Source organism: Glossina fuscipes, unplaced genomic scaffold, assembly GCF_014805625.2.
Source record: "Glossina fuscipes isolate IAEA_lab_2018 unplaced genomic scaffold, Yale_Gfus_2 43, whole genome shotgun sequence".
Lineage (NCBI taxonomy): Eukaryota > Metazoa > Arthropoda > Insecta > Diptera > Glossinidae > Glossina > Glossina fuscipes.
The window spans coordinates 2,674,652-2,793,936 of NW_023998427.1; the positions used below are offsets into that span (position 1 = coordinate 2,674,652).

A 119,285-nucleotide genomic window follows, 5' to 3' on the forward strand; every position below is an offset into this window, starting at 1 on the left:
AGATAATTTCATATCTATTCTGAAAACACTTCTTGTCGAGGATGTTACAGTGTCCCGCCCCCCTACTCACCACCCATTTTACGCTTCACGTAATGACTAATGGAATGTGATAAAAATATTCAAATACGATCAGATACATATGCGTCGTCAATTCGAATGACGTTTCTCGTCTTTCACTTTTCTTAAACAAATGTTGAAGATTGTTTTGTACTCGCTGGTGGATGAGAGGAGAGATTCCACGTGGTTAGTTGTTAGACAACAATATATTTTCTAGTCGCCAAAACATCGTAAAACAATCGGCAACCGAACTATTCTATTTCGGTAGGAGGCCTCTTAGAAGATAAATGAGTTTCAAAATTTTTGAAAATTTATGTAACACAAGGAAATAATCGGATATATATTACATTAAGTTTTAAGCCTTACGAAGCTTACGATTTTGTCGGACAATTTTGAGTAACCCTTTTACGCTTTCATGCTCCGTCAACCATACATCAGTACATCATGGAAAACAGGTTTACTTATCTTTATCAATTTTCAATATTTCAGGATCAGTCTTAAACCCAGCTTACGAAGAAAGAAACAAATAAATAAAAAGATAAGAAGGAATTAAAAACACTTTAGTAAGCCACGGCCCAACATTAAATACCCTACATCACTTCGTTTAGTACATTTATTTATATAACGAATTTTAAAATTAATGCGTTAAATGAGAAGTGGTCGAACAAGTAGTCCCATCCGAACCATTTTCAACAGTGTTTGCCATTTGCCAAAAAAAAACGACTGTATACGAAGTTTCATCAAAATATCTCCAGAAATTGTGACCTTTCAGCTGAACACAAAAATGCAAAACGTACAGATAGCAGGCAAAAATCACTTTCTGAATCGATCGATATGATAAAAGATGAGTCTAACTTACGTCCATGCATACATCGGTAGAAACTTAGTATACCATTGCACCACAAGCGGCGTAAGGTGTAAGAATAGAAAAGACTTTTTCGCAATAAAGTTAGATTTTTTGTAGACCAGTTATAGTCTCCTACTGCTACCACTATGCAAACTAAATTATTTTAATAAAGAAGGCATCAATTTTTTATTGATGATAAGCAATTATTTAACTGTGTTAAGTGTAACTATTTATCTAAATGGCATCGGCACTGAACACATTGTATGGAACATGATCTAATTAAAACAATAATAGAACTTATTTAACCAACTTTAAATATTTGTTGGAAATGTGTTTGTAAGTGATAACAACGTACAAATGTACATTTATCATAAATTCAAGCGGCGACAACATACTGTTGTGATAAAAGGCTTTCTGTTGTGTTTTGTTATGTCGGAAAACGCAATGTAAACGTATGATGCTCGAATAATAAATGTTTTTATATTGCATTTTTCAGTCATAAATCATAATAATCATCCGGATGCTACTAATACTTTTTAAAACCATCAGGAGAGAATGCTTGTATAATAAATTTGTAGCTTCTTTAACACCATAAACAATCTCTACCCTGAACCACAACACAATACAAACAAGCTTTCAGCGAGCTCACATATGAATGACTATCCATATGTTTGCAGTTCTGTCTGCTCCAAGTTTTTGTAACATTTTTTTTCTCTTTTTTTTAATTATTTTTTACAACTTCACAACAATTTTATAAACAAAACAACACAAAAAAAAAAAAAAAAAAAAAATGAAAAAAAAACTTTAACATTACGCCCTACGTTCGTCTATTAATAAATGCTTTTGTGAAAAGTAAAGTTAAAAATTGACGTTAAGCACTTAAAAGTCCCCTCAATTTGGCGATTGTAAGTTCACCGCAGATCACTACTGTACATATGAATTTCATAAATACTTACGCCAAATCTTAAATTAACTTGTTTCTATAACGGAGCTTAAGTGATATAGTAGATGTATAAGTGAATTTTCTATGTTGAAATTATAAAATATACCTGAGGCTGTTTTGGGCATGCATAGCATATATAGAAACTGATGTTTGTGGGATACAAGTTATTTTAAATGAATTTGAATTTTATGAATTTTATGAAAAGTGCTGATAGTTTATTTGCGCAATTATAAATATATATATATATATATATATGTAATAGTTGATTGCATGTATTTTGATCAGCCACATTCATTCGTGAAAATGACAAAATAATGCGAAATCAATCAATGTACACAGCGATTAAATTCGACGATCTTCATCTTTCTCTAGATAAAATTACCTTTTCCCATTTAGTATTACTGAGTTATCCAGTGTATACAAACGCTCAAATCATGGAATGTTCATTTTCGACCTTCATTACTTTTGTTGTTTGATTTGAAGAAATCTGGTAGCAACGCCCATTAAGCACCCTTGGAAGCGTATAGTAATGCTGCTCCATCAGATCCCAATGTTCACTTTTCGCTTCAACGCTTTAAAAGTAGTGATTTTCAGCTCAAACTGTCAAAGAACTTTCGAACAGTTCAGCAGTTGGCGAATAAACTGTTTCTATACGTTTACACGCGATGGGAAAGATCCAAAAGGAGGAACAATGATTACTATAGGAATTAACTGAAAATGTCATGTCGAATCGTTTCAACATCGCGGTTTCATTGCTTGCCTGGCAAAACACAAAGCGTTTTTTGCCGCGCATTGTGACTGGCGACGATAGTACGACAATCCCAAATGCACAAAGCCATAGGTTAATCCAGCAGAGCCATCCTCGTCGACACAATCGTCGAAACAATATATTCATAGCTTTAAAATTTTGCTCTGCATATGGTGGACCCAGTAAATTGTAGTGTATCACGGTCTTCTGAAACCGTATAAAACTGTTACTGCAGATACCTATCGACGTCAATTGAAGTAATTGAACGATATGTCGTTGCAAAAAAACTAGCAATAACAGTTAACGGACGCAAAGTCATCCTCTTGCATGAGCCTCGGTCACACATTACAAGAGTTGTCAAGTATACACTGTTGCAGTAGGAAGTTCCGCTGCACCCAGCGTACTGACCAGACATACCATCCTCTGATTGCCACTTGTTCAGATCGCTGCAGCATAGGTTAGCAGACGGGCGGTTTCGAAATGGCTAAGGAAATGCAAAAATGGATCGATAATTGGATCGCTGTCAAATTAATACCGTCGTTTCGACTCGATATCGCCATGTTGCTACAAGCATGGGAAGTAGTTGGAGAAAGTGATATAACATACACTGATTAACATACATTTTTTCAAATGAGAAAATGATCAAAGTACATGCAAGTACCTGCCGCGAATGAGTACCTGCTGGTCTTTTGGCAAACGTTGAACCTTTTTTACCTTTTTTTAATGAAATGGAAAAAAATATTTCATTTAAATTAGTTTTCTTAGCCGAATATGAATCTTCTCCCGAAATAACTTGGGTTTTTCACAAAAGCTCCCAACTTTTTCATAATCTCATAAAAGGCCCATAAGAAGCTCCACTCGAGCAACACAATAATTCGCGCTAAGTAACGGTAATGTCTGATAAGGTATTAGCGAATTCTATATAAGACTATAACGCTGATCATGCTGAAGACTTTAGTTTAATTCTGTTAGCTCTACCTGGTAGCATTCTCTAGAGATGGTTTCGTTCAGTTGGAGCGCATTCATACGCTTAGTTCATACCTCGAATTGAGACAATTGGAACCATGAATATAATTCAGTTTCATGATCAATGTTAACAGTTCACCCTAATCTGCATTGTGTTCCTTTTTTCACTGGACGTTTTAAGTCATTCATTGTTTATGATCCGTCGCGATTCAATAGCACTATCGTTCGAATTAAGCGGGAGAGTTAATGTTTCCCATAAATTAACTTTTTTTTTTTTGGAAACAAAATATCAATAAAATGTTTAACTTAACTAAAGTAATTGAATCTAATCTATCTTTTTTAAAAAATTAAAGCCGACAGTCTCAGTTGCTAACGCTTATTCCACTTAAGTCATAGAATTTATTCCTTCCGTTTTAATAAATTATAATGATAATAACAATAATAATAATAATAATAAAATTATTTTCTTTTCTACAATACGACGGGATAACTTGCACTCCTACATAAAGATACTACTCTCGGTTGAGAAAGTAACGGTTTTATTTCACAATGGTCGCATAGTCCCTCTTATACTCTCTTTAAAAAAGAAAGAGTGATAGCTTGCTCCACGTCCAAAAAAGAGTATGCTCTCGAATCCCTAATGTAAGCCAAAAACAGTTTACTCCTTCAAAATGATAATAACTTAAATGGCAGCAAAGCATTCTAATTTTTCATTAGAATAAGTTATGATAACTTTTTTGATTATTTTCCAATTCATTGCGTTCTTGACAGAATTTTATATTCAAGTATAAGTAGTCAACCAAATCCCTGACAGCATTAATTCAATTTGTTAAAATGTCTCCACGTGCTCTCAACGATAAAATTTCATTTAAAGCAATAAAAAAAGAAACATGAAAATAATAATATTTAATAAAACGGAAGCAAATATGCACGTACTATACGGGGAGCAAAATCAAATCTTGAAATTGCGATGTGTTAAATGTGTAGAAAAATATGAAATTAAATTATCCGAAGAAATGCGAAGAAATCTGTATGTCGCGCGAGTAGAGAGTATGTATGGGAAAGAGGATAAGTTAACGTAGTCGACGTAAATTGAACACCTACCTACCTGCCTATCTACCTTCCTTTTTATTCCCTATGATGAGATGAGGAATGATGATAACAGAGAAATAAAGTTTAAAAAAATTATATATATATATATATATATATATATATATATATGTATATATATGTGTGTATATATATTATGTGCAAAAAGTTAAAATTAGCTCTGCTTACTGATTGAACATTAAGCGAGAAATGCTGAAGAAATATGTTATGATTTAATTTATTTATATCTGTAACAAGGTCGAATTTTAAATAGACTGATCTGATAGCCTCGAAAATCTACCAAGAATCGTTTCAATATAATTTGTCCAAGTAAATAGGTAAGTAAGCATTTCAAGTGTCAGATACATTATTTTCAAGGTAACCCAAGTAAGAACATTATAGTCAGGCAAGACCGATCATGGACTGCTTCACCTAGTACTTCTTGAAATCCCGCCCAAAACATGATGTGATCCCAATTTAACAAACTTAATTTACACCCTCAAAATTTTATTAGTTTTCATTTTCCGTCGTAAATGGTAGAAATTAGACTTTTTGTCCCTATGAGGACTTGCCTTTTATAATAACCCATGCATAGAAAGAGAAGAACCAGATCTGTCTGGTCCAAATTCCATACCAGTAATTTTTGTACTTAATTGCTATTGTGGATTACTCTCCAACGCAAAATATTAAAATTTAAATCTTCTTACTATTATTCGTTAGAAATCTTACATGGAGTAAGGTCCACAAAATAGAGCCTTGTGAGTTAAATTTGATTCGCTTCATTTTTATATCAAATTACTATCGTGAACATATTTTCATAATAAAACATTAAAATTAAGTCTTTCTAACGTATAAAGGTTTACATTTACTGAAAATTCTCGTCTGTGGTGGCACGTGGTCCAAACACGCTAAGATTGACTTCTTTGTCGATTTACTATTACGAATCGATTTTTACCATGAAATATTCAAAATTATATCTATTTACCATATAAAGATACACATTTCGTAGACATGGTTATTGAACAGTTTTTCAAAAAATATCCTCAGGCAGATCAATTTCTTCATATCAGGTTAGAATATCGAAATATGATTACTCAGCGACTTTTGTGTAAAAATTGTTGTAAATTGCAATATTTTTCCATATAACGACCTTTCAAAATAAGGGGGCGAGGTCGAGAAAGTAGACTGATCCGAACCATTTTTAATATCGCTCTGCTTTGTGTCCACGTACGTCAATGTTAATCGCAGCAATAATAATAACAAAGAAAATGCAACGCAACCGACCGAGAACGAACGAGACCCACTTGCGATTAATAACCCTAAGCTATCGATTTCCCAGAAGTTAGTGAATCAAACATCACACTTACGGCAAATTATCGAACATCTATCCATCAGTAAAGAATATTCAGAACAGCTTTTTGATTTTAGCAATGTTAAGATACAAAGCACTGTATAAACAAATGTTTTACTCGAAAAGATCACTCAGCCTGTTTAATTACCGGTCGTATAAACTCGATTTTGGCGAAAGCAAATGTTAGGAAACAAATTCTTATAAAGGCTGACGGTGTGCACACAAATTATTGGTAATTTTATCTCACAACGTTCAGTCTGACAGCTTCACGATATAATTTCAAACGAGAAAAACTATTATTAATTTTTATTAGAAAGAAAATAATAAATAAAGGAATCCGCACACATGCCCTTGTCATTTTATCATCGAAGGTTTAGTATGAGCGTAGTAAGTGCGTAAATATTTTTATTTTAATAAATTTCAGATCAATATGCGTTCAACAATGTCTTAGGTTTTGTACAGTTTTCTAAATTCTTTTGGATTTTTTTTGCATACGTTTTCGTGCTACATGCAAAACAAAACACAATTATTAATGAATAATTAATTATGAAATTCAATTATGGACTTACATTTATATGCTACGAATAACAAATAAAGTGAATTTTTCATTTGACCTTCACAGGTAACATGAAATCGTGATATTATTTCTTTGTGGACTTACAGTACTTTGGCTTTGACATCTATGCAGAGTTTCATGCCAATATATTTAATTGCACGTATTTCTGTAAGCATACCAAAGTAGGTTTTTCGATTTTGATTATAACTGAAACGATGATTTCTGATTATGAAGGCGTCCTAAAACGCAATATTACGGGAAAAAAGACTTGGATTCATGCATACGAGATGTAAACGACGAATAGTTCGAGCGAATATTGTGCAAAAAGTGAACTGGGACGGAAGAAACTACGCCAAAGATGCTCAAAAATCAAAGTCACGTTGACGGTGCTTTTTTCGGTTATCGCGATATTAGACATTATGAATTTCGTCGCATATAACGATAATTGAGAGTGAGATTGAGAAGAATATAAAAAATTGTCATTTTGTAAACGCATACACCCTATTATACCCTACACCACTTGTGGTACAGGTTATATTTAGTTAGTGAGGACGTATGTGAAACGCAGAAGGGCTTAAGACAGACCCACCTTTTGTTAGACCAACCGATTCAGAAGCATTTACTAAATCGATCTAAGCCTTTTTGTCCGCCTAATTTCTGTCCATGTAAATTTGTGTTCAAGCTACAGCTGTCACACTGACGTGCCAATGAGAATTTGTTGAATTATTAAAAATTGTTTGGATCAGTCCAACTTGTCGAGCACTCCCCATTTAACACCCTATTTTGAAAAGTCGTTGTATAGAAAAAATTGCAATTTTCAAAACTTCTCGACAAAACTGGTTAAATAATAGTATTTCGGCATTCTAAATTGTTCTGAAAACTTTAGACCGGGTGAGACAATTTTTTGAACCCCCTCCCGTATAATCCATCCTACGAAAACTGAATCTTTATGTGGGAAACCGGTTTAATTTTAAATATTTCTTGGTGAAAATTGGCTCATAATAGCGAAGTGGCAAAGAAATCAATTCTACTGATTCCGGACCACGTACGCCTATCCTTTGGATACTACTACAGGATTTTCATGAAATGTAAATACTTATATGCCGGAAAACGTAACTAACGTTTCCTAATCGAAATGTGTTCATGATAGTAATTTAATATAGAAATTAAATGGATCTAATTTGAACCACATGGTTCATATTTCTTGGCCTCACTCAATATAAGATAGGTCATCAGTACTAAGCCCTTCGGAAAAGGTTCAATTTTTAATATTTTATGATGAAACTTAATTCGTAGTAGCAATTGAGAAAAAAAGTGAACGATAGAGAATTTGGATCACATAAGTCTACGTTTTTGGACCCTAACATATACTGGCGTTATCACAAAATGGAAACTCTTATATAGAGAGAAAGTTTAATCTCCAAATATGCGGGCTTTCATGAAAGTTATGGCTTTACTGGAAAATATTGTGTACTTTTTGTTGTATTATTACCAAAACGAGTAACCAACTATACTAGGCGAAGTGGATATGTAATGGATGGCGTTGCTCGGCTATAATGTTCTAACATTTTTTTTTTTAATCGACCCCAGTCCCTATTCAAATCAATTTACAAGCTCAGGATGATCAAGGATATAGCATATGTGCATTTTGCGACTCCTAATGCGTGTTTTGAAGGTACACTGCACGGAATGATAAAATTCGTATTGAAATATGGTAAAAACAGCGACGAGCTTCCATTAACACCACCACTATACCACTTTTCAATGATTCATATAACGACCTTTTAAAGCAATCCTTTATAATCAATCCGATCTAAATTCAATTTCATCAAAATATCTGCAAAGTTGCAGCCGTTCGGTTGAACACAAAAAAAACGGGCGGACAGACAAGCTTAATTGTATTTAGAAAATGGATCTGAATCAGTCGGTATTTTAAAAGGTGGATCTATTATAAGCCCGCCAGCGTGTTACATACGTCCCCACAAGTCGTATAGAGTACAATTAAACAAAAAAAAAAAAAAATGTGAATAAAATAAAAAATATTTGATTCCTCGTATATAGGATTCTTTACTGTACATCTGTTTGAAGGCATCTAAGGCCATTTGTGCTATCACATTGCTATTCATAACACACAGAATATTTAAATTAAGATCGGATAAAATTTATCGAAAGCATTTTTCACTCTTAACATAGCAAGGTGGCAGCAGCGCGACGTTTCGTCGGTTTTTTTGATAGATTTTTGAAAGACTCATCTTTTTCGATTATTCAACGATGGTTGGCTGGTTTCGGAAATCAACACTTCACAGTCAGTTCACATAAGTGATCTATTCTCAAATGCGTGCAAATATATTTTATTTCATTTTCTCAACGCTCTAAAAACAGACTAAGTAAACATTTACTTAAATTTGTTTTATATTTACTTTCTTTTACTTTTCGTTAGTTATTCTATAAACTTTGCACAAATTTATGGTCTGTTGCCATAATTTTTAATATCGTTGCCAATGTAGACAATCTATCGCAAACATACATATTCAGATGCCTGATTGCTGGACTGTATTAAAAACCCTCGTATACAATCTACCACAAAATGACATGTTTGCTACGTGACGTCTGCCTTGAATTTACTTTGGGCAAAAAGAAAAAAAAAAAATTGAAAAGGCAAAGAAAACGAATCAAATCTCATCAAGTTTGTGTTTACATGATTTTTTCCTTCACATTGAAAACAAACTATCATGTATATGCTACATAAGAGCGTGAACTTGAATTCGACAATTTTTATCACATTTTATCGCAATATATGCATCCTACTAACGGAAACTACAACATATACATGCATCTACACATGAAAATTACGTACCCACACATAACTGTTCATTTAAAAAAAAATCTTCCATTTTAAGAAAACAAAGAGAGCCGGACTACTAGCTCATCACTCTCTAAAACTTTTCAAGGGGAAGCCGTTTCGCAGTTGACGTTAATTATCACGATATCAGAGTTTACTTACAGCACAAAAAAAGAAGACACAGAAAAAGTATTAATTTGTTTGCTTTAAATCGACCTTACGAAACAAACAAACAAACACAATTGCACTGTATCGCGCCGAGAAGAGGTTTCTAAACACGAGATATCAAAATTTTTCGTAATTGTTAAAGCGTCCAAGAGATTTAGAGTATTTAAATACTTCAAAACTGCTTGCGCTACAATATTCTAACCACTAAGTGGAACTTTAGTCGATTTATAGCTATTGATTAAACTCGATTAAACCCGATCTTAATTTGCATACGTTATTTACAATCAAAACATGTTTCATGCGGTAAGAAGAACAAGTAAGAAAATCATAATCGCACAAGCCCGACCATAAACTCTCCATACCACTTCACCCCATATAGACATTCATTCATTTTCGTAATAATACAGGAGAAGTTGTGCATTACTCTTACATTGGACTTAATATGCTTGTCAAACATTTAATTGTTTTTCAATTCCTTTCGTCACCAAAAATTAACAAATTAGACTTTGTTTTCATAAACAGTCTTGCTTTCGATGAGAGCCTATATATATTAGTTTGGGGCAAAAGAAATCCATTATTTTTTCGGTAGATGGCTGCACTGATAGATTTCTCGTAAAGTATCGATCAAACAATTTCCGATACTGTACATTTACATACTGTACATTTCGCAGTAAAAAAAATTCTTTTGCTGTTTTTTGTTTGGTGCATTCAGCTGTGAGTTACAGCGTGTTAAAAATGGAAGTGAACAAAGAGAAAATTCGGTACATTTTACAGTTTTTCTTTGACAAAGGCGAAAATGCAAGCCAGGCGGCTAAAATTGTGAATGGTGTTTATGGTTCCGATACTGTAACAGCCAATTATGTGCAATTTTGGTTTCGTAGATTCCGTTCAGGAATTTTTGATGTTAAAGATACACCTCGCACAGGTAGGCCGGTCGTCGAAAATGTCGATAAAATCGGAGAAATGATCGAAGTTGACCAGCATGTTAGCAGTCGTAACATCGCCCAGTAGCTAAAAATCGACCATAATACAGTTTTAAACCATTTACACCAAGCTGAATTCAAAAAGAAGCTCGATGTTTGGGTGCCACACCAATTAACAGAAAAAAACCAGGACTAACGGCCAGGAAGGTTTTGCTATGCATTTGGTGGGACTGAAAGGGGATTATTTATTATGAGTTGCTTCCATATGGCCAAACGCTAAATTCTGATCTCTACTGTCAACAACTGGACCGTTTGAAGATAGCGATTGACCAGAAACGGCCAGAATTGGCCAACAGGAGAGGTGTCGTGTTCCACCAGGACAACGCTAGGCCACACACATCTACAGTGACTCGCCAGAAACTTCGGGAGCTTGGTTGGGACGTTTTAATGCATCCGCCATACAGTCCGGACTTGGCACCAAGCGATTATCATCTTTTTCTTGCATTGCAAAATTTCTTTAATGATAAAAAGTTGGAATCTAGGGAGGATTGTGAAAATCGACTAATAGAGTTTTTTGCAAATAGAGACCAGGACTTCTATGAGAGAGGCATTTTGAAGTTACCTTTAAAATGGCAAGAAATTGTACAACAAAACGGTGCATATTTGACCCAAATTAAACAATCCGAAGCATGTTAAATAAAGTCCTGAAGATCATATAAAAATAATGGATTTCTTTTTCCCCAAACTAATATGATGGGGCCTAAAAAAATATAGCTACGTGATCGAAATTTCCTTCATTGCTACTATGAACCAATCATACATCGCAAAATAATAAAAATTAATCCTTGCTGCTCATGAAAATTCATTATATAAAATAGCTATCAGCAAATAGATTCACGTGGTTCAAATTTGGTTCAGTTAATTTTTAACTTATTCTTTAACTGTTATGAACGAATTTTCATCCGAACATATTAATTGTGAGACTTTTTTGGCGTATAAAAGATTAACATTCGACGACAATCTTTGTATGTCATGACGTTCAAAAAATGTGCCTACTTGATCCAAATTCGATACAGTTCGGTTTCACATCAAATTACTTTTACAAACCGATTTTTATTATAAAACATCAAAAGCGATTTTTATCGCGATATTCTGAAAATTGCAATATTTTTTTATACAGTGACTTTTCAACTTGACACGTTATATAAGGAATTGTCGAAAAAGTGATTCGATCCGAACGATTTTTAATAGCACTCGTTTATCAACCAAAACACGTCAAGGTACCGAATCTCATTAAAATATCTCAAAAATTGTGAAGTGACTTAGCCCAGCCCACATTTATCGAAATTCTTAAAATTCTTGCCAAAAATTTTATTATTGCTCATCTATTCACGTCACCAAAGGCAAAAAATTATACTTTATCGCCATGTAAGGGCCTACATTCCGTGCGAAGAGTTTGGAAAAGTAGTGAGCAAAAAGTCGGCTTACATGATCCAAAATGGTTACGTTTGGTTACATTTCTGTGTCAAATTATTATTAGAGACAAACTATTACCATAAGATATTTTTTAGTTAAATTTTTTATATTCATTTATTTATTGTCTATATATTTTGTAAATAATTTTACAAAGTACGGAGTTGAAAGGCTGCCATATAAATTAGATCATATGCTCGTCTGCGCTAAGTTGTTAGTCGCGATCCTTTCCCTACTCGGCTACTCATACGGATATGATATTTTCATATATTATAGCCGAGTAGATAAGAGTCGTGACTCGGTGTCACACGTATAGGAGACATCGCCACAATGAACATAGAAATTGTATTACAAAGTTATGTATTTATATTTAAATTGAACTTATTTTAAGACAAGCCTTATATCTTAAACACTGACGGACAGGTTCTATGCTTTGTGTTGTTTTCTATTTATTTATTTTTTTCATATTTTTCGATTAGGTGAATAAATTTAGCCTTTGAAAAGATAAATTTTAAAACATTGAAAATAATCAGCCTTCAAGACATTTTTTGTTGTACATTCGGAACCCAATCCGTTACCCAGATACAATTTTAATCCGACCTGCACATGAGATTAAGCAAATAATAAACGAAATTAAATCATTTTCCATTCAGTCTATTAAATAGTAGGTACGACTGAATAGCGTCCTCACAATCTCCCTAATAATTTCGTGTTTAAAACTGAAAATGCTTACGGTGTTATTTCCGCTTAAAATTATATTTTGGGAAGTAAATGAATGCAAAAAATGTACACTTTAGCTGTGTCGAATATTAATGAGAGCGACATTACAACAAAGTTAATGTACTAAAAAATATTTCTCTGTGAGTTATCAGAAAAAAGTTTTTTTTTGAAAGACTGTTCTTTGTTTTGTTACAATAAAATGATTCATTATGTGAATGCACGAAATTGCAAAATTTAAGCAAAAACTAAAGCAACAATGTATTTACAAGTATTTATAAGCTTTAAGAAGGCAGTATTTGTGGTCCGCATTGTAGTTACCTGTTAATTAACATAAATGTACATGCGACGTATGAAGTTGTGCTGGGAATTACTGACGATGTAATATGGATGCACATTAATGAAAACTAATGCAAGCTCTTTTGTCCAAATGTAGATGAAGCGAAATAACAGTCCATATGAAACTGATTACTACTCTGTTGGCTTTTAAATATGCTTCTCTTTCCAATTTGCGAATAGTGCTTTTGGAATTGCTTTCATTTGTTAAAAATTATTTCATTCATTTCATCTCTCTCTCAAGTACTTATGCAGAAAAGTCCTTAAATAAAAACCAAATTTTCAGTAACGAAGAATTGGTGAACGTGTGTTGATGTAAATCACTTTTATTGTCTTTTTGTACGAAACAAGCATCGTAGGCAAGTTCTGTACATCGTCAAGTTAAGTTCAAATATAACGATAATCGATCCGAAAGCACATTCATAATTACTAAAGTTCTTATATAATGTACATACATACGTATGCATACGATTCTTTTGCTTACACAATTATCTAATAATGTACTGCTCATCGGATAAGTACATGTGAAGGGCATTGAAATGTGGCCGGCATTCGTTACGTAATGTTGCGATCACTATCCATATTGTAATATATATGTATGCATATATATTGCGTCAACGAAAAATAGATGAATTTAAAATCAAATAAATTTGGTCAAACTAATTCTTACAAGTGACCCTTTAGCGCATGTGATGTCTGAGAGTCCACAGATAATTAAAAGAAAAAGGAAAAAAAAAAGAATGTAAAATTTTTTATTACTATTATTATTATTATTATTATTATTAATTTTCCCAGACTAAAGCCATAAAGCACTAGCATCTAGAGGCTTTTGGCTTTATTAAAAAGTCTACCGCACTTGAGACTTGAACCCACGATCGCTGAGTAGCTGGTCGGGACTCTTGCTTACTCGGCCACTCAAATATGGTTTGAAAACGAACCTAAACTTTGAAAATATTCAATATATGTCATATCAATTTTGCCCGGACAACAATGTTTTACAGATTTGTGAAAACATTTGTGGTCTTTATGATGGAAATGCAACACCAAAACGATTTCCTTATCTCCAGATATTTGTGTGCAACACGTGAATTTACGATTGAAATTTAAATTAACCGACTTTTTACTTGCGAATCGCTGCCGAAATTAAAATCAATGGAATTTTGAATAAAATTAATAAGGGGCAAGGTGAAAAGTGCCTCACATGTGACAATAATGCATCGGAAAATCGTTGTCCAAGATAGATGAAGCTCTCCAAAGTGCTAACTTAATATCAGAAACATCAGAAAATGCTTTGAAAAGGAATGGGGAAAAACAAAGAGATAAGGAATGGATGTGTGCCCAATCGTTAAGTGTTGTGCCAAATTGCACGACACCTTATTCACTCTGACTACCGTTCGCTTCACTTTAAGTGTGCAAAGCTGACTTTGTAAGAAATTTAAGGAAAATGATTTGCCTCAGTTTTTCCCATAAAAATCTCGAAAGTTTTATATATTGATGACATAATAAAATTACGAATGGAAAGAGTTTTCCTTACGTGATGGGAAAAATGTGTAACTAGCTGCGGAGCATAATATGGATAAGGCATTTATTAGCACTCTTCTGAATATTTCTTTCGAGCAAACAATCGTCATTTCTTCCTTGTCCATTCTAATACTTCAATCTTTAATTTAATTAATTATTATTATTTGTTTTGCGAACAGTGAATCCGAGCGAATAAACTCAATAAAAATTCGATAGCATTCCGGTCGAGTCCTCTAACCGATTTCTCCATAGAATTCGGTAAAACACGAACCGTTGCCGATTCCTCTTTACATCACTTATGGATACGTTGCCAAGATATCAAACATCAATGCGCATTGAAATTTTCCAAATTTATTATATGATATGACATAATGATACTTCAAATTATTCAACTTACTCCTTAGAAAAAATTATACTGCGTATATATTTTATATATATATTTATATAATTTATTATATATATCATACAATACTACATTTGTCTATCTATACACAAATAACTCCACACATTTTCTATTGTATGCCATTCCTTATATGGCTGTTGTCCGGAAAAGTGATCGGTTCTTAACTTTCATATTCACTCATTCACGTACATCAAAGCCGCCTTCATAACTCATTGTTGAATACGAAAGCAAGCATATTGTATGTGTGTACGCTTTTCTATTAATGTAATACTTGTGCCTATGCGCACATATGTGTCTAATAATAGGAAAACTAGCGTTCACGTTCATAACGTAAATAATAAGAGAAAAAGGAGCAGAAAAAAAAGTCTTCGTATTTTATACTCGTTCTTCATAATCTCTTATTAATAATTTTTGTTGCAACCAGTGAAAGTAACGAGTGCAGACCTTGCTGACCAATAACTATTCCATTACCATTAACTTTCAAATGTATTATTATCGCAATAGCGTGCGAAACACGATTACCTTCCCATTGGTCCCAGTAAAGAGAATAATCATGAAGACTTTTTAAGAAAATTATTTTTGGTCGGCTACGTGTGTTTTAATCTTTATATGGCAATAAAATTTTTCAATTTGTTTGTATGGATGTTTATTTTTATGTACAAATAAAATTTAGTTTAATCTCATCTCACTCGTGAGCAAGGGCATGCAATTATGGACGTATCATCCACATAGACAACGACAGTGACACGTTAACACGAATCCCAGTAACACAAATAGATGGATAGAGCCAGAGACTGAATCGCTTTGCCAGGAAACTGATATTTTGTGTGTTTGGCATGGCCAAAAGTGTGTAGTCTGTTATTAGCTACCAACTACCGTTGCTACCAATGACAAATGATCGATCTGAACTATTCGTCAAAAAAACCCTAGCGAAATATCACAAACAGCAATATGAGATCATTCTATTACCTGATGGCCGTCCATTCATCCGTACAGAAAAAAATCGGTTCATAATATATTCGAAGCACTCAACTGGAAACTGGTAGCCAATGTGGCTCACTCACCAAAGTCAAGCCTTTCGGGTTATCACTTCTTTACATCGATGGGACACGCAGCTGCTGAACAACAACTTACTTCTTGGGAACATGGACGAAAATGGCTCGATAAGTGGTTTGCCTTAAAAGAGCACCAAATTTGTTGGCATGGAAAGGTAGGAAAAACACGGACAATACTTTTGAGTAAAATACTTTTTATATGTTTTGATACAGTTGACACGATATATTAACAAGATGAACTTTTAAATAGTGAAATTTTTGCATCTTTTCGATCTTGTTCCATTTATTTCCTAACTCTAAAGAAATCTATAAAATGCCGGAATATTAAATGCACTCTATCTGAGTAAGATGTCTCTACCTGTCATAGCTTGTGATACAATCGGGTCTAAGTTTGAATAGATGTATGTAACACTTAGAAGGAGTTAAGACAGACCCATCCTTATTATTATGTCGACCGCTTTAATATCACTTTCTAAATCGATTTACAGTAAACCTTTACATCAAAATAAGTTAAAATTTTGGCGTATCGTCACAAACGTAAATAAAGAATTAGACTAAGTAATGTGACATAGATATATGTAGTAGTCGCCCTTGTCGGACTATTATGCTTTTCCTTCTTTTTGGTGAATTTCGAAAGTCTTAAGCATAGAAGATAGATTCGCAGGCAAGCAAATAGATAGAAGAAAAATGAAGCCATGCGGGTAACGGACAAAAGGTTGGTACTAGTATCAAAAATAGAGATTGTTTCGGACTCACTTCCAATATGAGATAACTTGGAGTGCAATTAGATGCAACGGAGCATTGGCAACTGCAACCGCCCTGCTCTAAATTATGTCAAACAAGAACGGAACAAAACAAGCGAGGCGAAAACTTATATGTAATAATGTACGTCGCACCAATTTAGACAGAAAAAGTACTGCAAAGTAAATCTTCTGCGAAAGGTAGAAACAGTTCAAAGGCTATGCACGTTGAAAACGATATCAGCCTACCGCACAGTATCAACGTCAGCGGCAGCAGTCCTGGCAAGAATGTTATCCAACGAGCTGCTGCTTAACGAGCAGCGGCAAAAGAGGCGAAAATAGTTGAAAAAAATAATAATGATATCCGTGGAACCAGAACAGTTACCCGACAAAGTACTTTAAGCAAATGACAATAACAGCAAAATAAAGATGGACTTACACCCTCATCCCAAATCGGCATAAAGCTATACGAAGGCGATAACCCAGCTCCTAATCCTATGCGAGGACAGAGGGCGCAGGATGATATAGTTAGGATCAACAATCCATAAGGGTGTACCTCGAAGTGATGCGAAAGCGGTTTCGGGATTGTTTTATCCCAAGTGCCGAACGGCCCCTAGTTAAAAGTGCGCCGCCACCGCAACTATAAAACAAAAATAAGATGGGAAACAATTCGTATAATAGGATAGGATAGAAATTCATTTGCGCGCAACGAATTCATATCGAAATTAGACCGTACTATCTACTAGCAATTATGCTGAAAGAACACTTAAAGATGAAGGAAGTGGGCTAGTTTTTTGAAAGACATACCCCTGAATGAGGCCAACCTTCGTTCGACATCTGAGATAATGCGAAAATGGTTCGCAGATGGTTTCACCCGAAATGTCGTAGGATCCCTAGCTGGCAGTACGCTGTCGCTACGTTCATTAGAAAAAAGACACAGACAGATTCATGGACACATACAATGTAAAAAAATGTACCGTCCCGTCAAGTATAGTTTAGTGAGACGCCGAAAAACATTTTGCCTTATAAAGCAGGCAATTAGCTATTGTTTGTTCTGTTTGCACATAGGTATGCCGTCAATTGATTGTTTATAGATAATATGATAATTAAAAATTATTTGAAGGCTTTTTAAGAGAACTGTATGCATCGTGTAGTGTTATATTTACAAAATTTCAATTTGGCCTTATGAACCCCTCTTATAGATAATGGTTACAACGGAAAGCTTTTAAACTAATTACTTTAAGCTTGAGTTATGTATGATACGACATTAAACTTTCCCTTCAGTGCATTCAGTTTCACTGGTCGGCGGAGTACGTTGGTATCACAATTTCGTCAGTAAAATGGTAAAAAGCACGAGAAAACGAAAAAAGTCGCGAAGTCCTTTATTGTGCACCTTAGCTGTGCTTTTTGCATCAGTTGTTATCGCATTTTTTATGGACACAAAAACATATAATGTAACAAAGCCGACTGTAACGATTGTGGCGAACAATGTCGATAACAACGGAGATCCCATAACGGAACCTTTTAAAGGCGCTGAACAAAAGGAAAGATTTGCCCACCTGGTGCCCCCAAAAAAACAAGCGAGACGTTTTCCAAAACCGTATACATCAACTAAAAACAAATCCAATGAATTGAATAAAATTTACATTGATAAAAATTTTTTTAATTTGCCCCTAGTCACGGGTGCCTTAAAGGATTGGCATAATTACGTGGCTATAGAATTAGATAAAAAACGAGAAGGCTTAGGAGAACAGGGTGCTCCAGCTTCCCTTAACAACGAAACTCTCGCCGATCTACAAAAACAATTATACATGGAAAACGGCTTCAATGCTCTGCTTTCAGACTTTATATCAGTTAACCGTTCTCTGCCTGATACCAGACCTGATGGGTAAATGAACAAATTAATATGATAAAAACGAAAAAAGCAAAAAAAAGAAAAGAAATATAAATACAGTAAATCGTATATCGTAGGTGCCAATTAAAACATTACCTCGCCCAGTTGCCCACTGTAGCCGTTGTCATACCATTCTACAATGAATATCCCAGCGTTTTGTATCGCACATTACACAGTATAGTTAATCGCACGCCAGCGGAACTTTTACATCAAATAATCATTGTTGACGATTTTAGTGACCGTGAATATCTTCAGCATGACTTGGAACAGTATTTATTGCGTCATTTCAAAGATGTAGTTCATCTTATCAGATTAAAGCGTAGAACGGGATTAATTGGAGCTCGCTTAGCCGGAGCTAAACAAGCCATGGGAGATGTTATAGTTTTTTTCGATTCTCACATAGAATGCACCAACAATTGGTTGGCTCCGTTATTAGAGCCAATCGCTTTAGATCATAAGATAGTCACTTGTCCCATTATTGACGTAATAGAACATGAAACATTTCGATATAGATCATCTTATAACGCGGGTGCTAGAGGTGTATTTGATTGGACAATGGCATATAAAGCTTTACCTCAACTGCCTGAGTTTAAAGAAGATTCTAGTAGACCTTATCCTAATCCCGTTATGATGGGAGGACTGTTTGCTATTAATCGTGAGTTTTTCTGGGAATTAGGAGGTTATGATGAAGAGCTCGATATCTGGGGAGCTGAGCAATACGAACTTAGCTTTAAAATCTGGATGTGCGGAGGCAAATTATATGATGTACCCTGTTCAAAGGTAGCACACATATTCCGCGGCCCTATGACAGAAAGAAAAAGCCCAAGAGACTACAATTTTGTGGCCAGAGTACGTCAAATATATTAACTTTTACTTATTAATAATATTCAATATTTATTTTCATCGTGCTTAAAGAATCACAAACGTGTCGCAGAAATATGGATGGACGATTTTAAACATTTCTTTTATCAACGAAATCCCAATGTTTATAACAATTTAGATCCAGGCGATTTATCAAAACAGAAAGCTTTACGCGAACGACTGCAGTGCAAATCATTTCAATGGTATTTAGATAAAATAATTCCAGATTTATTAAGAACGTATCCTACGCAGGAACCAGAACCTTATGCGTCTGGTACCTTACAGAGCTTAGCGTATCCGCAATACTGTTTAGATAATTTGAACGGTAAAAGTAATTCGCTTGTAGGGGTTTATCCATGCGCCGAAAATAAAACTCATCCACAACGCAATCAATATTGGGTCTTAAGCTCGCATCGTGATGTTCGCTTACTTAATGGCGATCTCTGTCTCGATGTTCAGGACACAAAACCGAATTCAAAAGTTTGGCTATGGAATTGCCACCAACAAGGTGGCAACCAATTTTGGTTTTACGACCACAAATATAAGTGGCTAATACATGGTCGCAGTGGCATCAATTGTCTAGAGATTGTGAATCAAAATGGAAATTTCACAGTTGTGGTTAATGCTTGTGATAACTCTAATCCCAACTTGAAATGGATTTTTGGGGCGGCCAATGAAACTTTATTAGATGGATTTTATGATGATTTAGAATAAGAAAAATAACTTTCTAATAATGAAAACTTTTTAATAATAATAATGAAGAGAAGACAATATCACTTTCAGTTATATTTTTCCTTTTGTAAAAGTCTGCTATGTTACAGCGACTTTATTAGAATAATGACAATGCGACAAATGAACTTGTGGGGCAATTATGAAGAGTGTCATCAAAAACGTTTGTGTCGTTAACGAGCTATACGTAGCGAATACTTTCCGCATTTGTTTGTATTCAAACTTGAGTTTCATCTTCTCGTAAACATCTCTTGAAAAAAAATGCATCCATTTATTAGACCTGAGCGTAGTTCTTATTGCACAAAACTGCCTTCGGAGAAGTCCACTATAATACTTTTCGGTCTTGCAAGTTAACACAACTATATTCATTAATTTGTAAAATCCCACTTCTATCTCTTAATGATTGCAACTGTCCAAATCCTAAAAATCCGAATTATTCGGCAAATAACTAAAAAAATTGAATCCATAACCACCACCCAGCGATTACTATTATAACACTATTACGGAATTTTTATTAAGACAAAATAGATCTAAAAGCGCAATTACAAGCACAAAATTTAGACACCGATTACAACATATAAAATGTCAAGAGTAAATATTTCCGCACTCCACTCCCACATATCACAGAATTAATCTTTATGCAAAGCAATCCAACGTTTGGCATCTATTGTAGCATTACCGTACGTGCGGCCAAAGGTGAATGCCTCACCTGGCACATGACCTGCATAGTTTGGTATCATGCCAACGGTTGGATGATAGATAACGAATTGACTGGTATTGGGACATGAAGAAGCCACACCAGCCGACTGTAACGGGCACCATTCATCACTCCTGCGATGACGATAATTATTGATAAATTCTGATAAAGCCCCATGGCTCAGTTGTTTACTACTCTGACCGAATCGTGTCATTGCCATAGGAATATGTCCACTGTAACCTGCAGAAATAAAAGGGGAGCATAGTAAATCAAATGCATAAAAACCAAACTAAAATAGATATATACGCGATTTACTTTTAAATACAAACAATTCACTGCAAACGAAAATTAATAAGAAAAAAAAAAACAAACAAACACAATACAAAAAAAAAAGAAAAATTATGAAAATAGAAAATAAATTTCGGCCAACTTTGTTACTACTCAAGTCAATATGACAGTCACAAAGTAGTTTTAAGTTGACAGTGTTTCGAGAAATGAGCAAGGAAGGAAAACTTGCAAAATCCACCTTGTTGCGTACAATCTTAGCCCTCAAGTGTTAAATTATAAAAACAGCTAATGCATTACATGGAACCTTTCAATCATAAAACTTAAAAAAAAATCGGTTTATATCTATAGTTGTATGAATTATTAGCATTTAATTAAGATGATATTACGATATACACGCATATCTCTGCTCAGCAAGAATAGTCGAGCAGATTTCGCCGCCTTCATATACCGCTTTCAAAAATCCCAGCAAACTCTTTGCTTAAATTTCCCTATCAAAAAAAATTTTGTTCTTAAATTCTCAATTTCAAAATCCGAAAATCAGCTCACCGTTAAGAATATGTACCGAATCTTTAAAAGCCCTCTCTTTCATGTTAAAATTAAAAAAAAAAAAAAGACAGAGGAAAAAAATTTGGACATAGTAAAAAAATTTTACAACACAACGTAGGGTGGGCGTGGTTGATTTTTTTTTTCGCTTTCGTCAAATTTTCAATGCCTTCCACTTCCCATGTTGTTGATCAATTTTAAGCCGATATCTTGTTTTTCAGTGATCAGAGAGACGGACATGCATAAATCGATTGAGAATTTGAAACTAATCAAGCAAACACATATACTTTTGGGGGCCTTCTTGTGAGTGTTGCAAACGTTTTGATAAAGGGAACGTAACCCCTCCTCCTACGGAATGATGATATATGATATAAAACATACCGTTTAAGTTAAGATTTAACAGTTAATCTAAGGCGTATTTAGATTGAATTCTAATTTTTCGTACTTTAGCCGTCTATTGGGCAAATTTTTCTAACAAGGCATATAATTTCCAATTCGTCCCTTATGTATGTGTCGTTGGGATAACAATTTTAACTTTACTTTTAAAAAGTCGATGTATTTACGTCGGCTCAACATTAAATATTGCCAAACGTTACTTCTGATGTTTTAAATTGAATTTTTTGCACTGGAAGTGGTTTACCTTTGCACACTTAGAAAGCTTTCAGATATTTTTTTAAATTTTTAAAAATTTCATACTTTAGTTTCAACTCTTAAACTAACACAAATTCAATCGGAATTGATTTTAACCTTACTTCTGAGTGTTTCTGTCTTGTTAAAACGAACTAAATGTAATCTACTGGATAGTATCTCTCGTGGAAAATCATTTTCACTTCGAAATTGAAAAGCGTTTTAAGTAATTTTTTAAGAGTTAGATTGTAGAGAACTTTGGCTTATGGCTTTCTTCGCTAATCTATTGTGAAATCGATTTTTCAAACAAAATCTTTTAAAAAAAATTTGCCAGAAACTTTTAATGCTTCAATTAAGATCGATATCTATCTACATCGCTCTTACCATTAACTATAAATTTCTCTTCGTCATCCACTTCCATGAAGTGAGGAACTGTAAATTTAGAATAAGGAATTTTCTCCTTTTTAATAAAACAAGTTTCAGCTTTAACGCCTTGTGCCCGAGGTCTTACAGGTATCAATGGGCCACGATAGGCAGTCATCGGCATCTAAAAAAAAAAAAAAAAAAAAAAAAAATTAAGAGATTTTAGGTCTAAAGGGTTAAAATTGCTTGTCATATTTACCATTCTTTCATTCAGTTTCGGATCAAATATACCTTCACCACCTTCTAACAGACTTCTGTGTCTTAAGTGCCTTTGTTGGCAGCGTAATAATTCAAGTAAGGCTTCGTGCTCCGCTACACCGGCTGTCGCCGCCGCCATGTACCTCTTACCAAGTTTACTATTCATTTTTGGTACGTACCCATCATAACCAGGAATCAAAGGATGCTTATAGACGGCATCAACAAATTTTTCATGATCTTCTAAAGTTTTTATTTCCTTTTGCGTAGGATAGTCGACCAGCAATGGTTGCGTAGGAGTCGTTACTATCAATTCGGGCGCATGCTTTGCACAGGGATCTATAAGCAGCTTGTGCGTTAACTTGCCATAAGTCTTGCCTTCGCGGAAACGGAATTGCGGACAATGTCCGGTATACCTATAGCGAGTTAAGAATTTAAGCAACTGTGAGCAAAAATTTTAAAGAACTCGAAAAGCCTTTCGTTACAAACCCCGGTATGAAATGCGGCTCGGGAGTTATAACTATATCCATGGTTAACTTATAATTTTAAAAAGTTGAACTTTTACTAAAATTTTTGGTTTTTTTTTTTTTTTATTTCAATAAGGAACGAAAAATTTAAAGAAGATTAAACAAATTCTTCAAACTTAAGAAATTTGAAAATTTTTCATTTATAAGAAATATTTCAAATATTTCAAGAGTTAAACGACGTTTTCTTTAATTAAATTTTAAAACAAAAAATTAACATTTTTATATACACCACTTGTGTTGAATTTATTGTCACATTATATGTGAAACTTGGAAATTAATTGAAGATAAACAAGTAAGAAAATTATATTCGATTGCGAGCAGATTTTTTTTGTACCCTTCATCGCTATTCAATGAAAGATTGAAAAAGACGAAAGAATAAATAAATTTTTGTATTTTATTTAATGGGTGGGTGCGGCTGATTTTTTTCTAGTTTCAGAATAAAGGTCAATATTTACATTGTGTATGTGTGTTGTACTTTATGAGTTAAAAGTAAAAAAAAAAAAAAAAAAAACGGAGAGCAAATGCGTTCACAGTTTTTGTCACATAGGCGTGTGGACGTTGTGGGCGTATTCTTTGAGTAATTTTCAATTTCTTTTACAACTTTTTAGACGAACGGGAGAATGTTTACTACAGCTACTATGAAGATGGGCGGATGAACAATGGGACATGCTTCAGTGCACTCCGAATTTGAAACTGGCCCATACTGGCGTTATAAAGGTATTGAAAAAAAAAATTAAATTTCGATAAACAATGATATTGGGTACGGGTGATCCATATTTAACCTTTCTGTCCAGGTACTACAGCATCGCGTATATACGTTCAATTTTTTGTAGATTCACCTTTTGTAATTTATGAGGTAATTAGCAAAAAAACAATTTTTTATGCCTTTTAAAAGACAGGGGTGTTCTCACTTTATACAATACTTTGGGCGTGTCCTTGACCCGTTTTGGTCCATTTTCAGCACCAGCTTGCGTGCAAGAACTATCAATGTTTCTGAGAAGTTTGAAGTCGATAGCTTCAGTTGTGCGACAGACGTGCTTAAATTGAATCGGGAGTTGTTACTGATCAAGTGGGGTCTCTGAAGCTTCCTTGTGAGCGTTGCAGTCGTTTTGATAAATTGAATATACTCCTCATTCTTCGGTGATGGGTATAAAAAAGGCTGACACATTTGAAATATTATCCCATCAATTAACACTTGCAATAATTGACTAATTTTGAACGTGAAGCAGATTCATTTACGTATAAAAAAAAACGTAATTTTATTTTTAACCAGCACTATAAACACTATTAGGTAATAAACTTTATTATCTAATACTACAAAATGCAAAAAAAATTGTTATTAATGCTTAACATTATTTTATACTCTACACGACTGGTGTTACAACACTCGTGTATTGAGATTGTGTAGATGTGTGTAACAACTAGAAAGACCTGACATGGATCCAACTTTTTGTTATACCCAATTCAGAAAGTGATTCTCATCTGTCCGTCTTTCCGCTCCTTGATCGCAATTTGTAAGAGATTTTGATGAAATTTGATATACCGATATTTGTTGGGGTAAGGACGAGCGCTATAGAAAATGGTTCAGATTAGGCCACTTTTTCGAAACTTTTCCACATAACATATTAAAAAACAAACTTATCCCACTTTCAAAATAAACGGCTCATTTATACACCCCCCCCTGCCACCTTTTACAAATTCATAACACATAACGACAAAATACATCTCTTTCTTCGTATTACTGGCATAATTGTTTTTAATCACAAAGCATGAATTCCGCATCACTTACGAATTCTGCATTAAATGATATAGAACTAACTGATTTGACTCGGAAATTGAAAATTTGTACTGGCGATCCTATAAAGAGAGGGTGCGGCAAAAACGGTACTAATATAAATTACTCACATTTTTGTTTAACGCTCTTCTTTTTATCGTTTTCTTTCATTGATTTTGTATTCATTTTGTGCAATGCAATGTCGACCATTATATTACGCTGGCGAAAAAATGCTGTCGTATTCTAAATAAAACATTTGCATTTTTAAATGTTTCATCTTTGCCTTTGCAACTGCTCCAGTGATTGAATGTATCACGCCGATCTTATTTAAGACTGAAATCTGCGAAACGAAATTTGTTAGATTATCTTTGGAAGGTTCGGAAATTTAAAAACCTTACTTCCTAAGGTATCACCTAAGTTTTTGCAAATAACCAATGCGTTGCTTCCTTTTTGGAACTCGTACCAAATGTATTGTCTTAAATATACTTTATCTACTGCACTTTATTCATTCTGCACTTCGCTAAGTAACAAGATGAAGGACCACGATGGTAATAGCGAACGAGAAATGCGACTAGCGATACGGCCACACATGCCGCTTTCCACTTTCTTATCGTCACCTGACAAGCAAAATCGCTTGGAAATAGGAAATTACGGTAGTACACACACGCACACGCATATTCTACCTTGGGTATATTAAAGACGATATTATAGTTTTTATTACAGTTATGCTTATTTTATAGTAATGTTACCGATAAAATCTTAAACTTAGCATACTGACGCTTTTCACATACAACTAACATAGGGAAGCAAGTTATATGCGACTTGTAGATAACGTAACCAACTTAGGTAAATATATCGATACACATATCACATATATGCGATAAAATGAATTTACAAACAAATTGCTTAAGTGATTTGAAATACGAAATTTCCCAAAATATTGAGAAGCCAATGAAAGAAAATAAAGTTTTACGATAAAATTAAGGGCGGTAAACGAAAAATTTAAGGGAAACATCATTTAGTATAATACAAATAAGAGTGAAAATGTCACGTGCAGGAGGATTAGCAAAAACCTTAGAACAAAATGCGATGTCCGAAGTTATCTATTTTGCTAAAAGTACAAGCTATCCTCATGGTTTTCAAGAAGAAATTTTAATCAAGGGTATTCCTGTACTCAGCCAAGACAAGATTGCCCTGGATGTAGTAAATCTGTAGTTATTGTAACCAAATTTACTCAATTTTTTGCTTTGAATATTTTTAAGCTGAAAGCATTAGCAAAGTGAACTTAAGCCTAATAATTAAAACTATGGCATTATATAACAAAGAATATCAATCAAAACAGTAAGTAGACTGTATACAATACTATAGGCATTAAAGCATTAAAGGCGAACATAAGTTCATGTAACTATGTTATACAGTTACTTATAATGTATAGCCTACTGCACTGAGATTCGAATTCACAATTATCGACTTGGCAGTCACGAGTCCATTCATTTGACTACGCGGTAGCCCATGGAGGCCCTTATATGGAAGAGGGACCAAATTTAGCAAAATTAACCTTTTTGCCAAAGGTCTTACTATTATTAAAAATTTTAATTTGATGCCATTCCAAGGCTTACTTCTCATGAGTAGGCTTATAAAGGGTAAGGTTCAAAAAAGAGACCAACTTGGTCCAAACTTAGCGCAGTTAATCTCTGCACTAAGTTATTATAAGGGTTACTTTAATCCCCATTAAATATGAAGGAATAAAATCTTTTTTGCCCTATAAAAGCTTACTTTTCATGATAATCCTTATACCGGTTGTGGTTTTTCAAATAGACATATGTGATTCAAATTTGTAACAATCGACTTTTATATTAACCAATTTTTCAAATTTTCACCAACATCTTAGACTTAGCTTTCGGTGGAACAGTTACACGGGAGGGTGCTTATAAACCTATCCGATTCAAATTTTCCGCATCAATTAAGTATTACCCGATAAATTTTGGATGTTGTAATTTTTGTTTATATGGCAAGGCATTATGTAGGAATGGTTGTAAAAACTGCCCGAGATTTTGTTTCTGGGCGAAAACAAATCAGTGCATGAAATGCGGCCAAAATATTTAAAAAATGACCACCTGTGTGTACAGACGTCAGACGAATAGATCAATTTGGAAAATGATTCCGAACTGATCAAAATGTTTTATCTCAAGTCTTTTTAAATGTTCCACGCATCGGCACAAAAGTAAATAATGTATCATGTAAGTATGTATCATAAGTGTTTTAGAGTATAAAAATGGAAAATTCGCAAATTGGTATAATAATTGATGAAAAACAGAAAAGGAGGGGCAGAAAGAAACAGAGAGCGAGAGAGACAGAGAGAGAGAGAGAGGTAAGCGAATATATAAATTTTTCTTTGGTTTGCGCATAGTTCTCCTTATTGTTTTCCTTTGTTAAATAAAAGGCAGATAATGTAGACGAGAAAAATTAAAAAGCAGCCTAAGTGATTTTAAAAAATTCCCATCTATTTCCACAGTTTATAAAACGATGTATAGGCTCACAGGTTACCCAGTACGTTTAACGCTCCGCATTTTAAATAAATAGATTTTTATGAATTTATGAATTACTCCATAAACGATTCCCTATATTCAAGATAGAAGGTCAAAACAAATAAATGTCGAAAGAGAAGAAAAGAAAACCGACAGTGCCGGTTATCGTATTAACAATAATTCGCTTTTTCTATATCTCATTTCTCAAACGTACATATGGAAGGATAACTGAAATGCGTCGAAATTGAATTTAAAACATTAAAAACTGTACTTTTCTTTATTTATGCTAAACAAAGCGTTTCGTTTGTTTATACCAAATTTGATAAAAAAAAAAAAAAAACGTAAATAAATAAATAAACGTAATAAAGAGTTAAGAGTAATATTTAGTTTGAACCGAATTTCAAAGACTCGATGGTAGATTAAATGATCACCTCCAGGTTAATGTTTTCAGGACTTTAACAATCAGTCCAAGCCTAAACGACTATTGCAACATTGTGATGTAAAATAATTCAATTGCGTTGAGTGATTCGAGATGCTGTTGATTGTATTGCAATGTCTTCCATTCCTTGATACGATGTGAATATTAAAGGCTTGGCCCGGAGGGTACATTCCTTTTTCAATTCTTGTTTATGTTTTATGATGGGAGTGTCGCGGAGGTCAGACCGATGCAAATTCGCTCGATATATATCAATGATCTTTGCTTTAATTATTCAAAACAAACGTATTCACAAGTGCATGCTCTAAGCCCTACACCAATTGAGATGTAACAATTGAAAGTGAAACTCAAAGAGAGTGAGACTGAGAAAGAAAATAAGAGAGCGAAGAGAGCAAGCGTCTCTTTCGTTTCATACATTTTGATATCAGTTAACTTTTGTTTGCAATAAGAAACACTTCTCGGATGATAGATTGTCGATAGCCAGTTTAGTGGTTTCGTTTCGATAATAATTCTTCAGTGAAGAAAATAAAATTTATTAACAAATTTTAAAATGTGCAATAAAACTTCACAAGAAATAAAAAAAAATGCAATTAAAAAAGTAAAACAATTATTGAAAATTTCTGTCTTGAATATAAAATTGTAAAAAAATAAAAACAATTTGATTATGATAATAAGAAGTAACAACACAATTAACTCGATATATAATTAGGGAAGCGATTAGCACATAAATTGTTATTTACTTAAAATATATATGTATACATTTTTATAGCAAACATAGACCCGACGTCTATCTAATACCTTTCAAGCTTCATTTAATAATTTGCCGACTCATACATACACATTGTTGAGCGTAACTATACCATAAATGTATGATGACCGAATATATGTAAAGGAAAAAAAACATCTCCGTTTACCGCTATGTAAGATTTATTCAAATCTAGTTTTTTGCGCAGTTATTTACGATTTAAACACAAAGAAAATATCATCAACATTTGGTACTTTTTGTAACCGCAAAAGTGTATAATCAATAAGCCCATGATGAACACAAACCTTTGATCAAATTTAAATTTACCTTTTTACGATAAAGCACTGAATGCTACTACACGCCTTCGCGAACTTTCACAGTCCATCTACCAAGAAAATAAAGTAATAGATAGAAGTTACAAACGGTTTGAACTACGTATTGTATAATTATCAATAGAGTGCATTGGAGTGAGAACAGCTTTCAGTAAGTTATGATTATTACGTTTTACTGGTTAACTAAATACAAAGCATAAAAATACTAGGGATATATCCACTTGAAAGAAATTTTGAATATTTATCACTCACGGCGAGCATATGAAAATCATTTACTTTCTCAACCCCTTTTACATAAGGCATTCAAGCGATTATAATAGATATTGGTGTCAGAATTCAAAATGTCTGCCGTAAATGATAAGCAGAGAAAACTAATTCAACAAATTCTAATGCCATTAAAAGCCTTCGCTGCTTGAAAAATAAAAACGAATGCGGAAATTTGATTTAAGTTTTACATTTATTTCCGTTCTTACTTCATTTACTTCTTCATGCTGTAATTACACTTTACACCATGAGTACTAAAACCATAAACTTAATAAACGTAAGTTTTCGCGGATCTGTGTAATACCCATAAGGCTTTGAAATCTAACCTTTTTGTTACACCATTCATTTCCAGAATCATTTAGCACAGAATTATTTGCTGAATCGATTACGACATATCTGCATGTCTGATGTCTGTCCATGAAAGCGTTCTCATGTTCAAATTGCAATTCGAGATATTTTGATGAAGCTCCTTTAGCCCAAAAGCGAACATTGTTGAAAATGAATTGGGCTGGGAGCTTTTTTTATAACAAATACCACAATACAAAATAGCTTTTTTATATAAAAGAAAACGCGATATTTAATATTTCTCCATTACGTGTACATATATAACAACGTGAATATATAACAATGAGAAATTGTTATCTCTACCAGTAGAGTAGAAAAAGAATATTATTACGATATGCAATCTATGAGAGAGTAAAGCAGTAAACGTCTATATATAGTAGCGAGAGAATATATAATTTCGAGTCAGAAGCTATATGCATATACGTGAAAAGAGTACTGTTTGGAATCGAGCAAAGATAAGTGTAAGAAAAAGAGTAAACTCAATGTTTTATATGATCGGCAACTAAATACACGGAGACGATTTCAGAACTAAATGACAAGATATCCCATCATTTTAGTTGAAAATTTAAACTAATAAAATCTCACAGACTCTTTATGTTTCTATTATCGATAATGGTAACAACGCTTTTAACTAACAGCCATTTGACTGCTCGCACTTTCATTCTCATTATTTGTAAGGGCTAAAAGTCTGTCATTTACAAAGCAAAAATAATAAATAGAATGCTGCGTAATAGTATGTATACAAGTGTACATGTCGTAAAAAACCGAAGTCTACGTATATACCTATGTAACATAATTTCTTTTCGTTTAATTTGATTTATTTCATATTGAAGAAATCTAAGTTTAATTTTTCGCAAATTAAAATATTCTATGAAGAAATTTTTTTAAATAAAAATGGATCTATTATGCGAATAATTTAATTTAATTATTATTTGTATATTTACTAATTTTATATACACATATATTTGGCATATTTAAATATATTATGGAATTTTCTCGATTGTATCTTAGCGAAATAATATTGTGAAATAAGTAGGCAACAGGTCGTGTACATTTACTCATGTGTGATATGGAAAATTGGATAATATTGTATCCGAATAGAATTAGTGAATATATAAATAATAAGTAAATTAAATAAAAATAAATTATACCTACAATCTAACCTTTTAATAATAAAAAACTATTTTCACATGTGATGCGAAATTTTTCATTGAATTTGTTAGCAAAGGTAAAACTTGGGATTCTTCAATATGAAATTCCGTTTCATCGTTTAGTCCGCCTGCTTTGCGAATGTTTCAAACAATGTCATAATTTAACAGAATTAGAATGAAAGCGGCGCTAGTAGTAAAATGATTGCTAGTTAACAGCCCTGCTACTTTTATTAATAAGAGAAACACAAAAACTCTCGTTTGATTCTACTAGTTCGTATTGTGTCTCCACACATTTAGTATCTCGCGTTACAGTAACTCGATCGTATGCAGAAGGCAAAAATTTGAGCGCCAACAAAAAGAAATATTGAGTGCATAAAAGAGCAGTGTTAATTGAAGTGTTGATCACAATTAATGCATTTGCGCCGTTCATTATGCACTTAAAACATGGTTTGATTTGCATGCGTTTGCATGCAGTTGAACATATAACTTGCATCGAAATGCCACACCAAAAGTCATATTAAAAAAATGTTTCGACAGAATTTATTGGTGCGGGATAGAAATTGTAAAGCAGCTCCCGCTTCGTTACGGCATTGCAGATCACTTTTATTGCCCTAGATTATAGCCGACTAATGGTAAAAATTAATAACAAAAAAATATCATTTATCAATACGACATGAAATATAGCTTTCAAAATTTGCATTCGAATTTTTAGAAATTCGAAAATTCATTTAAACATTATTGGCTATTTTGGTCAAAAGCTGACGAAAATTCAGCGTTTCATTTAAACACTCGTCCAGCACTCGTCCAACTCAGCTCAGTTTCTCCAGCTGTGGGCAGATAGATTGAGTGATTTTTTTTTCATTCAAGCTTTTATCCGCTACGTTACCGCAAAACAATTCGAATTCAATGTCTCTCGAGAATGGTTCCAGTTTGTCATTTTTTTAATATTTTTATACCGTACGCCACTTGCGACGCTCGAGTGTATTAAGTTTTTGCGGACGTGTACAACAACCAGAAAGACCTGATATAAACCCACCCTTTATTATGTGGATCGATTCACAATCACTTCCTGAATCTATTTAAGTTTGTCGCTCCGTCGTGTATTTTCGTGTTCAACTTGCAGGCAACGATTTTTGAGAGGTTCCGAATTTTAATGAAGTTTAGTACGCCGATATCTTTCGGCCCAGTATGGAACGCTTTTGAAATAGTTAAGATGCTAAAGTGGTTTCTTTCTCCGTAGACAATTTTTTCGACGTCAAAAAGTACACTTCGAATAAATTTTCCGAGCGCAAAGGAAGCTTCCCGTGTCCATTATTATAATTTTCTTTTTATTTAATATTGAAGAAGAGATTTACACACAGGTTTATACCGCAAAAAAAATCACTGTAGGTGTATTTTCGAAACATATAACGAAACATTCATGCTTTACCCCATTTCTTGAATAGTAACAAAACTTAAGATAAGAAGTTGAAGGTTGCCATATAAGTTCTTAGACTTAATCATGGATTATGATAAAAAATTAACGCCCGTTTATAAATTTACGTACGCGACGATCAGTTTGTGCCTTTTTTGTTGTCCCAATTACAACATTCTTTGATATTTACCTCGCTTGTAGATTTTCAACATTATTGTGCTCATGTTTCAGCATTAAGTGTGACGAATGAAAAGAATGTTAAGAAGATAGACGGGCATGTTGGTGATGTCCCGCATTTATCAATTGTATCGTTCTTAGAAACTCGACGAATTTGTGATAAGTTTGTGACGAATTGATAGGATTCGGATATCACCAATAATTTGGCTTTGTATGTTGCACGGTCTGTAAAAACCTTTGCACGCAATTGAGCGTAGCTGAGAGCGGTTTCAGGAGCACTTTTAGCTAAACACCTTCAATTCATATATGGTATATTTCATTTACATCTCACTCTGTCATTTAATTTTTTTCACGCTTTTGCTTTCCCATAAAGTCAGGTAACAGCACAGTCTGTTTCCGAGGTGACCTCATGTAAATTATCATGCAATTATCATATAAATGCCTCGTTAAACGACATTACCGGATAGACGTAGCTAATGTAAAAAGATCATTGCCCTTCTTAAAATCAAAATCGTTACTTTAAAGCGAAACTTGAATTGATAAAAAGTGGAGCTTCTAAGACTTTATAGTGTTTACGTCCTTTTTTATCGAGGTCTTGATATAATAGTTGAGCAACGCATATAGATGGAGAGATTATAATTACTACGACGGATCTGCTTGCTTACTTACTAACGCATCCAGCAGTTAGTCCATGCTAAGTAAAGAAAAACTCAAAAAAAAAAAAAAAAAAAAAAAACGCAACAGAGACATATAATACAATCGTGTTATACTGTAGTAAAAAGTTCTACCTAAGGACCTACCTACTTGATTGCCTAAATATTCGGCGGTAAAATCGGAAAAAGGAAGTTAACATAGCAATATATACTCATTAAAGAAATAGTCCGATTTGTTATTGCGTAATGACAATTTCAATTTGGTTTAAACGTGATATTGTAGATGCATAAGCATTAACGTATATTTTTTCCTTTAAAATGTTTTTTCCTTTAGAAATTCCTACCTAAAAGTACACGAAAAATGACCCTTTGCTCAAAGATTATATTCAGAAACTTATAGATAACTTGCAGTTTGAGAAAACACGATCGGAAAATCTTTTAGCTAAGAATAGGCAGTTAAATGATAAGGTCAATAAACTGGAAAATGAAATTAAAACTTTGAAAATGAAAAAGGAGAGATTAGAGGAACTCAGCGATAAACTGCAACGTGATATGACGCTAATACAAATCAGTCAAAAAAGTAATGCTCTTAATATAAATACTCAAGCCATTTCGAACGGATCAAATACTGTAAGCGATGAACCTGCGACTGATAACAACACTGGTAGTTGTAATAATGGGGATGATGACGATAGTAATTGCATTATAGTAAAAGGTCTGCATAAAAATGCTTTAGCCAGCTCGTTGCCCGGAATCATTGCGGATATGGGACGTGTAATGAAATTAAAATTAACGAAAGATGATTTGAAACGCGTTACAATTATGAAGCGTAAATTCTATGAGCGTCATAATCTCGAAACGGATACGATGATCTTGATTGTGCAATTTCATAAACTTGATATGAAAGTTGATTTTCTTAAACATAAAGAGAAATGCAAAAAGCATCCGGCCTATGCCAGCGTAAATGTTGAAGATTATGTTAGCGAGAACACGTACAATTTGTGTCAGTATGCTAAAATTCTTAAAACGTATGGTTACGCTGCGGTCTATTGGCGGAATAATTGCGTTTATGCTAAGAAAACTAATTCTACGGACTGTAGAGAGATACCGATTCATACACGTTCCCAGGTGGATGCACTAAAGTTCTCCATCTGATTTTCTTTGTTTTATCGCAATCTTAAAAAGCTAATGTTTTCCGTATTAATCTGCGCTAAATCATTGTAAAATAATGGCTTCTTTTGGAGTACAATTTTACAACCGTGAACGAGGTAACCATCTTATTTTTTTACCAAAAATATATTCGGACTAAAAAAAATAAAGAAGAAAAATAAGAAAACTAATTATAATAGCGGTTAACAACCGCGAAGGGGAAAAATCAAACCGCAATCATCTTCAAGGAAAATACTCAATCTGTACCGATATCTGTTACCTGATGTTGAAGTTACATTTCAGTTATTCGGATTTCTAAGATTCGGATTTGTCGCATGCGGCAAAATTTTCCTCTCAATATACGTACAAGAACTGTGTGTCGGTCAACGTCGAGGCGCTGAGTATTTCTCATAAAAGTTTATTAAATTTGATTTTGATTTAAAAAACTTTCATATTTTTTTGTTTTATTAAATAGTACTTATTTTAAGACATATTTTATTGCGTTCATTTTCGTGTAAAAAAAAATAAATGCTAATGTGCTAGTTGCAGCTTAGTTTTGCTGACTTAAGCGGGCTGACACAAGAATTCTTAAATGCATTTGTTCGATGCAGCTAAATCCATTGGGGTGGAGGAACGATGTGGGCGCTATTCAGTGAATGTTACGTCGCGGTACTAAGTCTTGTTAACATCACCGTAAGCATAGTGCATAATTGCTACTCTGACATTCCATTCGCATTTCCGAAATTTCCCATTGAAATCGCACTAAGAGACAATTTTGTTTAGATCGGAGTGAAGCGAATGCACAGGTTCAGTTAAGAAGACAGCAGCAACTTAATGTCATCTGCAAAAATAAGGATATTAGAATATAGCTCAATAGAGAATTTCTACCTTTGGAAAGTGGAAATGATGGGACGTCGATATGTTACTTACAGTACTCTAGCTGTTACATACATATCTAGTATGTCAAGTCATGTTGGTGGCGAGTGTCCTTTCTTTTTTAATTTTCCTCCTATTATCTATAAGATTTATCTTCTATTCATAATGCATAATTCGTTTTGCAGTTCCATCTCCAGATATGCGATTTGCCTTTAAAATTCATTTCTACAACAAAGTATTACAAAACACTTTGCTTTTCACAACTTTGAAGAGGGCGCGCCTATTCCATAACTACTAAAGTAAAATAAGAGCCTTCAACTTCTTAATGCAAGAACTCCGAAGAACGTGGCATTCCCAGAATTAATTTTGAACAGTCTTGCCACAAGTAAAAAAATTGTTTTTAAATTTTTCTTTCCTTGCTTGAATTTATAAGTTGAGGTACCGACATTTCGACATGTGCCCGTTTCTACTACAGGGGATAAATTTGATCTGCTTTCTATATGCAAGACGGCAGTCGGAGAAATGAAGATAGAAAAACTCAGATTCCTCCATGATCGATTAAGAATAGAAGGATCAAAAATGGATGTGGTCTGCAAACATATTCACCCACAATAGAAAAAAAAAAATGAATGATTTTTCCATTTTCAAGTCGAACGATCACAGAAACACTACTCCCTTTCTTCACCCGACTCTTCTTATAACCTTTCCTGACTGTCTCGTATCTATAGGGGACATGCCCGGTCATAGAAAAAACTTTATAAATATTTTCGTCTATAAGTTTCAATACCGAGAAGGTGCTCTTACTGTGCAGGTATTTATCAGGAGCACCGTCACGATCGATTCAAAAGCAATTAAAACAGTTCATTTCGCTTGTATAATTTTTGCCTGATTGTAAGTCATTATCTTGAAATTTCTGTTGTGAAAGCAATTGAATGGTGCCATGGTGATCGGAACTGCAATAAACACCAAACTTTCAGTTGGCTTTGTAAAATCCGGCGTTTTTTATATGTTCTGCATTAAATATCGAAAGCCTTTCTACAATAGCGATACTTCTCCCAGCAGTTTTTCCTTATTTCTGAATTGTAGTGGGCCTTAGCCGATAAAAATGTTGTTAACTTGTTCGTATCAAGCGGTGGGCATCGCAATACGGTACGTTTGCAGTTAATTTTATTTAAAAATAAAACAAGAAATAATTATAAATAATAAAAACGTAAAACTCAATCCCCAAATTAACAAGATTTAATATTGCACTAAAGATTTAGAGCATTTAATCAATTTTGAAGAACTACACTTTTTTACCATTTATTTTCACCAGTTGTTTTTTATTCACTTTGTCGAAGAACAATAAACCAGCTGCTCGCTCTATAGATTCAGGAGGTACCTGAAATATTTGCAAAGGCGTGTCATCACTTATCACTTGGTTAGGCATTATGTAAGCTTCCATATCCAGTTGCCCGTCCGTAGACTCAGCCACTACGACTTTGTAAAAATGTGTTGGCACAGCCACATTGTTTGTGCCTATCACTTGATATTTGATATAGTTTTTACCATCGTCTTCTCGATGTGGTAGATATAGAGGGCCGGTGCATACATAAATATTAGGATAGATCTTTGTTAGCTTGCGTACGTACATTTCTAAACGATTCCAAGCGTCACGATTAAAGCCTTGACCGACTTGCGGCGCCATATTGGTAAGAAAAAACGTATCTTCACAGTGTTTTTGATGAAGCCGATGATTCCCAGCTGCGGCCATGTGGCCACGATCAAACCCGGAACGAAAATAATCGGAATTTTGAGAACGAAAATAGGGATGTATACTCTCATCTGCTTTAAAATCGCACTTCGCTCGATCGACTTCTTCATTTTTGGCTACTGATAACGGTGTTAGATGCTCAAATACCCAATTAGGTACACGATTCCGGCGATCGTAACTTAATACAAAGTCAGAATAAGAACGAACGTTATCTAAGCTTGGGAAACCGTATTTCATAATTTGTGAAATTCTCAATGGAGTGGCCGTTAAATTAACTTCAGGCATTACCGCAAGTTCTGCAGCTGATACCGTAGCAAATAAAGGAAAAGCGGGTTTTGAAATGTGCTTATGCAAGAGTTCCAATTGTTGCTTGCTGTCCAAGCGCCCATTTCCCAGCAATTTTTGCTTTTCACGGTAAGCACCATAATAATACGAACTTAAAGCTACCGAACCAATCGTTAGCATAGAAGATAACCATTTTTTACTCATGATATTTGTTATATTATATAAATTACATTATTTTAAAGAAATAAACATTTAAAAACAATCTTTTCTCTTCTTTATTATTACTGGTAATCATAGACAAACGACATCACAACATTGACAGATATTCTAGTTATCGATAGCTTTTTCAAAACATTAGGAGGATTACCTGGCAGCATTAGAGAATTGCAGGCATTCTTATATTGTAAAATTATGCTTCTAATCGATTCAGAACTATGTTTAAGTATTTAATTTTTTTCATTTACAGATATTTTGGTTCCTACCTCTACCCTCAAACGATTTTACAATATTCAATTTACACCAACGAATTGCCACATGTTTTTTGGATAAGTTGGATTTTTTGTTTTGCTGTTTATGTTAATAATATTTGATATATGCTCCTTCCTTTCAATAAGCGTTCGTAATATTTGAAATATTTTGACAAGGATTTTGTATGCTACAAGAGTCGTAAATATGTTCGGGTTGTGCCGATGTTATAAATAGCCTTAAGAGCACATTTGGCTTATATGATGACTTACCAAATGGTTAACTTGTAATGGTTGTATTTAAAGATTTTAACTATATTTACGCTCATATAAAAGGAACTAAGACATTTTTAAGATTTCATTCGATTTATGGTCATCATACATTGTGTTTTTTTTAGAGTAGACACGACCTCGATTCAAGCAATGTGTAATTTCCCTTTTATGTTATTTAAATAATTAATGTAATTGGTTCAATTATAAATTTCTCAAATAAAACTAACCGCAGTAACAGTAATTTTAACTTAACACATTTGCAAGAGAATGGTTTACATATTTTACATTAAAATTTTATATTTAACTTGTTGAGGTGACCTTCTTACCAAACTAATCTACTTGCATTCTTCATCAAAGTTGGATAAGAGTCGTTGTATCTAAAAGCAACAATTAACCAGCATAATTAATCATGCAATTAACTATCTACGATATGTGAAGGTTGTTAATTTTTTATACCTTTTCATTTCCAGATTAAAGCAATGAAATCATCCTTCTTTTTCTTCTTTAAACATTTTTAATTGACAATTTAAATTATTATTGAATATACGCACTTGTACGTTTAAATTGAATTTATTAGTTTAGAGAGTTATACTGCATTATACCCTATTTATTATTATGCAAATATTTTATTTACTTGAAACGTGGCAACCCAGCTTACTTTAATAGTAAAGTAGTGGTTCTTTAGTATGCAGTGGTGAATTTTGTGTATTTTAAGCCGCGTCTAAGGTTGTACAAAATTATTATTATTTATATTATTGTAAAGAAAAGAGAGATTTTATACATTTTTTATATATATTTTAAAGCAGGATTAATACTACATAAATTTTAAATAGTGGTTTGGGAGCAACCAGTGTTGCGGGTGTTTAAGAGCACACAACTTTAAAATAAGAAATTACATTAATTCCGTAAGTATAGATTTTCATGATTTACTTTGCAATCTCTTGTAATTAGAACTTATGTGCAAAGGGTGGTGCGCGAGCGATCAACGACAAGCAAAATATCTTAATTATATCTAAATATGAAAATGTTTCTTTTTTTTGTGATAGCTGTGTATGTTATTGTTTTTGTTATTAGAAGTGATGTTGGCATTTGGAATGGGTTTGTACAAAGAGACAAGATGAAATTGGTAAAACTGACAAATATTGGATATAAACAAATATAGTGGTGTGTTTTCTCTAATAACTCGTTAGTGTAACCTAATGATAGTAAATAAATCATTCGCAATTGTTGTGAACTTAATAAATATGTATAGAGAGTGAAGCATAAAACATGCTATATCTTATAGTTTCAATTATTGAAAATAAACTTCTAATTTTACATTTCGGACCTAATAAAAACTACATATATAAAAATAATTTGTCTATAGACTGCCTATTGTAAATTTTTTTTTTTTTTTGGTATGTTGAATGGGGATGGACTAAGCCAATAGATTTGTCGCTTATATGTCCACCTATTATAAATGGCCCTTCATCTAGAAAAAATTATTGAAACTCTTATATGTTTTCGGAAGTTAGTCCATCTAACTTGTAATATTTTATTTATTTTTTTTTTGTTGAAAAAGCATTAAAATTTGCTTTCTGTTCACGTCCTATGAGTTTAACTAGCAAACTGGTGCTTAGTCGCTTGGTGAAGCCAATAAAGCCTCGGCCCGAATTTTAGAGCGTAGTTTTGAGACGTGTTTTGAAGAGAATAACATATTTTTATAATCGTACGCTTCAATGCCGGTAATAATGGTTAACTGGTATTAAGGTTTAATTTGAATAATAATTCGTTGTGAAAATGGAATGTTATTTTCTAACCATTAAAGGTCTTTTGATAAGTGTCACATTTTCCTAAAAAAAAAGACTGTATTTGGATGCTGTTCTTTTGCGCTATAACCCTAGTTTCCGATAACACTCTTTTAGTTTTTACTAATATTAGGTAGTTTAAAACACTTTAAATTTAATAACACACATAGTGCTCATCAATCGACCATGAATGGATTTGCACGTCCGAACTACTTGAAAGTAAAAAAATTATTTTTCATAAATTTTTTTTTTTAAAATCTTTTTTAAAAGGTGGAGATTTTTTCTAAGTTTTTCATATGGTTAATGATTTATTGATGAACTTGTAAATAAAATAATAGATTTTGTACACTTATTGATAAGTCATTGCCACAATTTCTGAAAATAAAATTTTCAAGTACGATTTCGGTTACCGAATGATAAAAGCATGGTAACCGAAACAATTTGCTTTACATGATCTCTTTAAGCTGTTACTTATTTTTTATTCAAAATAAAGGATGAATGTCATAAAGCTTAATGCTATTGATTCACACCCCATAATCAATATATTAAATTGCACCAAACTATCGTTAGTGTTTGCTATGTCTTTTTACGAAAGTGTCGTGTGCATCATATAATATATAGAATAAGTACGTTTCAGAATCCCTGAACTATTTATTCTTGATTAATTAATCCTCTATATTTTTTGTAAATTTGCTTCTCATTTAAACTGAAAATCTTTAAAAAAATTTCTTAACCTATAAGATCAAAATGTTATGAGCAGCATAGTACGTAAATTGCGTACTTGTTGAGACATCATTCACAATGGTGTCAAATTACTTTTCTAAATACAACTGTGTTTGCATTATTCACCTTTGCGATCAAATGAATTCAACAAAACGTACCACTAGAAACACTTGTATTGCTGTTGATTGCGTATGTGCTTGAGGTGATTATATAGTTGACGTTATATTAATTTATTGGTGGTGAAACGTTTTATTGTTGGGAAAAAATAAAATGTCGACGCGAAAACTTTTCTTTTGTTAGTTGAACGGATTAGAAATTTGTTGCGAAAAAAGAAAAAACAAAATAGAAGTAATTCGATAATTTGTGTAAAGTAAAAGTGCAGTTTTTTGTTGATTTTATTTTTTTTTTAAGAAATACTTAAGTACAAATACCAGAACAGGAAAAGGTATAAGCTGTTGGAGATGGATAATGGTGATCAAGATTCGGGTTTCCGATTAGGCCCAATGTCACCGCAGGAAATGAAGCCAGATATATCGTTACTAAATGAAAGCAATACAAGTGGTTTCTCACCGAAGCCGGGCAGTCCTGGCTCATTCGGTGCCATAGGCCTTCAGGCTATGAATATGGTGAATGCCGTGGCTGCTGTGGCAGCTAACAGCCAAAATCAAATACTACAGGCAACCTCACCACCGCATCCACAGCAGCAACAACAGCAGCAGCAACAGCAATATCCTCCCAATCATCCGTTAAGTGGTTCTAAGCACTTGTGTTCGATATGTGGCGACCGAGCTAGTGGCAAACATTACGGTGTTTATAGTTGTGAAGGATGTAAGGGGTTTTTTAAGCGTACTGTACGCAAAGACTTGACATATGCTTGCCGAGAGGACCGTAATTGCATTATAGATAAACGTCAGCGTAACCGTTGTCAATACTGTCGTTATCAAAAATGTTTGGCTTGCGGAATGAAACGCGAGGCGGTGCAAGAAGAACGTCAAAGAGGTACACGTGCCAATAGTGCCCGGGGTAGCAGTGGAACAGCCAGTGAGGATTTTAAACCAAGTAGTTCATTGCGGGACCTCAACATCGAGCGAATAATAGAAGCCGAACAAAAGGCTGAAGCTATGAGCGGTGATAATGTGATGCCTTTTCTGCGTGTTGGTCCTAATTCAATGGTGCAGCATGATTATAAAGGGGCTGTTTCCCATCTTTGTCAGATGGTAAACAAACAATTATATGAAATGGTGGAGTATGCACGTCGAACTCCACATTTTACACATTTGCAACGGGAGGATCAAGTTCTGTTGCTGAAGGCTGGATGGAATGAATTACTTATTGCTAATGTAGCTTGGTGCAGTATAGATTCCTTGGATGTTGATTACGCTACGCCGGGCGTAGGCCATGATGGTTCTTTTGGTAGGCGTTCGCCTATACGTCAACCTCAGCAGCTCTTCCTTAACCAGAATTTCTCTTATCATCGCAACAGTGCTTTGAAGGCAAATGTGGTTTCTATATTCGATCGCATACTTTCAGAATTAAGCATTAAAATGAAACGTTTGAATATAGACCGCGCTGAGCTGGCCTGCCTAAAGGCTATCATACTGTTCAACCCAGATATACGTGGTCTTAAGTGTCGGGCTGATGTAGAAGTATGCCGTGAGAAGATTTATGCTTGTTTGGACGAGCACTGCCGAAATGAACATCCCGGTGATGATGGACGTTTTGCTCAATTGCTCTTAAGATTACCGGCCTTGCGTTCCATTAGCTTGAAATGTTTAGATCATTTGTTTTTCTTTCGTTTAATTGGAGATAAGACCCTGGAAGAATTGGTCGCCGAACAACTGGAGGCGCCCAGTTGCTAAAGACAGAAACGGTACAATCGTTATCGGATTTGAAATGAAAGCGAGAGTTTTAAAAAAGTTTAAACAAGTACGTTGGTGTTTTTAAAGGCCTATAAAGCCAATTGTTTGTTATTGTTATATCGCTCTTTAACTCTATCTTTCTCTATATTGAATTTGAGTGTATTTGTTAAAGGCCAGTTTCACTGCCTAGACAAACACTTTGGACGGTTGACGGTAGCATTAGTTTAAGTAACAAAATCAAAGAAATCTTTTTCTTCTACATTAACTTGATTGTTGTTACTTGATAAAAGTACACATAATTATAAAAAAAGTTAAAAAAACAAAAAAAAAAAAAATGAATTAAAAATATATTAATATTTACTGTTTGATGACATATAAGAGAGAGGAACAAAAGGAACAAATTTTTCAAGTGGTGTACGTGAGGATCACTCATTTACCTCACTATCACCATTGCACTCCCCGCAGCACGCTTACATATATTTAGGTCTCAATTGTTTTTATTATTATTATTATAATTTTTTTTTTTTGTTTTGTTTTGTTTTTTGTCTAATATGCTTACGAGTTTTTCCGTTTCGTTTTATTTGTTCTTAGTTTTCTTTTACCCAGGTTACCCAAAAACGTTCAAGTTTTTTGTTTTTGTGAATTTTTTTTTTTTGAAATACATCTTTATTAAATGTATATGTTTTGATGTTTGTTTTATCAATTTAGTGTTTTATTAATTAATTTCTTTCAATGCACATAATTTATATGTATTTTCTCCTTTCATGCATTAGTTTTAATTTGACTATTTTATATAATATGTTTAGGGTACCATTGTATATTATATATATAAATCGCGATATTATTATATATATAGAAATTTAATGAGAAAATAAAAAAAAAGAAAAATATTTTATTCTGTTGAAGCAAAAATTGAATTTTCTTTTACGGACATTTTAGCTATACACACTTGAAATGTATTTTGTAGACCTTTCCGTCAAGGATGTATTTCATTGGCAACGCAATTTTCAATGACTTGAAGGTTTCGTCGATTTTGTGGTTTACTACGTCATGTTAAGACACGTCGAAAAGAGCGAATTTTTCCAATATATTTTTAATTTCTTATCGGATGTCTGCTTATATCTTCGCGTCTTATTCGCACCATAATATGAAGTGTTTACACTGATTCAATTAGATGATATCTGTTTGTCCATCTATTGTCAGTATTTAGAAAGTGGCACAAATCAGAATTGTTTTATTATGGCTTACGTTGATAAATCTTTTATTACATATATGTTGCATGGACGCAACAACATAAACAGTCATCAGATCAATAAGAACATTTGCTGTAAAACCAGTTTCAATACAAAAAGAAACACTTGAAAGAAACACTATCTCGCTAGGGTCATATACTTTATTACTTGTCATTAGTTCATTAGATTGAAAGATCGCGAAAATTTCCATTGACTTGATATACGTACCATATTGCATATTGTATACTTTACACTCTATTTATATATGTATAACTTGGCGACATTTGTGATACAGGACATATTAAGTCTGTGCGGATGTATACAACATCCAAAGGGACTTGAGATAGACCCACCGTTTATCATATCGATTGATTCAGAATCACTTTTCTGGAGCTATCTAAGCATATTTGTCCGTCTCATTTCTACCAATGTGTTTTTGTGTTCAACCAACAGGTTGCAATTTTCGAGATATATCGATGAAGTTTGTTGCACCGATATGGTTTGGCCCAAGAATGAACTGATCAGCTGACTTTTTTGACTACTTTCTATATAACGCCACATTCCGAAAAGTTGATTATGTGAAACGGCACTGTAATTCCCAGAATTTTGCGTAATAGTATTTCGTCATTCTAAATTATTGTGATAAAGTTTGGATCGGGTGTGGCAAATTTTTGAACTCTCTCTCTGCCATATAATTCCTCCTATAAAAAGTGAATAAAAGGGACTAATTTTCGACAGAGTAATTTGTGTACTCAACTGCATCAAATTTGGATCAAGTAGGTTGCATACAAGGATTGTCATAGAATGTTAAAAGCCTGCACACCAAAAAGGTCAAATTTTTAATATTTTAAGGTGAATCTTTGTCTGTACCCATTAAAAATGAATTAAAAATTAATTGGGTCAACTTTGAACAAGTAAATAAAGTTATATTTTGCGGGGGCCTAATCCCGCATACCCACCACTATGCACTATGTCTACCGTATTCCTTTTAGAATTAACCCATTTTCAGGCAGATGATATACATTCATCTTAACAATTTACAAAATAGTTTTAAACATTGTGTCTTATTTGCGTTATGATAAATAAGCATAAAACCTCGAAAAGTTGAAAAAAAAAATGTAGTCACTTGCAACTTTGTGTGGGCATGGCCGATTTTTTCTAAGCTGTTGTGAATTTACGGCACAATGGTTATTCGAGATATATTAGGAAAGACATATTAAGCGAAAGAGAATTTTATGTCACACTAGTGGTAAAAATGAAGTTATGTGGAGTTAAAGCAAGAGCAAATGGTAAAATTACAACGAAAGCTGGGTAAAGATGGGAATGACTCTCTCATTTTTGTACACGAAAAGAATACTGATGTAAAGAAGCATAAACACAAGCCTGAAGAGGATCCAAGAGTGCGCGTTCATGCCGTTGAAGGAAGTATCCTTAATAATGATGCAATTTCAATGGGATTAACAAGCGTCCTTTTTCAGACAGGTAATCGTAAGCAAAAGCTAAAAGCGTAATCAAACATGAGAGATATACTTGCGTGACTTGTAAGTACTATTGGCAATCGTGTCATCCATTAAATATTTCCATCACCATCTACATAGACAAAAATTTCACGTGAGGATAGATCACGCTGCTCTACGCTGCTCGGGCTATTCAAGTTCAGCGAATTAGAAGAGCAACTGGCAAACTGGATGGAAAGTTTACAAACTTCTTGATTTCTCTATTCTGGAAGCAATGAACATAAAGACGGCCTGCTCGCTTATGGTGGAATGCCAAATTAGTTGTCGTTGAAGAAGGTCAACGCTCCACCAGACAAGAAATTGTCAAAAGAAATCCTAAAACGAAAACGTACTACGCCCAGTAGCAAATGAACGCCTATAACGTGTATGCCATAGTAAATATGCTTCGTACACCAGCAAGTTATTAGTGGTTCCATAAGCCAGAACCTAGAAAATCATAAAAGAACCTGTGGAGGACGCTCTGGCCCCAAAAAATGAAAAAATTCTACAAAAAAATTGTGTGAACGCACAAAGCTTGTAGCAAAATGGATTCGCAGCTTTGACCACTGGACGAAATCAAAAGGGTTACAAAGTAAAATCCAAGGGGTACATGCAGCGGTATAATGTCTGTGCAAATTTTTGGCAGGAGTGCTATGAATATCGCCGGACCGTACCTAGCTGTTAGTGCAGAGAATAAGTACCTGCTGGTGGTTAGTTGATGGCTGAAATGCTTACTTCTTAGCAAATTAAGAGGCAAAAGTTATAGTCGATGTACTTACCAATGAACGGATTACGTGATTTGGATTCCCTGCACAGCGTTGCATTCAGATAAAAATTTGGTAAGCACAATGTGTGTGATTAGTAGTAAGACCACAACAATGCCATTACACTCCCAGCTCTATGGACAAATCGTAAGTTCAATCGAATCCTTGAAATGCAAACAGATGCATTCTTGCACTCCGTTTACAAGTCGGCTGTGCGCAATATTATCACTTTATTTCCGACAAGCCGCATTATCAGATCCAATGTGATGCTACCCGCGGACTTGAAATTCGAAACGCCATCTAACGCTCAGGACATTAAGACTTAATACTTTGGGTTCCCATGATAGAGGGCAAAAGGACAGGCGAACAAGTTAAAGAGACAGAAGAGCTTTAGTGTATTTATCCAAGGGTTGTGCCCAATGCGTATATCAGGATGCTACAAACGGCAAAACGAATCTACTGAATTCTCCTGCGTCGACGGTAAATAAATGGTAAAGTTTCACCTCTTTACGTCTTAAGTCCTACTTCGGTTTGCTTGAGACGAAAGGCAATTGAAGTATAGGGTAAGTGTCTTATGTGCTATATATTCTCAATAAGTAATTGGTGGGCGTCAAAGTTATGCTTAGTAAGGCTTAAGAGTTTTGCTATTAATAGCGATATTTTGATTTTTGAAACATTTCTTATTTTCCCATCAAATAATTAAATCTAAGCAAATACCAAATTAAGGTTTCTCTGAAAAATTCATACCTTTTTCTCTTTTTCTTAAATAATTGCATTTTTTATTTATTTAATGGGTTTTTTTTGGTCAGTCAAGTTGATCCTTTTGCAATCAATGAAAGCTGTTTTTAATACCATTTATTTATTTTATTTTAATTTAATTAAATTGTACGTATGTACATATATTGTTTTGCTGTGATTTCTTTAAAAAGAAATGAAAAAAAAAAATGTTAAGAAAAAAAATGCATAAAAATGATTTTTACTCTCATTAGTGAAAATATTTGTGTGCAAACTATAATGTATGTGCGTATGCCTGGCTTTGTGTTTATGTTTATGTGCACGTATTTTTTTTTTTTTTTTTTTTTACATTAAATTAATGACTAAAAGTTAAAGCGCAACAACATGTGTTTGTATGCCTGTGTGTGCCGTGGTAGTTTTCATCATTAAACCATTCAAAGAGCTAAAGATTGATGTTTTAAATAGCTTAGGCAGCCGCAACAACGACAACGACAACAACAACAATAATAATAATAATAATAATAATAATAATAACAACAATAACAACATTGACATAAAATTAAATGTTTCATAATTATTAAAATAAAGAAAAAATAGTCAGAGCAATAAACACACACACACGCGCGCGCGCAAACACTACTGTAGACTTTTTGCAGATTTCCGCCTACACTCAGCTATAAGACAGAAAATTTTACTAACAGTATACCTATGCAAACACATATACGCGCGCGCACACGCACACAGCCATGCACGCACATGAAAATATTTTGTGGGGGCGGGGGAAAATTGCTTATGTGTTTGTGAATTTCAAATAATTAATCAAAAATTCTTTTGTTTTAATTTGTAAGAAAGTATTTAATAACTTTGATTAAATAATCGAGACATCGGGAGAGAGAGAGAGAGAGAGAGAGAGAGAGAGAGAGAGAGAGAGAGTGGAAGCTACTGGCAGAATGAGAATGAGAAAACTAATTAGTTACGGAATTTATGCCTATCAAATGTTTGACGTAAAAGTCAGAGAGCCAGATATGCAAACCATAGATTGGATCAGAAATCCTCATAATTTAAATGACACAAATAAGGCAGCAAAACGATGAAATCGTTTTTGCTAACTTCTCTTTTTTCACTTTTAAATATAGTCAATTACTCACAGGCTGCTGCCTATGCGTGTAATACGATGACGATTAGAAAGGATTAGGAAGAAAGAGAAAGAGATAGGCAGGTGATCCCAGTTAAGTTTGTGTGTACCCGAATCGTCTGGTGGTATGCCCTTACCGACTGATCATTGACTATATGACTATATGACTAAAGCAAACAGCACCCCACTAGGATTCGAACCCGCGAACCCGTGAAGTTAGTGTTCAATATTTCGACTGTTTCGGCAATGACATGAAGTTTTATTTCTTCTTACCTTGCCTTCTTGCTTCACGTTCTGATTTTGTTCATTGAAAAGAAAAAAAGAAAAGAAAGAAAAATTACCGATCAAAAGTAATAATTTTGCATATTAAAAATCCCGGTGAGCAAAAAGAGACGCTTGTACCGGGCAACGATCCTGCGGTGAAAATCATCATCGATATGATATCAAATTGATTTTCAATTCCTCAAAAATTACGTTGCGCATTTTATTTAGTTTCTTGATACATTATGATCTTTTCTTTCCGGGAAATACGTTAAGAATTGAGGCCCCATCGTAGATGATTATCAATTCTTTTGCGGTTAAACGCATCGAATATTATCATAATTGTTTGCAATTCTATATCTCATATGTATTAGATAAGCCCAATTCCAATTTTAGTACAAGATGTAGTATTGTTGACAGTGTTGATCGAGGCACTGATGCAAGAAACACATTGTCACTTATAACGGTATAACCGGCCGACTTTGGCTAGACGTGCAATTCAAGGGCACGTTTAAGATATTGTGAGTGAAGGTTATACGTTTTCAGCTCACTCAATCAATAATATGCAGCGCATCAACATTGTACAAGCCCTGTGAACCGATAGATCAGCTTAAATTGAAAAATTGAATCATTGAAACAGAGAATTCATTGCCAAAGCGGAGGTCGCTTTGAACTGTGCTTGATACATGTCATCCAAAGTTCGCTTGTTCGATAATGATGTGGTGACTACCAACGCATTAATTAATTCAAAAAAAATACACATGTCCTCAATGTCCTAAAAAAGAGAAGATGGACTGATAAGGCTCAACTACCTAACCGGCTAACCGCGGTGTTATGCCCAAGGTCAGTTTCTGCCATATCCTATCTCCGTTCGGCTCGTTCGGTTTGTAGTAGTATCGTATGTCTTAACCTGGTGTGTACCTCTCCCTACTTACGGTCTCCAATCCGCTATGTTTTGTTTTTATGAATTGAATAAACAAATAAGGCGCAAAAAAAAATTTAAGTAACTTTTAAATAAATGTGAAAATAAATTTGTTCTTCTTCTTAGATTATTTTTTATCAAAAATTAATAAATAGTCGAAAGCTATATATGGTAGGAAGACATTCTTCCGCCCTTGAAAAAAAAAAAAAAACAAATTGTTGTTAAACTGCATTAAGAAAGCAAGAAGACGTCTACAATAGTTTCGCTATTAAACTGTCCTCGAAAAAAAAAAAAACTTAATACTATTATTGCTTGCCAGCAAAAGTCATTGTTGGTGAGGTGACTTGGGCAACTTGATAGCAGTCCGACGAGCAGAAGGAAATCCTCACATTTCATATAAAATTTCTTATCTGTGAAAGCTTCTTATTTGCAAAAAATGATATCACTAGCGGTAGGCCTTTTCAGAAAGAAACGTTACGCATCGATGGGCACACATTGACAATATTGCACCAGATTATTTTCCTATGAATTGCCGAATATGTAAGCATCGCGACCACCAAGTTAGTGTTCACGGGTTTAAGTGTCAGTGCGGGTCAGCGTTTACTTTCATCGCAGTTAAAGTGGGCGTAAAGGTATAACACTGACCGTTTTGGGGCCAACAATATGATCAGGCTACGGTCGCCTCCCTACCTCCTTTTCTCTCCTCACTTCGTCCCCCTTCTACTCAAATAGCGGACAATTCCTGATGATTGCCGAGTGGTTACATTTGCAAAAAAAAAAGCAAAAAAAATTCAAAAGAAGAGACAGAACGTTTGTGCGTGTGCACTCAAAAGGATAATGTAGAAAAGTAAGTAGACGGAGAAAACATCATCACACATAGCAGAAATAGCGAAATGGCCTCGGCGATGCGGTTTATAAATATGGAGTTGCACCCTGTGCAAAGGCAAACCGCTCATGAAAGCCGTAATGTAATGCCGAATGCCCAAAACGTGAACTGATTGATTTGAGTTCCTTTTTGGCGATTTTATTATTCATCAAGTAATTTGATTATAAAATGCAGTAAATTGCATTTTGCTACAAAGGCTTACTTAGGTTATGAGAGCGTATATGTTATAGTTAGGGGGGGTCTAAAATAAAGTTCTCCATGTGATTGATAGGCGTCAAAGTGTCATTGTGGACGAATTCTCATCATAAAATATTACAAATTAATATTTTTTGCCAGGTAAGGCCTTGCTTTCCATGAGAATATTCGCATATGTGGTGGTGCTTAAAATATAGATCGACTTACTCTAAATTTAATACACAGCTAATGTTTATCTCAAATTACTGCTATGTTCACCTTTTTTGATAATAAACTCAAAAAAAATTAAACAGTTTTGGTATATAAAGGCTTACTTTGCAGAGCAGTGGTGTATTTGGGAGGGCAATGCAGACAACTGCCTTTTCACATCAATTTTCAATGTCGAGATACCATCATTCACCAAGTGTTTTAAAAAAAAGGGAGAAAGTTGTCGCCAAATATTTCAAAAATTTGCAACCTGTAGAGAAATCTTAAAAAAGTTGGCCTATTTATTATTATTTTCCGAATTTCACATTTACACGCGTACCATTATATAAATGCAATCATTTGAAGTGTTTTTTAATTTTCTTTTAAAAAAAACCTCTTAATAAATTTTGATGCCACGTTCCCATGCTAAGATACATATGTATATATATATGTGCACATCCATAGGGTAAATTTTGCTATACATGCATAAAGTGCACGGGCCTCGGATAGGACAAGCCTGTGTTTAAATGATTGAATTCAAATTAAGAGAGCAATGGTATACCAAATCAAAGTTGTTTTAAGCTATTTATAAAACATCTCTGCTGTACGCAGAAATATTTCTCTCTGTTTCTCTCTCTCTCTCTCTCTCTCTCTCTCTCTCTTTCTTTCCCTCTCTCTTTAACTGTTCTTATGTTTTACTTTCTGTGATATCACAAGCGCGGAAAAATTTGGAACATGAATGTCAATGTAATCAGCGACGCATATCCCTATGAACATATTATTGTATATTGATTTAATGAATGAATGTTGAATTTCCTGTCCCGTCGCGTATTGACGGTGTTGCAGTGGATTTTAGTTGATTTTCTTCAGCTAATGCATTAATAATATACGTAAGTAATTGTGATGTGATTGTTTTCTCTGTTAAATGATCGCTACGTTGACGTTACTATTTGTTGTTGATGTTGTTGTTCTTGTTGTTGTTTCTTAGGCAGAGCGTTGTTTTTTTTTTTTTGCTCTACGTTACTTTTTCTTTGCATTCAATACACATTTCTATATGGACTGTGTTTACGTCTGCGATCAAACATTCACAGCAATAGCAACAGCAACAGCAGCAGCAACCACAGCACAACATCTTACAAGCTCAGCGGAGCATCGACCAATCGATCGTACAAAAGTTTTCTTTCAGATTGAACGCACGTTTATAGCTGGGGCGATATTAGTTTTGAGTTGGCTACCAACGCGAGCGGGTCATTCTCTTTGCGAAGCGACGTTTACACACGTACATATTTCATATATTATATTTTTTATTAATATAAAAATATTTTTTTTTTTTTCCAATACGAATATGTTTAGTTCATGGATTTATTTAAACGCACATACGCATCAAGCCTTTCTATAGTCTAGATAAAAAAGAAATAAAAAATTTAAATAATTTTTTTTTTTTTAAGAAAATATATCTTTTAAAAATTTGCACCACAAAAATATTCACACATAGATATTTATATACATATGTATGTATGTATAAATACTTACATAGATTTAAAAAACTTGTGTGAATAAAAATACTCTTAGTATTATACAATCAGTGAAAAAAAAAAAAATATAATATAAAAAAGTGGAAAACTTTTTAATATAAAATTTTATATTTGTAAAATGAAATTTATAGATAGATTATCCCAAAAAGATATTGATAATAATCATTTATCTTATAAATAAATATCATAAAATTTAAATGAAATTTTAAATTAAAAAAATATTAAGAAAAAATAAATGAATAATATGGAAATATATAAAAATATGTAATTAAAAATTTATTTAATAATAAATAAATAAATAAATAATTATAAACTAAAAAACAGAACAAAAAAAAAAAAAAAAAAAAGAAAGAAAAACAAAAGAAAAGTAAACGCAATGAAAACTTGATGAACATAAGAAACGTAACAAAATCAATAAATAAATTTACAGTTAAAAATAAATCTTAACTATAAATTCCAAAAAAAGAAATTGCCAAAAAAAAAAAAAAAAAAAAAAAATAGATAAATAAATAAATGAAAGAGAACTGAGATAATTTGCAATCAAAAATGGAAAACTTTGGACAAAAAACATTTTAAATATTTGAGAAGAATATCTAAAAAGTCGCTTAGGAACTTCAGATAAAGTTTAGGTCGAATGTCTATATAAAGATATTTGAGCAGTTTATGCATGAGACCTATCCAAGAAGCATTGAACAATGCGAATCAGACTCTTTGCAAATTTCTCATATGCATTTTAGTCAGACAAAAAACAAAAGAAAAAGCAATAAAACAAAAATACGATTTGCTTTAAAAAAAAAAAAATTTCAATTTTTCCAACAGGTTGAAATCAATTAATTTTGCCTTACAACAAATTCTTTTTAACTTTTTTTGTATATCTTAGACAAATGCAATTTTCCTTTTTGAGCTGAGTTAGTGGTCGAAATAGTTGACTTCCGTTTGGATGAGATAAAGCATAATGGCATAGGGCTGCATACAGGAACACGTGTTAGAGATGTCGTGGATTCTATAGATATGCAGATAGGGATTAAAGCTTTCTTTTTTCGGTTTGCGCTAGTGGTAGCAAAGCATCGATAGGCCACTTGCTAAATCCATCTTCTGCTGCAAGCGACTAAATAAAACTTCCCAGATAGAAAGATAGAAAGCTGATTAAATCTGATTGAAAAATGTATAGATTTCGGCAAATGAATCACAAAAAGTTTATAAATAAAAGAGAGACAACGAATTTTGAAATATCTACTAATAGTGGGGATTGAATCGAATCGGAAAGTCTTTAGCAGATCGTCGTAATTATATCGTATATAAGAATAAATATATATATATATATATATTTATATATAAATATATATATATAAATATATATATATATATATATATATATATATATATATGTATACGTAGATAATAAAATATAAAAAAAAAAAATCTCTTCACTTACGTTTCAATATAAAATTTTAAAAACAATATTTACGTACTACACCTTATGTGAACATCATTTCTTGATATATTCCCGAAGGGATCTAAAATGTATTGAGTTGATTTTGCCATTATCGGGCACTTGGATTTCCATGAAAACCAATTTGAATTGAATAATCAATCTTAGTACTCGGCTCCTGAGCCACTGAGGCGAACCTCTAGAGCTAGGTCATCCATCGGGAAAAGGTGGTCATTAGTGTACGCATACAACTCGCATATGACGCCTGGTGCCATCTTAATAAGGAATCCATCATAAATTTTCAAATGTATGAGTAACAAATGAATCCTTGTCATGACAACCACTTCAGAAATCCCTATAGACGATGTCGTCTGGATCGATATGTATATCGATTTTGCTGATTTTTAAACTTGATCTAATGAGTCTCCAAGTTTATGCTTCTAGAGAAACTTCCATTATCGTAATAACCTTTTAAACAGAAGGATCAAAAGGATAGATAAGAAGACTTGACTGTAGTGGTTGCTTTATTCTCAAGAACTAAGAATAAATACATACTCTATGGAGTCCGCGATGTGTGTAAGCATACGTGTAATAGTTCTTTGCTAACAAAACTAAGCTCATATATAGCACTGAGGCGATAGGCACTGTTTTGTCCAATTACTAAATCAGAATGTATCACTGCTACGCAGTGTAAAATTGTAATTCAATCGAAATCATTTTTATCTTCCTGTCCAATTTGATATTCGAATTGATAAACATAACCATGGCAGGAGAGTAATGTAAATGTTTGCACATCGTTTTTGATGACTAGAATGGTGAAGAAGTAAAAATACTATAGTGGGCGACGGTGCATTGTGAATAAATACCCTACGAAACCCTGCATTTAATCATATGACGACTTCTCAAAATAAGATGTGATATGGGAAATGGTCGGAAAAGTAGTTCGAGTAGTCCAAGAAAACACGATGGATAGACGGACAGAGAATCTTAAAGAAGCAGGAAGATGATTCTGAATCGATCGGTATAATAAAAGATGGGATTATTTTAAGTCTTTCTGGGTGTTGCACACATTCGCGCATACACACAAGCAGGGTAGTAAGAAAGAGGCTAAAGAAAATAGTGAAAAGGTAAAATAATTTGCCTGAAATATCTGTGGTTACGACAGAGACTCTCTCGCTCCTACTCTCAGAGAGTCTCTCAAAGAGGCGTCATAAGCAGTTGTTTATTGCAGTTAAAGAGTGTATTTTTCTTCTTTTTTTTTGCTTCTTCTTTAACATGGGTATTTAATTTATAGCATTTTAACAACATTCTGCAGGTTCTTCGCCAGCTTCTATGCACAAGTTTAAGATCCTGAACACTAGAACTAGAACAATATTCGTTTTATGGTAAATCTATAGATGCTCCTTAGCATAAATAATTGTTTTCTGGAGAATAGAAGTGTGGTGTGAAGCTGATTTTATTTCTTCTCGTTTTAATATCTCTAGACGGCCCTAACCGCTATACTGGTATTAATCTTAGGTTAATAATGAAAATAAGATTAAATAAAATTTTTGCAATTTTTTTGTTTCATTTATTTTTGGCGAATTTTTGAGCATTTTGCTTAGATTTTTTTATTCTGAGATTCCGTGCATCGTTCAAAGTCTTTCATACCCCATGCCAAGTGTAATAATGCATGAGGCGCATTGAATTGATTCCACCTTCCTTTGATTCTTGAGCTTGAGACTTGTGTGCAGATGCATATTTTTTTCTAATATATGACGTCACTTCATTAAATTATTAAGCTACCATTGCGACTTGCATGGTTCTAAAATTCGCATTGTTACAAATAACATAAGGAAATAAAGAGAGTTAACGCGAGATAGAATTTATTTAACTGATATGTAAATAATTTTTTTTTTTTAATATAACCAATCATTCAGGCAAAGTCCCCTAAAAATGAAGCAAGAGAGAAAGATAGGGGGGAAGGTAGTGGCCGCATTGTAATGCGTGCATGACGGCGAGTGCAGCCGGTATGTGTTATACCATTACCGACTAAGCATTCACTCATTATAGCTACAACCAAGCGTGTTCTTTAACGCACTAAGACTTGAATCCGCGTGCACTCGGCTTGGCAGTCGCGATTCTTTTGTACTCGACCACTTAGACGGGAGGCTTTCGAATTTTGTAAGTAATAAAATGTTCTGTAACGCGCACAGCGCAGACAACGTCGTCATGTTAACATAGGTATATTATTCAAGTACAAAGGAAAGCACTTTCTACAACAATAAAAATATTATCTTGATTTTATCAACAGTGTTTCTCCGTGGTTGATATTGATGGATGGACAGAGTGATACAAGTCTTCAACCATTGGCCAACTTTTTTTTAACGCTTTTTCAACATTAATAAGGCTATCAAGGCCATTTTGCTAACGAAATTGCATTTGAAACCAGAGAAATTGCTTCGGATTCTTGATGCGAAAATTTTGTTCGTAAAAAAAAGCTGGAAAGGAGAGAGGGTGAAAACTCAAGCGTAGTTAGTTGAGACCCCATTAAGCCTTATTAAGCTCTATTATTCAACATTTCTATTGAATTACTTTCGCAATACCAACTACGGAGGACTTTTGAAAGAACGATTCCTTGATACTTGTGTAACAGAAATACATATTGGTTCCGTCATATATTTTATATTTGACGACAAAACGATAATGTCGTTAATTGGCGTAGAATTTAAATTAGATTTAATTTAGGCTTTTCTACAGTTCTTTGCAGTTATGATGCATCTGAATGAATCGGAAATTCGTTAGATAGCGATTTGAATAGAGGTTTTTTCATGTTTGGGTACAACCTTGGAAACTTACTGCTTTAGATGAATATCACCGAAAATGTAGCATCTAGAAAGAAGTGTCAGAGACCGCACAAAGTATATGCACTCTTGATCGGCGTCAAATTCCAAATCGGTTTAAGCAAGTCCTTCTGCCTGTCTGTGCGTCTGTGTAACGTCTGTTGTAAAAATTCTCCTGGCCACAAAAATGGCACAAATATTCGAAGTTCTTACATGGAGGCTGTTATTAAAAATGGGCCAAATCGGTCCAAGGACACGCATACGGCACCACGTAAACTAAGAACATTTTTGTTTTTAAAAACGACATTACTCGTAAACTACAGTAAATAAATGTACAAAATTGTTGATTTGATATTCTATGAGGGATGCTGTAACATTTGTGCACAAAAAGGAAAATGTTGACCGCGTCTACCCAATATTGTGGTGTATTAAATTTTAATTGTTTTTTTAATAACTTTATAAAGCGCAGAAACAAGCTTCAAAGATCGTATAAAGTATACGAATTCTTGGCCAGCTTCAAATTTGGAATGCACCCAAACATGTCCGCCTGTTCTTCTGTCTATCGGTCCGTCTGCACTACTTTATAGTATATGTGGTAAACATTCTCCCGTCAGCAAAAATGAAGACGTCGCCTACAAATTTGCACAAGAATTTGGAAGTGACTTGAACTTTTTGAAGGACACGCCTACAACACCCACATGCCTATACGACAAAAACGTTTATTTTGAAAATTGAAAAAATCAGCTGCCCCCACTCCATATTATAGAGCATGAAAATTTGATTCTTTTACTTGTTTTGTCTTTCTTAGGATAATGGTGGTAGGTATAAAAGATTCGATCCCGACCGAATTTGATTTTCTTTACTTGTTTTAGTTTTTTTAGAATAAGGGTGACGGGTATAAAAGATTCGATTGCAACCGAATATAAAGCTTATTAGCCCGGAATTTGAATTCGTCGCTACATTCCTTATTATTTGATCTGTTGTTAGTTAGGTTCCTTACTATATCGTAGATTGGAATTTGTTGTAAATAGTAAACTATTATTGATTAAGTTATAACGAAAATTTTGTCTGTTTTCCAAGCTTATATTTGTTTTCCAATTATAACGGATGTAAAATAGGCGCAGTTTTCCAATTTGTTTTTTAGTAGAGAGTAAGACGGCTCAGACAGCCAAAAACAAAAAATATTATGCAACCGTTCTACTTTGATGTACTTACAAGACGTCTTCAGCTACAGTTTAACTCTTCCAACTCCTATATCGACTGTTTATGGATATCGTATTTGTTAGTAGACTCTGCACTAAACTATACTACTATACTACTGTAGTACTAAGCTATCACACTCCGAATGATTAATTAATTTTTTTTTTTTTTTTATTGAGATCAATTTTTATGCATTTTTCGCGAATTAATTAAAAAGTTAGTGATTCGTAAAAAAAAGAAATATAAATAAAAATATATAAAATATATATATATATATATATATAAATAAATATATATTGTTACGAAATTCGCTTTTATAAGATACAGTCCGTATCACTAGATCGTGGATATTTTGATCAAGGGAAATACACTTCAAAGTTCTTTTATTTTACTACCTTGTCTTTCACAACAGTAGGAATATTTATTTACAATTTATTTTTGGCCGTACTCTCAACCTCTACGTTCTTGCCAGACTAACTCTACTTTTCACGAATATTCTATGTATATACAATTTCACAAGCATCTTACTATACCTAAATTTATGCTTTTATTTCTAATCCCAGCCTGGTTTTCCTCTAATCGTTTTCATCGGCCTGCACCTGCATGACGCGCCTGCGAGTTTATTTAGGGAATTTATTATTACGAAAATTACTTAGCCGACACTAACTGAATTTGGGATTTTCGTAACAATATGTATAAAATAAAAACTATGTATATATATACAATAAATATATAAATATAAATATACACATAAATATAATATAGGTATGCAAAGGGTTATAACATTTGATACAAAAATTATCTTTCTTATATTCCCAAAATAAATTTTATGGATATACTGCGGAAGTATTAAAAAAAAAAATTTCAAAAGCATCTAATCAACCCTTATACCCCTAGGAACGAATGAATTAAACATTCATTCATTATTCTGGTTGTGTTACATCGCCTTGTTGAATTCGATTCCAAATAACCAGATAGCTTTGGCCAGGGAGTGACTATTATGATCTTGTCTCTTTGTTTGTTGCAAAAAACTTTGGTCCGATGACAACATCGTCATAAGCTGTAAGAATTTTGATAAAATAAGTCCATATTAGGTAAAGCTTCAGAGTTTAGTGTCGCATGCGATTGGTGCGATAAATATTAAACGCATTGACATGAATATGATGCCTGAAAGCCGATGCGCGGTTGCTATAAACTGCGCACAGTGCTCACTCGGTTTCAGTTCCTTAGTTAGCGTTTCTTCACGTAAAGCATGCATCAAACAGCCCACAGTAGGAAAGCTTAGCTTCCGGTCCTTCTGCTGACATTGAAAATTTAAATTTAGATAATTTGCGTAGAAGGATGAAATACCTACGTACGATATCATGGGAAAATAATACTCTTCGATTTTAAAATATAAAAAAAAAAAACAAGTGAAAACACTATGCTAGGACCCCAGGTTCACCATTAAATCCCATACACCTCTTCGCTTAATATAGTTATGCATATGAGGACATTCGTATGAGAAGCGGTCGAAGAAGTGGTCCGATCCAAACCACTTGCAGTAGCTTTCGGCTCAGGGTCAAAACACGGCGATGCAATAAATTTTATCGAAACATCTCAAAAATTGCGGCCTTTAGGTTGAACACAAGAAAACAAGACAGACAGACGGACAAACAAGCGTATATCGATGCAGAACGTGATTTTGAATCGGTTGGTACAATAAAAGGTGGATATGTCTTAAGTCTTTCTAATAATAAATGAAAAGTCAAGCACGAAAAGATACAAAATTTATGAAAATTGTTATTGTTGTTCTTAAAAACATCGTAAATGTCCGATCTTGACATTGAGAAAATATCACACGATCTTTCAAATTTACTTAGCTTCACATTTTAACTATTTCAAGCGTGCACACTCACGTATTTAATTTGATATGTATATGTACAGCATATATTACGGTATTACGAATGTAGTTTACGATATTGTCAACGTTCACCTGGGGAAGACATAGCCAGTATATCGCCGCTTTGCGATGGGGGTGTAAAAACATCATGTTTAAAATTATACAGTAAAAAACAAATGTTTTTTTTTTAATTTTTTAGCTTTTTCGAAAAAGAAAAGCATTTCACCACGACTTTTGCAAAAAAAAAAAAAAAAAAAAAAATTGTGAATTTCGTAAAATTTCTTATTTATTTTTTATTTCTGCATCTTTTTTTTCAGAATTTTTAATCTTAAGAATACAGCGAACGAAACACAGTCATTGAAAGTTACATTTTTTATATAATTTTTCTTTTATTAAAAAATCTACCATCCATAGTTTGAGAAGTAAACAAATAATTATATAAAAAAAGAAGAATAAAAATAAGAATTTTTTTGCTTTATTTTCCAAAAATTTGTTAAAATTCTATCCACTCGTTATATATATATATATATATATATATATATCTATAAATTCAATCGCATAAACCATTAAAAATAAAACGCCAAAAATATTAAACCAGAAAAAAAAAAGAACAAGAGAAAGAATTGTGAAAAATATTTAATATCAACGAAAGTAAGATTTATATTTATTTAAATTTTATTAAATAATAAAAAAATTCAAAATTTAGCGATTAATCATTAAAAAAAAAAAAGAAAAAAGTTTTTTGTCAACGTTAACAATTAAAACGTTACAATTTTTAAAATATAGTAAAAACAACAGAAAAACGATAACAAAATGATGATGGAGAATGGTCTCTCCAGTATGGAGTACGGTGATGGTTACATGGAGCAAGAAGAGGAATGGGAAAGGGAGGGCCTTTTAGATCCGGCCTGGGAAAAACAACAAAAGAAAGTAAGTGCAAGAATCTCTATTAACGCCTATTATATGAAATTTGAATAATCCCTTATTAATCAAAAATATCGCAAAATTGATGCTTAGGTGATAAATTGAAAGAAAATTAAATGCGATACAAAAATGATAACAAATATCTTTTGATGTTGCTTTCGATTCACGCTCTCGTCTCGGTTCAACATTCAACATTGCGAATTTTTCTTTACAACCCAGATCCAATATTATCGTTACAAATAATGTTATGATACATTTATTATTATATTTTTATCATATTTGAGAACATGAAATTACTTAAAAACTATTGGGGTGAGCTTAATACGACGTAAAAAGGAAATAATATATAGATAGATTTCATGCTTATTCATTTCATATGCGGGAAGAAAGCATACCGAAGCAGTTAAGATCACTTCCTCCCCGGCTTTGTTGTGTTTATAAATGGGCCGCGTTGCCTGCATTCATTTCAATTTACTTCAAACAATCATGATAATTGGTTCAGTTGTTGATAATGATATGAAATCGGCAAAGGTGAATAGTAACTAATTGTTGCGTGCACTCCCAGCAACTTCACCTTTAACGGAATATTCAAAATGTTCACTTGTTTTCACATTTTTTTTTTTTCGTTTTTATTTTTCAAAAATCCTTAATTATTTGGTTTTCTGAATATCCATCCAAACAGATCTTCAGTGGACTTTAGTACCTGATCTTTCGAACATTTTTAAAAAGTTTAATTTTACAAAATATGACAACAGATTTTCGACAGATCGAAAAAATAAAGAAAAAACCGAATAGATATGATGAAATAATTTAAAATAAGGCGCATTTTCACATATAAGCCGACTGATGCCGATCTAAGTGTACATTTAACTAACATATGATATTCCAACTAAAATTCCTCTATCGCTTTAGTAACTTTTTCCCCCTAATTACCTCTCATAATGAATCGTTTAGACCTAAAGAGTATTCGGTGTTGTATAGGTTGCCCGAGTTAAAGAAATTGTTTTAACGTGTGAATCAGTTCGTTTCCTTAACTCGGAATTTTCATCAAACAAATTGCGAACGGCGCCCGACTTCAAGTTCCCCATTTTATGCGTACATGTTAATTTGTAAATAATAAATTGTTCGTAGTGCTAACTAAAATGTTTTTCAATATTTTTTTTATTATTTTAATAAAGCTTCAGCTTAAATTATTAGAGCATTTCTTCCTGGATAAATTGCGATTGAAAAGTTAGAGAGTTTCTCGCGAAACAAATGAGAATTTTCATTTTTTTTTTTTAAATACTTACTAATATATTTAATCGATAATAATATCGTGGGTAGTGTATCTTGATTATAAGTAAAGGACTGTGACTTAAGGAAAATTGATATGATTTATTATTAAATTCTTTAGTGTTACAGTGCTTTATTATAACATATACATATATTGGGAGTTGTAACACATCACTCGATACTTTTCGTAGGGTAATAATATAGATGTCCGTTTGATTTTTACAATTTCGTTACATTCCAATGATTAGCTTACAAGTTGGAGTTGCTTTAGTGAGGCTGCTCTTGTTTGTATAAAACAATTGAAAAATCTGAATTTCATATGTAGTATCATAGGCCGTTCAAATCTAAGTGCGGCAGAGTTTACTTTTGGTCGTAGCTATAGTAAGTGTTCAGTCAGTACAACCAAAACACTTACTTGATTGTGGCCACCATCTCTCTGTTCCTTTCTTTCTGTCTTTCACTTTCCTCTTCTTACTCTTTCTTACCTCCACCTGGTTACGCGAATAGAAGACATTCCCTGAGTCCGTAATATTTCATTTTATGTGTAGCTGTCAATCGCACGATTGCGATCATTTTCTGTCATAGCGACTTAACAGTCTTTTTACCATGAAGTGATGAAGATTAAGAAGGATGAGAAGTAGATCACTTATATATTCCTTAAGATAAACATTGAGCGGAGATGGTAGATGGCCAGCATAATGGCATTCATGTGTTCGTACAAGCTTCTGTTAAGTATGCATGCCCACGTACCGCACAGACACACTACTGTAATTCGTCGTTCTTTGACTCCAGGCATTTCCACTTCCAACCCAAACGTATTATTCCTCTTACTCCTCTATTCTTTCCTATATATAATAATCCTTGCTGGCCGGCACCGCGTTCGAACATGTCGGGGACATGCCTTGATTGGTTGGTTTCAAAAAGCAAATTATGCTGCTTAGAACAATTTTTATACCCTACAACACTTGTGGTACAAGGGTATATTAAGTTTGTGAGGATGTATGTTACACCTACGCGCACTTTAGAGAGACCCATCGTTTATTAGACCGATTGATTCAAGATTGATTTGAGCTTGTCTGCCCCACATATATTCTTGTGTTCAACTTAGAGAATAACTAAAAATTTACTGCAGAAGAAGACAAGAAATTTTTTATTAGATATTGTATTGCGAAACGCTCTCAAGGAAATTAAGCTCATTACGAGTCGACTTTCTTGACTCGACTGACTATGTCTTCCGCTAATACTCGGCATATATATTCTTTTTACAAGCAGATTATTAAAACCAGATTTCATTGTCACATTTTCGTGCTACTCTCTTTTTACCTGTGAAATGTTCTGCGAATTGTTCTTAATCCTTCCATCGCAGCTATATACTCATAAATTGTTTATTTGGTTTTACTCTACACCACTTGTGGTGCACGATATATTGAGTTTGTGCGGACACAGAAGAGCTTAAGGTAGATTCGGCTTTCATTACACCGATCGATTTGGAATCATTTACTGAAACGACACTTTTGACTCAAGGACAAACACCATCTAAAATTGCGCGGGTCGTTTGAGATTTTCGAGCACTCGAAAAATGGTAACTTTCAAAATTGTTCAACAAAACTCGTTACGTAGTAATATTTCGACATCTTCAATTTGGAATTACATGAATCTATTTCTGCACTCGATATCAAATTTCTTGTAAACACTAATCCCGCCAGAAAAAGGTTTAATTTTGATTATTTTGTCATGAAAATTTCGCCATAGTAGTAAAGTAACCGAAGAAGCTAACAGTAAGAAATTTGAACCACATAGGCCTATTTTTTTGATCCTAACATATAAGGGTTACCATGAAATCAAGTTTTTATATGAAGAGAAAGTATAATTTCTGGTTTTCTGTAGCCGGAATTGAAAAATAATAAAATTGTTGGGAAATAAGTTAAGTTTGCTAAAATTGGGATCACGTCATACGATGTTTTGGGCATCGTAAAATATGCGGACTTTCGTGGAATGCTGGTCTTTGCATGACAATCATGTGTGATTTTCGGTGTCTTATTAGCAAAACGAGCGAATAATTATACTGGGAGAAGTAGTGTAGGGTATTTAAGGGTCGGCCTTGCCTGACTACAATGTTCTTGTTTAGGATTTGGTTTTTTAGAAAATCGGTTGTTTTTTATTCAAACTGGCTCATTTAATCCAATGCGGCATTTTCGTAGCGAGATATACCTGCTCTAGATTTAGTGAACACATCGAGAAAAGATTGCCGTAATAATTGCCCCTTTTCGCTCCTTGTATTTCCGTGTTCTTCCTTTTCATAAAATCACACTTGACTGAAAATCAAAACGAAATAAAAAGTAAAAAAAGTTTCAATTCGAGCGCATTTTTACAGAATTACTAATAAGGAATGGTTCCATGAGGGCGGGTAGAATGATAAGAACAAAATCAAATTATGGAAAGAACATACACAGACTTTGCCTCAAACACTATATCATTCGAGAATTTTTAGAATAAGTTTAAAAAAAAAAAATTTTTTTTTCTCTTATAGATTTATAGCAAATTCTTTGGAATATGAGCATTTATACAAACAATTATACCATACATGCGGTATATATTTTTGCTTCCAAAACGGAAAGATACGATGTTTATTGTTCCAGTTTTATGAACAAAATCAGTATGGGATATAATAATTTTTCTTCTTTTTCTTATCGTAAGAAAAAAAAAGAAGAAAAATCTCTAAGTTTTTTTTTTCTACTTTGAAATCGCTAAATAACAATTTTTTTCATCCAGTATTTATGAGCCTCTACCGAAATAAATTTCTCCAAAAAATTTTCTTTTATTTATATTTTTTTTTGCAGTTTTGTTCTGTTTTACGCACCAATGTGCGTGTACATGTGGTTCGGATATCATCTAATAAAAGATTCTTTCTAGATTTCGATAACATTTCAATATATATATATATATATATATATATATAGATATAGATATATGTATATATTTATTTATTTATTTATTTATTTTATTTATTTTTTTTTTTTTTTCATTTTCTTATTTATTGATTCTTTTGCTTGTTGCTTTGTATTTTGAAAGCTTTTTTCCGTTTAAAAATAGAACGTTTTTTATTCTGCTTATTTGCTAATCATGTGCTATAATGTGCTACTGGTTGGCACTAGTTTAGCAATAGATTCTTTATTCGCTTCTCTTTTTTTTCACATTTGCTTTAATATTTCGAAAAACTCGAAAAAAATATGCACATTTTAGTTTTATTATTCATTCACCATTCCTTAGCATATATGTATATACAGTCTTCAGTCGTCAGTCTTTTTGCCCACAAATACTACGATATATGATATTTCAAAACATTTCGATGTTTACTTAATTAAATTCTCTTTATTAACCCATTCAAAATCTATGGTACAATGCGTTTGGCCTAAAACCATAAAAAAATAATCCAAAAAACAAGTAAGAAAATTAAATTCGGTCGGGACCGAATCTTTTATACCTTATCACCGTTACCCTAAAAAGACCAACGAAGTAAACAATTTAAATTTTCATGCTCTGTAATATGGAGTGGAGGCAGTAGATTTTTCTATTTTCAAAATAAAAGTTTTTGTCGTATAGGCATGTTGGCTTGTTGTAGGCGTGTCCTTCAAAAAGTTCAAGTCACTTCCAAATTCTTGTGCAAATTTGTAGGCGACGTCTTCATTTTTGCTGACGGGAGAATGTTTACCACATATACTATAAAGTAGTGCAGACGGACCGATAGACAGAAGAACAGGCGGACATGTTTGGGTGCATTCCAAATTTGAAGCTGGCCAAGAATTCGTATACTTTATACGATCTTTGAAGCTTGTTTCTGCGCTTTATAAAGTTATTAAAAAAACAATTAAAATTTAATACACCACAATATTGGGTAGACGCGGTCAACATTTTCCTTTTTGTGCACAAATGTTACAGCATCCCTCATAGAATATCAAATCAACAATTTTGTACATTTATTTACTGTAGTTTATGAGTAATGTCGTTTCTAAAAACAAAAATGTTCTTAGTTTACGTGGTGCCGTGTGCGTGTCCTTGGACCTATCTGGCCCATTTTTAATAACAGCCTCCACGTAAGAACTTCCAATGTTTCTGCCAAACTTGAAGTCAATAGCTTCATTTTTGTGGCCAGGAGAATTTTTACAACAGACACTACACAGGCGGACAGACGAATATGATTAAATCGATTTAGAATTTGATACTGATCTAGAATATATATACTTTGTGAGGTCTCTGATGCTTTGTTCTCTGCGTTGCAAACGTGATGAAAAAATGAATATACCCCTCATACTTCGGTGACGAGTATCAAAAATACTATGGTGAGCCACGAGTCGCGGTTAAATACCCTTCTCCACCCAAGAATTATTCATACAAAAATGTAACGAAATAAAACATTATATGAGAAGTGGTCAAGAAAACGGTCCGATCCGAACGATTTTCAACGGTGCTCGTTCTTGAGCCAAAAGTTGCCAGTGTACCAAATTTCATCCAAGTATCTCGAAAGTTTAATTTGTGGATTGAACATAATAATTCACGGAGAGACGTCAGACAGATAGACGAACGCACAAGCTTAGTTCGAACCAATAACAGAAAATGATTCTGAGTCGATCGGTATAATGAAACGTTAGTCCATCTCAAGTTCTTCTCGGTGTCACAACCGTCCGCGCAAATTTAACATATCCTGTATCACAACTGGTCTCGGGCATAAAAATGTTTATATCCCCAAAAATGAGACTTTTTAAACATTTCAAGAAATAGAAATAATAAAATTTTGTCAAATAAATATCATGAAGAATTGTTAGCTGTTAATGGGTTAATTTTTATCTTGTTGCGTTTCAAACATAATATGGAGCAATAGTTCCTCTGAAGTTAGTCTACGTACATGAATATATTTGTTATACAATTAACGGCAAAATTGTTACAATTATGTGACAACAAAGATAAGAAACATGTAAAGAAATATTAATATGTTTACAACGAAGCTTGCATACCAAACCATTTAATTTACATATTAGATTGACGGGAAATTTTTTTCGTATTTTATTATCACCGTACATGGTATGAGTTCCAGGAAACAAAGCCGAGCATCGGATGCTTGTAAAAACTAATGACACGTGTTGGGAACCGAAGTTGTAAATGTTCAGATTTGCTAAAGATGATTTGCCAACTTTCGCTCCGAAGATTTTCGTTTCAAAATTGATCGTCAATCTGAACGATAAGGACACTTTTCCGTCCGTGTTGTAGAGTGACCCACATCTAATTACTAGAGCAATTGCAAATCGTAAGAGAGCCTGCTCATTTCTACTCATTGGATACAACTTAGAACAGCTTTCGGATGAACTCACTACGGGAGAAGAAAACTAGATCCTTTGCGAGAATATACAGAGAAAAAAGGTTCACTGCGAACTTGCAACAACTGTCACAAATATTGCAAAAGCGAATGTTCATCGATGGAAGTTGATGCTTTGTTTGTCGTGCGGTACGGTCTTGCTAGAGTACTAAGAGCTACTTAAACAGGGGCAAGTAATCAATGCGAAGACTTGGTCTAATCAACTTGATAAAGTAAATACAGCTGTCAAGGAAAAGCGGGCAGTACTAGCAGTCTGTTCCGCCTGGGTAATGCAAGACGATATACTGCCACGGTAATGCAACATAAATTGAATGAGCTTGAATGTGAAGTTCTTAGTTAGTCTTAAACTGTCTCAGTCGCACTTTTGGACTCGAAGACGTAAACTTCTACGCTAGCCGAATCGATAAACGACCGGAAAGATGGCATGGATGGGGTTGCAAATAATGGAAATTATATTATTGATTAAAATATAAATAAACTTTATTAAAACTGATTAAAATTCTTTATTTAAAACGCGAAAAAAACTTTCCCGCCAATAGATAGATATATATATATATATATATATCTACATATACACATTTTTGATTTTTATACAAACAAATAAATGCCTTGTGCTTGCTGTACTTTGCATTTACTATAAAAAGTTATTCTGGTTTCACTTGAGACTCTAAGCAGTCCGAAGGAGCATTATTTTGCAGTAAATTCTTTTATTCATTTATCGAGTCATTGGTAATTTTCTAGTTTCATTGGCAAAAGGTATCGTATTGTGATACAAGTTCCATATAGGGCTACAAATATTGCTTCCATTTTCACTCAGAGAAAACGTAGGGATGTCCAAAATGTCTAAAAGGCGTCGAGCTAAATCTATTTCTCTCATTGGTATAAGTTTCGTTTAAAAGTTTCGTTAGTTAAGTCCTTGTTTTGTAACGGGATGACTGCCAACATATTCAGAAATCATAGCATTAGTAACGATAATGATATCTATAAATCCATCAGCAGCAAGCAGTCCTTTCGTCATGCGATAACCGAAGGAAATAGCTACGGAGCTGAAAGGAGTAAATTGTCTTTTTATTCACATTACATTACATCAGCTATAAAAACAAATGTCCTTTCGGAGTGCTATTCGGTAGATATACTTACGACAGAAGTGAGCAGAAGATAATTTAAAAATTAATTATGATTTGCTTAAGAACCAAGAAAACCTATTCACCGCTTTTCTCTCATTTTCATAGATTGAATTGCATATTTGATTCTATAAGTAAGTAAGACATGCATACAAAATTGTGTATACCTAACGGTTATTATGATTGAACACTTCTTCAAAATTTATTCACCTCTGATGATACTAACTTGTCATCAGTCAGGTTAAGAATGAAAAGATCTTTTTTTAAGAGAACGACAACTACTTCTTAATTAAGAATGCAACAACGACAATAGCATAAATATTAAATTTATATACGGACGCATGCAAACATACAAGCACGTTATCATATGTAAGTGGATTCATATGTGACTAAGTAGTTCATACTTACTTAAGTACTTTTACGTACATCATCTAAAAATTCATTATTATTATTTTATTAAGTGAGAAAACGAACTTGAACTGATGGAAAATCTATGTTTTTGAAGATAAAAATAAAGTAAATAAAATCCATTGATAAGATGTTCAGAACATTAAGAGAAGAAGTAGTACAAAATAACTAAATTAGTAAATAAATAAATAAAAGCAATACATTTGTTCAAGTAAAGCAAAAAAAAAAAAAAAAAAAAAATAAATAAATAAATAAAATAAAAAAAAAAGTAATTCAATAAATAATAAAAACAATAACCAGCAAGAAAATTAAAATGAAATGCAAGTACGGAAAGTAGCGAGAATGTAATATCAAATTTCTCTCTCATTCATTTCCGAACGAATGTAATAAGATGAAGAATGAATGGGTCGACAATCGTACGCAATAATGTATGCAAATCAAGTGACAAATGGATATTTCTCCTGGCAAGCGGTCAACATGCAACAAACACGCAAGCATACATTTAACCGTAACACATATGATATTTCGGCTGACTATTCCGTCCATCTGTACAGTTTTACAATTATCGAGCAACTTTACTGCCGCTACTTAGGTGTCGTTATAAAAATGAAAATACCATTCGAATGAGCAATAAGTCATTTATTGAAATCTGTGTTAATGAAAAGGGGTAATGTCTGCGGGGAGGATAGGAGGTTTTAGGTTAGAAGTGTAAGCGCGCGATATAATGACTCTTACTTCCCAATTGGATTAGCTGATATTGATGGCTTTCTTTAGTGATCGTTTCATTTGAGAGTGCGAACCATAGTACATCACTTCTATTGGCAATGTTAATCATTCGCCTAGTTTGCATCGTGGCATCCACTATTCACCCCCCAAAAGCATTTAGCTGCACACTGTTCTTCTAATTAGAAAGTTTGTTGTTTCCCACTACTTTATTTATTGTAGGTGTTGTAGATTTTACCACAAATTATAGAAATTTTTCTCAAGTCGAGCTCGGTTTATTGCTTTTACATTTGGGCCATAGGCGCTCTATTCACCGTTCATCATTCAACCGCAAACGTAAACAATTCGAACAAATAATTCGATTTCGTTACCTATTAGTATATATTCTTTAGTGCAACATTCTTGTCGATTGTCGTCAATAGGGGATTTTATCACATTATCGAAGTTCTTCTCGATTCCAACATGGCCTCTTGCGCTATTGGCCATTTCAGAACATTCAATCTTTTCCGTTCGTAGGCAAGCATTTCATAAATAGCTTGAACTCGTTACGTTTCCGCAAGCATTCCCATATTGAAAATTTAATTGAGTTATTTTGTATTGAGGGAAATCTCCGATCGGACTTCTAAACCGAAATGGGTTTCTTGTGTATGTATTCAATTTTATTCAAATACCTCAACAGTGTTGATTAATATATTTTGGTATCGGTCATAATCGGTCACAATCGTTAGACAAAGCATAATGAACGTAAGCCATATTTTGGCTGCTGCCCGCAAATCTAAAAAGTTTTGCTCGCAAAACGAATAATGTGCTCAAAGGTTTTCGGCGATTGTTACGAACATTTTTAATCCTTTTCAAATTTCTTTTTATATAGGACTTTGATTAATAGATGCCTATGCCCATTTTTCCAAAAGCGCTGCTCTCTTCTTCCAATTCGTACACGTGTGCCTTATTTGGCTCATATCAGCGAATTTTTTTAAAGGGAATTGTTGACGTATAATTAATAATAAAATTTAATGAGAAAAATCTTTGTAATGCTAATTAACCTAACATTTCATTCTTTTTAATGGGTCTATCAATATATTGTCAATTATTTCTATTTCACTAAGAAAGAAAGAAAAATCTGAGTGGGAATGACATGTGTTTTGGCTCTCGCATAAATTTCTATATCTGCTTCTGTCTACAACATCAACGACAATAACAATAGCAACAACAGCGACGACTATAGCGACAATAATAACAATAAAGAGAAGAATGCCGATAACATACTATCTCGCGATTTATGTTTACGTTACGTAAGTGTTTGTTGTTGATTTTTAAGAATACAATCCGTTCATGTGTTTTATTTTTAATTATTGCTATAAAATTATTTTTATTATTCAATGTTCAATGCATTATAGTATCGTTCGCATATTATTTTAAATATGATTTATAAAGTTTTCATCATTCAGTCGCATTGACCAAAGTCTTCAAAAAGTGTAAACTGTTTTTGTCTCTGCATTATTTTTTCTTTTATTCTTTTTCTAAAAGTCGTTTATTTTTTCTTTTTTTTTTTTTTTCTTAAATCTTATTAAAAATATGCGTTTACATGTACGTGCTAATGTAACTAACCAATATTTATTGCGTTCGTTTCAATATATTTTATATTAAACGGTTTGTTTTTAATCACACTTAAGTAATTTGTGTTTAAACACATAAAGCTGCGGTACCTATGTGTGCGAAAAAGTTGGAACAAAGTCTAAATTTGCGAGTGACTATTAATCACGTGAGATAAGCAAAGAATGTAAAATTGATATGCAATACACTTCGTTCTCTACTTACTTAATCAGTTTCCTTGAAAGATATTAAAAACAAAGACGTGAAGTTAGATTCGAATTCGATAATATCACTCCAGCGGCCTAAAAAAGACGACAAGAAGGCTATTGACGTTCTTTTTTTTTTTTTTCTCTTTTTTTTTTTGTATGAAAGGAAAAGTAATAGAATAAACAATTTATATTAATCCATTGCACTCGTAATCTGTTTTTTGTTTACCTACCAATCAATCTCCTTAATCAATAATTTTAAATAATGTCATGTCAACTATCTGTTGACATAGGTTTTATGGTAAAAAGTACAATGTGTACACATATTCGACATAGGAGTACCCAGGGTTAAGCGTACATGTAGGCCTAAAAAAAAAAAAAAAAAAAAAAAAAAAGATTAAGTGACACACAGCCCAGTATTACGTAATTTACAATACCTCGCTTAATACAATTATTCATATAAAGAGCTTTCAAAGCAAGGTAGGGATCGAAAAATAGTCCAATCCCCACCATTTGCAGTAGCGTTTCTTCTTGTGTCAGTAAATATCATCAAAATATCCATAACAATTGCGGCTTACATTGATTGATATAATGAAAGGTGAGCCCGTCTCAAGTCCTTATCGGTGTTGCATGCATCCGCAGAAATTTAATATACCCTTGTACCACAAATGAGGTAGGGTATAAGCAAAAAAAAGATTTTTACTTACTCTTATCCATGTCGGTAGCTGGTGAAATAGACAACGCACTTTAAACATATTACTTTCCATATGATAGGTGGGCTCTTGAACGGGAAAACCTAATTTGTGGGAAGAAAACTCCATCATTTGTTCAAGCAACAATGTTTAACACTATTTCCACCACGATTTTGTGCATACCTATCTCGACTAAACGACGTCTTCGGACACCTTTACGTTTGAATGCAAATAATTGCAAAACTCACGCGATTTCAAAGTATCAATGGTTGCTCTACTAAGCATTACCATGCTTAATAGTTTTTGCATCGCAAGCGCGTCCCCTCGTGCTCTTTTACCTGAACAACACTTTATTTGGCAGTTTTTTTTGTACACTTCGTAAGTTTTTCTCCTAACTGGTATACGAAATCCTGATGTGGAATATTTTCACTTGTCGTTTCTTTGTGCAGAATCCATGGGTTTATGCCAGCTGATTCGAGGACGTCGTAAATTACATGCATACGCTATCTACGGCATTTACGTTTCCCACTATACTTCCTCCCCACTTGATTGGTCGCATTTTTCATAAGTTTATTGGCTCTTCTTCCTGTTATATTATAGATTTACATCTTGAGCTTAGCAGATGTACTTCTTTGTTCGGTTCGCTTCTGTAGCTTGTTAGAGGGAAGTCATTCGATGCATAAAGCTGAGTTGCAAAGCGATTTATTTCATTCTATTGTCTTTTTGAGGATTTCGGCAGTGCTCTTCTATTTTGACGGATGGCTCCAACTGAAGAAAGCTTTGTTGTTCGGAAGGAACTTGTGAAAAAATTGATGGTCATACTGGTTCTGGCGCACCCAGTAAATGGTTCACCCAGCTTCAAATTGTCAGACCCAGCCAATGAAATTGATATCCGTCTCATTTCATCCTTGCCTTAGTACATAAACTAATGCACAATATATTTGCTAAGCACATTAGACGCCAACCAGAATTTGATGCCAAATTTATCGGTCTTATACGGCATGTATTGGGTGGGCCTGCATCTAGGCTTTGTTTGGGAAAAGCTGTTCATTCACTGACTGTTTTCCATGAATGCGTTCCATACGCTTGGTGCCAAAGTAAATCTGTCTGTCTCGAAACGTTAGCTCCGCACGTTTTTTTTTATCAAAATGCAAATCATAAAATCACAGCGTTCCCATCAAGCAATTTCGGCTCATGATATTCGTAAAGGATGAAGGACTTCATTTTTCATTTCATTAAAACAATGCATTAAAATTTTTTGTTCATATGCACCGCGTACATGTAAAATATCTACAGACGCGTTTAATTAATCTCGCGTTAAAGTCTGTTCTTTTCGTAAAACCCTTCCGTATACTTCGTCCATTTCCGTACATTTTATATGTATTCCCTAACGTTATTGTCAAATACTAAATAAATTGCGTTTTCTACTTTACCTATCACAATATTTCGTTTTTGGAAATGGTACGAAGAGATGATGTGTCAGGAGAGAAACTTGTTTCAATATATTTCCAAACTGTTCCATCAACAGCAATTTAAGTATTTTGCCGTTCATTGCTTTCTTTGCTATATGCATTGAAATTATGTTCCTCCTTATGTTCATAATGGCTATCGAATTCGTCCTCACTTTCGAAAGAGTCATTCAGCTCATATTCACTTTCAAATTGTGAGTTTTCATCCTCATCGTCATTTCATTCATTCGTTCTTCGCTTATTTATTTTTTGCAATAACTCCCTCTGCAATACTAATTTTAAGAATGTGTTTTTCAAATTTGTTTTTTGAATGCGAACAAAATTCGCGTGTACTGAATATACTATTCGAATTGGAAAGCAAAACGCGTTACCCAATTATTTTAAGCAACAGGTCACTGCAATGATTTACAGTGATATGCAAAGCGGGGAAAAAAAGAAAGCAAATATCCAAGTATCTTTCGTTCAGGATTCCCTAATCAGATTACAATTGATCGATATGATCCTGCAAAATCGCGTTGATATTTATATGCAAAGTGGTTTAAAATTAGACACTGTTATGAAATCCTTAAGGTGTCAAAAGAAATCCCATGATAGAAATAGGTATGCCATATGCATATGCATACCTATTTTTAGATCCAGGATGAGCAGGAGGAAAAGTGCTGAATAATATCAGTGAATTAATTTAACAATTGTTGCACAAAAAGTCAACAAATTAATTGTAGAGTAATGATAGATAGATTAGAGAACAATATTAAGTTGAAATTTGAAAGGTGTCTTTTGACACTTCTCGGTAGAAATATGTAGTGTTAAATGAACTTATCGCAAATCCCTCACGTATTTATTCATGTAATGTCATTTTATGTGAAAGTGAAAATTATTGTTGAGAGTTGCATTGCTGCCGTTTTGAAAAATCGTCTTTAAAGTTTTGAAACCTTCTATTTTTATTTCATTAGTTTTTACCACTAATATGCAGTCTTCGGCCCATAAAACTGCTTGTCCTTCGTCGTTGTCCAATATTCTTCCTCATTCTGCTCGGAAGTGCTTTTTGTTTGCAACACCTTACACAAAGATGATGCAAAAACTCACAAAATAAACACCAAGACTATGTAGAATTCTTTAAGCTAATTCGTAATCAAGACTAAGAACTTGATTGCATTCAAATTATGTGAAGCGGAATGAGAACGGAACGGAATGTGACATATCTTTTACGCGAAGTACACTTAAGGAATCTTTGAATTAAAGCATTTTGAAGCAAATCAACTACTGTCTCTTCTTGGAACTATTTTTAATAAATGTTCAAAATTTCATGTTCTAATCGAACATCCGTACATGTGCTTTTATAACATATCTTATCACGATTTGCCTCTCAATCTCTCATGAGAATCATGGGTATAATTAAAATAAAATACTATTGCTTTTGTTTATAGTTTAACTCACTCGCTATTATTAACAGTCAAATATATGCGACATGCATGTACCAATCTAAAAAATGCTGGACGTTAGTAGGTATTCGGCCAGGAGACCGAGTTAAGGTCATTTATTTTTCCATGCAAGTTATAGATAAACGCAAGATATTTTACTATATATAGTTTCTGATTTCGAACCATGTCAAAGTCAGAAAACAAGTCAGAAAAATTGATTTCGACTGCGACGGAATCTTATACACCCGTCACCGTGGCTGCTTTATTGTATTTTTTTAGAATCAAAATGAGAATTTATATCGTTGTTCCGTTGTCCTCATTGTGGTTGGTTTCCAATAATTCCAGTTATCCCGCCAACTGTATAGCGTGTCGCGCCATCTGCTTAAAATGCAATGTCAAAAACAGTTAATGCTTACAATTTGCGAGGAATTAGTTACAGTTTGAAACAAAAACCTGCAATTTGCGTAAAGTTAAGTCAGTTGCACATGCATTCCTTCTTTACCTTAACGACTAACGAGTAAGCATTACTTACGCTTATTATTATTTTTTTCCCAAATTTCGTCTGTTTACTTATTAGGGCGATAAAAAGAATCGCAATTGCCGTAACTAAATATGAAATTGTGATAGCTTGCAAACTTTACTTAAAAGTGTGTTCCATAATGTAATCAACCGATAATATCTTTACAAACCGTATTCATTGGAATGCACTACAGTTTTCATCTTTCGAAGATTGGATTTGATTCTTCCTATACTAAATCACATGCAAATGCAAGAAATTATTGGAATCCTTGATCAAAAGATTATTAAGGCGAATATAAATAAGTTTCCTATTTATTCTGACTGCTACGACAAATATAGCTGTGGGCGGATCATGACCATTTATAGTGCCCAGAAACAAGCTTCAAAAGCATAATAGAGCATATACATTCTTAAACAGTGTCAAATTTCGAAGACGCCTAAGCATGTCCGTCTGTGCAACTTTTAATCTGGCCGCCTATCCGCCTACACTGTATCTGCGGTACACATTCTTCGGTTTCCATAAATGAAGTTACAAGTTTTCAAAAATACTAAAAATATCCCAAACTGGTGAACGGCCGCAATGCAACGTAAACGGGGAGAGCAGCCTTGATTTCCATGTTTTTTTGCTCATTACTTATAAACAACAACATATTAAGCATCTTTCTAATTCGATTTTCGAATATAAACGTTCCAATGCTAGACAGATAAGGCAATAAAGGCACGGACGAACGGGCGGACGTGGGTAAATCGCCGAGTCGACTGCGCGGCAGCTTTCTTAGTCAATATCGGAACATAAGCTTCTCTACGGCAGACTGATAAGGTAATGGACGGAGGACCGAACAGGTGTCGATAAATCGGTCCAGAAGCGTACGACGATAAGGTGTTCTTCCATCCTTCGCCTGTTATTACACTCTTCACAGCCAAACAACTCATTTAGAACTTTAACGCAACAAAATTATCTACGTCAACACAAAAATCTTTAATTTGCAATCTCTACAAGAAATATTGAAATAGAATGTGATAGATATGCTTCGAAGCGTTAACATGATGTAACATAAATTCTTGTTACGCAATCTAAATGCTATCTGCTTTAGATAGGGGTGCACATAATAATTTATCTTACGCAAAAAAAAAAAAAGAAAAAGAGAAAGGGCACGCACCACATAAAGCAGATTTTAGATATTGATCTTAATTATTACGGACGTGTGTGTAGATTGACTAAGAAGATACTATTTCCATTAAAGCTGTTTTTATTACGTCTGAGATTGACATTTTTGACAGGTTTCCAACCATGGATAGCACAAGTAAGATCATTATAGACGGGCGCCAATTCCCCCGGTACAATTATTCGCTCACTTTGATAATAATACACCAAAATTTACATTTCATGAGAGTCTTTATATGAGTTGGTAGGAGACGGGACAGATGGGACAGATGGACAGAAAGTAATTGTAAGCTTCTCTGTCTGTCTTATTTTCGTGTGTTCAACGCACATGTAGCAATTTTTAAGATATTTTGAACTTATTTCGTATGCTGATGTGTTTTGGATCAAAGACGAAAGCTATTGAAAATGGTTCCGATCGGATCACTTTTTCGGCCATAACGTCTCATTTTGGAAACGTCATTTTATGTGTAACTATAGGATGGTATAGGATGCTTAATGGAGTTTTTACTTGTTCTTAATTTGTGGTACAACTTAAGTTCAATATGTCGAATGATACTTCTATTGTTACATGTGTGTGTTCTATACATTAGAGAAAGAAAGTAAGCGTAATGTGCTTAATGCTAATATATCTATATATTCTTTGCATTTATTTAGAATACAAAATTTTGTCCTATTGGTCAGGCATGCAGACAAGAAAAATATTAAATTGCTTTACACATATAAAAATGATTTATTTTCTTATTTTATTTTATTTATTTATTTATTTATTTTTTTTGGCGGTTAAACAAGTGCGGGAACACCTGAAATATACTACTCTCGACTCACGCACATGTATATGAAAATGATTTTTAGGTTGCCACATTCTGTACATTCTGTAAATAAAGCAATATTAACGATTGCAATGACATTTAAGAAAAATTATATATCTTTCATATAATATATTTACTCGACTTGTAGAGAGAAAGCGATAGAGAAGTTTACCTAAAAAGAATGTCTAATAATAGGGAAATTTATTTTTTATTTTTCTTTTTAGTCTCGAGTGGGTGGATAAAAATGGCACCGTTTTGTGCACAGCACACATAAAAGTGCTTAAGAAGTAAAGAAAAGAGAACTTGAATCATTTTTAATGCTACGCTAAAAAATTATATAAGATTTGACAAAAGTTAAAAATAAATTTTATTAAAAATTAAACGAAAAATATTTGCTTTAGTTGTACTGACGTTCAGAATAATTAAGCGATATATTTTAAATGGATTGACATCCTTTATAACGTATTAATTGAAAACACCGGCCGACCGAACGTCCACAAGTAGCGAGATTTAATGAAAGGGGAACTTTTTTTTGTCAGATGTAAATTGAGTTTAAAGAAAGAAATACGTCATAATTATGAAAACGACGCAAAATGCAAATTTCATTAAAATTATTATTTACATGCGTCGCCCTCTGTACAAGGCCTCCTCCTTTGAATGCTTGTAGTCGATATTAAAACAACGAAGCAACAAAGAAATTAGAAACTAGTTAGCGGCGATTTTTTTGACCGCTACTTTAACTTGTATGATTTCTTTTGCAACGAATTTCGATTATTACAAGGTCCAGTATTTCTAATTATATACATACCTATATAATGAAGGAATTTTGATGAACGACGACAAAACTTGACCAACAGATTATTGTCTTCAAATTCTCTTTTCATTCTAAGGCGTTTTTTTTGTATATCTTACACCACTTGTGAGAATAAGTTGAGATAGATCTACCTTTTACATAGCGGCTGATTTTGAAAAGACGATGCATAGGTTAACCGTAAAGTGGTGTACAGTTATTTAATGGTGGACCATGCCTCACTATAATGTTTTCACCAGTTTTTTTTATTAAACATTAGATTCTAGACAGACCGGCTTAGTATCACGATTATATGCGTTGTATTGTAGGGATCCTTCTAGACGGGAAACTATTCAAACGACTTATGTACATATGTATGTATGCACATAGTAAAATTATTTGAAGAATTATACCTCCTGATATAGAAAAATGGAACCGTTTAAAGAAGTTAATATAACTACGTATGTGCGCTGATAAAGCAAAAAATAAATATACATATATATGATTCATCTCGTATTCAGTGACCTTGACCTATGACGCATTTATCGAGTTACTTACCCTTAAAAGGCATTCATCTAAACCGAAGGTCATGGCGATTAAGAGATAATTAATATAGTTAATCTTCTACGTGAGAAAATAGAAAACATTTGTTCAATTTTACAGTGCAATATATAGACTGATTTTATAATTAATGTAAACAAAGGGAATAATTTACTTTACATTGTTTTTCGACTCTCTCACCTCAAAGAAGAGGCATTTTTATTATATATATTTTTCATTTCATCTCTACAATTTAGAAATAGATATCTCAAGGTATCATTAGATAGTTTCAAACATTTGTAGAACTAAGAATGTAAACCGATCCACGAAATTGTGATTTAAGCGCAGAGAAGCAAAATATCGCATTGTTGATGTTATTGCTAAAAAAATTCGCGAACATTTTATTTCACGCAGTAAAGTAATATTGTATTCAACAAAGAGCTTCTATATCGTTTCATTTGGCACTTCTTCGATGCTGTTTCAGGGTTAGAAAATGTATTCATAAACTACAAGCAAGGGCATCTTAACGTTAAGAAGCGTTGAAAAATTTTCCGAAATGTGGACATGAACAACAAGCAATGTAAGAACATTGAATGTCTACTTGATCAGAAATTTTACCTAAAAATCATTTCTTGTGTGATTATTAAGAGCAAATTCTGACTGGAGCAGTCTAAGAAAAGCAATTCTTTGAGATGGAAAGAAGAGCAACAGGATATTAATGTTTGACGAAATTATATTAAAAATATTTTGAGAAAAGAAAGAGAAAGGATGCCTGCAGCATCTTCAATTTAAAAATTGACTGTGTAGTGAGTAGAGTAGCTGGTTCAAATTTACGTTTAATAAATAAAAAAATGAAATAAAATAAAAGCTCACTTACTCTACGTGTTTACAGCTAGCGAAAAAAACGAAAATATTCAATCTTCGCCAATTTTGGATTAGAAAAATCAAAAAACTGTTGACCAAAGCAACTAAAAATTTCCATTTCTTAGGTGCGATTTTCATTACTTGCCTATATTCTTCCTTAGGTATCTCGACGTAAAAAAAATGGGAAAATGGGTAATACCGGTGACACATATACAGTAGTTTATAGTATTGCCATCAAACATCAGTCTACCATTATTTTAAGCTGGCAGGCAATATTATCGACATATTTTGGACGCTTCTTCTCTTCAAATTTAAAAAATCCACAACATTTTATTCACTGTGTTGAGCACAAAATTGTTTTTAATTAAAGTTTGGTTGATTCCGAAAAACTATCACGACAGTCAGTCCCTCTGCCTATCATAATAAGATTCTGAAGGAATTTTTAAAGAAATTTATTAAGAAAAAAAAGAAAGGAAACACGAAAAGGAGATAATTTTTAACGATAATAAGTTGAGTTTATTTCGCAATCTCTTTACTGTTGGCACGATTTGGAGAATTCCGAACTACAAAGTGAATTCACCTAAAAAAGAAGCTTTAAACTGTTAACACCAAAAAACGAGAAAACTTTTCAAGTCTATATCACCGCAAGTGGGGGTTATATCTGTTTACTGAATCGAGAAATGCACATGCAGCATGAGAGTTTGGAACGACTTGATCGTATCCTTTTGTCTGTCTATTCGTCATCGGTTATAGAAAGGAACACTAACGATTGTAAAAATTAAGGTATATATCAGAAACTTGGCATATATATGTGTTTTTAGTTGTCACAATTAGATTTTGAAAATAGGAATAATTTGCTCACAACACATATTGGTTGTAATCTGTTCGCGACAATTCGTGGCAAATATTAGTCGAAAACTCATTAGCGTCGATTAGGAGATCAATCTGCAATCTCCGTAGAAATAAAAAAGTGAGAGATGGGGGGAAAAGGCGCTATAAAAGCATAGTTTCTAAGACCATCTAAAAAGTCCGATCTACCAACTCGCACTTTGAGTCGTTTGCCTGAACACTGCTTATTTCTTGGCAGTCAAAAACGCTAAGTTTCCATACTCTCTAATAGCGGTATTTCTTCTTCTACTTCGTCCCCATTTTTGTAGTGCATACGTAAATAATTTTACAATTTCATCTGCTGCAGCTTTGTGAGTAATGGAAAAAATTCCCAATGTTTTTGGCTTTGGTAACAGAAGCGTTCTTAACTTATGTGGTATTGTAGGCGTGCCCTTTGATTTCATTCCTTTTCAATCGGAATTTTTATGCAAGAACTTGTCAAGTTTTTGCCAAATTTTAAATCGATTACCTTCTTTTTTGCGGGCAGGAAAATGTTTATCACAGACAGACCGATAGACGGCGTACTTAAATCAACGCAGAACTGTGAAAGTTGCAAACGTCTTGGTTGAATGGATATGTATATAACCCCGGCACTTAGGAAGTGGGTGCAAAAAGACTGGATTTTCTGAATTTATTTCAACTCTCTTACTACTGAAAAGTTTATCAGTTTCCTTCCAACAAAGATATTTTTTACTAAATATCGAAATCTATGCAGCCTCAAAACCGTTCTATACTCCAAAATTATTATTAAGTCTTGTGACAAAATAACAATAATGCTACAACGTCGCAGTTAACAATAAAGTTGAGTCAAGCATAGTCATACATAAAATGATATTAAATTAAAAAAAAAAAAAAAATAAGATCCACTTAGATACAGGCATATGTTTATAAGCTATTGATAGCCATAGTATGCTAAATCAGCAGCATCACAACCATCAGTGTTAGTAGAGTCAAAAAAAAAAAAAGAAAAAAAAAAGGAAAAATTAAAACGAAAATGAAAAGGAAAAGAGAGTCAAATTACATTCAGTCTAAAAATGGATCAGAAGCAAATTGATGGTACGCCAGTCAAAGCTTTATAAAAAGCAATCAAATCGCAATCGAAAAGCTTTAGAATCTCTTGACCGACACATTTAGTAAATTGAGAAAGCTCTCCATCCAATGTCATTCTGTGTCTGTTGTGCGTATGGAATGCATGAACATCACAGCTGTGAAATCATGCTTATGGAAGCAAAAATTATACTCAAGAAATTTTTATTTAATTCAACTTAACTTTAATTATTTTGCGCATGCGCTTTATAGTGCAGGCAGGAACAGAAAGAAATGGACCTAAATAAAAGCAAAAAAAAAAAAAAGAGCGAGCACGAGCGAAAGAGAGGGAGAGAGTATGAAAAATTTGAAATTAGGAGAAAATACACATTTATTCTTAGAATATAAATTGTGAAAAAAAAAAATCAACAAATACATATACATAGACAAATACATAGAAATACGTACTATGTATCGCTGTATCTTCGAAAACATTTTTACAAAATTGTGTAAATTTCTATGCAAATTTGAATGTATGTGCGCGTGTTTCTATGCCACCGAACTGGGTATTGCATGCCGATTGGAATTCTCAATGTTTTCTTCTTAATGGCGTACGTTATATATATGTACATATATATATACAAACACAGATGCATATATTCACGCACACTCGCACGTACAAATCTTACTCTATAGTCGAGATATGCTTAAAATTTATTATCACTGATTTTCTGCCCGTTATTCGCATTAGGTTGGGATAGCTTACTTGCTTTGCTCTGGCCATGATGCTGAAATAATTTCGTATATTCATTTATTTATTTGAACGCTGACAATTATGTCAAAAATTTTATGATTTCGTAATATTTTTATAATTTCTTTAAACATTTGCAAACAAGTGAATAATCGTGCATACATTCATACATTTAAAGCTATATATTTTTAGCTCACAGGTTTTCTTCACTACGCTGCTTGATTGCCACAAATGCACATATTCGCTATTTTTATGTTAAAATTTTATTAATAAAATCTTTTCTCTTCGGCAAGATTGACCTCTAAAAATTGGCCATTTATATATGTATAAGGCGTATTATACATTTAAAACGATTCAGAATTTTTCGAAATTATTTCCACATATGTTACATTCTTATCTATTATAAATAAATTCAATTTCAATGATAAAAGAAAAATGTTGTCTATTTAACATTTTTGATTATAATTTAAGGCCAAAAAAATCTTTTTTTAACTTCATTCAATGATAATGATATTATAAACATCATTACTTTGCTATATTTTTTCAAATTTTTTAATTAAGGTTTCTTGTCACGCCTCCTTGCAGCGATTTGATCAGAAGAACTGCGAATATTCGCTACATGTTCAAATATGTTTTAAGCGGACGTCACACTGATACATGGTTTAAATAAGAATCAGCACTTTTTAGCGAGCAAGGCAGACCTCGCCATTTAAGAGCACTTCACTTCTTCTTTGGCGCTTGAATGGGGGGCATGGGGAGACTCATCTAATGGTTTAATAGATAGCGTCCAAGCGATGTTGCTTTCATGAACTTACCTAAAGGATCGTTCCCACCTCTTGGGACTGAAGCGCTGTTTTACTTTACGCAGTTTATGGCCGTTTTGATTATCCATATATCCTACCTAGAATACGACCCAATGTTTATCCAATCGATTTTCTAAGCTTACGAAAAAATATCAACCCAGCAAGGTCATGCCTTCAGCCCTCGATCTATTTCTCAGGTCCATATTCCTAACAATCTTTTCATCAAGTGCTAAAAAACCTCCGTCATCGTGTGATTAATATAATCGCGAAACAAAGCTTTCGAGAAAACTCGAATAACTTTACGTTGCCAGGAAGTATGATCATTAAACAGAATAAGTCCATATCGTGCACGTGAGCGCCCTCTTTCTCATTCATCCACGATAGCGATTAGTTCTTGCTTCTAACATGAAGTAATCCATGAATTATTTCAAATTTAGATAAATCTTTATTTTGAACGAGTCAGATCTCGTCTATTGCCATTGCTAGTTGTTTTTACCATGTGAATAATAGATCTCTGTTTCTTTATTCTTCCAGAGAAATGTACCCACTTCGCTTTTCATTAGTTATCATCAAACAACGGGCTTCATTATCACCCTTTGCTGCTTTAATGTGTACTATGCCGAGATTTTTATATATGAATGCAGTTTTGAGCTGTCATATCTTTATCATATTACACTTTATTTTACCTTTTAAAACGGTTCATAGACTTTAAGCGCATTTCCTTTTACATCTAGAATACTAGATGGGTCGAGAGCTTTTTACTGTACTTATATTGATTTACAATCGCTTGATAGTAAATAAATGCATACTTTCCAATCATATACCTTTAAATATAAAAGACGTGGAAGAAAAGAGAGTCGTTTCTGTCTGAACGTAGCTGAAGTATTTCAAGACGTAATGCAATGCATTAAGAAAGAACTTTGAAGAAAATCATTTCCATAGCGTAACATTCTTAAAAGATTATTAACTATAATGTTCTTGTCGAAGGCGTAAAACCTTGAAATGACAATAAAAGTAAAAAAATCACTACCTGCCAGGCGCAAGACTCTTCAAGGCATTTTTAAAACTATTTTATAAAATATTTCTTAAATAAATTGAAAACAAGTCAGGAACTTTACATCGTATAGGATATAGGATCTTAATAAGATCGTCGGCTATTACAAAAAGTTAATGCTTTAAATTCAATCAGACTATATCGATCATAAGATTTATTACTACTTTACTGCTAATGTATGGCAAATCCGCTGAAAACCAAAAATGAATCGCTGTGAAAAAGATGCGATAAATTACGATACGAACTCTCATCGATCTTCTCTATCTGATAGTAGGGGTTACGTAACATAGTACCATCGCCACGATGGATGAAGACATTTTGTTTAGGCATTAAGCGCCCACCGCCCCAATCCATAAACAAACACGCATTTGTGTGTCATTCGAACAACTGGAAATATTAATCGTAACAGCGACTATTGCGCTCTTAGACGTGTTTCATTTACGCACAGATAAAATCTTTAAAATAAACGTCTGTATCATCGCACATGTTATTCAAATTAGTCATCACCTAAATACGTGTGTTTCCGCTCTCTGAAATTCTTTACTAATAGCAAATCATTGATTTATACCAATGGATTAACCCATGATGATTATAATGATTATGACGATGATAATGATAATGATAATGATAATGTAGACTTATTTTGTTATTTCAATTGTAACGTGAGCGACCCCACGCATTAACTTGAATATACACACGAATAAGTTTATCACTAGCGTTCAGAGGAGAAAAGGCGGGAAATATTAATAAGTTTTTACCATATCATGCTCTAAAAACAAGTATCAGTGTGATATTTAAAATATATTTTCTCCTGTTTCGGCAATGAAATAAAAAAGAAGCTTATGCTTATTGCAGAATCATTTGTAGGAGAAGATGGGTATCCGAAATTCGTTTCAATGTGCAAACAGAAAAAAAAAAAAAAACGCTTGCCTTCAATTCTTTTCTATTTTCGAACAAAATCCATAAATTGTTTGAATAAAATTTTGGGTTAATTGTTTACAACGCCGCACGAAAGCTGTCTTTTAATTTTTTATAAAAAAAAAAAAAAAAAACTTTTTGTGAACGAATAAAATATTTAATCTCGGTAATAATATCAGATAAATATTAGGTTCGTGCTGGATTATGTTCCTTTATAAATAGCGATTATGGTATTTTGAAGTTGTAAGTCAGTGCGGAAGCAATCAATACATTTAGATAAAAATGGATTTGTACTCTTAACGAAATTCATCAATTTAGGGCTTGAATCTTCAATCTTCAATTTTGGATCACGCTTATCATCTGTTAAATAGTCTGCAAGTAGAGCAATCGCCGGAACATTTCGACCTAAAAACTTTTTATGTAGCTGTATATAGGCATGCTCGCATGCGTGGGCGGATTTATCACTTATTATTTTCGTACTTAATTCGTTAAACTGAATTAAGAGAATATGTGACAAGTTGCAGTTTTTTATCTCAATTTCGAGAATTGTTTGCAGAAAAATAATATCATACACGCAAGAACCAGAATTGAAGAACTTCTCAGAGTTATTACATATGCATAAGCATGCATACGTGCATGTATATATATATATTATTTGTTGATAACCTGCTGCTCTATATATTTGATTGTTCGAGACAAACGGTAAAACTTAAATGAAACCGGCTTGAATTGTACTCTGAACTTTTGAAGCAAGCACATATATGCACAGCGAATACATTTACTGATCTATGCTTACAGACAGGCATGATTACGTCTAGGTGTGTGGTTGCGGGTATATGTATGTGTATTTAATTATTGAATTTGTAATTTAACCAAGAATGTTGTTTCTATTTTTTACTCTACTTCCTACTTATACAAATTCTGGTTTTGTCATGTCATGTCTCTTACAAGAAGCACAGAAGAAATTATTTAACATCGCGTGTGTTATTGAGTTGCGCTGGTTTTCTTGTTCTTTTACCACAGATAATTTAGTTGCTTTGCTATAGGAAATGTTTAAATTTTGCATTTATTTTGTTTGTACCCATTTCCGAACAATAGGGATGTAATAATTTTATTTTCCCCTTTGTAATATGTAGCAAAATACAGAAGAAAGAGAGCGAGAGAGAGAGAGAGAGAGAGAAAAGAAGAAGCAAAGAGAGAAAGAGCCCATTATTATTACAAGATTTATAAACTATGTGCAAAAATTTGCTTTTAATCTAACATGTGGTCAAAATTAAACGATTGAAATAATTGAACCAAATAAATTCGTAAATTAAGAGCAAAGCACCAAAGTGCTCTACGATCTACCGTTAAGTACCTTGCACCGACCTATAGTTAGTCATATAACGGCCTTTTCAAAATGAGTGATCGAGCAAGTCGGCTGAGCCGAACCTTATTGAAGATGGCTCGTCCTTAGGCCAAAAACGCGTCGGTGCGCCAAATTTGAGCAAATTATCTCAAAAATTCCCATAGACTTATAGATTAAACATAAGAAAACCATGATGGAGACAAGCTCAGAGAAAGAAAGTGATTCAGAAAAGGACCCTGATTAGATTGGCATTATAAAACGCTGATCTACCTACGGAGCTTATGAGTGTTGCATACATCCGCACAAACTTCATATACCCAAGTGCAATAAATATAAAAGCAATTGTTTTTTTTTTTTTTTATAGAGTATAAATATTTTATAAAATTATGTATTCTCCATTTGGGTCCATTATCTGTCTTTGGCCACGTTTCTGGCAGTAGCATATTTCCAGCCTGATTTTGACATCATTAGCCTTAACTGGCTTTTGAGACTATGGTGAGTCCTTAGCACGGGAGTTACCGAAAATAAATTTAGTGAGTGCGAGCACTTTCAAAATTAAGTTAAGATCCACCAATTGAGTTCATAAATCTGTTAAAATGTTTGCAAAAAAAAAAAGGAACTTATTATGAATAAGAGACTATTTTTACTATGTATTCATAAAAGAAATTATTCAAGGTAATTAATCTTTGGGGTGGAGAAAAAAATGAACTCCACTTTTAACAGCTCTAAGATTTGGCGGAAAATCGATCAAACAATGAGCGCAGAGGCATGCGACACTAGCCCATTCATAGCCATAGTTAGAATTCAGATATTTGTAAAAATTGAGATAGAAAATGGAAACTTAGTACTCTATGCTGTAAACATTATAAAAAATATATATCTAATTAACTATAACATTTTCGTTCAAAACAGATCAGATTTCACTTTAGTTGTTCATATCAATCGCTTATATCAACGGTTTGGAAGTTTACACAGACTGCTAAGGATTATAAGTTGCAATGTTTTACCCATTAGTGATGGATTGCGAGCAGAATGTAAACGTTTTTAAACTTAATCTCTGGCCATCAAGTTGGAGTGCGAATATATGCGAATGTTCATCCTTTAAAATGAATTTTTGTGGCTATAAGCATTCCAATAATATATGACGCACAGACTGACTCACGAATAAACCAAAGGACACACAAAGATAAGCCAAGATAAATGGTTTCAAACTCAACTAGATTGATCAAGAATATGCACCGTTCGTACCGTACAGCGAATGTGTGCACATTGCAAGCAGAGGAACAACTTTAGTTTACCTTCATTCATGGGCGAGGGCTATAAGAACATAAATATAAATTTCAATATTTATTTGCTAAGAAATTTTGCAAGAAAATTTGCCGGCCGTCTTGAAAACGTATTATGTAAGATTATTTTAAATAGTTAGGCGGAGGAACATCCGTAAGCAATAAGGAATTTTATAATTTCCAGTCGTTATACTCAAATGGCAGACATTCAGAATTCAGTTCAAATTTCTCTAGTTGAAGTAGAAGTAACATGAGTTACCAATTAGAAAGTCACTTTATTTCTATTTAAAGTAAAATTATTGAGGGTCATAGTTAAGATCGTCGCAGCATTCTTCGTTTTTCTCTATGCATGCATCTTCTCTAAATCATTTTTTTCGTTCACATATATATATGTATATATAACTGTCAAGTATTGATAAATATTTGCTAGCTTCTCTAACTGTTATTACACAGTATCAACATGGTCGTGACTTTGACACTATTATTATTATTATCATCGTTCTCCTGTTGGTTGGCGTGAAGCCGGTAAAGCAACCTTTAAAACAGCGGCAAAACATGTTTTCATTTGACTGTATAAGAGTTGTTACTCTTGTTTAAAAGTTTAGCTTAGTAATATATTAGTAAAATATCTGTTATATTGAGCTCCATGTAAAGTTGGTTATGTACATATAGACATATACATATATATATATATATATATATATATATATATATATATATATTGGAGTTAGTCATCTTCAATTGATATTCATGCTGTGCTCTTACTTGCGTTATCGGTAACTGATTGTTACTGTATTTGGTGATCATTAAAAATGACCGTTGCTCTCATGTACATACATATGTTAAGTGTGGCCAACTGTTGGTAAATTTCTTTTTCACTATTTATCATAATTATTATTAAGACTATTATTATTATTGTTATTGTTATTGCTTTGTGATAAATTTTTTTCTTTTCAAAATTTGAAAATTCACGCCTTCCATATATGTTTATCCGATATTTTATATGAAATTCATTCGTTATTTTGCGTTGAGCATTAGTTTTCGCTCCGGGTGAATTTCACAGACGATTCTGACAATAATATGCAGTAAGCATATTTTTTATTTATTACCATTGTAACTACCAATCCATCGACTGATGTACATAGCTACAAGATGTGTAATTATCATATATCATAAGAGAGCACTTTTAAGCGATGAAACTTACAGATTATAAATATTTAAAAAGCGCCAACTTTGTTATGCGCATACATCTTAGGTGGATCAAGTGTGAGAGACTAATCCTGCAAGTGCATTGAAGCGGGCAGTTATGTGTTTAAAAAGAAAAAAAAATCTCCTTGACAATTACGGAATACACATATTGGGCTCCTGGGCGAGCGCACCTAGCAGCCATATCCGTGGCATTGGTATCCTTGATTACGGACGAAGCAATCGAAAAGATTGACCTTGAAAAATGTATTAGGAAAATAATTAAAGAGAAAATTGACGAAGAGGGACAACAACATTACTATCCAAACTATTCGCTAATGCTGATTATAATCTCGTTCCACCACAGTAGCCAATCACTGTGTCCAATCAGCGTTGGGAACATTATGGTCAAACCATTTGCAAGAATCCGCTTTAATCGCATCATTCAATAAGTCTGAGGTCTAGCTAAGAAAAATAATAAATAAAAGTAAATTTTTTTTTTTCAAGCTTTGTCGTTATTCATCAACGTCTTCGCCTTTAAAAGTGATGGATTCATTTCAAAACGAGCTCCTCAAACATTTCGATGTTTTTTTCTGTGGAAAGATTCAGCGACCAGAACGTTCAACATGATCAGCGTTTGTATGACCGCCTTTAAACTCACCATACCAGTCAATAATAATTGATTTCTCTACTGCATTATCTTCATAACGCTTATCATGCCATCGTTTAGCTTTGATAGTATATATTCTTACCAAAAAGCAACATTTAATCAATAGAAGTGATTCTGTTTTATCCATTGTTTTGGAAATTGCAAAACTAGGGCTAAACTAAAGCCATTATAACCTGTAAACTAATTGTCAGAATTTCATAAAATTTTGACATGTATCATTTGAAACCTGGTACTATGCAGAAGTCATACGATCTCTTAACAGTGTTGCCATGCATTTGCCGCTGATCGCGGACTTATTGAGAGAGCATACCAACATACCAATGAACTCTTAAGAAATTTACTCCGCCAAAGTGCAAATGTGAGCAAAATCTTATGATTAAACTCGTACTTAGTGAATGGGGAAACCTTTTAAATATTCGAAGACTCCTCTTCGTAGCGTTTTACCTTATGGGCATATCTTGAGAGTACCTGGAGAATTTAATATCAACAAAATATTAAATTTTATTAAAGTGACTAGACTAACCGCCTGGTTTATCTTTCAAAACACAAAATCGATTGTTTTAGGTGCTATTGCTCATCCTACGTTTAGTCTAATAATAATGACATATTTATATACGACGTGCAAAGGGACCTGAGATAGATCCAATTTTAGAATTGCTTTTTGAGTCTGAACCTGTCCGTCTGCCTAAAATGTTTTAGTGAATTTTTATGCACTGACCTGTTTTGGCCCATAGATGAACGCTACTAAAAACTGCTCGTATCGGACGATTTTTTCTTTCACTCCCCATATAACGACATATTTTGGAAAGCGCTCGTATGAAACAAAGTTGTATAAAGCACTTAATGGATGGCTTACCTATTTTTTATTAACGCGAGAACAAGTAATAAATAATGGGGACCTTTTGATTAAATTGGAATCTGGTAATCCCACAGAATTAAAATCTAAATCGCTCTATTCAAAGTAATATTAATGGAAGAAAATAGGAGTACAATTTTCGTCTCAGTTCTGTACAACGCGACGGATTGCACGTGTTAAAGATGCTCATTCTTCACAGAGTTTAAGGGATCAGTGCCGAGTAAGTGTTTGTGTTTAAAAGTCGTACCAGGTATGTGCTTATGAAGCTGCTATTTTTGTACTGTAGATACGCGTTGATTGTATGAAAAAATGTTCCAATTTGTCCGACAATTTGTGGGTGATATGCCACAAACGCTGTTGCTCTTTTTAGGCAAGCGACCTATCAAGCCAATGTCGTAAGAAGTTAAGCGTAACGCGAGTTACTCATAAGCTGCGTGTCGCATCGATACAATAATAAATAATAATCGAAAGAGCTAAAGTTTGGTTAGTAAGCGACATGGCCTAACAATTGAGCGCTCGAACGAACCGCTAATTGATTTTGCGTTTGGATCACATGGATATCATCTAACAAAATGCCCTTGCGTTACCTTTTTTGATATTTCGCAAATTTTTAAAGCAGTGAAAAGTTCAAATCGATTAATTGCAGTTGGCACCGCTTCATATTACTCGTTCCATCAGATTTTAACAGCTAATAAGAATAGGCATAGAATGTCGTGTTCTTGATAATACCGAAGGTACGTTTAGATCTACATACGAGTTCTATTTTAGGATTGTCAAAATAGATCCGGTTTTCATTCCCGGCTAGGATGCGATGCCAAAAAGAGCAAAGGAGAAATTCTCTCGACTAATGCTCTTTATATGGCATAAAACTGCATGTTTTCGTTGTTAGGTAAAATATTTTTGCTTTGCGACATGTGCTACCACTATGACTACTTATTGCTGCCAAATGTCTAAGCTGCAATAAAAAACCCGGTATGGGCAAGTTCCAGTCAAACGGGTTCAATACGCAAGTGCTGCATTTCTTTTATACCATTTGCTAAATCTTCGTATTGCATAAAAATATGCATTGGGAACAATCAGTGCACCTGTTAAAATAGGTATTCCCTCAGAGCCTGATTTGGAAGCATAAACTCTGTCTTAAATTTTTTCTTTCCACAGCTACGTAATGTGTTATGAGTCGGATTGTACGTTCATCACAAAAGTGAAAATCTCTCCATTTCTCTTAAAATTATAAGCTCAACATTATAGATAGATAGAGAAAGAGTTCGCATCACTTTAATTGAATCAAGGATGCGCCCATATACAAATGAAGCGGGGTAAGTTGGTAAATACGCTTTATAGGTTTTATTAGATGAATGGATGTGCCGTCTAAGTTACAATCAAATGTTGTGAATAAGTAATTTATGAATGTTAATAGATTTAGGCTAAGACGATTACATTATGCTCTCCTGCGTTAAGGTTCTCCTTCTCTTCTCTTCTCTTCTCTTCTCTTTCCTTCCCTTCTTTTCTTTTTCTTGTGTTTTATATTGATTTTTTACTTACAGTAGGTGAACAGAAAAAATTAAAACAAGAGTAGAAAAAATAAAGTCTTGAAGTATTAGGCATCAGAATTAGCGGCACAGAAAAATTATTGCCAGGGAATTTCGAGAAAAAATAGATCTTAGATAGATAACAACAAACAAATCCTCCTACTTCCTGCCACTAATATTTTATATGAAAAAGAAGTATGCTATTGCAAGCTTACTATTCGTTAGCTTGACATTCGTAGCGCTATGTAGCGTTTTCTCAAATTTCATTTCAGTTTTTTGCTTTTATTTTTTGACTTTCTTCCTGTAAGGTTTGTTGACTGATACTAAAGCTCCCTCGGCCTGCGGTATATAGGCCTTGGGTGCGCTATAAAAAGAGAAACAATTACAAATCTCTGTGATTATGTGTATGAACGTTAGATCAGAGTCCGTTAATTAAATTAAGTTAAGGTTAAAAGCCGCCTTGTTTACGGTTAGCAATCAATTAATAAAATGATTGATTTAGTATCAACTAGTGCAGCTTGAGAATTAATGTACAATGAATATTGAAAATCTATCGTCAACCAACCTGACCATATAAGTCTAAAAAAATAAATCAATTTATTAATTATAATAATACAATATAAAAAGCAAATGTTTGCAACGAATTGCTGTTACCTAACAGCAAGACGTTGAAGAACGAACGCATCGATAAAAAAAATAAAAGATTTCAGCAAAAGCCATACTTGCTGTACGCAGGAAAATAGTACTTGTAGGAGATATCATGACAGGTGACTGACTGTCTTTGAGGGTTTATGTGCTACGTGATGATTTACAGAGACGTAATAATGCCATAACATTCACATTCATATACTTATGTGTGTTACTTTTTTAAACGGAATGCAACGTAAGCTGAATAAAATGTCATCCTCTGGTCGCAAAAATACAGATGAATTTTCAAGATGTAACAAGTGTTCATTTAGTCTCTTAATTGAATTGCAGTTTAACGGTTTCATCAGTACAATGAAAATACTTCATTGTTTGTTGTAACTGAATTCTCCTTTCAAATCGATCTGAATTCCCGCACATGGGTTGCGTAGAAGCGTATTGCGTAGAGTAAACTTTGCTCTCATCATCTATTTAGGCTTTATGTCAATACAAAGTATATTTATTAAAGGAAATCGGAGGCGCATCTCTACGCAAACTTTGTAGGCAATTGAGAAAAATTAATAAACCAAACAAACGTATGCAGTTATACTAATAAATTTATTTATGAATTTATTATAACGCGCCCTTGTTTTGAATAACGTGAAACTATGCGGCAGCAGCTTGACAATGCACTTTATATATATGAAGTAATATCATTATTGAATGTGTGATTTAAACAAAAGAAAAGCAAATTGCATATATATATATATATATATATATATTTACATATTAAAATATATGTTTATGGAATTAATGTATGAAAAATGCAAGAAAAGCCAGACTTGGAAAGTGATTAACATGATTCATTTACTGCGCAGCCGAATCGAGTCAAGAGTTATATACAGTTATTCCCACAGATGGTGTTACTACTGTTACTACTATAGAGCATCCAAAAAATGTGCACCTTCCGCCCATTGAATAAGAAACTTGAGGAGCATTGAGTTAAAATGCAGCAGCCCGTAATCAGTTAGGTTACTCCGATGATGTGTTCTTTTACTTGAATATAGGTATGTTGATCGCATTCACAGTTACACGATAAAACCGAGTTGGGTAAAAGAAAAGCCGGTTTTTTTTTTTTCTTTTTTTTTTTTTGTTCTTTACAAGAACACAGAAATTTCTGTTATATGAACTGGTTTCGTATAAAAGAAAGAATCAAATAAAACCAGTAGAGTTGCTTTGCCCTCCTTTTTTCTTCTTTTTTTTTCTCCGTGTAGCAGTAGTTAATATTGTTACTGTTGCTGTTGTTGTTCTCATTGCTGCCTGCATACATAACAGAATTCTAAATTGAATATAACTGCATGTGGCAGCTTTAAATGCATCTTAGACGCCGCAGCATGCGCAGATAGTACAGCTTAAGTTTGATAATATAATGTACTGCGTAACTGTGCACTCTGACTATGGTTCTATGTGAGTTAGCAGTTAGTTGTATACAAACTACGTCAGATTTACATTTGAGGTCGTATGCCTTAGATGACAGTGTCGCGCTATCACTTATAAGCTTTATAAGGCTCGTGCGCACACGCCACTCTTTTTTTTTTTGTTTTGTTTTGTTTTGTTTTTTTACTTTTCTTTTTTTGTTTTGTTGCTTTTTTTTAAGTCTACTGGTTTTGAAATGCGAATGCGTTTTTAACTACCGGCTGTTGTTGGGTAATGAATAAGCAGACCGAACAACTTATTCTTCGCATACATTTCGATATTTGCATTTGAGCGTACACACATAGATCCGTCAGAATAGTGTGCGGGCACGCGCGCATACAATACAATATGTTCCGCCTCAAAAATTCAATAGTCGTCTAAGTGATTGCAAAATCGCTGGGAAAAATCATATTAACATGGAATAAGGATTTACAAGTCTTCTAAAAGATTAGTGAAGTGCATTAATAATCCAAATTTAAATCTATATATCTATATATCTATATTTAGATAATACTTTTAATAAAATAGATCTTAAATTGCACTTGTGTAATGATTTCATGTAACTCAATGAATTTAATTCAAATTTTAAACAATATAAACACATTTGTTTCGTGGTCACGTGGATGAAAAACAAAATGCCTTATATTAAGTATGAGGTAAATTTCCCCCTCAAAAAAAAAAAAAAAAAAAAAAAAATTATCCAGTTTAATTCCGAATAAAGGAGCTTTAAAGCTCCATGTAGTTCCATGTAGCAAGTCGGCATGCACGAGGCTTCACTAGCACATAGTTTGTCTTCGCGTGCAAAAAACTATTCAAATTACGTTTAATTGAAAGTAGACGCGAAATTACCGAGAAATTTTAAGTTATATATATTTTTTTTAATTTTACTCGTTGTAGGGAAGTGGCATCCCTTTTAAATGAACACAAACTTGGTTGAAGAATGCTAGTTTCATTTTTATCAACACTCGCATTTCAACAACAAATGCATAGAATATATGAAAAGATACGATAAGAACACAGTAAGTTCATCAGATTGTTGATGTGTATTAGGACCGTTAATATAACAGGAAGATTGTTTAACGGGCGCTAGAACCTACCTAGAATTTAAACTGTTTACTATACCCATCACCGACGCATGAAGGATATATTCATTTTGTCAAAACGTTTGCAACGCTCAGAAGGAGGCGTCAGAGACTCCACACAGTATATATGTTCTAAATTGATTTAGGCATGTCCGTCTGTCCGTCTTTGTAATGTCTGTTGTAAGCATTCTCCTGGTCGCGAAAAATTAAGCAAAAATTTGGCAGAAACATTGCAAGTTCTTACATGCAGTTTGGTACTGAAAATGGGCCAATTCGGTCGTAGGACACACTTACAGCTCTACGTAAAGTGAGGGCACCTCTGTTTTTCGAAAGAAATGAAAGATTGGTTGTAAACTATAACAGATAAATCCATAAAAATTTGTCTTGGATGTGAATACTACGGGCGATCCTGTACCAGCATGTCCGTTTCTTTATCTGTCCGTCTACTCATTTTCGCAACTGTGTCGTATCTTTGCAAACATTCTCTATTTAACTAAGATATCGCTTACAAACTTGCAAAAGAATTTCAAAATCATCCAAATATTTTAAGAACCTGCCTACAACGCGAACACGCCAATATGTCAAAACTGTGAACTCCTTCGTTTTCCGTGCTTTCCACTTGCAATTCATAGAGAACTCATCATATGAATTTCGATTTTTATTTTGAATATAGAAAAAATCAGCTGCGCCCACCCAATTTAGTTCTTTTCTTCTTTTTTTTTTTTTTTTTTTTGGATCACGGTGATGAGTATAAAAGATTCGGTATATAATTTTCTTACTTCTTTCCATTATGTTTTTAGTCGCGCTTAGTCTAACGGTGATGGGTATGAAAGACCCAGTCGCATCCGAATTCAATTATCTTAATTGTTATAGATAAACATCTTTTCCCATACACAAATTCCCCGAATTTTTCTTGTTTCATTTTATTAATCATATGATTGTTCTTATTAGTTATTCTGTCAGTTAGACAACAATTTGATTCAAATAAGACTTAGAGTGAAAGGGGTATCGTAAAATCGGTTTTCTTTTAAATGAAAAATAAATTTATCTAAATTTCAACGGAAAGAAATAGCCTATACAATATATATATATATATATATATATATATATATATATATCTTTTTTGCTCATTTCTTCTTACTAGATATAGAATTTAAGAAGATTTGTTTACAAGTTTAAACGTCAGTGAGACAAATGCCAGCCAATGCAAAGATACTAGTTCTAGCATAGTATAATCTCCTCAAGTATCAATTTCTTATTCTTAATTTGCGGGTGAAGATAGAAAATACGCTTTTCTCTGTAAACTATCGCCACCGCCATATGTTGAGAGACATCACAGAGATCAGAAAAATCACAAGGTACACTTTTCTATGTGATTTGTGGATGTAAACAACCCTGTTGTGTGACAAAGCTGATATCGATGCGTCCTCTTGTGATTCAAATCAATTACGATCAAAACAACCATAACAAGAATATATATTATTTTCTTTTACGGTCGGTAACCGATTGCAATGCCAGAAAGTATCCCATACTTTTAAATATAGAACCTTAATATTCTTAATATTCCAATCGTAATTTGTCAATATGAACGGTCCCATATATATTCCAGAACACAATACCCATAAACTTTGTGAATGTCATTTTAAATACCAATCGGAAACTGAGTATATGTTCTGTTGGGCCCTGTGGCACATGTGCCATCTTATCGACAGTTAGCGAACTTGTTAAAAAAACCCAAATAGTAGCCGAGCAAGTAAGAATCAAATCTGCCAAGTTAGTAGTGCTTGCAGCCTCGTATTCCAAGTGACGTTCGGCCGTAATTGGTCGTATTTATGGTGGGGGCTAAATCGGTGAAGGCGTAACACTTAGGGATTGGACGCAACACACTCATTAGGATGCAGCCACCGCCGCCCTACCTCATTCTCTTTCGTCACTTCTTTACCACGGATAAGAAACGTTTCGTAAGTGGGTGGTCGTATTGAAAAAAAAAAAATGTAGTAAATAAAGAGAAAATGCCTCCATTGAAATGCAAACTTCCTGTGCTTGTGCAAATCCTGCACACGTGATTTTCATTCAGCATATATTTCTGCTTAGGAACGTAAGACTATGTGTTTTCTATTGCGGTCTAAGACTAAAGTAAAGATGAAAAGCCGTCTCGAAAAACGTTTTCCTATTTAACACGTTGCAAATACGCAAAGAGCAACGCTTGTTTCTTGTAGCCTGGAAGAAAAAAAAAAAAAAAGTACGAGCAATGTTAGCTTGACTTTTGTGGTTAATAATGTCAGCGAAGTGCCACATTAGTAGTAAATTTTGCAAATCAACATTTGAGAGTGGATATAAGCTGACCACTAATCTGCTGTAATCAAAAATTTTAATCCCACCAAAAAGGAAGTTACAACAGATATTGACCATGTTGAACTTTCGCAAGAGAATTATTCCGTTTGCCAGATAAGATGGTGAACCAAAGACGTATCGTATCTATATTTTGATAATTCAGAGACTATAAATTATACAAAGAGTGGAGCCCGTTATTATACTCTGCACCACTTGTGGCAGAGGGGTATATGAAGTCGGTGCGAATACATGCAACAGCCAGATGGACTTGAACCAACCAACTTGAACTAGACCAACTTTTTATTATACCGATCGATTCAGAGGCGCTTTCCGAATCGATCTAAGGTTGTCTCTCCGCTTGCCCTTCTTATTTTCTTGCGTTCAACCTACAGGCGACAATTTTCGAAATATTCTGATGAAATTTGGTTTACTGAATTGTTTTGGTTAAAGGACGAATGAAATGCTTTTCCGACAACTTCGGTCATAACAATTTGTTTTGAAATGCCGTTGTATGAATAAACTAATACGGTCATGTCGGACAATTAATGATGGGCCGTGACCGACCGTAATGTTTTCACTTGTTTTTCAATTATGTTGGATGCAGAAGTTTTATGTAGCAATTTGTCTATATGTATGAATTTTTCTTAATTTTTTTGTTTTTTAAATTTCTTTCGCCTTCCAGACATTTACTGCTTGGTGTAACAGTCACTTGCGTAAAGCTGGGACCTCCATTGATAATATCGAAGAAGACTTTCGTAATGGTTTGAAATTGATGCTGTTACTCGAGGTTATCTCGGGTGAGACATTGCCTAAGCCCGATCGCGGCAAGATGCGTTTCCACAAGATTGCCAATGTGAATAAGGCTTTGGATTTTATTGCTTCAAAGGGTGTTCATTTGGTATCGATTGGTGCTGAAGAAATTGTTGATGGCAATCTGAAAATGACGCTCGGTATGATTTGGACAATTATCTTACGTTTTGCCATACAAGACATCTCCGTTGAAGAGATGACCGCCAAGGAGGGCTTATTGTTATGGTGCCAACGCAAAACTGCCCCCTACAAAAATGTCAATGTACAGAACTTCCATCTGTCATTCAAGGTAAATAAAAGAAAGAATAAAAAGTTATAAATGCTACTCTAATGTAAAGAAGAATTTTTTCATATGACATAACATACCTAACTTGTATCGCTAATTTATAGGACGGTTTAGCCTTCTGCGCTTTGATACATCGCCATAGGCCCGACTTGATTGATTATTCCAAACTTTCCAAAGACAATCCATTGGAAAATCTCAACACTGCCTTTGATGTTGCTGAGAAATATCTTGATATTCCACGCATGTTGGATCCCGATGGTATGTTTATCACATATATTTTCCGTTTACTTTAAGTAGATTTATTAAAAAAAAAAAAAAAAAAAAAAAAAAAATGTAGAAAACAATTATATGTTTTATTTTATTTGAAATATTTATTTAAATATTTAAATTTTTTATAAAATTCGTATGTATGTTTTTTTCTTTATTTACTTAAATAATTGTATAAAATGATCATAAAATTCATATATAAATAATAGATTTGATCAACACACCCAAACCGGATGAACGTGCCATCATGACGTATGTCTCATGCTACTATCATGCCTTCCAGGGCGCTCAACAGGTTGGAAATGTGACGCATGTACCCGAACCCACAAGACAATACACCTACGTCCCGAATTACAATGTGACTAAAATTCACATTTCAATACACTTTTCAATACAATACGTTATATACTGCTTTTCTTTATCTCTTAATACCTCTCATTATCGTTACGATATCTGGCCGTGTGTTGAATAACTCTTATAATTAAATTAACTTCCTAAGCAGCTTATCTTAAGCGCGCGTTCTTACGTATACGCGTACGTGTGCGTATATACGTTTATGCGTATATGTATAAACTAAAATAATTATCAAACCGGCATTTGTATGTAAAGGCAAAAAGGCGTTAATTTAATCTTAACGTTAAGTAATCGCTCATAATTAATCCTTTTATTCTAGCACGCATATAAAGGGCAATTTTTTTTTTTTTTTTTGATCTAAATTGAAAAATATTACGCTTTCTATTTTTCTCTTTAAAAAGAAAAAAACCTTTACCTTAATCTCAACAATGCATTAACTGCCTCAATGGTCTCAATTTTCTAGATAGATAGATAAGAAGTGAAACGAAACGAACACTGAATAGACAAATCCTAAACAAAATTTCAATTGCGAGGATAGGCTGTGGTTTTTACATATTTTCACTTGGTTACATCTCAAATGTTTTCAAGATCCCAATAACCATTTTTTTTTTTTTTTTTTGTGAAATTACAAAGAATAATAATATAGTTTGGAAGAAGGATTGATTTGCTTTATCTTGTTTTGTAACTAAAAAATTTAGATTGTGATTAAAATGAATAAACCTCAATAATATAGGATTCGTTCGTTTTCCTGTCTTCTACTCATCAAAATGAGACAAAAGTTAGCGCTCTCTTCGCTAAACGCACATTGAAAAGTATTGCAAAAATTATAATTCACACAAAGCATATATAATTCGAGAGAGCCACGGCTCAGCGAAATCGACGACTTTCACGGATAGATGGAAAATCATAAGATACGCAGTTTATTCATTTCATTTCATTTAATAAAGCGTGACATTCGGTTATGAGCTCTTAGCGGTTTGCTTTGGACTAGGCTTGCCTAAAAGGTAACGTAGTCTCTTATGTCCTTTCTTCGTAGTTATATGAGACCAGCTAAGAATACATTCAGTTCACTTTTAATCCATGCCCTTTGAAGAAGGTCTCAAAAATATATACTTGTATTAATATTAGTTCAAAATTGGATTTTGCCGGACTTTTAAACTTTACATTAAATGAGGCATTAAGGTATTTGCGTAATAGTTCTAATAGTTCTTCTATTTTATATACAATACATACTCAATATGTAAACAAAAGGAGAAATAAATAAAAACCAGATAAATATATTATAGCGCGCTATGGCCTACCATTAAATATAAAAAGTGATGCAATCCGAACTATTTTCAATAGCGTTCGTCCCTGGGAACCAAAACACACATTGGTGCCGCCAATTTCCTTTAAATATCTCAAAAATTGTGCCCTTTGGGTTGAATATTAAAAAGCAAAACGGATCGATTGAGAATGTGCCTCCGAATGTCATTTTGAATCGATCAGTATAATGAAAGGCGGGTCTATCTCAAATCGGTAATGCCTTTCAAATACATGTTTTTAGGATAAGTCCTCCACCAACACTATAAACTTTTTTCACAAATTCAAATATTTCCGTGCTCATCTTTCAACTCGACTTGAGTTTGTTGCTTCATACCGTTTTCGTAAACACATAACAAAACGTGTACTAGCAACTTAAATACTAATAAGTGGACAATCTTTTGATGCATACCAATAATCTATGTATGATAAAGATTTAAACTTTGATAAAAGAGATGGTAATCTATATTAGACCATGTAAGTTTCGACAGGCTATTGCAAGAAGACTTTCCCTGGAAATACGATAAATGAACCTAATTAAAAAAATTGAAAAAAAAAACCGTTAGTAGATTGTAAATTGTAGGAAATTAAATTTCAAATATTATGACTGCGTTGAGTCTTATGTCACTTAAACCCCTTGTGTTAATGGAAGAAATCTTAAATAGGGTTAAAGAAAAGAGAAGAGTAAAAATCCAAAATGCGCTCTAAATGGCAAACATATAGGCCACCGCCGATCAGTATGGTACGAAACCTATAAATTTACGAAAATTTGCAAATTGTTCATCTAAGAGATAGTAAGTCTAGTAATAGACCACGGCATTCGTTAACTGCAAATGTCGACCTCCGAAACATATCATACTTTTATATATTCCCTTCAGATGATGATTTCTTAGTTTATATAAAAGTTTTAACAAGAGGTTGAAAATCGAAGGAATAGATCATGAAAGCTGCTGACAGTAGCCAAGTAGTAAAGAAGCGTGACTAATTCAATCGACATGCCAGGGCTCAATTACCAGCGCGCTAAATTCATACCGATCAGGTACACACCTCCCAAACTGAGACTACCCTACTTCTATTTCTATTTCCTTTTTTCCCACTTCTTTCTCACCATCACCGTCTTGCACGCATTAAGGATCTGTAACTTGTTTTACACATTATTATAATATCTTCCTCTTTAATTTTGGTTTTAGTTGACAGATACTCAAAATTCGCCATGAATTGCCTACATAGATAGTACCTCTTATTTCGTTTCAGAAAAATTTTCCTAGTTTTTATAAAAATTATTTCGTTAATATAATTATGTTATTGAAATTTTTCCTATGCATATATATTTCCAAAGAAGAAAAAAAAATAAATAAATAAAACAATAGATAATCAAATTATTTTAAATTAAAAAGAAAAGCAAAAGAAAAACCAAATGAATAACAAAACATGTCTACACCTGCATCTGAAAGAAAATAAAAGACATATAGAAAATGATTCAAGAGCTTTTTCGTAACTATTTTTAGTAACAAAATTTTCAAACAAACAAGAAAGTTAACCTTCATGAAATGAAATAAATGAATAAATGAATAAATTGATGCATCATCATCTTTAAAGAAATTTATGTGCATAACTCTGTCTTTTGGGTTTGCGATATATATAAATAAATTTGCATATATTAAACTTGTACTCGTATATCAAAGGCACTGCTTACAAACTTTCTATATATATATATATATATATCAGTATATATAAAATTTTATTGGTTTATTTTTTTTTATTTTTTTATTTTTTTTTTTGAGAAATTAATCAACAGGAGTTCAATTTGCAATACTTTATCTTTGCATACACACTCATACATGTGTGTATGCACAAACGACCCAATTTCAAGCGTAACGAACAAATTAGCAAATCTGTAAATAACTCGAAAGCATTTTCCTTCGCATTTCGCGCGGTTTCAATAAACTTTAAAAGAATATCTTTTTTCATTCAATTGCCGAACATTCCAAGTGTTACACTTACAAAGTACACTAAACTAAGATGTTGATGGTGTGTTCGGCGTGCATCGAATTTTTACCGCCCACCACTTACGTATTACGCAACTATTAAGAATTGTTTTACAAAAATAACATAATAATAATAATAATAATAATAATCATAATATCATTAGCAGGTAAATTGGTATGAATAACGTTTTTTAAGATTGTCACACATCCCTCTGTATTCGTTCTGTTAATATGGTCGTGTTCGCAAAATCTGATCAACTTAAAAAGATGGACACTTGTAGCTCCATTAATTAATGATAAATTTATGGTGGAGTCGGAGGTCTCCAGATTTCTAATAATCAGTCCGTACGTATGATTGACATATAAAGCTTAGGGTGAAGTAAGAAAATTCCATCTTCTTTCATTTATATTAAGCGATAGGACGAAAAGTATTGACAAAAACTGCTAACGCAAATGGTGGCGATAATGTACATCTACATCCCCTTCTAAGACCACAACTTCCTCTTAATGCATAAAATTTTAAGAAGATAAAAAAGAAAAAGTCAAAATTTGTTTATCTAAAAAATCTTGTTTGTTTGAAGAATGCATTTCGCTTGCATGCCGCCCGTGGTTTAAATATTTATTTTACAATTTTTTTTCTTTATGTTCTGTGTTCTTCGAATTTTCTTTTTTTGTTTCATATAATTATGTATAAGCATTCGGATGTATGTTTGAATGAAGTATCTATTTTTACTTATGCAAATGCAAGTATATAACACAATTGTGTCTGATTTTATATGGTTTCCTATTGCTTTTGTTAAAGTTTAATTTTTTTTTTTTTTTTTTTTTTTTTTTTCTTTTCTTTTATTGAAACTAACATTACATCCATATGTGTTTGTTTATTGTTGTTTACTTTTATGCTTCTAACAAACATGAATAACAGACCTGCAGAATACCGCTTTGCCAGATGAAAGGGCCGTCATGACATATGTATCATCATACTATCATTGCTTCAGTGGCGCCCAAAAGGTTAGTTGATGTTTTTTTTTTTTTTTCTTTTTTTTTTCAAAAAGTACTGAAGACTTCACGTTCCGCTAAAATGTAATTCAACTTGTATCGAATTTTATATCTCGCTATGCAATAAGTCGAGTAAAATTAACAGAATTCGTTCAGCAGGCGAAGAGAATCAGTTCAAAAATGCTAAGCTAAACTTATTCATTTCAAATCGATTTAAAAAATTACAATTTTATTTAGTAGACTTACCTGGTGAAAAGTTGAAAAAATCATGGCATTCGTAGAATGAAATTTTAATTCCTGTCTTATGTTACCGTCACTACTAGTAGCTCTTCAAGTAGGAAGCTTTTAAATCATCTAATGTCAACGCGTGCTATCTTCGTAATTGCTTCCAACTCTATGTTTTCATAGCGTCTGGAAGTCGATTTGTATTTGTGTTAATTAACGATCTTACTATCATAAACTATTTGTATGATCTAGCGTTGGTATATTCCTTTAGAGAGCTCTTCAAATAAAAATTTAACAACAACCATTCCATTCTTACGGTAAAATATTTCCATACGTCATTTAATTGTCATTTCTTCCATTTAATAACGTTAGAGTATACGCTATCCGTCCTTACGAAATTGAAATAGAAATACCGCTGTAATCGTAAGTAGAATTACAATTAGGTTAAACGTCATTCTGAGGTTGTAGTCGTCTTCCTGCTGTAATTGTAATCGATTTTCGCATAAATAAGGAGCTTTACCTGTATTTCTAAGAGATTATTTTGAAGAACTGAAGCCAAGCGACCTTCACTTACGCTTCAGTGTCAATCCATAAGCGTTAAGTTACAGATCTACAGAATTATCTGTGGGTTGTACGATCCATACCACGGTATTTCTTCAAGACCCTTAACAGCGTTGTTTGTCAACTTCTATCAATGCTTCAATATACCGCGGGTTTCTTTTTGGAAGTAATCAGAAGAATTCAATACGATTCCAAGCTGACGGAGCGACATGTTACAGGCCGTTAATGTAAAACCCGCCTTTAATATTTCTTCTTAAACGTTATTTCTTTATTGTATTCTCGTTTGGAGCAGACTTTTAAACTTTCCAAACTTTAAATTCTGTCTACAATTCTCCCCACAGTTTTCCGCGCTGCCTCACTTTCCCGTTTTTTTTTTTTTTTTTTTTTCTATTTACTTACACTCATCACAGAAGGACGTAATTATATTCATTATGTGAAAATGTTTGCAATATCCAGAAAAACGCTTTAGAGACTCTACAAATTGTATGCTCCTTGATCAAAAAATAAAGTCAATTTACATTTTTGTTCTTTTGTTCATTCTTTCAAATCATAATATTCTTTGTTAAGCGCATTGTTTTCAGTTTTGGATCCCCTTTTGAACGATATTCGCTCGATTGATCGGTTGTTTCGAAAGTCGTACGCATACATTCCAGTCTCGCCTCCCATAATAATGCCTTTCATGATAATTTTGCAATTTTTTTGCTCAACCAAATACTTATCGTATCGAATGACATTTATTATGTGGAATTTGACATTTAGTGATTTTAGAATTTTTTTTTTTTTAAAGTAAAGGTGACGGATGCCGGCGACGATGGAACACAATTTTGTTACTTGCTTTCAAGTCTAATCTTTCCATGTTTTCTGTTTTATAACGAATCACTCAGTCACTTGTAAGAATAAAAAAAAACCTCTAAATAGAGATAAAATATTATAAGCCGGCCATCAGAAAATTTACGTTCTAAGTTGAAAAGTGACCCAAAGATACCATGTGGTAAAGCTAAGGATATAGAATAGAAACGATAAAATTAAAGAAAAAATTGAGCATAAGTCCTTGGCAAACAAAAAGTAGAATATTATTCTGAATGCGAACTAATGACCGCGTAGAAATCGATTTGAATTGCTCACAATATTCGAGAATTATGTATCATACTGTTTCCGCTACAAGTACATCAGAATTCGTTAAACTCCAGTTAGACAATAAAATTTTCTTTGCACTTCCAAAATTTCTACACCAAAATACTCAAAATCTTAAAAGTACTTTCTCAACACCGTAAAATTGTTTAGTCTTCGTATTATTTTACATTCGTAACAGCAGGCGCAGACATGAATTGTTTCAAGTTTGAAAGAGTATTATCTTTGTTTTCCAAAACACTGATTTAACTTCCATTGAAATCAAAATGGTTTAGCGGGGGCTTGGGACTTGGGTGCATTTTACCTTTGCGCAATTTTAAGTTACATTCCGACCATTTGTTTGATATCTTCGAAGTAATAAGGAAGAGTAAAATAATATTGCGGAGTTAAATGTTGTTTGATAATAGACCCCGATAAAAATTTTGCTGCAATAACTGTTAGATCTTGCATTCTGCAACTGTGGCTTTTCGCTATTGAATGAGTTACGTTTAACAAATTAAATATGAAATTAAATGCTTGCTTCTGTAACGTTTTTATTTACAAACGTTTTTATTTCTAATCTGTTCCTTTAAAATTCAATTCCTTGTGAATTTTGTTTTTTTTTTTTTCTTTATTAACTTAAGCAAAATTTTGTCAAAAATACTTTCTCTCAGAAGTGTAATAAAAAAATTTATATAATTATTTTTGATTTCTTCAAAAACCCTAAACAATTTAGGCGGAAACTGCTGCTAATCGTATTTGTAAAGTCTTAAAAGTCAATCAAGAGAATGAACGTCTCATGGAAGAGTACGAACGTCTTGCCAGCGATGTAAGCACAAAGTTTCTTATTTAAAGAAAAACAAAAAAAGAAAAACAAACGTTCGTTTATCTTCTAAATTAAAAATTAAAAATTTAGCTTCTGGAATGGATACGCCGCACTATGCCTTGGTTAAATTCGCGTCAAGCTGATAATTCTTTGGCAGGTGTGCAAAAGAAATTAGAAGAATATCGCACCTATCGTCGCAAACATAAACCACCACGTGTCGAACAGAAGGCGAAACTCGAAACCAATTTTAATACACTGCAAACCAAATTGCGTCTATCCAATCGTCCCGCTTATTTGCCCACAGAAGGTAAAACCGTAGCTGATATTGCTAACGCTTGGAAAGGTTTGGAATTGGCAGAAAAGGCTTTCGAAGATTGGCTATTGGCTGAGACGATGCGTTTGGAACGTTTAGAACATTTGGCTCAGAAATTCAAACATAAGGTTATAAACAATTAATTCATATCTCAAAAAGAATGAAATCTTATCCATTTTTTTTTACAATTTGTAGGCCGACGCCCATGAAGATTGGACACGTGGTAAGGAGGAAATGCTACAGTCACAAGATTTCCGTCAATGCAAATTGAATGAGCTTAAGGCTTTGAAAAAAAAACACGAAGCTTTCGAATCGGATTTGGCTGCCCATCAGGATCGCGTAGAGCAAATCGCTGCTATTGCTCAAGAACTGAAGTAAGTTTTCATTTTGAGTTAACTGAATTTTGTGCGTAGAGATGTGTATTGTTATTTATAATAATTATTTCAAAATAATTCCTTTCAAAAAATGCTTACCAATTTTCCGTTCACATACTACTCTAATGGTGCTCAGTGTGAGGTTTGCTTGAATATAGATAACATCATTCATATGTCATTTATTATCAATTACACGATACCATTTTAATGAAAACTTTAAATTTCATAAAAGTAGTAAAATTAAACGTTATTAGTGTAGTTTAATGGAGGATTATGCACTCTTACGGACGTAGCGGGCAGGATATAAAATGCTGAACAATCTTATTTCATATATACATGTACAACTCTTTTTTTATGCCGCAGATTGTGTAAAAAAAATCGCACAAAAAAAATCGTCTAAAATTATACATACGCTAGATCGTAGATTTAGGGATATGTTTTGCAACTTGAACACAGCTTTAAAAAATCGTCAGAACGTTACAAAATTGTAGATATTTCTCCAAAAAACCGTGCAAAAAAGTAATAATGAAATGCACATTAAATATTTATAAAACGAAACCAATTTATTTTTATTACAAAAAAAAAATCCAACTAATGTAGAGTAAAAATTGAGTCCAGAAGTGGAGCATATAAATATTTAAATCGAAATTCAGAATAAATATCAACGTCACGATCATACGTCGCTACTTGATAACAAGCGTCCAGTGCGTTTATTACGCACTGGACTATCATTAGTAGATATCTGATATGTCTAGTAAGACTGTCGCGTTTGGTTTAAATGAAGAATTACATTTATTAGCAGTAGGCCAAGTCATTAAAAGATGTGTGGGCATAAATCGCACTACTTCTGATCACGGTATTCCCTCAATTGTATTTTGCTGCTGTATACCTAAGTTTCTATAAGACACTGTCAAAATGAGAATTAAAAATAATTTTTTGGGATTCGTACTAGAACGAAATATTCGTTTAAAACAGTATATTCGTTCTTGTTGGTGAACCGTGTAGTTTTAAAATCACATAAAAGAACCGTGTAAAAAAAGAGCTGGGTATATATATCTATTTCAAATGAAATAATTAGTCGTGTCGAAAAACGATTAAGCTCCCTATTATTTCCTTCGTGCATGACCTGCTTTTTAGATTATTGCTCCGATTTATCCATTTCGATATAGCCTTTGTTGCCAATTGAACTAAAGTAAAAATATTCACATATTCGAGTTTCATTCTCATTATTAATCTTAAGTTATTAGGTGTACTAAAAAATTCCGCGTATTGATATTGGTTGCCTCATAAAAACTGCACGACATATACAGTTTTTTCAAAATTCTGGCCATATATAGCTTAGCATCGCTGCTTGTACGGTCAGTCATTTACTAACTGTCATCCAGTGCATAACGAAGCGTAAAGAGACACGCAGCATTTAAGCGATTGCTTGTTATTCTTTTTTAAACTGGCAAAAGATGTAACTCCAGTCGCTGAAATGGTTAAGTTGGCTTGGTAATGATGATGCAGCAAGCTGTGAAACAGTAAGATTGTGGTTTAAGAGATTTCGTTCAAAAAATTTTAGTGTTGAGGACGATGAACGTCCTGTAGTTTAGCGGGAGTTGTTGGATGAAGAAATTCAAAGTTCACTAAACGAAAGTCCAAGTTCAAAAAGATCTTGCTGTACAGTTAGTAATAGGTCAACAAGCGATTTCGATTCAATTGCATACAATTCGAAAGATGCGGAAGGAGCTAAAATGAAAGCTAATCAAAAAACACAAATATCGTACAATTAACATTCGCTTCCATTTGTTAAGTGCGCTACAAAAGGACGGATTATCTCCGCAAAATTATTTTGGGCGATAAAAATGGGATTTGAGCAACAATCATAAACGAAGAAGCGTACAAATCCGATAATGCTTCATTCTGTCTTTCCTGTCTTTGTACTTTGATGTAGGCTGAACGATAGGTTGTGCAAAACTGAAACTTATGCCGTAAAAGCATCAATATCCAAGTTGCCTATGCCCAAAACTTGACAAGTTGCCTATGAAAAAATTGACGAACTATGTTCATTGTATAAAGCAAGTAATTTAAATATATAGAATCTATTAGTACGTCCTTTCATTTCGATGGTCGATCGGTTAACGCAATCATTCCTCTTCGGTATAAAGGTTTTATAGTCGCTCGCTAGGTAGGATTTCACTATACACTATACATTACCTTCATTGTTTCAAATTGAAATTTTAGAAGTTTGTTTTGTTTTTTATACTTTATCCTATTTTTCAATTCTTTCACACAGCACTCTTGAATATCATGACTGCATTTCGGTGAATGCACGCTGTCAACGTATTTGCGATCAATGGGATCGCTTGGGTGCTTTAACCCAACGTCGTCGTACGGCTTTGGATGAAGCTGAGCGTATACTCGAAAAGATTGATATTTTACATCTCGAATTCGCTAAACGTGCTGCTCCATTCAATAATTGGTTGGATGGTACACGCGAAGATCTGGTCGATATGTTTATCGTGCATACCATGGAGGAAATCCAAGGCCTGATACAAGCACACGATCAATTCAAGGCCACTTTGGGTGAAGCGGACAAAGAATTTAACCTGATCGTGAATTTGGTGCGTGAAGTAGAATCGATTGTGAAACAACACCAGATTCCAGGCGGTTTAGAGAATCCTTATACCACACTTACAGCCAGTGATATGACACGCAAATGGAGTGATGTTCGCCAGTTAGTACCACAACGTGACCAAACGTTGGCTAATGAATTGCGCAAGCAGCAAAATAACGAAATGTTGCGCCGTCAATTCGCCGAAAAAGCCAATGTAGTAGGTCCCTGGATTGAAAGGCAAATGGATGCGGTTACGGCTATTGGTATGGGTTTGCAAGGTTCATTGGAAGATCAATTGCATCGACTCAAGGAATATGAACAGGCCGTATATGCCTATAAGCCTAATATTGAAGAGCTAGAGAAGATTCACCAAGCCGTACAGGAGTCGATGATCTTTGAAAATCGTTATACCAATTACACTATGGAGACATTGCGCGTGGGTTGGGAACAGCTGTTGACCTCAATTAACCGTAACATTAATGAAGTAGAAAATCAGATCTTGACCCGTGACTCAAAGGGCATCAGTCAGGAGCAACTGAACGAGTTCCGTTCTAGCTTCAATCATTTCGACAAGAATCGTACTGGCCGTTTGACACCCGAAGAATTTAAATCATGCCTAGTTTCGTTGGGTTATTCGATCGGTAAGGATCGCCAAGGTGAAATGGATTTCCAACGTATATTGGCTGTGGTCGATCCCAATTCAACTGGCTACGTACACTTTGACGCTTTCTTAGATTTTATGACACGTGAGAGCACCGACACCGATACCGCCGAACAGGTCATTGACTCATTTAGAATTTTAGCCGCTGATAAGGTAAGCAAAAGTACTTTTCCCTTTTATACCCACCGCTAAAGGATGCAGGCATACTCAGTTTATATTTTTTCATAATGTATGTAACACCTAAAAGGAGGTTTCGGAGACCCTATAGAGTAGATAAATTCTTGTTCAGCGTGAAATTCTGAATTGATTAAGCCATGTTTGTCCGTCTGTGTGGTGTTTGCTGTTGGCACTCTCTTGGTTGCAACAATCAAGAGACATTGGAAGATTTTGCACGCAGGATGGCGTTGAAAATGTGCCAAATTGTTCAGAGCAGAAATCCGCGGCGAAGCGTAAATTGAACGCTACTTCATTTTTTTAAGTAAAATTTCTCCGCGCTTGTTCGTCATTCAGAAGTTATAAAAGTCAAAACACGTACGCTACGAAACGCCATACCCTTTACGTACAAAAATTGAAAAAAATGGGCCATGCTCACACAAAGTTACAAGTGATTAAATTTTATTTTATATACTTTTTTGAGGTTCTATGTTTATTTATCGTAAGGCAAACAAGGGACAGAAGGTTTACAATTATCTTGAACATTCCTCAAACGAAGATGTCGTATCTGCCTAAAAATCGGTTAATTTTAAAATGAATAGGGTAGAGACCGCCATCAGGTGAATTAATTTTTTCTTAATAATACCTGCGACATGGGTATGAAATAAAAGAACTTGAAGAGTAGAAAGCGGCAAGGTACGTGTGTTAATTCTAAACTAATTGTGATAGATGTGTCGTGCTATGGTGGAAAAATTCGGAAGTATTTGGAGATTGGAATGGGAAAAGCTAAATGTGTCAATTCTAAATTAATTATGATGTACGTTGCGGCGTGGTAGATTAATTCTTCTTAACAATAGCTTCTAATGAAATAAAAGATGAAAGATAAATCTTATCCCAGTCAGTTTTTGAGAATGAATAAACGCATGGGGCGCCAAAGTTTTTAACGGCGGTGGGTATGCGAGATTCGGCCCCAGCCGAATATAATTTTCTTACTAGTTCTTTTTCGGAATATGGGTTATTAATACAAATTTTATTTTTAGCCTTATATCTTGCCTGATGAATTGAGACGTGAATTGCCGCCGGATCAAGCTGAGTACTGTATTCAACGTATGCCACCTTATAAGGGTCCCAATGCAGTCCCTGGAGCTTTGGATTATATGTCATTCAGTACAGCTTTGTATGGTGAAACCGACTTGTAAAGAATCCACGGTCTGTACGAAATAATGTGCCACTAATAACCGCCGCCGCCGTATATTTACAACAAAAACAAAGTGAAATGCAACAGAATGTTTTTAAGTGAATTTTCTTTTCTTTTTTATTCATAAAATTGGTTTTCAAAGTGTGTAAAAAAAGCAACAGCAATAACAGTTATTGCATGTCATCATAACTATATTACTCTATAATGCATATATATTTTAAAAGAATTTTACTAATACTGCGTTATTAAATTTTCAAAAGGAAACGAAGAAAACTAACCTCAAAACAATTGGCAGACTAATATAATACTTTAACCCGATATAATAGGAATGTAAAGGCGAGAAAGAGATATTTATATATATATTAAAAGAAAAAAAACAAACAAAAAAAAAAAAAAAACAGCAATAACAACAACAATACAAAAACACAATGCACTCCTAATGTACTTATCATAGTCCCTTGTTGTAGGCATATGCTTTCTCCTACAATAGACTACTATCAGATCACACGTCCATAGCACTGTAAAAAAAAGTAAGAGAGATACCTAAACGGAGGGCTAGATGAAAGCGAGTAAAATTGATCGAAAGGAAGAGAGATAGAGAGAGCGTTCATAATATTACCCATATGATAAGTGTGAGACAAATTATAGTTAACATCATAGAGAGAGCATTCGTTGGCAACTCTTAAGCGAAAAAATTAACTTACACAACGACATTAAACTTCATTTACAATAATACAATAGTAAAAGAAAAAAAAAAAAAAAAAAAAGTAAATAAATAAATCATTAAAAGAGAAAGATATTTGTAGCATGACATATTTCATCTGCGATGAATTGCATCATATCTTAAACGTAAATTTTTTTTTTAATATTTTGCGTTTTACTTGATTATTTGTTTTTTAATATACTTTTTTGTTAAATTAATAATTAATTTATTTTTATATATAAATATATTTTTCTATAATTTTTTTTCACTTTTTTATAATTTTAATTTAGTTTTTTTTTCCTTAAATTTAAAAAAAATTCTAAACATATTTACTTTTCACCTACATATTGCTATAATACAAAGTAATATAATGATAATATTACATAAGGCATAACAAATATTTTATTTAAATTTATAAAAAAAAACAACAGAAAAAAAAGAGGAAAAATAAACAGTTAAAGAAATTTAGAAAAAAATGTAATCGGAGATAGTTTTACACCGAATTCATTTAAAAAAACATATGTCACTTAATTTCTAATGTTAAAGAAAAATAAACACCAGCTATTTTGCATTAGATAATACATAAAATTATTTTAATAAAATGTTTTCAAAGGAAAGAAATAGGAATTTATGTTTGGTTAAGTTTCGAATTCTTTTTTGGTTGGGGGGTAGGTTGGGGTTCCACACTCTGAGTAAACCCAACTCTATGTTAATGATCGAGTAGCGATCGATTTATGGCTATCGACGGTTGGTGGCTGTCGACGGTGAGAGTAGTGAGTTCATATATTCGATATAATTAATGCATATAAAAAAAATAACAGAAATCAATTTAAAAATGTGTGGGCAACATAAAAAAGAAAATTGGAGGGTTATAAACATATAATTAAAAAAATATATTTTTATTGTTTATTGCCTATATGCTCACCTGTATTGAAAATTCTACACTTGAGATTTGAACCTGGGAACATTGAGCTGTTAGTCGCGACACTTTGTCTACACAGTTGCTCCTATATATAAATTAAAAATAGTGGATTTGGATTATTGTTTTGCTTTCTTCCTCCTTGCATTTATTTAAATGTATATCCTTCATTCGACTCGACACGGCAGCCGAGCAATATGAACTCACATCAACACTGTCGAAAAATATGGTTGACTCGAGTGGGCGTTCGACGGCGACAACCATAAGCCTCCGATCTTGTTCATTATCGGAGCAGATCTTGTCATTTTCACCGTTTCGGTATGAACTTCCACAATAAATTCTAGGAAATTGCAATACAATTAAACACAACTTGTTGCCGAGAGTATTTACAAGTTGATGGCAGCATCATATATAAGTTTAACGGGGCTATATATATATATATATAAGTTATAGAAGCATTATATATTTCTAATATCTCTTCTATTACTTATTCAATTTTTACACCTACTGCATAAAATTCATTCAGGAAAAGTTTTTACATTTTTTATATCCATCACCGAAGGATGTATAAGGAGTAAATTCATTTTGTGAAAACGTGTGCAAAGTCCAGAAAGAATCATCAACGACCACCCAAAGTATGTATATTCTTGATCAAAATCAAATTCCAAATCGTTTAAAGCATGTCCGTTAGTCTGTCTGTGTGTCTGTCCGTCTACGTACTGTCTGATTTATAATTTTCCGAGGACACGCCTGCAACACCCAGACACCTATGCAACGAAAACTTTTATTTTGTAAATAGAAAAAGTAAGCCGAGCCGACTTGTAGAGCAATTTTTTCAGAACATCTTTTGTCTTTTTTAGAATAACGGTGATGGGTATAAAAAATTCAATCAAGGAAGACTAAAATTTTCTTACTTGTTTTTTTTTCACTTTTCATCACATTTCTCTGTACATTTGTATTCAGATTTACCAGTTGATAAGTATGCACAATATATACAAATCGAAATCAAAATTAGGAATGAAAATCAGTTCCCCCATTATTCATCGCTACTAGACAACGAGCATGCACATTTATTGCGAACTGGATCAAAAATGTTTGCACAACTGTCGGATTTGATTCAGATGAAAAATTCGGTCCGTTATTGACTCTTTCTGTTAGTGTTTTTGTTGGCATAAGGTTTGTGAAGCATTGTGTTTTTTTTGTTGCTCAAGTTGCTTATATAATCCTTGATATCCAAGTTTCCGGAAGGCACTGCTAAAATTAAAATGAAATTTGTTTTGTGTATTCTTGACTGTTGCTGTTTACATAAGTTTCTATAAGACACCGTCAAAACTAGAATTAGAAAGAAATGATTCTTTTGGCATTCGCGTTAGACTAAAAAACTTCGTAATAAGGAAATGTTTTGGTGAACTGTCTTATTTCAAAATCGTGTAAAAAAGAAGTTATGTCTGTATTCTAATAGAGAGAACCAAATACTTGGAGCACTCAAAACATGTTTCACAATAAAAGCTAATACGATCTCGAGGAACGTTTGTGTTTCTGTTCGCAATAACACAACATACCGCTGTTACCTTAACAGCCATTTGACTGCTTGTTCTTACGTTATAATTGCTTGTATGTGGAAAATTTGTATTGTATTAAGTGCTTCTCAATATGCCACATATGCACACCTGTGTGATTTTAAGAACACACATCCTTTGGATGTATAGACGACTCATATTGAAAATTTTATATTTTATGTTTGTTGAATGCTTCAATAGATTTTAATAAAAACATTCTATTGATATATATATTTTTTTCGAAATGCTTCCATTTGCAATCTAAAGTAACATGTAAAAAGTGAAAACACCAATATAATATAACAGAACAGTGAATTTCAGTGAATTTCACAAATATTACATACATTTATTCAATTTTTGACTCTAGGTATTGAGCACACATTAAGAGTATCAGCAATGTGTCTGCATGGAGGGCAGGTCGAGTATGTTGAGTTTTTTTCAATTTTCATTCTTCATAACTATTTAAAATATAGCTAAAATATTAGGGTGGGGGCCCAATTTGTTTAAGTAGTTACTGCTACTGTTTAGCTTTCAATAGATCAAGATTGGTATGTAAATTGTGATTGCTCACAATCAAGGAGTACTTGTGATTAGTCTTAAGGTCTTAGATTGATATCTCTGTAATATTTCTACGCTAGAGTTGCTGGATATCTTTCATAGCCGGATGCCATTCGTCATACGTAGTCACTTTAGAATAGTTTCATAGGGTAAAACTTTATTCTTGAGAGTAAGCTTAGATTTTAGTCCTAAAAGGCAGTAAATTATTCTTGTTTTCATATTTAGTTCTCATCGCTTTGTCGGTATACGCTTTTTCCAAGTTAATTTTCTGTCGCATGCTTAATCGCCTCTTGATAATATTTGAAGCGTGTGTAGGCCAATAATGTCGTATCATTTGCGTAGGTAGCAATTATAACATTGTAAGAAATAATTGCTTTAACTATCCAGTGGCATTGCTCCGGAGTAACGTGATTACGCCGAAACTCAAATTGCTGCTGTCAGTACATTGTCAGCGTAATGACAACTTCCAGAATTGGAAGCAGTTTTTTCAGAAAAATTTTTCCAAATACTTTGGAAAACGCAGGTAAAAGACGCAGGGCTTTCCTGGACCCTCCGGGCTTTGGAACCATAGTAATTTTTGCGCACTTCCACTGAATATGAAAATGCGAAAGTCTTATGAGTAAATTGAAAAAACGCGGAAGGATGAGAGGTATATTGATTTTGTTAAAACTTTTACAATATCGAGAAGGAAGCTTCAGAGACTTCATAATGTAAGCACATATATTTATATTCTTGATGAGCATCAAATTTTAAAACAATTAAATATGTTCGTCTGCCTGCTTTTATGTCTGTCCGTCTGTAATTTTTGCGTTTTATGGGTTGCCTGGAGAAAATTAACAATGGTTTTCCATTTGTGAGAAGTTTAATGAAATTTACTTAAACGCGCCTCTGCTGTGTGATTTCTTTACTAGAAGTATTATGTAGATTCAATGGAATCCGTTCAAAAGTAACTCCTGACGTTTGTACTTAGGAATTCGCGTTAGGAGACTCGGTTGTCTCTTTGCCTCCTCCTTATGATGAAAGGTTGCTTTTGATTGCCTTATGGGAGATCACTTGAGAAATGTAGATTTGATATTTCTTTGGATTTTTTTACCCAGTTAAGCTGATAATGGTTCTATTAACTTCCTGGCATTACTAGGGTAACGATAAGCTTCCATGTTTCTAATTGTTTTTCTAGGAATATCATTTTCGTACAACTCAGCCAGCTGTAAATGTAATTAGAAGATTTTCAATCGATTTAAGATCGTTTGCAAAAACCTAAATGATATCGATTTGCAATTTAATGTCAATAACGGATTATTCCAATTCTGTCAAAATAACCCGTCTTAACACACGTGCTTTGTCAATCCTGTCTAATCTAAATTAACTTTTAACCTTTATCCTCCTTCGTATAATTCACAAATTAAACTGAATACATTCACTACTACTATCCAATATCAATCTTTTATATGTTTGCCAATTCCGATCTATACCCGTTGCGAGTGTGCCTCTGTGGTACATATGTGTGTATTAATTGTTTTTCCCCTTATTTTTCTATTTCTATTTCTGTAGGGCTATTGACACCATTTTCATACTTTTTGGATTGTTGTTACCTTATAAGTTTCGTTTTGGTTTCTTGGTTTCTTGTTTCTTTGAATTAATTCAAAATTTGGACATATTTTTAATTAACTTTAGACTAACATATCATTAAAAAATTCGTAGGATGACATATACGTGCGGCCACTATTAGCACCAAGTCCATATGATTTTTAGATAGTACCAGCTTTGAACCGAAATGTGTCAAAATATCATGACATTCCGATGCTTGTAATTTTTTTGGTTTCGCTACTTTTGTTGTTGTAGAACAATGAAACAATATGAATTTCGTTTGTTAGTAAGAAAAAAAAAAAAAAAGATTTATTTTTAACGGGAAAAAAGAACATATTGAACCAAAGCAATGGCTTGACAAATGCAATAAGGTTTCTGCTCCATCCAGACAAATGATAGCGAAGCGCCACCGGCAAACTCGTTCGTAAATATACCGATGATGCTGGACGCTCTGATCGATCGAATTCGGCAATTGTTCCATTCAACATAAAAACGCTTACAACGTTTACAAAAAGTTTTTGGGATGAGTGAATCGTCCAGTTGTTTGAGGTAATTGACAGTCCACAAATATCAAAAGTCAGTCCAACCATCAATTTGACATGATAATTTTTCCGTCAGAAAACTCCGTCCGAAGTGATTACCGCGTTGACACACTTGTGACCCAGAAAACACAACTATTTGGAGTTTTTTACCCGAAATAAGAAGGATATTTTCATGCGGTATATGACAATAGACAAAACACGGATTCATCACTACATTCCAGAGTTAAATCGGCAATTAGCTTGGCGAACCTTAACTGGCGAAAGCCGTCCAAACCTTTCTCACAATGCAACAGCCGCTCTAGAGAGTTATGACGTCATCATTTTGGAATGTGCATGATATAATAGTATACATCCAGTATCTTGAAAATGGACAAAAGATCACCAGTGAATAGCACATAAGATTATTAGGGCGTTTGAAAGACGAAACTGAGAAAAAACGGTTCCAAGTGAAGAAAGAAATGTTGTTCCACCAAAATAATGCGCCATGCCACAGGTTGATCAAAATAATGGCAAAATTGCACGAATTCCTTCCACATCCACCGTTATATCCAGCTTTAGCCGCCAGCGACTATTATCTTTTCGCGAGTGTTAACAAAAATTCGCTCACCAGAAAGAAAATGTGGTTCTAATGAAGAGCTGATCGCATAAAGGTGCAAAGAGAAATGAAAATGAAACGGGCGTATGATTCTTGAAAGCGAATTTCGCCTAAAAGTAGTTTTTTTTATCAGTAATCCTACAAACTTATTGAGAGGTGTATTGAGGTGTATTTTAAATTTATTTCTATAAATTTGGTAATAAAACTTTATATTGATTATTGTAATGAAATGTGGGCTATTTCCATAGCCGCGACTGTATAGATTGTCGGCGCGTTTATGGGAGACGCTTGCTAGCGACATGCAAGCGTTTACCTATTAATTATATTTATAAAAATTTTTTTTTTTGGAAACCATTCACTATTCACTATGGAGACTAACGGATCCAATAAAGAGTGAAAAAAGCAGTCACATATCTGCACTGGCATCCATTGGACACCTCGTAAATTCATAGTTATCCGTTTATTTATGATCTGATCATAAAATATCAATTCGCACAACTACAAAATATGAATAATCTTTTCGTACTTTTTTTTTTCTTTTGTTTTTGCTGTTCATGTTCTTTGTCTCTCGGGTCAAATCAATTAAATATTTTATGGCCTCAGTTACAGTTCTCAGTTGTCTTTAGCGTTTCAGGCGTTCAGGCTCACCTGTTTTCGAGGTTCTTATTTATTTGAGTCATACTTTCAAAACAAATTCAAGACATTAAATATATTACGGGCGATAACAAATTTCGCGTCTGCCTGTAGAGGAAGTAGCTAACTAACCAGCAGTTAAATTTTAATATTTATTGATTCCGTTTTCATAAATAAACGCGACAGAGAACGGAGACTTGGAGATTTTTTCTTTGCACTTCTGCTTAAGATATGCAAGTTTTTCCAAATGTCATCAGTGATTATGTCGTTAAGTGAAACGCATTTTGAATTTGAGTTGAATGACTTAAATTTTTTTATGATAGAAAGTGTTTTTTTTTTTTTTTGTTTTCTTCTTTTTCGATATTTTAATTTAAATGAAAGGCAGGCTGGACGGAGGCTCGTCCTCTCTTCCTTCTTGTTAAGGACAAAATATAGAAAGAGCAAAAAAAAAAAAAAAAATGCAATTTTTTTATGAAAATAATTTGACCATCTGTTCTTATTATAAATTTTTTTGTTTCGCTTTTCTTTTTCTCTCTTTCTTGAGCTGTATGTATACATAGTTAAAATGTTGAAATATATGAGCACCATCCACCATCCGTCCATGGCAAAAAGTTAGTCTATGGATGCGCTTAATAAATGAAGAAATTAAATTGAAATTGAACTTTAAAGCAGTTATTCTTTCAAAAAAAAAAAAAAAAAAAAAGGAAGACACAACAGGTGTGTTTTAATTTCATTACAATCAATAGTTGAGGGACGTGCTCCTATTGTTACTACACATAAGGCACCGGAAATTATTTTTAAAATATTTTCGAATATCGACAGTTGGTTTAATATCACACATCATATTTATATATATATATATATATATATGTTATCGAAGTAATAGGTTACACTAATTTTACTCTTTCGTTAGTGTCATCGAGAAAATGGGCATACCAGGCAGACAGATCTGCAAATACCTATATATTCACATATTCTTGGTAAATCCATTAAATTTGTCTGCATTCTCGTTCTACTTCGTTTCTTTTCTTTTATTCCTTTATTGTTATGCCACTAAAACAATGAAGATAGAAGATTGCAAATATTTGTTACTTGGTTGAAATGTACACACATTGAGTCTCATTAATATCGGGCTTTTTCGCTCGACAAAAAATAAACGCTTGTCAAACCTAATCCATTGTCCAAAAAAAAAATTTCGTTTTACTATTTTGTACTACTAGAGAATATATATTAAAATTGAAAAAAAAAAAAAAAAC

At 33.4% G+C, this 119,285-nt stretch overlaps 6 protein-coding genes across 10 annotated transcripts; 4 read left to right on the forward strand and 2 right to left on the reverse strand.

The window, feature by feature from the left end:
* Positions 1-18,026: 18,026 nt before the first annotated feature.
* Positions 18,027-20,204, forward strand: LOC119637068 (N-acetylgalactosaminyltransferase 4-like). Its single transcript, XM_038032888.1, has 3 exons — positions 18,027-18,623; positions 18,707-19,478; positions 19,545-20,204. Exons 1-3 carry the CDS (start codon positions 18,076-18,078, stop codon positions 20,202-20,204), a joined length of 1,980 nt encoding a protein of 659 aa, XP_037888816.1. The 5' UTR covers positions 18,027-18,075.
* A 644-nt stretch (positions 20,205-20,848) lies between these two features.
* On the reverse strand, positions 20,849-23,575 carry LOC119637071 (UPF0605 protein GA14893-like). The gene is made up of 4 exons (XM_038032890.1): positions 23,482-23,575; positions 22,997-23,408; positions 22,759-22,921; positions 20,849-21,156 (listed from the first exon to the last, which is right to left on the reverse strand). The coding sequence occupies exons 1-4, from the start codon at positions 23,520-23,522 to the stop codon at positions 20,849-20,851; spliced, it is 924 nt and encodes a 307-aa protein (XP_037888818.1). The 5' UTR covers positions 23,523-23,575.
* A 5,272-nt stretch (positions 23,576-28,847) lies between these two features.
* On the forward strand, positions 28,848-36,273 carry LOC119637072. Of its 2 annotated transcripts, none has more exons than XR_005247215.1 (2): positions 28,848-29,485; positions 33,673-33,683. XR_005247215.1 is itself a non-coding variant. In XM_038032891.1 (2 exons), exon 2 carries the CDS (start codon positions 33,843-33,845, stop codon positions 34,491-34,493), a length of 651 nt encoding a protein of 216 aa, XP_037888819.1. In that variant the 5' UTR covers positions 28,848-29,177; positions 33,673-33,842; the 3' UTR covers positions 34,494-36,273. The 2 variants fall into 2 exon arrangements, 1 of the variants encoding a protein (XP_037888819.1); XM_038032891.1 differs by having other exon boundaries at positions 28,848-29,177; positions 33,673-36,273.
* A 151-nt stretch (positions 36,274-36,424) lies between these two features.
* LOC119637070 (endonuclease G, mitochondrial) lies at positions 36,425-37,808 on the reverse strand. The gene has a single exon (XM_038032889.1). The coding sequence runs from the start codon at positions 37,603-37,605 to the stop codon at positions 36,649-36,651; it is 957 nt and encodes a 318-aa protein (XP_037888817.1). The 5' UTR covers positions 37,606-37,808; the 3' UTR covers positions 36,425-36,648.
* A 3,002-nt stretch (positions 37,809-40,810) lies between these two features.
* LOC119637121 (protein ultraspiracle) lies at positions 40,811-42,827 on the forward strand. Its single transcript, XM_038032958.1, has 2 exons — positions 40,811-40,996; positions 41,060-42,827. The coding sequence occupies exon 2, from the start codon at positions 41,110-41,112 to the stop codon at positions 42,505-42,507; it is 1,398 nt and encodes a 465-aa protein (XP_037888886.1). The 5' UTR covers positions 40,811-40,996; positions 41,060-41,109; the 3' UTR covers positions 42,508-42,827.
* An 8,676-nt stretch (positions 42,828-51,503) lies between these two features.
* Positions 51,504-111,331, forward strand: LOC119637120 (alpha-actinin, sarcomeric). 4 transcript variants are annotated; one of them, XM_038032954.1, is made up of 10 exons: positions 51,504-51,598; positions 59,977-60,120; positions 97,593-98,009; positions 98,111-98,264; positions 98,483-98,631; positions 105,546-105,638; positions 105,726-106,076; positions 106,144-106,322; positions 108,601-109,735; positions 110,776-111,331. In XM_038032954.1, exons 2-10 carry the CDS (start codon positions 60,004-60,006, stop codon positions 110,932-110,934), a joined length of 2,754 nt encoding a protein of 917 aa, XP_037888882.1. In that variant the 5' UTR covers positions 51,504-51,598; positions 59,977-60,003; the 3' UTR covers positions 110,935-111,331. The 4 variants fall into 4 exon arrangements, with proteins under 4 accessions (XP_037888882.1, XP_037888881.1, XP_037888884.1 ...); XM_038032953.1 differs by lacking the exon at positions 51,504-51,598 and adding an exon at positions 59,802-59,841; XM_038032956.1 differs by lacking the exon at positions 51,504-51,598 and adding an exon at positions 59,802-59,841 and having other exon boundaries at positions 98,483-98,568.
* Positions 111,332-119,285: the final 7,954 nt, after the last annotated feature.

Coding starts and splice junctions, on each gene's coding strand:
- LOC119637121 (XM_038032958.1), top strand. CDS start 41,110: ATGGATAATGGTGATCAAGATTCGGGTTTCCGATTAGGCCCAATGTCA.
- LOC119637071 (XM_038032890.1), bottom strand. CDS start 23,522: ATGGATATAGTTATAACTCCCGAGCCGCATTTCATACCGGG. Junction 22,922..22,996: donor CGAAACTGAATGAAAGAATG/GTAAATATGACA, acceptor TTTTTTTTTTAG/ATGCCGATGACTGCCTATCG. Junction 21,157..22,758: donor AGAGAAATTTATAGTTAATG/GTAAGAGCGATG, acceptor TTATTTCTGCAG/GTTACAGTGGACATATTCCT.
- LOC119637068 (XM_038032888.1), top strand. CDS start 18,076: ATGGTAAAAAGCACGAGAAAACGAAAAAAGTCGCGAAGTCCTTTATTG. Junction 18,624..18,706: donor CCTGATACCAGACCTGATGG/GTAAATGAACAA, acceptor CGTATATCGTAG/GTGCCAATTAAAACATTACC. Junction 19,479..19,544: donor ACTACAATTTTGTGGCCAGA/GTACGTCAAATA, acceptor TCGTGCTTAAAG/AATCACAAACGTGTCGCAGA.
- LOC119637070 (XM_038032889.1), bottom strand. CDS start 37,605: ATGAGTAAAAAATGGTTATCTTCTATGCTAACGATTGGTTCGGTAGCT.
- LOC119637120 (XM_038032954.1), top strand. CDS start 60,004: ATGATGATGGAGAATGGTCTCTCCAGTATGGAGTACGGTGATGGTTAC. Junction 106,323..108,600: donor GCTATTGCTCAAGAACTGAA/GTAAGTTTTCAT, acceptor TCTTTCACACAG/CACTCTTGAATATCATGACT. Junction 109,736..110,775: donor GAATTTTAGCCGCTGATAAG/GTAAGCAAAAGT, acceptor TTTTATTTTTAG/CCTTATATCTTGCCTGATGA.
- LOC119637072 (XM_038032891.1), top strand. CDS start 33,843: ATGAAAAAGGAGAGATTAGAGGAACTCAGCGATAAACTGCAACGTGAT.